General features: G+C 32.0%; 3 protein-coding genes and 3 long non-coding RNA genes across 8 annotated transcripts in view; 3 read left to right on the top strand and 3 right to left on the bottom strand.

The window, feature by feature from the left end:
* The window catches only part of LOC143055637 (galactoside 2-alpha-L-fucosyltransferase SEC1-like), a 5,746-nt gene extending 833 nt beyond the window's left edge, over nucleotides 1-4,913 (top strand). Inside the window, exons 2-3 of the mRNA XM_076228805.1 lie at nucleotides 1,250-1,289; nucleotides 3,788-4,913. Of these exons, the coding sequence (XP_076084920.1) occupies nucleotides 1,256-1,289; nucleotides 3,788-4,737 (984 nt within the window). The 5' untranslated portion in view covers nucleotides 1,250-1,255 and the 3' untranslated portion in view covers nucleotides 4,738-4,913. The remainder of the gene's footprint in view (nucleotides 1-1,249; nucleotides 1,290-3,787) is intronic.
* Nucleotides 4,914-10,802: 5,889 nt separating this feature from the next.
* On the top strand, nucleotides 10,803-13,824 carry LOC143054937 (uncharacterized). The gene is made up of 2 exons (XR_012971886.1): nucleotides 10,803-10,892; nucleotides 12,482-13,824. It is a non-coding gene; the product is annotated as an uncharacterized LOC143054937 (long non-coding RNA).
* Nucleotides 13,825-26,394: 12,570 nt separating this feature from the next.
* Nucleotides 26,395-31,120, bottom strand: LOC143054998 (cholecystokinin receptor type A-like). The gene is made up of 2 exons (XM_076228111.1): nucleotides 31,044-31,120; nucleotides 26,395-27,900 (listed from the first exon to the last, which is right to left on the bottom strand). Exon 2 carries the CDS (start codon nucleotides 27,897-27,899, stop codon nucleotides 26,763-26,765), a length of 1,137 nt encoding a protein of 378 aa, XP_076084226.1. The 5' UTR covers nucleotide 27,900; nucleotides 31,044-31,120; the 3' UTR covers nucleotides 26,395-26,762.
* A 6,946-nt stretch (nucleotides 31,121-38,066) lies between these two features.
* LOC143054935 (uncharacterized) lies at nucleotides 38,067-41,752 on the bottom strand. The gene is made up of 3 exons (XR_012971884.1): nucleotides 41,548-41,752; nucleotides 40,967-41,000; nucleotides 38,067-39,187 (listed from the first exon to the last, which is right to left on the bottom strand). It is a non-coding gene; the product is annotated as an uncharacterized LOC143054935 (long non-coding RNA).
* Nucleotides 41,753-48,839: 7,087 nt separating this feature from the next.
* On the top strand, nucleotides 48,840-136,924 carry LOC143055630 (fibrinogen-like protein A). 3 transcript variants are annotated; one of them, XM_076228796.1, is made up of 9 exons: nucleotides 48,840-48,946; nucleotides 49,804-49,869; nucleotides 50,674-50,745; nucleotides 51,490-51,561; nucleotides 52,483-52,542; nucleotides 52,722-52,861; nucleotides 54,214-54,310; nucleotides 55,103-55,267; nucleotides 136,685-136,924. In XM_076228796.1, the coding sequence occupies exons 1-9, from the start codon at nucleotides 48,874-48,876 to the stop codon at nucleotides 136,897-136,899; spliced, it is 960 nt and encodes a 319-aa protein (XP_076084911.1). In that variant the 5' UTR covers nucleotides 48,840-48,873; the 3' UTR covers nucleotides 136,900-136,924. The 3 variants fall into 3 exon arrangements, with proteins under 3 accessions (XP_076084911.1, XP_076084913.1, XP_076084912.1); XM_076228798.1 differs by lacking the exons at nucleotides 48,840-48,946; nucleotides 49,804-49,869; nucleotides 50,674-50,745; ... (3 more) ...; nucleotides 54,214-54,310; nucleotides 55,103-55,267 and adding exons at nucleotides 123,551-123,640; nucleotides 127,932-127,997; nucleotides 128,777-128,848; ... (3 more) ...; nucleotides 135,376-135,433; nucleotides 135,965-136,129; XM_076228797.1 differs by lacking the exons at nucleotides 48,840-48,946; nucleotides 49,804-49,869; nucleotides 50,674-50,745; ... (3 more) ...; nucleotides 54,214-54,310; nucleotides 55,103-55,267 and adding exons at nucleotides 123,551-123,640; nucleotides 127,932-127,997; nucleotides 128,777-128,848; ... (3 more) ...; nucleotides 135,337-135,433; nucleotides 135,965-136,129.
* LOC143055635 (uncharacterized) lies at nucleotides 86,275-92,431 on the bottom strand. The gene is made up of 4 exons (XR_012972107.1): nucleotides 92,203-92,431; nucleotides 89,417-89,573; nucleotides 88,519-88,596; nucleotides 86,275-87,197 (listed from the first exon to the last, which is right to left on the bottom strand). It is a non-coding gene; the product is annotated as an uncharacterized LOC143055635 (long non-coding RNA).
* Nucleotides 136,925-144,179: the final 7,255 nt, after the last annotated feature.

Raw genomic sequence — 144,179 nt, 5'->3', positions numbered from 1 at the left:
CCCTTTGATCTTTTTTTGTGATAATTTTTCATATCATGCTACTCGCTTGAGATGGAAAATTATCGCTAGAAACTAAGCAGGTACATGTACGTGGCGTTGCTAACGAAATTGACATGAAATTGACAACCGGTCGTCATAGGTAAAATAGCGATAAACAGATTATCATTGATCATCTCAACTCGATTGCCTTTCTCGCTTTCGCCGTCCCGGCTCAAGCGAGAAAATCAATCTCGTTGAGATGATAAACGATAATCTATAAATACCGGAATTTCTTATGAAAGAATTCGTTCTATTTTTTATGCAATATTCGTCACTGGACATACAGTAAACAAAAATTCAACGTATTGATTTTATTTAAGTCGAAAGGCACTGAATAACAGAAAAAATTAAATTAATAAATTTAAAAATATATTATTATATAAGCTATCAAGTATTGTCAATAGCATGTAAACAATCTCAGCTATCGATCACAATATACAGCTTTTCACAAAATCTTCCACGACTAGTATTCCTAATTGTCAATGACTGTAAATTTTTCATTTCATCCTTTTTATTCTTGAAATGGCATATAAAAAGATAAATATTTGTATTGGTTTAGCAAAGCAGAAATAGATAGAGGAAGATGTGGTGTGAGTGCCAATGAGACAACTCTCCATTCAAATAACAATTTATAAAAGTAAAACATTATAGGTACGGCCTTCGACACGGAGCCTTGGCTCACAACAAGCAACAAGCTATAAAGGGCCCCAAAATTACTAGTGTAAAACCATTCAAACGTGAAAAACAACGGTCTAGTCTATATAAAAAACGAGAAATGAGAAACACGTATAAATTACATAACAAACGACAACTACTGTACATCTGATTCCTGACTTAGAACAGGTGCAAACATTTGCAGCGGGATTAAACGTTTTAATGGTACCAAACCTTCTCCCTTTTTCTGAAACAATAGCATAACATCACAACATAGAAAAACACACGATAAAATATAAATTGGCAGGCTTAACTCAATCAAAAAACGTAAATTAACAGGTTTGCACAAACAAAATGGTTGTTTACTGCTCGATCTCTGCTTTTGAGACAAATATCGTTGGCGTCACACTTCCGTCAGTGGTCTTGAAAGATAAAACGTCTACATTTCACAGCTGACATTTATTTCAGTATTTATATATCATTATAAACCATCAACAAATTGCAAAATTAAAGTTATTAGAATATTTTTTTCTTATAAATCTTCCATCTATTTCAGATTGTCATGCGTACACAAAAGCAATGTTGTTCTCGAAAAGGTGTGTATGATTTAAAAAAAAAAAGAGGATGAAAATATCAAAGCGAGATTAGAACTAAAAAGTCAAAGAGAAACAAATTCATTGCAAAATCCGACAGAAGACACAAGGAAAAACAACAGTAAAAAGCAGATACACTTCATAAAAATGTTGTCTTAGATTCTCCATTAGGTATTGTAGATCCGGGTCAACATTTATTCAGGTATAGATGTCGGGTTGGAGAGGTATCAGGGGAGGGTTGAGATCTCATAAACATGTTTAACCCCGCCGCAATTTGCGCCAGTCCCAAGTCAGGAGCCTCTGGCCTTTGTTAGTCTGGTGTAATTTTTCATTGTAGTTTCTTGTGTATAATTCGAAGTTTAGTATGACGTCCATTATCACTGAACTAGTATACTCGCTACATTGAAGACTCATTAGTGGCCTTCGGCTGTTGTCTGCTCTATGGTCGGGTTGTTGTCGCTTTGACACATTCCATATTTCTTTTCTGAATTTTATTTAGATAACGAAACACATTGTATGTGTCTATCAATGCCTTTTTATTTAAATATGATTTATATATCAAAATATGGTATGAGTGCCAATGAAACAACTCTCAGTACAAGACATATTGTGTCAATAGTAAACTCTTATAGATTTAAGTACAGCCTTCAGCACGGAGCTTTTCGTCACACCGAACAGCAAGTTATAAAGGACCCCCAAATGACTAGAGTAAAACCATTCAAACAGAAAAAACCAAACGTCTAACCTATACAAAAACTGAGAAACGAACGAAAAACAATTATGAACCACACTAACAAACGACAACCCATAAACAATAGGTTCCTGACTGAGGACAGACAAACAAATGCATCATGTTGAAACATTTTAACGCGCTTAAATTTATGAAACAATTAAGGATGTTTGCTCCTCCATTTTTTGTCTTTTTGCCAGATTTTCGGAATCCTTTGGTTTTATCCATGTATTGTCATTATAAATTTTGCCCACTAACCCCTACTTTTCTTTATATAATTTTATTACATAAAGTTTAAAAAGCCATATTTCAAAATTTTATAAAATTCTTGTTATTTTTTCATAGTGTTAGAAACAAATAAGGTGCCAATGTTAAATATATGAAAAATCTAGAGATAATAATTTCCCGCCAAATTTTCAATGGCTTATATCTCGAAAACGAGCACACAGACCCTCCATTTTTTTCTACTTTTTTAGTTTCATTATTTATATACTATCAATTCATAATAGTCTTTTAAAAAGCTTGTTATCTTTTTAACAGAGTAGCAAACATCCTTAAAACGAGCTTACACATCTTAATATCGGCTTATCAGATCAAAATCTGATGTGCACTAACATAACATTTTATTTTTGGATAAAACGTAAGTCAAATGTTGCTTTATTAAACCTTGATATTTCTCGAAAAAATGATGAAAATCAACCATTTGTACATCTACAAAAAAAACATTACAAACACCCCGTAACTTAACAGTACAATGTATGTAAGATTAAAAAATAAAAGATGTTCTAACTCTTCACAACTTGCTTAACTTCACAATATCTACATTTATTATTGTCAAAAATGACTGGTTATTAAAAATAACATATTTTCTGTAATGGCCCTGTTTTTCTGTAATGGCCCTGTTTTTTTCTGTAATGGCCCTGATTTTCTGTAATAGTCCTGTATTAATGCCCAGCTTGTCTATATTAAGCCCAGTTAGGGTTTTTAATAAAGTTAATAGAATTAAGCTGTAAAGAGTATAATACCTTTTTAATTATTTAATTTAGTAACAAGCAACAAACATTAAAGAACCATATAAAGGGATCACTGTTCATCCTGTTTTTCAACACATAACTTCTTTCAACTTAATATCTTGGATATTTGGTATATTTAAAGCTTGATCATGGTGAAGTACAAATTATTATTTTTTCAAACTAAACTGTCATTAAAAGAGTAAGACAACATCAAGTTGGCAGCAACACATACACTTTTTTGTCAGTTGGTTAATAAATGTATTAAGAAATGGGTGTTTTTGTAATGGCCCTGTTATATATCCTTGGTCAGTAATAATGGCCTCGGATGTCTGTAATGGCCCTCGGCGTTGCCTCGGGTCATTACAGACTTTCTCGACCATTATAACAGACCTTGGACATATAACAGGGCCATTATAAAAATACCCATTCATTAATACTATAGTATTTCATTAAAAACATGTTATTTTTTATTTGTGATAATTCTAAATACTGATTGAAAGATATAGTACAATTCCAATTGAAATTTAGACATTTAAAAAAGCTATTAAAAGGCGTTGTAGTTTGTGTGTAAATTAAAAGAATCATACCAGATAATCAAAGACACATGTTTGTACCGGAACGTGTACAATGTATGTTGTGACTTCTGCCTAAAAAAGACTTCCGTTCATTACCGAAAATATATATCTTAATCATTAGTTTCAACTACTACATTTTAAAATTGTATGCATGTAGTTTATATTTATCTATTTATTTTTCAGCAGTTTATTCTGTAATATCTGTCTGTGTATTTTGTATGACTGTTGTCAGCGTTTTCTTCATCAATCAATCAATGATCGTCCTATATTTTGACCCGCCTACCTATTTGTGTCCGTATTTCAGAGGAGGACTAGGAAATCTCATGTTCATGTATGCTTCTCTTTATGGAATCGCTAAAAATAAGAGAATGATATTAGTTCTCGAAAAGAAGGACCACATCAACACAGTATTCCCAAACTTAGACGTACTCAAATTGAATAATACGTCATCAGTTTGTGGTGTCAATGTTCAAGTAGTGGGTGAAAAAAGACCATGTGCGTACGATATAGAAACCATTAGTTTTAACAGAAGGAGAAATTCACAACATAGGTCGTATTTACAATCGTGGAAATATTTTGAAAAATTCGAATCTGAAATAAGAAAACAGTTTGCTTTTACACAGGAAGTACAAACTCAAGCACAGTCTATAATAAATAAATATACTAGTACTTATACTAAACAAAAAGGTATTTCCGAAAATTTACAAACTATAGGAATACATCTACGACGGGGAGATTACTTAAAAGATTATAATATAAAATATGGATATCAAACTGTAAATAAAGAATATATGGAAAAAGCACTGAAATACTACCGAACAAAATTTAAAAACTGTTTATTTTTGGTATTCACCGGACATTCAAAAGATGCAGTAAAATGGCGAGCAGAAAATATTAACGGAAGTGACGTTATACACGTGGAAGCAAATTCACGAAATGTAGACATGTGTGCGTTATCCAAATGTAATCATACTATAATAACTGTTGGTTCTTTCGGATGGTGGGCAGCCTGGTTGAATAATGGAAATACAGTGTATTTTAAAGATGTAGCGAGACAAAACAGCTCGCTCAGATCAGATTTTAGTGATGATATGAAAGACTTTTTCCCGCCAAATTGGATAGGTTTGTCTTGAAGACTGTGACGTGTTTCAAGATATTCTTTGACATTATACTGATTATGCCTAAAACGTTGTTTGCAGGGGAAATATAACATCAAAATAGATGATGCAATACCGAGGAATTTCGATTAAAATCTTTATGACGGAAATATGTGGAACTCAATAAAACCCAATTGTTTTGTTGTATTCTATTAACAGTGCAATTTTTGTTTTTGCAGCAGTTGCACATACAAATTTACCGGTAACGCATTAGCCCAACATAAAGTTATCGAACATAAATTAATTTATGTAGGAGTTACGCTTCATGCAAATAAGTATAGTTTGGTTAAACGTTTTGTCTAATTTGATTTCAACAGTTTTCAAAGGGTCGACAAGTTTTGGATTTTGAAGATCTGATAAAAGAACGAACAATGTATATACATGTATTATGTATATACTCGGAAAATAATACTATCAGTGCAAGAGGGGAAACAATTACCTTATTTACGGCATGATTTTTTAAAAAATAATAACACCTTTTTTACTTAAATCTAGCAACAGAATTTATTTCAGTATTGAGTTCTTTATAACAAATAAAAAGATATAAACAAAAAAAAAAACCAACTGGAATTTTGCTTAAAAGATCAAATAAAAAGCCAGTTACGCTGACAGCAACCACCGAAAAAACTGAGTAACAGCATGCTGAGTTTGGGCAGGCATAAGGATTGGGGCTGGGTGAAGCTTGTTTAAGAGTGCGCTCGACCATTCCCCAAACTATAACAGTACACCCTAAGAAAATATAGAAATTATTGTTTTTTGGTACTACATTTGACTCATTTTGGAAAATCTAATAGAGATAACCTAATAATGTAAAACCTACGACAGTCGTGTATTCAATACGCTGTACATTTGTATATCTAGATTTTTTTAAAACGTAAACTTGTCTGTTAGTTGGAAATAATTTGCAAGCTTGAATCTTGTACCCCTTATTTCCAGCCTGGTTCCCTCTCCTGTAATACATGGGTATCTGAGTCAAGCAGATGAAGAACAGGGCATAAGTCTAGTATTTCTTTTTACAGATAGCTCCATTTCAAATAAACTACTAAATGTACTTTTTTACTTGTTAAAACCTTTAAAAGAGGGACGAAGAATGCCAAATGCATGTTTATACATATCTGTCTAAAACAAACTGCCAACGCTTTAAAATAAATATTTTTCAATTATTGAAAGGAATGTATCCGGTCTGGAATGTTGTCGTACCGGAATGTATTAATAAAAAATAGTTTTAATGTGAAAAACGTGTTGTTTATATATATATATATATATACCTTAAGTGCTTAACTGTCAGATAATATTTTGTCTTTGTATACATAGGTTAAAATAGTCTGTATGAAATAAAGTAAAATTTGTCGATCTGTTCAAACAGGACAAATATTTGAAAAAGTATTTTGTTTGAATAAACTCAATATTGAACTTTATAAATGACAAAACACGTAAGCTTACTAAAACAAATAGTCTATCATTTTAAGTATTTAAGTGATTTCAAAGTGAAAAGTTTGATCCCGCCAGGCCCAATGTCGAAAATTGAATTAAAGTAATGTGGTAGCACAAAAATGGTAAATTTGTTTTAAAATTTTGAAGGCTACTTTTTAATATCCTCATTTCATTTCTTCTTTTTATTCCTTAATCTAGGCAACAAATTTAATTACACGGAATGTAAATGTTACGTTGTAAAATAGCACATGTTATTCTCTGCGCTGAGCGTGTCGGTTAAGTATTGTTATCAAATTTACGGTAAATCTTTTGTATATGCATGTAATATTTGTTACTGGACATAAAAAAAAAACAATTCACAAGCATCAGATTTTGAACTGTTTACATTATATTGCATGTCGCACTACTTTGTTCTTGTTCAGTTATTTTCTATCTTAAGGAGGCGTGATTAAAAGGAAACAGAACACCCAAAAGTTTCTCAATAATCAGAATAAATTATTGTCATTTAATTCGAACAATAAAAAAACTTCTATTGGTCTGAACTCCAATAAACACTATTTATTTTTTTATTTTATTTTTTTTTTTGGTTGTTTTTCGTTTTTTTTTTTGTTTTTTTTTTTTTTGCCATTGACATATAGTCATTATAAAAAAAGAAGATGTCATATGATCGCCAATGAAACAACTACCACAAGAGCCAAATGACACAGAAATAAACAACTAAAGCACAGCCCATTCAACACTGGCAGTAATGAAAGGCACCAAAATGACAAATATAAAACAATACAAACAGGAAAACAAACGGCCTAACTAATGTCAAAATAGCCTAACTAATGTACAAAATAGCCTAATAGCCTAACTAATGTACAAAATAGCCTAACTAATGTACAAAATAATAAACGAAACACAAATCTGAGACACATCAACACACGACAGCCATTGAATTACAAGTTTCAGGCCGTGAACAGGCAAATACAGAATGTGGCGGAGAAAACTTAGTTTAAAGGCACAAACTCTCTCCTAACATAGGATTCGTGTCACAGTACAACTGAAGAACAAACTGTAAAAATAAGCTGTAAAAGGCTGAACTCATCAGAAAACAAACGGCCTAACTTACGTACAAAATAATTAACGAAACACAAATGTTTGATTTTGGACAGGAACATACAGAATGTGGCGGAGCAAAACTAGCTCGAACCTCCTTTAACCTAGGACAGCGTTGTAACAATACAACACACTACAACATCTACCAAAAACACGAGTAGACGTTGACGGTTACTTCTACATCCAAACTACAAAATGACATTAAGTTTAGATCTGACAGTTTTCAATTTACTGACAGCTAGTTCAAAACCAATAGCAACCAAAAACATATAAAGCTAAGAATTAATTATCAAATATTACCCATCAAAACACCGAGTAGATTTAGTGTGAAGACGTCATAAATGTACAATGCCAAGATACAGGTATCGACAGATTGTAGAGCCAAAAATTGAACTTAAAATAAGTTCAGAGGTTATAAGCATTATATACACACTTCATTAAATTTAGTTAAAACAAACTTAAATTAAGAGAACAGAAACTAAAAAAATCTTATTTTTTTCATTTGTAAAGGAGCATAACCCTAGAATGGTAATCAAATTGCTTGTAATCACTGAATGGTAAAGACTGCTTTAATTTATCAGTTGGTAGTAAAGTGAATATTGCATTGTATGTTGTATATATCATTGATTTAAGTTGATTCAACTACTTTTCTGGACAAAGAAAGATAACTCCAATTTTCAAAGAAGATTTCATAAAGCATTGGTTTTAGGTGATTCAAAAACCATCTCTGGACAAAGAAAGATAACTTCAATATTAAAATTTGAACAGTCGTAAAACTACAAAAATGCTTGTTTTTGGCCCCTTTTCAATCCTTTATTCATAAACTGTTTGCCCCATAACCCACAAAATATATCCCAACCTTCTACTTATGGTATTAAACATTGTGGTACAATTTCAGAACAATTGAAATACTTATACACAACTTTTTGTACTGACACTACATAAATGCTTGTTTTGGGTCCCTTTGAGCCCCTGATTCCTAAACCTTAGGGACCATAACCCTATGAATGTTCATATATATGTAACAATATTATTTAGTTTGATTTTAACTTGCTGAAATCAAAACAAATATTAAAAGCAACAAAACAATATGCAAAATTAAGATATAATTTCAGTCTTGAATTGGTGACCTTCTAGTAGGATCGATAAGTTTGTCAATTTCCAGGCACGATAAATATCATTTTCCAAACTAGAGGCTCTAAGGAGCTTATGTCGCTCACCTTGGTCTATTTGCATATTAATGAAAGGACACAGATGGGTTCATGACAAACTTGTGTTTTGGTGATGGTGATGTTTTTGAAGATATTAATTTACTGAACACTATTGCTGTTAACAATATATCTATCTATAATACACTTTGCCCAGTAGTTTGAAAAACATTTTGTAAAAATTTACCAAAATTTACAAAATTTATTAAAATTGCTAAAATTGAATATAAAGGACAATAACTCATTAAGGGGTCAATTGACCCTTTTGCTCATGTTGACTTATTGGTAAATCTTACTTTGCTGAACATAATTGCTGTTTTAAGTTTATCTCTAGATATAATTATATTCAAGATAATAACAGAAAACGGAAAGATTTCTCCTTAAAATTGCAAAATTCAGGGGCGGCAATCCAACAACTGTTGTCCTATTCATTTCAGGGCAGATATATCTTGACTTAATAAACAATTTTACCATGTCAGATTTGCTCTAAATGCTTTGGTTTTAGAGTTATAAGCCTAAATCTATGTTTTATTTTTGACAATGACGGCCATCTTGGTTGGCTGGCCGGGTCAGCGTCACATTTTTTAAAGTAGATACCCCAATGATGATTGTGGCTAAGTTTGGTTAAATTTGGCCCGGTTGTTTCAGAGCAGAAGATTTGTGTAAAAAATTACAAAAATTTACGAAAAAATGGTAAAATTGACTATAAAGGGTAATAACTCCTTAAGGGGTCAACTGACCATTTTGGTTATGTTGACTTATTTGTAGATCTTACTTTGCTGAACATTATTGCTGCTCACAGACTATCTCTATATATGTAATATTCAAGATAATAACCAAAAACGGCAAAATTTCCTTAAAATTACCAATTCAGGGGCAACAACCCATCAACCAGTTATCCGATTCATCTGAAAATTTCAGGGCAGATAGATCTTGACTTCATAAACGATATTACTCCATTTCAGATTTGCTCTAAATGCTTTGGTTTCAGAGTTATATGCCAAAACCTACATTTTACTCCCTATGTTCTATTAATAGCCATGGCTATCCCGTTTGATATAAGTCTTCTAAAGGTACAACAAAACTTCAAAACCAAATCGTTATATCTATGGAAGAATTTATTACAGATTTCAAGTTATGTGTGGTAACAAATACCTGACTTAATGATTTACCAGAAAGATTTAGAATACTTTCATTCAAATCCAAAACGTCACAACTTGACATACGGCATAGCGAACGAGTTGTGATGTAAAACCACCATAAGAACGTGACAAAAGAGGGACGAAAGATACCAAAGGAATAGTCAAATTCATCAATCTAAAACAAACTGACAACGCTATGGCTAAAAATGAAAAACGCCATGGCTAAAAATGACAAAGGACATCAACATCTTGAAAAGGAAAATTGACAATAGGGAACAAAAAATCGTCCCTATTGTCGTAAATTTTAGTGTATAATTTCCCAGTGTAAAACTAAAATATCTAAATCTCGGAAAGGACAGTTATTACTGTTTATATATTATTTGTTTAAAGTATGTTCCTTTGGGTACATTTCAGCAGTATGTTTAGACAATTCTTGATAATTTAACATCAATATATTAACAAAAATGTAGTGTATAAAGTGTTGATTCAAACAACACAAGCAGATTGAAGGGTGTCACAGTACAGTATTTATCTGACGGAAATCAAAATCAAGGAAACAATGATAAACCGAGGGAGTTTTATTGAAAGTTATAATCTCGTGTCCTCGATTAGAACAATTATTATTTGTGATTATAAAATAATAACGATATGCTTTTATTTGAAAATTCAAGTGCATTAGATAAAACAACTAGAATCTTACTAATTAAAATGCTACTTGTGAATCAACTCCGATCATTTAACTGGTTAAGGTGAAAACAGAAAAAGAAGCACATGCATATAGTATATAATTATTCGCAATGAAACTAAATATATGCCTTATTTTATAGGTTGCAGTCTTGTAATTGACAGCTCCATAGTCTTACATGCAAAGCAGCTGATATTTGAGCATTGAGGACCAAATATTCCTAAAATTTTTGGACCTATGTAGAGTGAAATCAGCTTCCAGAAACTGTACCAAATATTGATCATACCACGAATATAGTATGACAACTTCCGTGTATATTTAAATACACAATATGTCTTTTATCCAGCCTTGATTGTACTAGGAGAATCTTCCGGAAATTTGTTTTTATCCTTAAATAACTTTCCAAGAAAAACTAACAATTACCATGGTTTGAAAACTGTGAATTTTTCATCGGATAAACCATCTGAAGGGCTTGTAGTAATTTAAAAACATATATCAATTATACATTAAATTTATTTATTTATACACAAAGACACAGAAGTTTTTGAAAGGACTGTTCAGGTATGTTTTTCAAAGCTAAATACGAATTCGTTTTACTAAATTTTATAAGATAAACAATCGAAATGTAACAAAGAGCGATAGAATAAATTTGGTATTTTTTTTAGATTTTTTTTTTTATGAGAACAGGAAGAAGTTGGTCTCAGAATAAAGCATCACATGACACTGACTGAAAATGAAAGTAATCGCACTAAACGTGAGTGGAATTTTATGCAATTGTCAAAAAAAGAGAGACGAAAGATATCAGAGGGACAGCAAAACTTACAGATCGAATATAAACTGATCGGCTAATAAGGGGAAAGACAAACTGACAAATAATAGTACACAAGACACTACATAGAAAACTAACCACTTAGCAACCCAAACACAACCACAAACTTGGTTGATCTCAGGTGGTCCGGAACGGTAATTGACAGGTTTAGCTAGCTATAAAACCTGTTTAAGCCTCTATTTTCTACATTAAAAAATATTTGTACGAAGTGAGGAATATTGCAGCTATTTTCAATGCGTTAGATGTGATTGAGCTTTTAGATTTGCCATTGCATACTAGAGAACTTTGAGTTTTGAATTTTCATTGGAGATATGTATTTTTGTTTATTCACTTTTTACATGTACTTGTATGACAAAATGAACATTTGTTTCAAGTAATTTAATGTCATAAATTAAATATAAAAATTAATAAATTTTTTTGGTAAATATGTTGTTTATGTTACTTTGAATAAACGAATAATTTCCTCGGCAATTGGATTTAGTGAATGTCAGTTTTTTTTAAACATCAACTAAGCAACACAGTTAACACATCAAAAGACATGTACTATTATGACAAAGTTTTCTTGTTGAATTATTCTTTTCTTTGCATATATTATGACCAACTCTACGGTACCGGTTTATCTTATAGTTGAAGGCCGATCTATTACTTTTAATTGCTTCATTTCAATTTCTGTGGACAGTTGTCTTGTTGGCAATCATAACACAACTATGTCTATAAAAAGTTGTATAATATGTATGATTTACTGCACTAAACAAACATTATTTCATACGATAGATTATTCAATAACCTATGTTTGAAACATTTATATTTTTACTAGATATAGTACAACGGCCGAAATGTTACTTTTTGATTTTAAAATACAGAAGGAAGTTTTGTCTATCATTTACCATCAAACTAAGTTAGCGAATGTTTCCATAGAAACTAAGAAATCTTATCACGTGTGTTCGAAGGTGAGTTAACAATCGAAACTCCGTCGTAACATAAAGATGATACACAAGATAAGTTAAAACATTGTTGTTTTTTTTTTCAAATGCATTAATTACATTTATACAATAGAAACACAAGGATTCGGAAACACGTAGAACTTATACAAATCAGTCTTCCTTAACAAAATGACAACAGTGGGACATAGTGTTAGAAACCAGTTAGAAAGTAATTTTCAATTGATACTTCATGTTTATTCTGTTGTTTTGTCCGTAACTCAGAAGTCTGTTTGATAAACTCATTTCTAATTCGTGCATGAAAATGCATTTATTATTTTATGATGGCACAAATAAAAACGATGAAATATTTGGAAAACAATTTCATTTTTCTTTTTCAGGATGGATTCCAATTTAACGAATGGAACAAATACAAATTTGAGCGAGATAGACTACCAAAGATTTCTGGACGAAGCCATCCCAGCAACAATATACCTCGTGGTTTTGTCAGTTCTGGGAACGATTGGAAATATGCACACGATCTTAGTGTATATGAAATCGTCGGTCATGGCGAAATATTCGGTTCGAGTTTTTATAATATGGCTTGCCATTACTGATCTTACAGCATGTTTGTTTTGTATGCCTTTTGAGATTTTTGACTTGCGATTCAACTACACCTGGTCATCTGATGGTGCTTGCAAATTCTTTAAATTTCTCAACCACGTTGTTACAGGAGCCTCCGCTAGTTTATTGACTATAATTGCTATTGAAAGGTATAAACTATTTGCCAAAAACTTGCCGAAGCTATTTGCAAGCCTTGAAAGACAAAATGTCGTATCTGCTGTTCTGGTAGGGTTTTCCGTGGTATTGTCCATTCCAACAGCTATATTCTACGGTAGAAACGACAAAGAAACAAACATATTTGGTTTAATCGGCAAGGATTGCAGTTTTTCATCAGAATATCGAAAGATGCAAACTGCAGGAGTTTACTACAGCATACTGGCGATTATAGGTTTAGTGTGTATTGTATTGAGCGTCGTGTCATATGGACGAATACTGCGTGAAATCTTTATCAGAAAAAAATGGAGGAAATCACTAGGAAAGAAAACTGTTCCGTCTGTGAATTCAACTTCGGATGTGAGATCAGAAACCACCCAGGTACATGTAATCTCAACTATTCACAATACCGATGTGAAAATAAATAACATGCAAGTTGAAATCTGTAAAAAATCAAAGAAAAAACAATCTCGTTCATCACACAATCTTGGAAATGCGATTCGACTTACCATTAGTCTCATGATAGCTACCGCTGTTTCCTACATTGGAAATTTATTGTATGTTTTTACGTTGATGATCAGAATGCTTCATCGACGGGTATACCATACCCATATTCGACCAGTATCATTCATTTTAGTGCGAGGATATTTTATCAACAATGCAATCAATCCTATTGTGTTCTGTCTGTTGGATAGAACTTTTAGACAAGAATGCATGAAACTCTATAAGAATATATGTTCGAGGAAAAATATTTCGACTGCATGAAACTATCGAACAGAATATATCTGTACAAATTGTGCATCAAAAGATCGCTAGAAAGGTTTTCTATTGCCAGACTATCGTTATTATATAAATACCTCACCTAACTCTGGAGATAATACTTTACACTTGTCGTCAATGATCCTGTTTCTAGAGCGTTTGGTTATATTTTAGTTTATATAATTTATAAATAGATATTGATCATTGAGTCATTGTTGAAGGCCTTACGGTGACCTGTTATCGTTATTGTTTGTGTCATTTTGTCTTTTGTGAAGAGCTGTCTCATTGGCAATAATCATATCACATCCCTTTTTTATATATAATAATCTGCTGTCCATCAAAAATGTTGAATTGTATGCTTTTATCAACCAAATGTTCTTCTTTTGGCACTTTGGTATTCTACTCTTACATAACAGACTATTATACACCAAGTGAAACACAAACAATATGGGAAACGGGAACATTTTTACCAACCCAATATATGAAAAGGTATACATTTTTAAAATCAAAATAATATGAAAAGGGTGGGGTAACAGAACCCCAGCGGCACCACATATCAATTAAGTATTGTAGTAGCTCCCTCCCCTCTCCTCCGAGGGAATTGTGATTTATAAAAGAAACATAGTGCATCCTTACACGAAGCATTTAAAGTGATAAAACCATGAAGTAAAATCTAATACTTTCTACTTTCTTTCTGCTGTTTTCACTGGGGCGCACAACTTGCAAAAATACATGATATCTCTCAATTTTCCTGTTTGATATCCCCCAAAAAATGTATTTTATCTTATTAAATCTAAATTAAAGTTTCAATTCAGTGCAAACTTTCAAGCAAACGGAGAAAAAAACGAGTCTAAAAGTAAATTGTAATAAAAAAGGGAATATTTTATTTTACGTCATGATTACAAATGCACTGGAAACTTGAGCTTCTGTACAAGACCAGTACATTAAAGTATTCTATCTTGACTTGTCTACTTCGAAAGGATTTTCAAGGTTTAAACATCGGTAAATAAACTCATCATAGATACCAGGATTCAAATTTTATATATACGCCAGACGCGCGTTTCGTCTACAAAAGACTCATCAGTGACGCTCGAAAAAAAAATGTGAAAAGGCCAAATAAAGTACGAAGTTGAAGACCATTGAGGACCAAAAGTTTTGCTAAATACAGCTAAGGTAATCTATTCCTGAGATAGAAAAGCCTTAGTATTCCAAAAATTAAAAATTTTGTTAACGGTTAATTTATAATTATGAACATTTCAATAATAACTAAAATCAACACTGAACTACTTACTATTATGTTGGTGATACCCTCGGGGAAATAAATCATCACCAGTCTTGGCTTCGACCTAGTGGTTGTTAATAAACTCATCGATGATACCAGGATTAAAATTGTGTATATATACGCAAGACGCGCGGGTCGCCTACTAAAGACTCATCAGTGACGCTCCAGAGAGGCAGTAAAACTACTGTCGGTTTCATCATGAATTGTTGCTTCCGTAATAGTGAGTGAGGTCATTCGTGGAACATTTGTTGAATAATTGAATGGTGAAAGTAGTAAGGCACAAAACTTTCTAAGGGAACACATTTAAGCATGTTATCAAGGAAAATAGCTTTAAACGCTGCATTCAAATATTCTCATCAAAGATAATAGATAAAGGCAACAGTAGTATACCGCTGTTCAAAACTCATAAATCCATGGACAAAATACAAAATCGTGTTAAAAACTAAAACTGAGGGAAACGCATTAAATATAAGAGGAGAACAACGACAAAACATTAAAATGTAACACACACAGAAACGGACTAAGCATTAGACAAAATCATATGAGAATAACAAATATAACATCAAAACCAAATACATGATTTGGGATGGATAACTACAGTGACACGTCTTATAGTAATGTGAATTCACAATCACAAATAAGAGAAAACAAACGACACAACGGAAACACAACGTTAAAATGTAACACACACAGAAACGAACTATAATATAACAAATGCCATATTCCTGACTTGGTACAGGACATTTTTAAAGGAAAAAATGGTGGGTTGAACCTGGTTTTGTGGCATGCCAAACCTCGCACTTTGATGGCATTGTTAAATATAATATTAAAACGACAACACAACATTACAGGACTACAATATAAATAAATAGGAGAACACAATTGACAAAAAAACACACGAATAATACAAAAGGCAACAAGTTTAATACACCAGAAGTGCATTTTGTCCACACAAGACTTACTAGTGACGCCCAGATACAAAAGTTGGAAAGCCGAAACAAGTACAAAGTTGAACAGCATCGAGGACCAAAAGTTCAAAAAAGTTGTGCCAAAAGCGGCCAGAGTTTTCTGTTAGGTACCAGAACAACCCTATTATCTAGAATAATTTATACTTTAATAAAATAAACAGAACTTAACAGTAAATTCTATAAAATGACTATACAAAAGATGTACATGACAATACTGTAATATTAACCAATTACAGGAAACAACCGAAATACATTACATAACCCGACAAAATGTAACACAATCGAATTAGTTAAAACCTCAACGTCAAGTGACGTCATATTAGAACTCCGTACGATTTTTGCATATGCACCAGAACCGCGTTTTTTTCTACAAAAGACTCATCAGTGACGCTCTGGTCTTGAACTGGTTTTTTTTTTCTCTCTTATTCTCAATCTTATGCAAGTCATCCAATTTTTGATAAGGAAGAAATAATCAAACCGATGCTTTACACGCATTTGTTGACGGTTTGGATCTTATTCTCAATCTTATGCAAGTCATCCAATTTTTGATAAGGAAGAAATAATCAAACCGATGCTTTACACGCATTTGTTGACGGTTTGGATCTCAACACAATAGCGAGATGTTGTTTTGTTTTTGTCTCAGATCTTTAGACACTAGCACAATCGTTGAATCAGTTATTTAACAAATTGTGTTATCTAACAGATTGTGACATTTTGAATGAGAGTGTAATCATATGACGAGTAATCCAAACAAAGCAGGATACTCTTACTTTATCGACACATCCGGTCTTGCCTTTTTGAAGTTAAGGAATATCAATCTCCGAAACAGTGGTGACGTTGCTTCGCTAAAACGTAGTGTAGTAAAGATGACGTAACCGCTGTTTCGGAGTTTGCAGGATGATCTCTTATGATGTTTCAGAATTTTTGTCAGATATTCCGAATCCTCTAATAATATCCATTTGAATGCCTTATACAATTTGCCAATTGACCCTTCATTTTTCTTGTTATAAATAGTTGGATAATTATAAGCCGTCTGTAAAAGTTTTAAAAGATTGTTATTTTTAAATAGTTTTTGGGAACTTAACTTGTCAATGATAAAGCTATAACAATCAAGAAAGAACATTTTCCTACCAAAATTGCAATGCTTTATATCTACAAAACAAGCACATGGACCTATATTTTATGTTTGCTTTTTTTGTTCCTTTGTTAATCACCTATCATATATACTAATGCATTTAAAAGCTTGTTACTTTGAAACTAAGTAGCGAACTTCCCAATGAAATTTACTTTGTTTTGGTTGTAATCTCTATTTGTTTTTTTTAATCGTTAAATGAGATTTGAACACCGGTCAACTACTTGATTCACAACTGACATGATAAGTCAATCTCCGGCGCAAAGTTCATCTCCGTTCTATACATGCTCCGCAATACTGCACTTAATATGTCATATTGAGTGTAGTGTTACAAAGTATTGAACGGAACTGATATGTGATCTCTGCGCCGGAGAAAGATGATAAGTCAGATTTTAATACTTTAAAATAAGTTTATATTGGATAACTGTCCGCAGCAAGACGACATTTTTAAAAAAAAACGGCACTTTATAATTATCCTTTGCACAATCAGCATGCATGTTACAAATTATAGCGTTTATAGCAGTCAAATAGCACGTAACAGTAGTATAAGTTGTTTAATTTATACTAAAATGTAAAAATCAAGTATGCTGACACAACGTATTGAGATATATCTAAGATGAATTAAAACGACAGTTAGTTACCGATGTTCAACTTCTTAAAGCGATTAGGATGAGGGACACCAAGATAACAAACAAACACTAACGGAATCGTACTATCTAAAATAAAAGTATAATAAAATATTGAACAAAAAAGTGAAATTTCATAAAACTGACAAAATCAAATACTTTTAATCAAAGGAACAATAAAAAAAACTACCATATTCCCGACTCGGAACATGCATTTTCCGGAGATCATAGTGGGTTACACATGGTTTATAGATAGCAGAACCTGTCGATTGTTTGCTCTTATTTACATTATTGTTTAATAAGAAATAAAGAAGCAAGTAAAAATTTAAAAATGACGGTCAACAAACAAAGTTTTTTGTCGTTGATATTACATATCGTATATAGCATACACTTTATCATTGAAGTAAAAGAAAATATAATTATAAAGTTAAATAAAATGAAAACAACACTGTTTTAACACAGAACCAATCTGTAACAGGAATACTAAAAGTCAAAATATCAAACACCCGATGGCGAGATGCAAAAATACTCTTGTCCAAGGACACAGTTATCGTCCTTTGGTTTTCGTATATAGTCCCTAGTATGAACAGTGTACAACTTGCAATTTTTATTTGTTTCACTCTTGATATTTAATGCATGAAATATTAAGTAGAGGGATTAAATTACAATTTAAAAGAATTTGGATACTGAATCTTTATGTGAAGTAGTGATATGGTCTAGTACAAAAAGGTCAAATTTTATTGCGTCTGAAGCTGTCAAACTGAATTCAACACCCCCTTAACACAGAATTGGCAATATTTTGAGTTAGAGCTGGTAGACGTTTCTATAATTTTGATATTATTTGTCCTACTTGTTATACACTACACTGTTAAAAAAAAATTTGAGAAAGAGTAGATGAGATTTTTTTAATTTGAATTTATTGTCTTAAAGAAATGCACTAAAAAATAACTGTGTTCTCGGGGCCTCTGTCAGAAGAACCATAGTGGCAAAATATGGCAAAACGCTTATCCCAAAGTAAAACAAAGTGATACATAATTTCAGCACCTAGAGTCCATAACTATAAATACCATCTTATATTATTTGTGAAGTACACCTTGGTAGTTTATCTATTATCTATGTCTTATTAATTTCCAATGAACTTTTAAAGGAGTATAACAAAGAAACTAGTATAGAAAATCATTCAGGCGAAGACATGAATTGCATCCGGATTATTGAAAATTTGTGTACTAACATAATTAACCATGATAAATGTTCTATACTAATGTTAACGAGGCCGGGAAAAGGAACCGGTATTTGATGGTTCTATTAACCAATGTAAATATGTTAATAAAACTTAGTTTTAATGATGAAAAAAAAGAAATATCACAAAATGTTCTTTTAAACACAGTCTTTATAATTTTGTGATCAGACTATAATTATGTTCAACGAAGTATAACTAGCACCTGCAAAATCCTTAATATTGGTTAACTTAAGAAATGTGCATTCCAAGAGCGGTTGAAGTTGGTATTTAACTGCTACGGTGACGAAATTATTATTTCAACATTGAAATCGTCTCCTTTGTCATAGATTAATAACCACCAAACGACAATCACTGAATAATATACAACCAGAGAACATGGAGGGATTTAACCTATTAATGGCGACCAATTTGCCCCTTATATTGACAGTGTTCATACATCACAGTATAAGAACTAAATGTAAACATCATTAATAAAGGCCGTATTCATCAGATCGATACAAATCACAAAAAAATAACAAAGACACACAATACAATTCAAAGGGTACTGGCACTTCAAAACTAGTTCAAAACTAATAAATTCATTCATATCAGACTCAAACACCAATCAATACACGCAAAATATCTATTATATTAAGTGTTATGATGTCAGTAATAGGTAAAAACATGACCTTGTGCAATGCGAAAATATAAATATCGACATATATAAGGAGCGTGAATGTACATATATGTACAGTTGAATACTTTGACGATTTTGGCTATATATCTTACGTTATATGGATTATTCTAAGCTAAGGTATAATATAACGAGGGATATTGTCATCGTTCTTTTTTATATCAAAGTAGAGAATAAGACGTTTGTACTATTTCATACATGTCCTATATTGTGAATAACGTAGATGCATAGGTGGAAAAATATAATTAATTCAATTCTTTGAAACAAAACACAATCGTTTAATCAACTGAAAAGTATTTCTAGAATAGTTTCCTTATTCCTGTGTTTTGTTTCAAGGGTGTTCTGAGTTTTGTATGTCCGTTGATTTATAGATACCATTGTTTTAATTAATTTACATACATTAAATTTTGAAGTACATAGCTAAAAACGGAAAACGACAAATCGGAAAATATGAGTTATCTACAGGAAAATTGACGCCATATAATCATGATATTTCCAAGAAAGTAACAATGGACTTTGATTCAATTTATAACCATGTACTGAGACGTCAACCAAATATATGTCAGTCCGCAGTCCGCTTTTATTTCTTTCCATTTGATGTTTTAATTATACTGACGCTTTAAAAAACAAGTGGGTTTTGTTTTTTGTTGAACGCCGAATGGTGACCTAACTTTGTTAATTTCTGTGTCATTTGGTCTCTTGTTGAGAGTTGTTTCATTTGCAATCATACCACATCTTCTTTTTTATAATTCAGTTACTGAAAGCTAATGCAAAGTCATATAAAACTAATAAATTCAGTGTTCCAAGCAAATGAAATCAATACACAACCAGTCGATTTAGAATACAGACGTCATGAAATGGCTTTAAAAGATGACCTTATGCTATGGCAAAATACAATTATGACCAAAAATACGACCATAACAGAGTGGCAGAATATATCAGAGGGACAATCAAAATCTTAGATTGAAAATAAACTAACAAAAGCCATGGCTAAAAATTAAAAAGAAAAACAAACGACAAATTATAGTACAAAGACACAAGATAGATGACTTAAGACAAATCAACACGAACCCCACCAAAAACGGGGGGAAATATTATGTGCTCCGGAAGTGTAAGCAGATCTTGCTCCACATTTGGCACCCGTCATGTTGCTAATGATATAACAAACCCGGTTAGTAGTCTTATTCAGTAGGTCACACTCGTAGTGAAAAGGAAAGTGGATTGTAGTTACGACATAAGTAACATATACGATATCATCTGTGAAACATAAGTGTTCATAACTGTTTTGAAATACATCTTTCTATTAAAATGTACAATTCTATGTTTTCTATAGAGAATAACTCAGAAATTGACAATCATAGGTCACCTTACGGCCTTCAATAATGAGCAAAGCCCATATCACATAGTCAGCAATAAAAGTCTCAAAAATGACAATGTAAAACAATTCAAACGAGAAAACTAACGGCCTAATTTATGTAAAAATTTAACAAAAAACAAATATGCAACACTTAAACAAACGACAATCTCTGAATGTATGCCCCCAGTTGACATGTTATAACAATATACCTTAACAAAGTTCGTGACCGAGGGTTGATATTATTTCTCAGTAAAGGAACTTTATATCGTCCCCCGTCAATTATAATTGGAATAAGTGCCGTAATATTATCCACGATACACTCCATACTTACTGCTCTAAATAGATAAAACAATGAAAAACTGACAAGAAATCATTAGATTCTGTTTTTAATTCGATAAAATCAATCGCAAAAGAATTTGTTTTTGTTCCCGCTGATAAGGCTGCTTACGATATTAGTATTGTTTGACGTAAATTTTATTTTGAGGTTCTACAAAAAGAAATCACCAATTCACCAACATTTCAACTTACTCCATTTTCTGGAAAGGACATCTGTAACAAGCATAAACTTTTAGCTACCTCTTTACAAGCTGAACCAACGTTCCCTTTGTACCATTCTCTCATAAAAAAAAAAATGGACATATACACATCTCATTTAGTTGTTATTGAAAGAAAGTTGAATCAGTCTTATGCCGGCGAGATATGTTTCTTCAAAAATATTTTTCCATACAATTTCAAGCATTCCTGTCGAAATGTTCTATCCAAGAGAAAAAAAACGATAGAGTTGGCTGCATTGTTAACAAAATATCCGTGGAGTAAGATATTGAATACTGTTTTGATAATGTTTTTGAATATGTTGGGATATGATATTTCAACCATTTTCGTGACAACATACACCAAATATCCTATTAATGAAATGGCGGTCGCTATAAAGAGGTTAATGGTCAATTGAATCGCATTTCCAAGATTTTGTGATGATTTAATGCACTTTTTCTTCGTCTTGTCGCCACATCCAGTTTGCAATTTCTTGATTTGTAACTCTTCATATTGAATAGATGAAGTAACCTCCTGAGCAATCTCAGATCTTATATTCGAAGCTGAATAAGAAGACGAATTTGATTTCTCTCTTTGTGATTTTCTCCATTCTCTCTGAGAACAAATTACATACAGTATTCTTCCATAAGAAACTATGCACACAAAAACGCAAACTAAACCGATAACTAATACAATGCTGTAATATGCTCCTGCATTACGTATATTTTGATATTCTAATAAAAGTCTGCATTCCTTGCCGGACAGGCCTAAAATCTTCGTTTTATTTTCATTCAGACCATAAAGTACTACGGCTGGAATTGATAATACCAAGACCAATACAAACAAAACAGCAGATATAGCATTCGACCTTTGTGAATTTGTAATAAGTATCGGCGATTTTTTAACAACCATCTTATATCTTTCAATAGCAATTGCAGTCAATAATAGGGTTGACGCCCCTGTACTGATATGATTAAGAAATTTAAAGAATTTGCAAGCACCGACAGATGAAAATGTGTAGCTGTACCGCATAACAAAATTCTCAAAAGGCATACCAAACAAACAAGCTGTAAGATCAATAGAGGCAATCCAAATGATAAAAACTCTTACGGAATAGTTTGACATGATCGGTGATAACATATATACTACTATCGTGTGTGTATTGCCAATAGTTCCTACAACTGACAGAAATATGAGGAATATTGTAGCTGGGATGTCGTTGTCAAGAAACTCTTGATATTCTATCTCACCTAAAGTTGAACGAGTTCCATTCGTGACATTTGATGCCATTTCTGAAATCATATAGGAAAAAACATTATACAGATGTTAAATTTTTCACATTGCATAAAAATAAAAGAACGTAACTAGTCTTTTTTTCAAATGAATATGATATGAGCCTTAGTCGAAGATATATTTTAACTTCTGTATACAAAACACAAAATAATGAATTGGTGCGTAACTTGAAAAGAAGAAATAATATCAAATGCATATCAGGATGAGAACATGTAAAAATGTAAATCATATGAGTACCCAGATTTGCAAAAGAAACCGATGCTTAGCCATATATTTTATTTATTAATGCACAACATTTCTCAGGTAGACATGTTATAGATACTACTACCGTTTTTTTCTGAGCATGAGTTTTTTGCTCCAAGCACTGAGCAAAATTTTATGACTTCAACCCCGGGTGTTCGCAATAGTCCAGCTACTGTATAAGTAGATTGTCAACACTGATGTTGTGAGTTCTAACTCTGCACCTGGCAAGTACGTTCGAATAAATTCTTAATTGACTTTAGTTGTCATTTTTCATGTAGCAAATAAGTGGTTTATTCCGGGTCGTCTTGTTTCCTCAATAAAAAACCTACTTACTTCCTTGACAAACCTTTCTATTCAGGAAATCGGGATAGATACCGATCAATCAGTCAATCAATCCAAAACATCCGCAATAAAGTGGTTATATTTTCGTCCTTTATTGTAATGCGTCTGAAACTGTCATTTCTATTATAAAGTACGTTCCTTGATTAAGTCAGACTCTTGAATTATATTAAAATTAACATGTCACTATTTAGAAAATTAAACAATAACGTAAATTACCAAATCTATATGCACCAGATGCGAATATCATCAATAATTGTCTATTCGGTCATCATCGGGGCTAAATATTTGAAAATCAAAAACCTTTTTATTCACAATGCTTTCAAAGCATTTTAAAAACAAATCTATATCAGACAATATCCATATTGTTATGCTCTTGCGAAGAACTGTATACTTTGTTGTTGATACCATCGGGGACTAACAATCCAAGCAGAACCCACAAAGAATGACATAAATGATAAATTAATTTACAATTAAAGTACATATTAAGTAATACATGATTTCTAATTCATTTCAAACAATAAGCATAATGAATCGATTTATATATATATATAATATATATATACAATTCGTCTAAATAACAGCCCAATAGTGTTAGATCTTTAAGTTTGCGTACGCAAATATTTTGTTCTTCCCGGGCCGGTATTAGATGCTACTGAGATATTGTGGCACCAAATCGCCTTGCACTGTGCTCGACGCTAGACCACTCGACCACCTAGGTTCTACGTGTTATGGAAAATGAAAACATTATGAATTTACCCTCCCCTCTTTTCCACTAAAATAAAAAGCTAGATATATCCAGCTTTACTATTTTACTAGATATGTGTTACTTTTTAATTATCTGTAACATTTTGTAAAACCAAGAACACTTATTAGCATTAAATACCTACCTGAATAAATCCGTCTTAATTGTTTTGTCGTTAAGTATATAGTCGTTTATACTTCTTCATTTGGAAATAGTTATATCCTTTTTGGTTTTAATTTTGAAGTATATCATTTAAATTTTCAATTGTCAATCAATTATATCACACACCCTTTGAGATTGTGTATCCAATGAAAAAGATGTACACGTGAATATTTCTTAGCTTTATCAGCGTACACTGTTACATTTTCCAGGAACATTGTTTAATGATGTAAAAAAAAATCAAAAATGTTCTAAATAACTATAATACGATAGAGAATATTTATGTTTTAAGCCATTTATATATTAAAAAAATACATTAGTGAAAAAACACTTAAAACTAAAAGAACATTATAAATTGAAAAGAAAAGAAAAACACATAATGGATCATAATGGGAATAACAAAATATACACTTATAATTTGCGCATATATCTCATTACCAAACTTATATTGCCTATGAAGCTGTATCTGAACAAGGAAAATTTTAAGGTTCCTGTGGGTTCCTTTAGTAAAACATCTAATCATATTCAACATTTCAATCATAAGTATCTCATAAATTAAAAGATTAAGCGTAAAGATTTCAATATTAGTCAAAGAAAAAACACGACCTTTTCCCATGCTAAAATGGATGTATAGACTGATTGAAGAATCGTGAATGTTAATACATGTCTAGTTGAACATCGCGACAATTCGGCTATATATCGTTCGTTATATGAATTTTGTGAAGTTTAGATATATAACATTTCGATGGATATTTCTTCCGTTCTTTTTTAATGTTGGTACAAAAGGAGAGAAGGACAGATTTCTTTATTTGTAATGTCTCCTCTATTATAATATATATCGACCTTATGCAAGTGCACATAAACATGTACATGTACATGTATAATACTTAACTGATTTTGAACATTCAAATACGTAATAAAGGTAAGGGTTGGTATAGGAAGATATGATGTGAGGGCCAATGAGACAACTCTCCATCCAAATAACAATTTATAAAAGTAAAACCATTATAGGTCAATGTACGGCCTTCAACACGCGTACGGAGCCTTGACTCACACCGAACAACAAGCTATAAAGGGCCCCAGAATTACTAGTGTAAAACCATTCAAACGGGAAAACCAACGGTCTAATCTATATAAAAAAAACGAGAAAGAGAAACACTGACTTAGGACAGGTGCAAAAATTTGCACCGGGTTTAAACGTTTTAATGGTACCAAACTTTTTGAAACGTTTTTCTCTTTGTTGGGTTCTTATATCCACTTAATTTTCAAACAGTATAAAACTTTGCATAGAGATTTTCTTCAACCCGAAATAAGTTTACAAATGCATTGATATGCCTATGAGCATAAGGTCGATTTCTATCAGACGTATCTCATGTATTTGAAAATATAACCTATTCTATTCCCTGAAATATAGAATTACAGATTAATCGTTCAATCGACAGTAAGTTATTGTTAAATATCTTCCTTGTTCCTGTGCCTCGTTTCAACAGTGTTTTGACCAATTCATGTCCGGTGATTTTAAAGATACAATTTTTCATTATTTTAAATGTATTTGAAGTTGAGGGCGTTGGGTGTTATACCACCTAATCATAGTACATCTCATCCGGTTGCATACGAAAAAGGGTGAAACAAGATATTCTCGTGAAATGGACGCTAACGCTCAGGATAAAATTCGAATATCACGGCCCAGGCCATGTGTAAATTTCCAACAAATCTATGGCTTCCATGAATAATTTCTTAATTAACAAAACTTTACTTTATTTGTTTCTCAAATTAAAATGCGGGCAAAGACGAATTTATTTACGCCTATCATAGATTGAACTTTAAAATGAATGTCCCAATCGGCAACAAAAACTATTAGACGAATATAATTTTAAAGCAAATTATAGTTTGCATTTTTATCAAGGAAAATAATGACCTCATATAGGTCATAATTTTATGCCTAAGAGCATATTTCATTAAAACATGGTATCATCCGGGTTGACTTCGGCTGTTGTCTGGTCTATGGTCGGGTTGTTGTCGCTTTGACACATTCCCCATTTCCTTTCTTAATTTTATGATTCTTCGAAAGAATGATCTATCGTTCTGAAAGAAAATAATTCCATATGGGTATATAATTTGTTATATTAACTTTAAAGTTGTTAAATTATTATATATAAACAGTTTACAGACACGGGCAAACATTTTATTCAAAGCACTTTCTTTATAATAAGATAAATTACAATGAAATGTTATTCTAAACATTCTGGTTTGATACAGTTTATCATAGAACGGAATCTTTATATGTGATTGTAGACGCAACTAACTTCAGATGTCGTATTGAGCAAACAATTGTTCTGTGTACTAACTTTTTCAAGTTTTGCTTTATTTATTACTATTCGATTTAAATATTCTAATTATGATACAAATTGGAATATATACAAGTTCAAGGAAACAAATTTCAATTGTTCGCTAATCTGGTTATTTAGTATACATCTTTCTCGATCCTGTCAAACAAATAGAATGCATATAATTGTACAAGCGTTTTAAATTATAATTGATGAGAGGTTCAGCCAGTTTCATTCAATTGACACAGGTTTCTTCTTAGGACATATTTTCCTATACAATTTTATGCATTCCTGTCGAAAAGTTCTATCCAAAAGACAAAAAACGATAGGATTAGATGCATTGCTTACAAAATATCCGCGCCCTATGATATCTGCTATTGGTCGGATATGGTTTTGGTACATCGTGTGATTCAAAATTTGGACCATTTTCGTGAAAACATACAACATATTTCCTATGTAGGACACACCGGTTGCTATTATGAGGCTTATGGTTAGTCGAATCGCATTTCCAAGATTGTGTGATGAACGAGTAAGCTTTTTGTTTGTCCTGTCACAGGTTCCAGTTTGCAGTTTATTTAACTCTACCGCTTCATTATGAATAGTTGATGTTACTCGAGTGGTCTCAGATCTTATATCTGAAGTTGAAATTACAGACGAAACTGATTTCTTTCTTATTGATTTTCTCCATTCTTTTCGAGTACAAATTACATGCAGTATTCTTCCATATGAAAATATGCACATGGCAACGCAAACTAAACCAATGAATAATACTATACTGTAATAGCTACCTAGATATTTCATCTTTTCATACTCTAACAAAAATCTACATTCTTTGCCTATTAGGCCAACATAGTTCGTTTCTTTTTTGTTCAGACCATAATATATTAGAACTGGGATTGATAATATCATGGAAAATCCAACAACAACAGAAGATATGACATTTGACTTTTGTATATTTGTAATAAGTACCGGCAATTTTTTGATAAATATTCTATATCTCTCAATGGCAATTAAAGTCAATAATATGCAGGAGGCCCCTGTAACAACGTGATTTAGGAATTTGAAGAATTTGCAAGCACCGTCAGATGAAAATGTGTAATCGTATCGAATATCGAAAATTTCAAAAGGCATACAAACTACACATGCTGTCAGATCGTTAAAAGCAAGCCAAATGATAAATACTCGAACGGAATATTTTGCCATAATCGGTGATAACATATACACTAATATCGTGTGTATGTTTCCAATTGTACCTATAACTGACAAAAATATAAGGAATAATGTAGCTGGGATATCTTTGTCCATAAATTGTTGGTATTCTATTTCCCTCAAACTTGTATGAGTTCCGTTTGTGAAATTGTAAGCCATTCTGAAAATGATAAATGAACACGCTATAAAAATGTTTCATTTTGTTTTATTTTATACACCTTGGATGAATGTATGACTTTTAATGATTTTTGTCCAACATATGTAAAATACAAATAAGATGCCAACCAATGGAACAACTCTTCATACAAGTTACAAAGTCACAAAAGTTAATAATTATAAGTTAAAGTACAGCCTTTAACACAGAATTGTGGCTCACACCGAACAGCAACCTCTAAAAGGACCAAAATATTACTAGTGTAAAATATATATATACATATATATATATATATAAGTACGTCTGAGTCAGTGACAACTCTACAACAGATGTATCCATCGGATCGCCATCTATGATGGTGATACATGGCTGTGTACATAATGTATATAAAACTCGTCTAAACATCAACCCAACAATGTTAGATCTGTAAATTTGCTTTTGCAAATTTTTGGTTCTTCCCTCGCCGGGATTCGAACCCATGCTACTGTGATATCGTGACACCAAATCGCCTGCACTGTAGCCGTCCCGCTAGACCACACGACCACCTGGGCTCTCAAAAAAAGAGCTTTCGCTGGCCGTGTGTTACCTTTCCTCGTCAGTTTTAATCTAGCGGCGTACATGATATATAAGGCATGAAGATGTTATTGTTACAGATCAGCTAAATCATCTATAGTAAAGGATTAAGCTGATCTGTAACAATAACATCTTCATGATCTTCATGCCTTATTATATCATGTATTTTTAAATATCTCTGTTTACCAAAGGGTACATAAAGTAAACTATTGTTGAAAACTGTTCGACTCAAATCTGATCAGAGGTGACCTGTTGTTTCCAGAATTTACACAGTTTTCTGTCTATAGTTGTATACATGTAATCATCTTGTCTATATATCAGCTTTGATTATTTGGAATATATTCTGAGTTTCACTTCTTCTTACTACATTTGTATAAACTTCAAGATTTACCTGTAATTTTTTTAAACCGTTTTTATTTCAAAAGGAATATTTTCGAAGGGTTAAATATTTCGCAGTGGTGACTTGCCATGGCTTTGTTTGGACTTGTTTGTTTTCTTTTTGGCCTTGAATGTTTGTCCCTAATATTTTATTAACTGTGCATTTGCATTCAGATATCGCAGATCGAATTTATTCGTTTATAGTGTATTAATGTACGTTTTTTGATTGAGTTAAGCCTGCAAATTGATATTTTAATGTGTTTTTTTTATGTTGTGATGTTATGCTATTGTTTCAGAAAAAGGGAGAAGGTTTGGATCCATTAAAACGTTTAATCCCGCTGCAAATGTTTACACCTGTTCTAATTCAGGAATCTGATGTACAGTAGTTGTCGTTTGTTAATCTAATTTAAACGTGTTTCTCGTTTTTCGTTTTATTTTAAATTTTATATAGATTAGACCGTTGGTTTTCCCGTTTGTATTGTTTTACACTAGTTATTTTGGGGCCCTTTATAGCTTGTTGTTCGGTGTGAGCAAAGGCTCCGTGTTGAAGGCCGTACATTGACCTATAATGGTTTGCTTTTTTTAAATTGTTATTTGGAAGGAGAGTTGTCTCATTGGCACTCACACCACATCTTCCTATATCCAATCAAATCAGATTCTTAGACAGTAGTAGTTAAACAGTCAGTAAGAGGGTTAGCGCTATAAAACAGGTCTAATCCACTATTTTCTACATTTGAAAATGCCTGTACCAAGTCAGGAATATGACAGTTCTTGTCCATTCATTTTTGATGTGTTTTGTAATTTGATTTTGCCATGTGATTATGGATTTTCCGATTAAATTTTCCTCCAAGTTCAGTATTTTTGTGATTTTACTTTGTATACCTGTTGAAGAAACATTCAGTTGTACATCATTTTGTTTTCGATGGAGAATTGTCTCAGTGGCACTCATATCACATCTGCTAACTTTTAAACTGATTTCAATTTGAATGATAAACAATACATGTCATTCACAGAGATGCACAACTACATACTAAGAAAAATATGAAATTTGGATTCGATTTCTTGCGCCCGTCGATTTAATATTATTTAAGTAAACCAAAATCTTCTTATGAAGAAAATGTCTGGTTGAGTCTGATATCACTTCAAATCTATCTTATCATAGTATGTTTGTTTATTAATGATGAACACACGCGATCAAATATTTGCTTACTTTTTCAATCATGGTTTGTTATTTTTGTTTCCAATCCACGGCGTCATACAATCAGAGGGTACCACACTACATAAAACCCATATGATTAATTTTTCATCGCGATTTATTTAACACAGACATAAAACAACAACTTGTTCAGATTTATTTGAAATAACGATGGCGGTACTTGGAAAACAACACAATGAATAAACCGAAACGTATTGTTAAAATGATTTCCTTGTATTTTGTTTTAAACAAAACATGTTGCCCACATTATGTCCGGTAGTTTCCAGCATTACACAATGCTTCCCTATTTTCAGATATATATCAAGTGCATGACGATAAAATTTGAAAAGAACAATTTCAAATCAGATTTTAACTGCATGAAAAGTAAAGCTGAGATATGTTCGAAAGACACGTACAGTTACTGTATATGAAAGTATCTGTATATTACTGTATTCTATCGAACTAAAATATTTTTTAAAATTAATCAATAGAATAAAACTTCAATTAAAAATGGTAAAAATAATTATTATTTCTACACAATATGTACAACATTTACATCAGAAATCCCAATACATTTGTATCCATTCGTTTTTAGTTTTCAAACATCAAAACTTTCAAAACAAAAAATTAGTATTATCAATGTCTACATTATTTAAAGTAAAACCATTGTAATAATTCACATACAATGATATGTTATTTGAATTTATTATAACATTCCTCAAATCTCACATATAATATCATGTTTACTTACAGTAGTTGCAGATAAATATTGTATTCGCTCAGGTAATGGAATTCTAATCGTCTATGATCTTCTCCTTCGTACTTTATTTGTTTTTTTTTAAGTTTATAATTCAAGCGTTACTGGTGAGTCATTTGTAGACGAAAAGAATGTTTTGAGTACAAAATTTTTCAATCATGGTATTTTTGATGAGTTTATACAACCACATTTGTTACTGCTCGATTATGTTCTTGATGTTTATGATATATAGTATTACGAACGTACCTGAATAGAAAACTTCAAAATCTTGTTTCCGGATTTTTTCGATAGTGTATGCTACTTCATATGTTAATAGTTTTACCGTTATTGTTTCCAAATTTAAAATATTGAAACATATAACTGCTGTATCGTATTACTACACGCCTTTTGTAAATATATCCAATGGAAATTTTTTTTACAGAGTGTTATTAGTCTTTCCTGTTCTTCGTTAAACTAGTGCATTTTATCAACTCATGTCCGGTGATTCGAATGATATTAAATTGTTTTCCCAGTTTTTCAGGCTACGAATGAATTAAAGTGCGTGGAAACACAATCGGAAAAGACCAGTTCAAAATTGGCAGTACGTTCAGAAAAAAATGTTTAAGATGAAATGATTGGTCAAACAAAATGTTTAGAATAAATTGATTGGCCAAACAAAATCCTTGCATGGCTTCCTTATTAACTGTTTTGTATTGTAATATTGTTTATATCAGATAGTAATTCTATTTTACCATCTAAATATATTATTATGATCTACACAAAAATATGTAATAAAGTTCCTGTCCGTAACATTCTATATAGCATCCATTCCTGTATCCATTAAAAAAAACTTAAATCTAAAAACAAATGTGTTCTCGTCTTCCGTTGTTGGGTACAGAAATACGAAGAATTAATTTTAATAGTATAAAACAGAAATCAAAAAAGGTCATTTTGACATTATATTCTTAGTCATAGCCAATTGACTCATGATTCATAACTTAAGAATGTTTGATACTTTTTTTCAAAATAATAAGCTTTTCAAAAGACTGTTTATAAATAATCAAAAGTATGTAAATAAAGTTACTAAACATCAGACTCGAATAAAGGGTCGAAATGCTAATTTTTGAATTATCAGCCGTTGAAAATTTGGCGGGTAATTATTCCCTTCGAGCATTTCATACATTCAATATTGGCACTTTTTTCTTTCCAAACAATGAAAAGGGGATTTAAAATATTTTCAAATATGACTTTTAAAGAATATTTAATACAATTATGAAAACAAAAGTAGAGGTTGGCGGGCAAAATATTTAATGATACTACATGAATAATATCAGAGGATTTCGAATATGTGGTATCAACTAAAAAAAGAAGAGGAGCAATCCCTTATTTACAAAGGAATACCAACCTTTTGTTGATACACAAGTTTATGGTGAAATTCGATAAATATAAAAAAAAAAGAAGATGTTGTATGATTGTCAAGAGACAACTATCCACAAGAAACCAAAGTATCACAGACATTAACAACACCATACGGCCTTCAACAATGAGCAAAGCCAATACCGCATAGTCGGCTATAAAATGTCTCAAAATTAAAATGTAAAACAATTCAAACGAGAAAACTAACGGCCTCATTTATGTAGCAGTAATATCAATTTTGCACATGATACATAATATAAGTAAGCTATTGGGGTATCTTATGAACCTTCGATTTTAACCGTTGATTTGAAACACGCTAAAATAAATTGTTTTTGTAGTGAAACACTTAAATATGCTGTAAACAAAATGAAAATAGGCAGCATTACTCTTGATAAAATTGTAAAACGATTGACATCATTAAGTCAAATCTGCAGAAGAGTCCAGGGTCTCCAAGTACATACTACATGGTATCAAAATTGATTGTATCTTTAACTCGTGTATACCTACACGACTTATGCGTAGTATTTTTTTTTTTTTTATTTATTTCTCTTTATTACAAGATTGATCGTTTATATAAATATACAGTGTTAGTTTCCATTGTTTAATGCAAGCGTACATTTTAGATAAATAAATTAAATGAAAACTACGGTTCCTTATTTGTGCATTGTGATTAAAATTCGTATGTATCATTACTTTCATTTGTTTACAACTCTGTCTTGTATTGTTCTGGTCGTACTATTGCAAATATTAAATTCGATGACTGTATCATGTGTTTCCATCAGGTTACCATAGAACTATCACATGGTTAGGTTTGATATTAATTGTAAGCCCTAGTTTTTAGTGCTAACTGTTTTAATGTATTGACATACTGCACGACTCCATCTCAATTGATAGTGGTAAGATAATCGTTGCAAAGAATCCTGTTAAACTATTGTAAAAGACGGTTTTAATTTTGCAGTGTTGCGAGAGTTTATGTTCTATTTTGAAGGAAATTGTAGTGACCTGCAATACAAGTTCCGTTTCATTGTCTTTTGTGATATGTCTTGTGTTTCTATCCCTAACCTAGGTTTTCTGTATTTGGCAGGTGTAGTGCATCACGGCATAACACATTTTTACGTATACCATGATGAACTTTCGTGCATGACTGCTGTGTATATTTTTGACATGGAACTATTGACCATAATATGACTCTTTGACTCTTGACCTATGCACGTTGGGTGTGTCATCGGGACTCCATTCACAATTGATAGTGGTAAGATAATCGTTGCAAAGAATCCTGTTAAACTATTGTGAAAGACAGTTTTAATTTTGCAGTGTTGCAAGAGTTTATGTTCTATTTTGAAGGAAATTGTAGTGACCTGCAATACAAGTACCGTTCCATTGAGTTTTGTTATATGTCTTTTGTTTCTATCTCTGATATAGGTTTTCTGTATTTGGCAGGTGAAGTGCATCATGGCATAATACATTGTTACGTATACCATGATGAACTTTCGTGCATGACTGCTGTGTATATTTTTGACATGGAACTATTGACCATAATATGACTTTTTGACTCTTGATCTATGCACGTTGGGTGTGTCATCGGGATACAGTGTGTATATTACCTTGACCTCAAAATATAATTTTCAATTGACCTTGCTTCTGAATATGTGGCATGTAGATGTATTGTCATAAGATGGCGAGTCTAGTAGCAATAGAAACTTCATATGAGCTTGACCTTTGGCCTCAATATATATACAACTTGTATATTTTGTTTGAATCAAATGAGGAATTGTCTGATTGGCACTCATACCACATCTTATTATATCTATTTTAGATATAAAGATATATGTGTTAGTTTTGTGTAGCACGACTACCCTTTCCTCAAAATCTGCTTTGTGTTTTTTTTATGAGGAACTCTTGACCAGACTATGACTTTTTGACTCTTGACCTCTGTATATTGGGTTTGTCTCTTGGTATGATTACCTTGACGACAAGTCAGGACTCTCTGTTTTTTGTTGATCTTGTATGTTTTTAATTGTAAGTTCAGTCTTATGTTTTGGAGTTTGAACTAGTACACACTTTGTTTAGGAGCCATCTGAAGCCCGCCTCCGGTCGAGGGATTTTACGCTTTGTTGAAGACCCATTGGGGGCCTTCGACTGCTTTCTGCTCTTTTGTCATGTTACTGTCTCCTTTACACATTCCACATTTTCATTCTCAATTTTTTAGAATGTTAGGTTCAAATGAAAACTAAATTCTTTAATTTCCGTAAAAATTTTGAGTGGGTTCATTGGGGTCTCAGCGTGACGCGGGATTGCTGACTTTTTGTAAGAGTTACACGTGAAAGTCAAATTATTGTGCCGTAAAAACGGGAATTGAAGTCTAGCGGGACACGGGAATTTACCCAAAAAATGAGAATAGTTACACTACATAGTGTAAGCGGGATACGGGAATCTGACAAAACAGTAAGCGGGATCCGGGATAAGAACCCAACGAGACCCCCATTAACGAGAACATTTACTGCTTTAGTAAAGTTGTGATAGATAATGCAAAATGTTTTAATCATTTTACCTTATAATGTATGAGGTAATAAGCATTGCGTATAAGGTTTATAACAATTGAAAAAATTCAGAATTTTCTTTGTTTTTATAGGGACACGAATTCTCATAAACGGTAGAAGTGACGCTACCAAATTTCAAATTTTATTTTGTGTTGTGTGGTAATAAGCATTGTCCCAGGTTAGGGGGTGGTGGGGATCCCGCCTAATTAGGTATGTATGTGCCTGTCGCATGTCAGGAACCTTTAATTCAGTGTTTGTCGTTTGTTTATGTGTTACATACATGTATTTTTTTTCGTTCATTATTTGTTCATAAATTTGTCCGTTTCTATTCTGTTTGAATTGTTTTTACATTGTCATTTCGGTGCCTTTTATAGGTGACTATGAGGTATGACCTTTGCTCATGGTTGAAGACCGTATTGTGACCTATAGTTGTTAATTCCTGTGCCATCTGATCTCTTGTGGATAGTTCTCATTGGCACTCAAGCCATATTAGGTAAAAGGGTGGGGATCCCGTTAACAAATTTAACCCCGCCTTATTCTGTATATATGTGCCTGTCCCAAGTCATGAGTTTGTAATTCAGTGATTGCCGTTTGTTTATATGTTAAATATTTGTTTTTTTGTACATAAATTAGGTCATTAGTTCTCTCGTTTGAATTGTTTTGCATTGTCATTTCGTAGCCTTTTATAGCTGACTATTGTTTATGGACTTTGCTCATTGTTGAAGGCCGTATGGTGACCAATAGTTGTTAATTTCTTAGTCATTTGGTCCCTTGTGGAGAGTTCTCATTGACACTCATGCCACATTTTCTTTTTTATATTGTGTATAAGTTTCGTAGTATTTCCCAATATTGGTTGAGGCAAACTAAAGTTAGGAGAACGAGACTCATTTTTTAGGATGTTATAGAAGGACGGACTAGGGTAACACCTTATGCCTCTCCATTATGGCACCAACACAGAAGCGCTGACTATTGTGCTGGTAATACTCATCCCACTAGCACTGTTACACACACACACACACACACACACACACAATTTTATTACAAAAATATTTAATCTTAATTTTGATTTTCTTTTTTTTTTTGGGCCGAATGATTATATGCATCCCCTTCACAAGGAGTCTCAAATCATATACATTTTTGTAATATTTCCTAGCTTATTTTTCAACTAATTTTAAAGCTTACAAACTTAAATTGATCATCTCTTTCTTTTTATATGTCTTTTAACATTTTGTTTTGAACAAAACGATTTGTTACATATACTTCACATGTATTTCTATCAAATCTGGCATTATTTCAAAGCGAATTAAATAAACTTCAGTCGAACTTGAAAATAAATATGCCATCATTCAAATATATATGCAAGTCGTTAACTGGTCAAGCGGCTAGATGCACATATTGTCGGCCAATTGAACGACTTGTCGTTTTAAAACTTCTAGAAATATTGACAGAAATAAGGGATGAGTAAAGAAAAATAAATGAAAACAGAACGACTGAATTAAATAAAAGTATGTTCGATATACTGTATATTTCGGTTTATTTTTAAAATCTATACGATGCTTTATTTTTATCTAGTTTCCTAATGAAAATAATTAAAAGAGAAGATAAATACCTTATAGCTTCCTTTATTCCGCCGATGCTGAAATGTTTAATGTTATAAAACAAATTTAGCGTCTTTGACCCACTTTATCTTTTTATTCTGATACTCGCGGTTATGTTCTCAAAGTTGAACGGGAACATTAGAATGATCTAGAATAGAACAAAGATGGAACCAAGAAGTTGGGTTGCTATAACCAAACAATCCGGATGTTGAACCAGTTACCATGGTTTCGAACCAAAGAACCAAAAACCCAGATGGAACCAAGGTTTAGAACCAGAGTTCCCGAATAGAACCTAATTGCATTCAGAATTCTCTTGACTTTTTATACCTTCAACGTATTTTCCAAATCATTTATTTATTTAGTATATTTATACATAATTATTTAAATAATTGAGGTCTGGAGCTGGCATGTCAGTAACTGCTAGTAGTCCTTTGTTAATTTGTGTGTCATTGTCATTTTGTTTTAGTTTTTTTTTTTTTTTTTTTTTGTTACCTATTTTGACATCGAACGCGAACTTCTTTTAAACTCTGTGCGTATTGGTGTTTGTTTGGTCTTTTACATTGGTCGTTAATGTCATTTTTTTAAGGTTTTTTTTGTTACCTTTTCTGACGTCGGACCCGAACTTCTTTTAAACTAAGTTTTACTGTGCATATTTCTGTGTGTTTGTTTTTGCGTGAACACCTGAGGGGGTTGAAACTTAAAACTTGTTTAACACAACCAAATATTTGAGATTATCTAAATTCAGAGCCTCTATGATGTCACAGATTTGATGATAGCTGAACGCACCTGTATTATAACAAAAGGACATTGAATTGTGAAAACTAGATCACGCTGGATACTTATCACTGAGTGATTTGAAACAGGACTAAACTTACTGTACCTTTTTCCAATGAATTATTCAAAACTATGCAAAAGGTATCTACGAATTTGAGCTAAACATTTCATCAGTTATCTATCATTTACCAAACACATGCGGAAGATATATAAAGGACATTTAAACGTACAAGTAAAAGACAAACTGACAACGCCATCATGGTCATGGCAAAAAACGGAAAATTACGAAAAGACAAACAATATATTCCAAAATAGACAAAATAGAAAACTAAAGACCTCTATATTTAGAGAGTAAAACAAACACACATTTAATAATTCCTTTCCCTTTTATGACATTTTCTAGTCTTTCGGACAATTTATAACATATTCATATGTGATACTCTTACTCATCCACTGAATGCACTCAAGGTGTGATGGTGAAGTGTTCAGAATTTGCTCATCTTGTGTGATTTGCTTGTACTGTCTCATTCATGATTACCCAACCTGTTTTACTTATTATCATGTTGCATTTTAATGTATTGTTTTCACGTTTATGTGTTACATATTTGTTTTTCGGTCATTTTTTATATAAATAAGTCCGTTAGTTTTCTCGTTTGAATTGTTTTACATTGTCATATCGAGGCCTTTTATGGCTGACTATGCGGTATGGGCTTTATTCATTGTTAAAGGCCGTACGGTGACCTATAGTTGTTAATGTCTGTGTCATTTTGGTCTCTTGTGGACAGTTGTCTTATTGGCAATCATACCACATCTTCTTTTTTATGTATACTCACGCAAAAAAGATAAAACATTACATGCAAGTACTATGCGTGTGCATTATATTTGCAATACTCTCTCAGCTCCTCAAATATGTTTATGCACTGCATGACATAACTCGTTTTAGATAGAAAACTCGAACAGTTTCAAGCGGTCAAAAATCTTTTAAGAACATATTTTCCGATATAATTTTAAACATTCTTGTCGAAAAGTTTTATCAAAAAGACAAAATACAAAAGCATTGGACGTATTGCTACCAAAATATCCACGCAGAACGACGGCTGTTACCGGTTGGACAGTGGTTTTATATAACGTAGGATTCAGCATTTTGACCATCATCATGCAAACAAACAACATATATGCTATATACGAAACTGTGGTTGCTATTATGAGACCTACTGTAAGTCGAAGTGCGTTTTTAAGATTATGCGATGCGGTCGTCCTGTAAGCTATTTCGGCTGGTACGTGAATTGTTTGTATCTCCTCATTTTGAATAGATGAGTTAACATTGTCGTTCCGAAATCTAATATGCGTAGCGGAATTAAAAGACGAATTTGACTTTCCTCTTAATGATTTCCTAGTTTTTATCCCATTACAAATGTCCCACAGTATTCGTGCGTATGACACGATACACACTATGGCGAAAACTGAACAAAGAGTACTAAGTATTATGATGTAATACATTCCTGCATTATGTATATTAAGATACTGGGTTAAAACAGTGCAATCCTTTCCGGGGACACCAGGGGTCCCTGTTTTAATTTCGTTTGGACCGAAAAATATTACGACTGGGATTGAAAAAGCCATAGATATCCCTACCAGGAAAACAGATATGACATTATTCGACTTCTGAGAGTTTAAGAACAGTATTGGTTCTTTTTTAACAATAATTCTATATCTTTCAACAGCAATCGTAGTCCAAAATCCACTTGAGGCCAAGGCTACCACGTGAAAAAGAAATATGAAGAATTTGCAACCACTGGTAGATGTGGAGTAGCTGTATCGAATATTATAAATCTCTAATGGCATACAAAACAAACACGCTATAAGATCAGTTAAAGAAAGCCAAATGATGAAAACTCGAATAGAATATTTTGCCATGACCGGCGATATCTTAAATATTAATATCATGTGTATATTTCCAATTGTTCCTATGATACACAAGAAAATAAGGCATATTGTAGCTTGGATCCCTTGGTCCAGAAATCTTTCGTATTCTATGTCGCTCAAACTCGTATAAGTTCCGTTTGTTAAATCTAATGCCATCCTGAAAAAATTAAATAAAACCTTTTATGTTTTTGATTTTAATAACAATTGATAAATCAGAGCTACTTGTATAAATTTGAATTTTTCGAGTATAACTCACGTGTGTTTTGTCTGGTGTACTCTGAATGACGAATTTATTTTTTTAATCAGCAGCCTTTTAATTTACTTTTTTCTAAAGGGTAAGTTTTTTTGTGTTTGTAATTGATTCAAATCTGTTTTCATTGCCTGATTCAGATATGTTCTTCTAATCCAATTATGTATGTTCTTCTAATCTGATTCACATAATAATGTTCTTCTAATCTGATTCACATATGTTCTTCTAATCTGATTCACATATATTCTTCTAATCTGATTCACATATGTTCTTATAATCTGATTCACATCTGATTCACATATGTTCTTATAATGTGATTCACATATGTTCTTATAATCTGATTCACATATGTCCTTATAATCTGATTCACATATGTTCTTCTAATCTGATTCACATATGTTCCCACAAACTGATTCAGATATGTTCGTATAGCATAAATTACGAATGTCACATATGGAGCAGGATCTGCTACAATTTTAGAGCACCTGACAACATCACCATTTTAGTTGGTTTTATTTAGCTCAGTCTATGGTTGGTTTTCTATGTTGCGGTTTTGGGGACTTATGTTTGTCTGTGTGTCGTTTAGTTTTTTATCCAAGGCGTTGCCAGTTTATTTTCCACGTATAAGTTTGAATTTCCCTTTGGTATCTACAATCTCTCTTTTACAACCATTTTTGAAACCACAAAGGACAAGGTTCACTAATGGCACAAAATGGCCTAAAATATCAACTTTATCATAAAACACCACAAAGGTCTCAATTTGGTTCGTAAATGGTTGTATTTCAAAAGTCTAAATGCTAATTACATCAGTTCTTTTCATAAGAGAACATAATATTCTCCAAAGTTAGCCTATTTTGGACACTTTGTCAAAATATGATAATTTTCTGCATTTTTTAAACCTCAAAGCTTTAAAAACACCTTAGCGGCCACCTACGATCCAAAATGTGTTGTAACCAAAGATTTCAATTTTGATATAGATTTAATCAATATAAAAACTTTTTGGATCGTATGGGGTCATAGCTCCATAAATTGTAAAAGAAAGTGCTAAAAAAAATTGTTAGTCTTAATAGTATTATCACAAGTATTTCTACGTGAAATTTGTAATATTTTGGCCCGATTTAAAAAACATTAAAAATTCAGGGCCAATTTAAGCCTTCGTGAACCTTCTCCTTTGTTAGCATTAGAATGATTTCCTTATTCCTGTACTTCGTTAAAAAATGATTTAAACAACAAATGTGTGTCAAGTGCTAGATTATCAAATCGGAAGAGATCAGTTCCAAAACCAGCCTTAACTTCAGGAAAACGACATTCACATACTTGTAAAAAAAATTTACAATTACTTCCCTGTTGAATTTTTTTTAATCCGAATTATATCGGACAGAATTTTATTTTATGATTTTAATCCATGTAACGGTACCTTAACTCCAAATGGTAACAATAGCAAAATAATATCCATCCGAAAGCCCATTTTTATTTCAGTTTGCCCAATTAAAAAGTGGAAATAAAATAACCATTCATGATTTATATCTGTTAATTGAAATTAAATTATTACATGAATAGAATTTAGGTAATTAGTTTACATACGGTACTGCAGCTCTTTTCACAAAAAAATCTGAAGAGTAAAATTGTTCGTAAATAATACACATTTCACATTTCATTATAACTTACTATCAATTTTAGTCGTACCAACTTTCTTGCTCTTCATCGAACAATGTAGTATCTGTGCAAGAATATACAAAAAAAGAAATAATTCTCTTTGAACAAAATGTGTATTATCATATCAATAGTTGTCAAAGGTACCAGGTTTATAATTCAATTCGCCAGACGCGCGTTTAGTCTACATTAGACTCATCAGTGACGCTCAGATCAAAACTCAAAGTTTACATATTTAAGTATGTTTCAACTGTTAAAAAGTTAAATGTATGAATGTAAGGATGATTCTTTTGTACTGAAAAAAGTAATACCACAAAAGTACTGAACTTCGAGAAAATCCAATAAGGTCAGTCCCTTATAAAATAGCAAAATCAAAAGCTCAAACACATCATACGAATGAATGAATAACAACCGTCATATTTCTAACTTGGTACAGGCATTTTCGTATGTAGATAAATCGTGGATTTACCTGGTTTTATAGTTTGGTAAGCGTTTCACTTGTATGATAGCCGCATCAAATTCCATTATTTTGACATCGATGCGTTACTTTCATCCATTGTCAGGATACGTTATAAAAATATATGATATACCAGTTAAAATCATAAAACACATACCTCAATGATCTTTATTGTCTTTGTGAATATAGTTGTATTTTCATTTACAGATGATAGACAATTAATCATTGGTATAATTTTCAAGTTCTTATATACAAAACAACATTTTTCATATCATTACACGCCCTTCCGATGATGCATCCAATGAACATGTATTGTTATCACAAAACTAAAGTCCATATTGGAAACCCTAATATGAGTAACATGTTTAGTGTATTAACAATCGTTTGGTTGTCGTTCTTTAGTCTGTTCAATCATATAAGGCTTTATAGCTTAAGCGGAAACCCCATGGACAACAATAGACATTCTAAATAGAGTGAAAATGATTCCAAACTGACGACATTTGAATAACACGTCACAATTAGGTTCAATACCATGCATATCATAATGGAAACTATTTCCCCTAATTGATTCGTCATTGGCAAACAAGGATGTTCTTCCATATTCGTTGCGCATTCTCAGTGTTTTCTATAATTGTTTTTCTTTATTCCTATAATACATGTCAAACTAGAATCCAGTTTTCGTATTGAATACATTTGTAACAGCTTGATAACACCGAGAGCAAAAATATTCGCGATGACTTTGATTCACAGTATGTATACCTCGTACACGTTTTTTGATTATTAAATGTTATTGATACCTCAAATATAATAATTTATATAATTTGTCAAGCTGTTTTGTGATTGCGCTGAATGCTTGTGTACTATGAAGTATGTTTTATAAGACAACATGTGAACTTTTAAATGATTGTCCATACTTTGTACAACACCGACAAGCCCAGTCGGATTATCAAAATGCTCATTAATATGGCTAATGTCTGCGTCAATTTAATATGATTAACTAAGACCTTAAATTATAAGCAATTGATCTAATTGCTACATGCTTCGTGAATTAAGCAAAGTCAACCAGTTTAGTCTAAGATGCATGAAATTTTTATTAGTTGTTAGTGGCTTTGAACTAGCTGTCGGATAACTGCGAGTACTCAGATCTGTTCATGGTGTCTTTTTGTGTCGGGATGTATAAAAACCCGGCCACGTCCATTTGTATTTTTGTTCATTGGATGAGTTAAGCCTTTTTCAACTGATTCTTTTGTTCGTTCTTATGTTGTACTGTTATACCACTGTCCTAGGTTAGGGAAGGGTTGGGATGCCGCTAACATGTTAAACCCCGCCACATTATTTATGTATGTGCCTGCCCCAAGTCAGGAGCCTGTAATTCAGTGGTTGTCGTTTGTTTATATGTTACTTTTTTTTTCGTTAATTTTTTTATATAGATAAGGCCCTTAGGTTTCTCGTTTGAATTGTTTTACATTGTCTTATCGGGGCCTTTTATAGCTGAATTTGCGGTCTAGGCTTTGTTCATTGTTGAAGGCCGTACGGTGACCTATAATTGTTAATTTCTGTGTCATTTTGGTCTCTTGTAGACAGTTGTCTCATTGGCAATCATACCACATCTTTTTACTGTTACATGTGACAATTTTCAAGTATTTGGTTTGGGGTACATTCAGGGGTGAGCACGATATCTTTATACCCCAAACAAGGCGATTTTTGATGTCGAAGGATGATAATGTTTAAGTATAAAACATTTGGAAATTGAGACATTATACATAAAACTAAAATTAATTATTACATGTTTACCATTAAGTTGTATCAAATTAAAAATCAATGAACATTTAAAATCATCTGAAACGAGTTACTGGTGAAAATGAGGTTTATCCAACTCCTGAACCAATGCATGTATATAGTTTCATATAGACTTAGGTTTCTGTGCACGATTTTATCATACTTTACGCAAACATATCGTATAATTGTATTTTTTTTCTCTGTCTGTTATGATGTTAAAATATGGCAGCTCATTTCTTTTCATGTTTTGAAGCCGAAGTTTAATGATTGTCATCTTATAGTAAACAATCAACAAAGAAATATGGATATTGAACACGTGTTTAACATGTACAATTAGATAATAGTTTATTTAGGTGACAGATCCATGCGTATTGCGATCACCAGTTTTTAACAAGTAGGGTCACGTAATGTCACTTTGCATACAGAAAATATGTCGGCGAATTGCTTCCTGGAATAAAGCAATTAAAAAAAGCAAACTTCTTCGAAATGTGGACAGATTAAAGAATTTTCTTCTGAAAAAAGTATATGAACATTAGTTTAATAATGAAAACTATCCATTTTGTTATAAAAAAAACATATACATCATTTTTTTTTAATTTGAGGTTTCTTATGACTTTAAAATCAGACCATTGTTTCTCATCTGAATACTGCTAAATTTTTGTTACCTGTATAATAACTCATCGGCCTAAAACCTATTTCATGTTGGTGGCCATCTGCTCTTGTCTGCTCTGTGGTCGGGTTATTGTCTCTTTGGCACATTCCCCATTTCCATTCTCAATTTTATTCATAAATTCTATATAAATATGTTTTTTCGCGAGAAATTTTGCCTTTTTCCTGTTTTTTTGATGGAGCAATCTTTTCAATTGTTTCTTAACTGATGATAAAATTATTTTCTTTCCTTTTCTGAATATTTCTGAAGTGCGATGGATTACATTGTATAACCAATCCTAAATGTGTTGTTGTTACAAGTTAATTTTCAGCTCATGCTCAATTTCACCCTTAGCTTCTGTTAAATACAATGTATGTATTGTTTTACTCTGTTTTTGTAAGAATGGATTTTTTTTTCAATTTTAATTTCCAATTTAATTTTGTTGCTGTTATGATAACAATAGAAAGAAAGTCTATTTTGTATTTTGCATTCTCATTAAAAATGTTTTTCTATTCTCTTCCGTTTGCAAAATAGCAAGTGTATATTTTCTGTTGAAACACCAGAAAATTTAACAATATTAACATGATTAAGTTATTTCATTAGGTTAAATTTGGAATGATTAAGGTTAAAATTGATCAGAATTTGAAAACGACAAGAATTTTTTCTACACATGGAAAATAAAATATCCACATTTAAAGTATACATTACGTATAAAAGTTAAATATTTAAGCTATTTACATATGACACTTATCCCTAATGGTACTATGTATTTTTTTTGTGTAAATGATGTTAATCCCTTTCGAATTGATATAGACCAAAATTAAACAACACGTTATATTAATTCATGCGTATGAGGCGCTTATCTAGATTTGCCTCAAAGTCAAATATTTGAAAGCCAAGGAACCATACGAAACGACACGAAGCGACACAAAGGAAGATATATATGACATTAATTAACCTGATAAAAGGACCAACTTTGAAAGAGGGAGTTGACGATTGACATTTGAACTTCAAAATAATTACTGCAGGTTCCTCACCAGATCTTATGTTTCACAGTACCATTTTGCAGCTTACAACGGCTTTTCGACTGTTAAATATATTGTATAATATCCTTATCGATGCTGGATTAAAGAGACATGGGTCAATCTTCTTCTGCAGGGTCTTAATCACTTGCAAATAAAATTTTGTCAATGATCTAAGGTGGATTCTTCAAAGCATAGGTACAAAAACCACTTCAACAAAAGCATACAGTTACATTTATGCATTATCAGGCATCATTAACAAATAGATGTACCAATAACATTTAGGCCGACATAAGATCCGTGCAGGAATTTTACTGAATGATTAAATATTTTTAAAAAAAAGACAGATCTGACAGACAGTAAAAAACGACAAATATTAACATAACGTATAAAAAACAGCTAAAATTGTTTGAAAGTGATTTACTGTTCAGCACAGAACAGAACTATTTAAACGACAGAAAACACAAAGTACCTATCTAAGAGATCTCCTATTAACTGAAAGTTAGATGAAAGTCAAATACATGTACAACTAGTTTCTATATATGGTGGCCAAAAAAAGCTTTTAAACCCAAAAATCAGATAAAACGAATAACTAGCATGAGGACTAAACCTTGTTGTTGATTTGCCTGTTGAAAACTTAAATATTCTTCTTTTTATCGCATACAAATGGATGATCTTAACTCTTTTATTCTATTTAAATCCTAACTGGAAAGCCTCTGACAGACTGAGTGAGAGTAAAATCAGTGTTGTCGATATCCGTTAAAGTTAAAGCTACCCACAAAACTATGTTTCTGTGTATGTTGCATTTTCCATGTTGTCGTTTGTTTTTGTTGTACTCCAGTGTATTCATTGTTTTCCCCTAATAGTTGGCAGTTGCTATCTTAAAGCTAGTTTCTATGTATGTTGCATTGTCGTTTGTTTTGTTTTTTGTTGCACTCCATTATTTTCGTTGTTTTCCTCTAAGACGTTTTATAGTAGATTTGTTTCTCTCGGTGTTAGTCTGTAACCTGAATTTGTTTTCTCTCAATCGATTTATGACTTTTGAACAGCAATATACTACTGTGCCTTTAGATACCAAATCTTCATATGTTTATATATAAATACTAGTATTGAATTGTTGATAACACATAAAGCAAAAAAGAAAGAAACATTAATTCGGGCCCGGTAAGAAAGGATATAAAAGAAAGTAGTACATATATCAAAAATCACTTCCTACGCATAGCTGACATTTTGATATTTATAAACCAAATTCATTGTATGGAGATAAAACAGGGGAACATGTTTTGTCTGTCTTTCAGAGGAAACCCTGTTTTGTTTTCTTCCGAACTATGGGTCATGTAGGTGTTTCAAGCTGCAGAAGAGGGACGAAAGATACCAAAGGGACTGTACAACACGAACCCCACCAAAAACTCAGGTGCTCCGGAAGGGTAAGCAGAACATGTGGCACCCGTTGTGTTGCTTATGTGATAACAAATCCGGTAAATAGTCTAATTCAGTAGGACACATTCATGAAAGGGAAGGGGATTGTAGTACGACATAAGAAAGTGGACAATTCAGATTTTAAAAAGTTGATTCGATCATTAGTTTTGTAGTGCTTCATCCGTAATATATCTTTCCTAATCAGCAGGTGCTTTGTGATTGGAATTCTAGATGAAAAAGAAAACTACTGGATATAGTTATATTTGAATGATACTTAACCGTTACTTTAAGTATGTATCGTATATATATATTTCGCATTTCAAATAGACGATTCACAATTTAGATTTGATTATCTCCCGTTTATCTTAATATTAAACATATAAGCCATTATAATTTGGCGGTAATGATCTCTCCAGAAATGTTCACCAAAAAAATATTGGTACGCTGATTTTTTCAAAAACTACATAAAATATATTACAAATGCATTATGTATGTTTATTAGATATGTCATATAAACGCTTTATCTGTTTCGAATAAAGGAGATTTCGGAAAAATCGGTACATTTTTTTTTGTTATTAATATTGAAAAAGAAAAATAAAGATCTCCGCTCTTAATATTCGCTTATTATACTTTTAAAAAATATATGTAAAGAGTGACAAATTACCAGGACATCAAGATCTTCAACTTAACGCCATTCTGTCTAAAATTAATTGTATATTCAACCAATGGTTTTAGTCCGTTGGGGATTCTTGCAAATTATTGAAGACGTTCTCCAAAATATGCAACCACAATCATCCTTATTTAGTCGTAATATCACAACTTTGGACTTTTCGATGTTTAATGATAATCAAGTTAACGCTTTTGATTTATAATAACACCTTATGTAAAACTTCTGGGTTTTGATTGGTTAATAGCCAGTGTATTTTTCATCAGTTTACTGTTATCAAATGCATATCGTTCAATTTTTAACGCCGCCGGGGTATTTTCAAAAAGAATATGCTTTTTTTACCCTTTCTTTCGTGGTATTTGCCAAAAAATACTCTATCCAACTAGACACTTGTAACGTAACGATCATCAATGCGTTTTGGAACATTGAAATTCGGTGTAATTAAACAGAAATAGCATGTTCTTCAGGGGTAATTGCGAAAAATACCAGTCTTGGGAATGAATTTACCTCGCCTTATGGCTCGTGAAATTTAACATTCTCTCGAGTGGTATTTTTCGGAAATACCCCTACTTAACATGATATATATGTTTAAAATTTTACATAATCATGTTTTGATTATGGGTATATATGTAGATAAAACAAGCGTGTTCTTTTTTGTAAGTTTTTGTTCTAATGTTTCGCAATTATCAATATAAAAATGACCACATCGTCACATTTTGAATAAACCTGGGAATTTAAGTTACAAAGTTCTTCAACTGGCTTTTTTATTGTTGTGATAGGTTTCAAAAATATGAAAATTCGGAAAAGGACACTTATTCTAATTTCAAATACACAAATGATGATATTATCAAAATCCTATCCTTTTCTCTTGATCAACATTACTTCTTTTTACTGGATGATTTGTATGTATACTAATATGAGCAGAATTGATAGGAAAATTTTGAAAAAGCCGTTACCACAAATAAACACACATTTAAATTAGCGGTAAAAGAACGGAGCAAACTGAGTTAGTGACATGCTTAAACTATTTACAATAACGTATTTAGATAGTTTTGGCTGAATTTAAATGATAATGTACTTGTATGTCTTAAATGTATAAAAAAAATATGGCTTATAACAAATTTAAGCATCGTTTGTTTACGTTTCCTTGTTGTGATGATTTTCGGTTTCACAAGCGTGTATTTTCACGTATAATGCTTATATTCTTACGCCATTGTTCTATGACGTCGTGAAGCTCATTCCTAAATTAGCATATTAGTACGATCGGAACAGCTCAATCAATATATTCTAATTTTCCACGGATGTGTACTCAAAGCGTTTAGAGGACGTCATGTTAGAATTGTCTACATTGCATTTTTGTGTTGTATATTTATATTTAGTCACTACTTTTATGAGGTTTTCTTATGAAGTTGTTTTCTGGGGTTTTTTTTCTCGTCCTTGTCAACATTATATGGTATTCAGAGGTTTGTCAACGACACGAAAGCCACTCCAATATAATTTTAAAGAAGAGCGATAATGAGGATTCGCTTATCAAACCCGTTTTCTATTTTTGATTTTTGGAAGTTTTATAAACAGTTAATTATACTTCATTACAACACAGAAGTGTTGACTATTGTGCTTAAAAGATATGAACGAAGTCGATTGTGCAAAATTATTAATGAAACTGTAATGCTTCCGACAATTTGTACTTTTATTCCTTAATTTTTATATAATTTAAAAATTATTATTTGTAATGCTTTATTTCTGCAATCAAAACTTTCAAATAATCGATTTTTTTTCTGCTGAGTAAATGTAAAAAAGAATGCACCATCTGGATACCTGTGAAATTTAATACGTTTTGAAAAAAGTTAACATGCAACAAAATCATTTTATATCAAATGATATTTTTCTTTATTTGAATACAACAATTTCACTGTCTCGTTGGTTGAGGAACATCATTTTCTCAATATGTTCAAGATGCTTATCGTTTTGTCACTTCTGTTCGTCGTAACTTTTTCCTTGGAATCAAAAGACAGAGAAGGTATGATAATTATATTTGTTATCATGTAATAAAATGCACATAGTTGAGCAACGTCACTTGTTTAAATTTCAGGAAATTGTTTGAATTACAGTTTTTATTATGGTTTATTACAAGACGATGAATAAAAATACAAATTGGGAAGTAATAGATGCAACAGTAAAAATACTATATCAAATAACTTTGAATACTTTGGTTTCGTATTTTTAGTAATAAGTATCGATACATCTTAAACAGGCAAAATCAATAAACTGCAGTTATTTACAACTGTCATTTAATTCCTTCGTGTTTAAATTTAGCTTTTGTAACTGTTTTTACTACTTAAGCTCAAAGCCTTGGTTTTTTTTTACATTTGCTTATTTCAGTATTTGCCTTTTTGGAAGAAGCGATGGATCCTTTCTATTTATAGTCATCGAAAGTTAATTATTTTCTATCTTCAGCCGGGTCAAACTCCTGTGATAAAAGGGGACAGCCTTTGATAAAATATGCATATGTTAGAAAAGTCAGGGTGGTGCGATAACTTGTATGGGGTGTATTACAACATGTGCAAATGCTTATTTGTATTTGGACGGATGAAAAAAAAATGTAAGGTGATGAGAACATTTGTAGCTAGGGCTTAACAAATTTAACAACAATGATGAAAAATAATTTTAAAAGGTATCTTGTTATGGGTGCAACAGGTCAATAATAAATAAAAATATAAAGGAAAATAAATATTGACAACGTTTTGAATTAGGCAGTAACATAAGTAAACGAATCTTATTTGGATTGATTAAAAACGTTTCCGCTATGGCATACCCATGGCACGTGAAAATAACTTAAATACAAAACACACTTTTAGATATCAAATTTAATTTCAGGTTTGAGAACATATAGAGAATCAGAGGAGAAGACTAGAGTTGATGATATTTTACACGAATTACAAGGTAAAATTACCGTTTTTGGATCCTTTTGTATGTTCATAACTAGTGGTACATCTTTCGAGAAACCCTCTAATGTTTATTCCAATGTGAAGCATGCATATTGTACAACTCAAGCATCATAGATTTTATCAAAGTTTGAACAAAATTGCGTCAGAATTTATTTTTTCAAAATAATACACTGCTGATCAGAGAGGAGGAATATATGTCAAGAGGATTATCGCTTTTAAAAAATATTTCAACCTGAAACATGCAGAAACTCCTTTGCTTTGCAAATATAACTATATTCTAATTTTTAAAGTTAATCTTTATTTTTGAACATCTATACAGATATTTTATGTTTTTATCTTAAAACACGTGACAGAAGAAAAAAAAACATTACTATTTTATATTTTTTTTTCTCGCTTAATTGATCCATCATGACATACATGTAATTAAATTAGATTTGGGGTATATTCCTACAATTTTGAATGCCAAGTCGGAAATATGACAAGTGTTTTCAATTCGTTTGATATATTTGAGCTTTATATTTTCCATCTGATATCCAAGGCTTGCGTTTAATGTTGCTTTTTAAATCATTAATATATTACACTTAGGGTGTCATATAACAAACAAAAAGCTGTTCTTTAAAAAAAATTGTAACAAATATAATTACATTAACGGAGGTTGTTTAAATTAGATTACAAAGTATTATATATAAAAAAAAACATTCAAAATACTAAAATTTTGTTTCCATAATTTTATTTAAATCAAAATAAACGCTTTAAGATTGATTTCATATTGAAATATCATAACTACTTTAATTGATAGGAATATGTCTGCATGAAAATGAAGACAGAGACGTTACACAACTTAAGAAAGATACACAATCTATACTCAAAAGTAAGTATATGATATATTTTTTATGTGCATATGTTTTAATTTGTTTTTTTACTTTTAAAATATCTTGTCGAAAGCGCCAAGTTAAGAGATTTTGAAAATGAGAAAGGATCAATAAAATAAAATTTGAGCATACGATCAAAACGTATGCAACATAACGAAAACATTTAACACAAGGCATTTAAAGGAAAACATGGAGTCTTTCCGAATAGACTGACACTGACGAACAAAAGTACATTAAGGCAACCGACTAAAGGCAGAGATATTCGGCTCATAAGGTCAGCCTCAGAGTGTTTACCGCTAATAAAAAAAAACCAGAGCAGCACAATGAGTGCATATTTGGACTAGGTACTAATTACCCCTTGTAGCACAGGAGTTTGACCCGGTTTATGATCGTTAATACCGTGCTCATCAAAAAATACCAGAGTTAAAATTGTGTACACAAGACGTGCGTTTAAGTTACAAACTTTCTATAACAAGCACTGTCATACATTATAGTTGTTTGTCCAATGCTTCCTGATTTTCAATTGATCCCTTTGCCATGGTTGTGTATTCGCTATTTTTGACAAACAACAATACAAAAACTATGTTATATCAAAACAAAAATCTCTTAAAATCTACTCACGATCTGCTTGATACTTAACAAGTAGAGCAATGCCTTGATAAAAAACTTATGTAAAACAAATTGTATCAGATTAAAAGGGATAACTGTATTTGTGTCATATTCAAATACTGTCTTTTTAATAGATATGGGGGTGTATAAAGATGTAGTAAAGATGAACAAACAGTTGAAGAATGATATAAAATGGATCCTAGAAGGTCAGTATATTGTATAAGCGTTACATATACATATATACATTATAGATATTTTCCTTAGAGGTTTATACATAGGAAAAGTAAATCAACGAATTGAAATATTGCATCAGAACAAACGTAAAGAAGTCTTTGCACTAGAAATAGAAACAGTGTTAGGCTGTGGATAATAAACAATGTTATAACGAACACCTCTGACGACCCATTAACTGAAATCGTAACAATTTTTATTATAACCCGAAATGTATCAGAAGTCTTGTAGCAAATCATTCCATACTTTCACAAATATATTTTTTATTATCAAAAACAGTTTGGAATTAGTTCCATCCTGCTTATACATGTACACAGCAATTATTTCTTTCATTTTTCTGGCTTTTTCTTAATAAAATGATGACTATTAAACAGCTGTTTACTAATGTTGTCCTCTTTATCCCAACACCATCCCTTAATCATGATTTCTCCTACTTGCTATATCAGCTCTTCAACGTGTATATATGATTTCAAGCTAATATCTTATGAGATTATTTGCTAGCATCCAGTGTAAACAATCGGTAGTGTTAGTGTTATTTATCAAACAACATATTAATATTTAGTTGCGAATGTAAGTTAGAGAAAATTTTGACGGTTTAAAACAGAGGAGAAAGATACCAAAATATAAAAAGAAGAAGATGTGTCACCCGTCTTCGTGAAAAGAGGACGGAATTGTGGTAACAACAATGGGAACAATAACAAAAATATTTTAAACCTTTCAGTAGACAGGACTGAATATACTCAAGTCGTTGATGTAGAGGCTTTATTTCAGGAATTTGTTCAAAAAAATGTGTTTATTAAAATTTACTTCTCAATAAAAGGCATACACAAGCATGTTTAAATTGAGTAATAATGAATCAACAGATTTGGCTAACATTTTGCATATTAATTTTATAGAGTCTCGTGGCGAAAAGGAAATTTCAAGGATAGTCAGGCTGTTAAAACATGAAGTCAAAGGTAATTAAAACACATCGACTTTTTATTATGTCAATATGTCTTTTTATTATTATGAAGGTAAAAAAGAAAGACAGAAGAAAAAAAGATAAAGAAAAAGATAAAGAAACTCTAGATATCTATAATTTTTGTTTACAAAAAGAAGGATAAAAATGAAAATAAATACGTTCAATAAATTGCAGGGATATGTGGAATGTCTGCAAAGGACTGCACTGAGATTAAGAAATATAAAGCAACCTCAGGTGTCTACCAAATATTCCCTAAGAAAACAGAAGGAGTAAAAGCTTATTGTGATATGGATACAGACGGTGGGGGATGGACAGTGCGTACTTTTTCAAATATGATATCAATGAAGAGCAAACTGTTCTCGCCAGGCTCACTTTGAAGTCTGTTTCTATATATTCTAGAATTTTGTATTATGTTATGAGTATATATTAAACAATAGAATAAGTGCGAGCGGTTCAAAACAAAGAAAATTAAACTCCTACTGTCTTTCGATATTGCATGTTTAATATACTACATAAGGAATAATAAGAAATCTGAAAACATAATTAAATATGATAATTGTTTGTCCGATAAGTATATTAAAGTCATATGAAATTCTTGAACCAATACATGTATATATCATAAACTTAGTCTCCAGTGCACAATTGCATCATTTTTTACGCAAACATATCGTATAATCGTCAATTTTTTTTCTCTCTGTCTGTTATGGTGTGAAAATATGGCAGCTAATCAATTGTCGTGTTTATAAGCCGTAGTTTACCGATTGTCGCCTTATAGTAAACAATCAACAACGAAGAATGGATATTGAGCACATGTATAATATGTACAATCAGATAATAGTTTATTTCAATGACAGACAAATGCGAAGTGCGATCACAGGATTTTTACGAGAAGGGTCATGCAAAGGTCACTTGCATACGGAAAATATGTCAGTTAATTGCTTCTTCTAAATTTGGAGAAAATCAAAGAACTTTCTACAAAGAAGTGTCATGCAAGGTCACTTGTATACGGAAAATATGACAGTGAATTGCTTCTTCTAAATTTGTCTTCAGAAAAAAGTATGTGTACATAAGTTTTATAATGAAAACTATCCATTTAGTTATAAAAAGAAACATCTGAATCATTTGTTTTTTTAATTTGCGGTTTCATATGACTCTAATAACATAAAAAGGTAAAACAAAATTGAATAGAAATGATTTTTCAGTTAAGCAAATTTTTCATTAAGGGTTGTAAATTATATTTATATATTACAAATCACATTAAGAATATCAAATACTTTTTATCTAAATACATCAAATCTTTGATGCGTATTGTTACGTCTTTATACTGATATAAAAGACACCCATTTGGGGCCTTAACTGTCGTCTCAGTTTATCATTAAATTGTATACTAGTATACAAGAAAACACACAACACAATCTGTCAGTTTACTGATGAGTTGTTTACTAATAACAAAACTTTCAAAAACACAGCGCACAATTAGATCTTTCAAACGACATTAGAATTTAAAAAAAAACACTTAACTATCTGATTTTCTGAATTCTGTTACATTTTGTAAATTGTGGTTGATGGCAAACTGTCGATAGGAATAAGTTTCATTACATATTTAAATCTATTGTTTTTGCTTGATGTTTTATAGTAAATATCTTATCTCATAACTTCTTTGAAGATTATCCAGAAAAGATATGACGATTCCGTTAATTTCCAGAGAACTTGGACTGAATGTGAAAATGGTTTCGGTAACGTCAATGGAGAATATTGGCTTGGTATGTATATTTAAAACATATAACCAATAAATATTATAACATATGATTAAAGCGTCTTCGATGTCAGTTCTCCCGACCAACATTTTTGTATTTCATTATAAGCGATGTCGATAATTGGATAGATTTATTATTTTTCTGGTAGAAAAGTTTGTTTTCTTTAATTAGAAAACGATCTTTTTTAACTATCATTAGTGTGGAAAATAAATATGCATACATGTAGCAATCTTGTAACTTTGAACAGGTGACATGTTTTGATTCACTTTTTGTTTGAAATGTTGTCAGTAAGGCTATCATTATCGAATAACTATAAACAACCTATAAAGTTCATCAATTCGTCTCACGTTAACGCCTGTCATATACTAAAAACAATGTTTTTAATAATTGTAACATATGTATGAAAACAACTTGTTCATGGTTATACGTCTTTATTAAAAAAATGAATGTTTCTTTTTCGTAAATTCATTGGGATGTAAAAGCGTTGATCGAACTACATTTTGTATGAAGCTTAAAATGTGTCCACGGTCAACAATTTTACAACCATATGAAATTACTAAAAGAAGCATTCAATACTTATAATTACATTTTTTTCGCTACATGTATATGATCATGAAAACACGATTACAATCAAGTTTTTCTTTTATTTACCCGTGCACTTTATTGTGGAAACGTGTGTAATCAGGAATGTTATAATTCATTTAGAAATAAATGTTAATTTCAAAATAACGCGAGATTGATGTTAGCCAATTAAAATAGCGTATTATAATGATACATACATTTAATGTAATTATTTAGGCAACAAACATATACACCATTTGACGTCCAGTGGTACATACGAGTTGAGAATAGATCTCACTGATAAGAAGAACAATAAGAAATATGCTACATACACGACATTTGTTGTTGGAGATGCAGCCTCACAGTACAAGCTGACGATTGGAGGTTATAGCGGTGATGCAGGTAAGACCATTGTTGTTAACAATGCAACATCATAATTCAAGCTCAATTTAAACGGAATATAATAACTATCTCTTTACATTAATACTGTTATTTAATAAATATGTTTCTTTCAATTGAATTACGATTCTATATATTTATATTTTCTTGTCGAGTTTCGCTCTAATTTCAGTTTTTTATATTATCATTTCTTCATCACTTGTATTGTGTTTGGGATTTTTAAATGTTCTGTCCTCGTGCATTATAGTAGAGACTAATATTGTCAACATGCACGATAGTTAGTAAAATTTCAATCCTAAGCATACAAACTATGTAAAGCAACATTGCAATAAAATGAATTGTCATTACTGACTGACTCAACAAAAGCAGTTTCTTAAAGAAAAAAATAAACTACACATACTCCGATGAACTTGAAGATACAACTACACTTACGGTAACATATTTTACATACGAAAAAATGTTGACGTGTTTAGTGTGCAAATGATATCGTCAACGGTCAGGCAAATTTTTTCATGTTTTATTCTTGGAATATAAACGACGTAATATATATTTCAATTTAAGGAGATTCGTTGAGCTACCACAACGGAATGAAATTCAGTACTGTTGACAGGGATAATGATTTACACAGTCTCAGCTGCGCCAAGAATGAAGGACCATGGTGGTTTAAAAGCTGTTCTAATAGTTCTCTAAACAGGCCATCTAGAGATCATTGGTACTGGCATCATATAAGTGGTCATTACGTGAAGACGACGGTGATGATGATACGGAAGATCATAAAAGATATTTATATTTCTCTTGTATGAGTTATTTCGCCATGTAATTATCTAAAGAAAGATACATATTTTTCTGTGCATGCGTTTCATCATATGTTAGTTTAAATGTAGGAGGGGATTTCGAAAACAAAATGATTGAATTATTATATAATTTATTACTAACAAGTTAACAATTGTTTTTCATTCGTTTGATGTGTTTTGGCTCTTGATTTGGCCATTTAATACGTGACTCTCCAATTTAAATATGTTTTTACGTTTCATTACCTCAACTCAAGTTCAACAAGGATCTCTGAATAAAAGTAAACTTTAGAATGCAATATAATGTGACTATTAACATGAAATCCTGTCAGATTTATTAGCGGATTGTAAGATTTTGATATTGTGCGTATTAATTCATGTTGTCAAGTGATAAAGTACAAATAGTTTTATATCATCTAGCATGGACATAATTACATAAGACTCAGGTCATTTTTCTTATTTCTAAAACTTTATGGTAGGTTTTCGTTTGCTTATATTATGGCTTGTAGTTAGTTAGTGATTTCCGTCATTTTCCTCCTCATGAAAAACAGAAAAATTGCTATAACTCCGAGTTGGTTGACGGGAACGAACATTTAGAAATAGATTGATTGATTGATTGATTGATTTTTAGTGTTTTAACGCCTCTTATGAGTGCCACGTTTGGTCTATTTTGCGGCAGTCAGTTTTCGTTTGCGGAGGAAGACGGTGTTCCACCGACCTTCCAAATTATCTATATATATATTGGTAACCACATTTAATAAATTCATTAATATTTTATTTGATCTGTAACTTTGAATGAATCTTGTTGTTTCTAAATTTATTCTATTCAACCAATGCTTACCGAAACAGACATTAAATGTAACAATAGTTATCAAAGGTTCCAGGCTTATAAATTGATACGCCAGATGCGCGTTTCGTCAACACAAGACTCATCAGTGACGCTCAGATCACAAAAATTATAAAGCCAAAACAAGTACAAAGTTAAAGACCATTGACACGTAAGTCTAAGCCTTTTGCAAAAGAAGGTGAAGACTGTTAGCTGAATAATGATGATTTTTTAGATATTTTTGAAGTTGAATATTTGCTGTCTCAATGACGTATAATCTTTTTCGTACAAAAATTCAAAATTTGTCTTTCACATGTTTAACATTACCTGCTTTAATGGATGATTACGAATACAATATGATAACACATTTGAGTTCATTTTCAGAGAGAGAAAAAACACGAAAAACTGGAATGATTATGAACAAAAACTCAATCAAGAGTTTTATCACTGATATTAAAAGGGTTCTTGATTGTATCGGTGCACCAATGTTTCAGGTTATTTAGGAGGCAGAGCGCTTGAAATCATGTAGAACTCCCAACATTCGGCAACTTCTTGTTCAAAAACAGTAGTCGCAATTCAGGAATAGTGTTGTTTTTTCTACAAATTTGTACAAAAATCAAGCCATTCATTTTTTGACTTGAAATGGTTTACATTTCCCTTTGCCTTTTTATGGACTTTTGATAGCGTACGTTGTACGGTGACCTCATTAAACTCTGGTATAAACTTGTCTACATGTAATTGAAACCATATACACCTTCTTTAATATTAAACATATTGAATTAAAGAAATAGAAGAAAATGAGTTGAAGGGAAAGCAAAAATAACAAATATAGTGAACTCAGAGGAAAATTCAAAACGGAACGACCATAATCAAATTCCAAAATCGAAAGCTCTAACAAATTAAACGAATGAATAACAACTGTCGTATTCCTTATTTGTTACAGGTTTTTTTTTAAACAAGTTTTATTTTTTTCTGAAAAATAATTCACATATTTATAAAGACGTGATGTGTACAAGTTACCATACGTTTTACCTTTGCACCATGTACCTAACATTTTACATGTGGAGCAGTATCTCCTTACCCTTCCGAAGTACTTGAGATCACCCCTAGTTTTTGGATGGGTTCGTGTTGCTTATTCTTTAGCTTTCTATGTTGTGTCATGTGTACTATTGTTTGTCTGTTTGTCTTTTTCATTTTTAGCCATGGCGTTGTTTGTTTATTTTCGATTTATAAGTTTGACTGTCCCTCTGGTATCTATTGTCCCTTTTTTAACAGAGATGGTGCTGCCATACACGTTACACCATTACACAATTCCCCTCACACCATAGCACCACACATCTTCTACCATTGCACCAATTGTTAATATATCAACTTCCACATACAGATGCAGCATTCAAGAATTTAAGACCGTTTTGTGTTTTGTGTATAAGTTTTATTACACTTGGTTAAGGCAGCCTAATATTAAAGAACGGAAACGGAAGATTTAAACATTTAAAGCTCAAGAACCGTTGCTGCGAAAAAAGAATTATCTTTAATAGCTTCAAATTGATTTCTCAACAAATGTCCTATTGAAATTTCTACAGCAGTTCAAATGAGGTACCCAAATTCTTCAGATTCAATAAATACCCAAAAATAAAGGCAAAAGTAGTATAACGCTGTTCGAAAGTCATAAATTGGTCTAGAGAAAACAAATCCGGGTTTCAAACTAAAACCGACGGAAACATAATATCAACTATAAGAAGAAAACAACGGAACAACAAATACACTATAGTCGTCATCAGCTGAAATTCGTAGCGGTTATCGGTAAAAAAAACTAAACTATCAATCGCGTTCATTCGAGATATAGTTTTTTACATTCCATTCATAAATCGCAAAAAGAAAAAACACTACTTACCTACCTTTTAAGCGATCACACTGTAATAATCCCGACCTTCACATTTTCCAGAATGAAATATTCCCCATTTTATTCTTAATTTCATTGTAGGTATCATTGCTTTTCCTATAACAAATTTCATACCATAAATTGTTGTACAAGTGCATTTTAGTAAAATTGTGTACACATTGTTATTTCAAAATACAAATCATGATTTGTAAAATCTCTCTGGCTTACAAAAAAAAACAAAAGGAAACATTTAATCGATAGTTAATAAAACACAAATCAACATACCTGAACTTATCTGGAATAGAGACTTCTTTAATCCATGTACCGATTTATGGTTTATAATAAAGGAATGATATGGCATCAAAAGAGTGATGAAAGATAGCAGAGGTACAGTCAAACTCATATATCGAAAATAAACTGACAACGCCATGGCTAAAAATATAAAAGACAAACAGACAAACAATAGTACACATGACACAACATAGAAAACTAAAGAATAAGTAACACGAACGCCATCAATAACTAGGGGTGATATCAGGTGATCCGGAAGGGTAAGCAGATCCTGCTCCACATGTGGCACCCGTCGTGTTGCTCATGTTATAACGAATCCGGTAAATAGTCTAATTCGGTATGTCACATTCATGAAAGGGAAGGGCATTGTAGTGAAGACGTAAGAAACATATCCGATATCATTTGAGAAACGGCTATTACATAACGGTCAACCAACTCGTGATGGCGTCTGTAAAATTTACGAAGGGATGAATTCAACTTCACCATTTGAAACTCTTGGTTTAAACGCTTCCTTGTGAGCAGCAACCCTCTATCAAGGAATTGATGATAGGAAATGCAAGCACGGGGATATCGTATCAATTGAGAGATATATTCCCCGTATGCAGGTGCTACTTATAAACGGAAAGTTCACAATTGAAAAGCTGAAATCATCTCTTTTGTCGTTAAGTTTTGTTTTCAACCGACCCATATTGTCAATTTCTAGATGTAAGTTAAGATATGATGCCGACTTAACTGTATTTGTTGTATCTTTTATCTCTTGCTCGATTAAATAGATGCGTTCAACATAGTCACCAAATTTTGAATTATTTAGTGAAAGCACATCATCTATATAGCGGAAATTAGAGTTTAAGGATATTGCTAAATTCTTATCTTTCTTCCTAAGAAGTTCCTGTATGAAGTCAGCATCATAATAATAAAGAAACAAGTCGGCAAGAAGAGGGTCATTATTGGTTCCAATGTAAATGCCGACAGTCTGTTGAAAAACACGTCCTCCGAACGTAATATGTTGTAAATCAAGAAATCAAGCATCTTGATAATGTCAGTTTCTGAGAATTTTTTGTTTGAATCAGAGTGATTCTTTACAAAGATCTTTTAGAGTACATACAATCTAAGACACTTTCATCTTGCAATAGTATTAAAACATTTGACTTTTCTACACTTTACACAAGTATTCCCCATTCCAAACTAAAAGACAAATTTAAAGAGTTAGTATTGCTCTGTTTCATAAAATAAAGTGGCCAACATAGGAGGGATAAATACTACTTTGAAAATGATCACACTAATCCAAACAAAAAAATTCTCTTAAACTAACATTATCAAGATGCTTGATTTCTTGATTGACAACATATTTGTTATGTTTGGAGGAGGTGTTTGTCAACAGACTGTCAGCATTCCAGTGGGAACCAATGGTGTCCCTCTTCTTATCGACTTGTTTTGTTTAATTATTATGAGGCTGACTTCATACAGGAACTTCTTAGGATGAAAAATAAGAAGTTAGCAATATCTTTTAACTTTACTTACCGCTATATAGATGATGTTATCTCACTAAATAATTCAAAATTTGGTGACTATGTTGAACGCATATTTCCTATCGAACTAGAGATAAAGGATACAACAGATACAGTTAAGTCTGCCTCATATCTTGACTTACAAATGAATATTTATATAAATAATGAATATAAATATATTTGCTGAACTCATTTAAAGACTTCTTCACTTATGAGAAAGGTTAATATGCTAAATATATTTACCGAAGGTGTGATGAGATGGTTGAAGCTGTTAATTTTCTCCTTGATAATATGTAAGTACGTTTAGGCAACAAAGTTTATCGACAGGTTGTAGGTATCACTATGGGCACTAATTGTGTCCCTTTAATAACAGGCTTGTTTTTGTACTGTTACGAATCACAGCTTATGACTAAACTCAGTAAAGACCCGTCGAAATTGCATTTAATTAATAAATTCAACAAAACTTATCGTTATCTTGATGATATTTTTTCGTTAAATAATCTAGAATTTTTTCAATATTCTGCAGATATTTACCCAAAGAAACTTACTTTAAATAAATCAAATTTAAATGGTAATAACTGTCCTTTCCTTGTAATATTATTTGTCTGTTTGTCTTTTTCATTTTTAACCATGGCGTTGTCAGTTTATTTTCGATTTATGAGTTTGACTATTCTTCTGGTATCTCCCCCCCCCCCCCTTTTCAAGTTAGATAATGTCAAACTGAGTACATCAGAAGCTGTTACAGTGAATTAAGTCCTCCTCAACATTTTTTCTTAAATATTTAAAAGAGTTAGATAGATAAAAAAAGAAGTGGTATGAGTGCCAATCAGACAACTCTCCATCCAAGTCAAAAAGTAAACTATTATGGGTCAAAATACAGTCTTCAACACGGAGCCTTGGCTCATACCACACAGCAGGCTATAAAGGGCCCCAAAAGTTACTTTTGTAAAGCCAACGGTCTCATCTATATTAAAAAAAAACGAGAAACGAGAAACATTTGTGAACCATACCAACAAATGACAACTACTGAACATCAGATTCCTGACTTAAGACAGTGGCAAACATTTGCAGTGGGCTTAAATGTGTTAATGGTACCAAACCTTCACCCTTACCTCAAACAATAGTGAAACATCACAACATAGAAAGACACACTATAAAATATCATATATAAACATATTAGAGCTCATTAAGTTTTGTATAATTTTGAAATAATTTGTCCTCAACATAGTACACTAAAGTTTAAAATTCTTTTTTTTTATTATTCGCATTCAGTGTTCTACAGAAATATGCTGCAAATCAATTGCGTTATCGACATTCGTCAGAACCCGACCGATTCCGTATGTATGGAGAGAAACGGATTCACCCGTGGTTTGCTGGTGAGCGATTTCCAAGATATTCCAAACATAGCAATTAAACATGATGATAACAATTAAACTACAACGTGTATGGTAGCTTCAGGATACAAATTCATGCTGATTAATTTTATATTGTTTTTGGAGAAGCGATATATAATCTATTTTGGCATAGTTGAGATGATAATTACACAGACAATAAAGTTGCTACACTTTAGTTTTTTTTTTGTTTTTTTTTTAAATGTGGTATTTAAACATGGTCCATCGGCTTTTTAGTGTTTAAGTTTGTGGTACAGCGTCGGGGTAAGCACTCGCCTTTTCCAAGATTAGGTCCACTTGAATATAGCCTGCAGTTTTCCATTTTTATCCAAGCATAAACGTAAAATACAGTCTGGCTTTTATAGACTGTCAACAAATTATATGCATTATCTTGTTCATGTTGTCATTAATACATTTGGTATATAGATGCATTGTTTATAAAATACGCACGTAGAAGGATCACAGTTGCTGGTCGGATACTATTTTCGTACAATCTAGAATTCGTTATTTTAACCAATATTGTGAACACATAAATTAAATATTCTGCGTACTAAACTGCAGTTGCCACTGTTAGGCTTATAGTAAGTCGTCTCGTCTCCCCTTCTCGTATTTGCTGCCGGTTTTTGACGACTTATCTTTCGATTTGCCAGTCACTTCCGTTTGAACATTTCTCAGTTCCACCTCGCTATGTTATGATATTGTAATTATTGTATTTATTTATGTTGGCCTGATTTGTGTTGTGTGGCCTGATAGTTATTTACAGAATAATCATAGAACTGCGCAGTTTAGAAATCTCTGGAACAATTACAGAATGATTGGAACTTTCCAGAATGATCCTAATAAAAGATGGGTTATATAAACTTCTACATTTTACTAGAAACTTCTGTTGTAACTTTCTAGGATGTTCCATTATAGACTGTTCTAGAATCTTCCATGAAAACTATATATATACAGACACTAAAGTTAAACGATCACTCTTGGATTTGGACTTAGACATTGATAGACATTAATATTCATAGCATTTGGATTGACATTTTTATTCTGCAAACAACATCATACTGGATTGTGACCGTAATATTCAGATTGGATTTTGAAAGATATCCGGATACAGACAAAGATAAAAGATTGGACTCATATTTTGACAGTTAAGTTGACAGTAATATTTGTGTAATACTTCTTGTAAACTTTTGTATAATAAATATTGTTAAATTTTATTATTGATTTGTGTCTTTTGTTGGCTACAATTTAAAGGCGATTTCTGGCCGTAACAGCTATTATTAATTGTTGAGATAGCCTGCGTATTAAATTATTTTAGGTCGGACGTTGACTCATTGATATGGTAGTGGTTTGGTTTTTCTTTTCGTTTTTTCTCTTTCTTCATTTGAGTACATATCACGTACAATATTTTTCCATATATCACTACAGATACAATGACGCAAATAGTACTGAGAAGAATAACTACGCCGGAGTATGAAACAGCAGTGCGTAAATTTTGATACTCCGATAAAATAGTGCAGTCTCTACCCGTCAAACCAAAAATAGTGGTTTCCTTTTCATTCAAACCATAAAATACAAACGCTGGAATTGATAACACCACTGCAACTCCTGTTATTATATATGATATAGTATTTATCCGTCTCGGGTTTTCTCGTGTTCCGATGCAACTGTTTAGTATTAATCCGAAATCTTTCAATAGCAATGGCGGTTAAAAGTCCACCGGAAGCCAATGTGACGACATGATTCAGGAATCGGAAGAATTTACAAGCACCGACTGATAAAAAGGTTTAGCTGTACCGGATGTGAAAAATCTCAAAAGGCATACAAAACAAACATGCTGTAAGACCAATAGAGGCGAACCACAGGATGAAAAATCGGACGGCTAATTTCGACATAATTGGCGAGTAAAGATAAACTAAGATCGTAAGGATATTGCCTAAACTTCCAATTATTGAAAGAAGAATAAGAAAGACTGTGGCGGGGATATCTTTCTACAGAAATTGCTGATAATCTATGTCATCCAAACTGATTTGAGTATCATTCGTTGAGTTTGATTCCATGCTGAAAATTACAAATTAAGAAGAATATTATAATAATTTAAAAAATTATTACAAATTTTGTTGTGTTCGTTTCGCAGTTTTTTCACAATACACACCACACTTATACAATTCTTATTTTCATATACAGAATGAGATAAGAATTTTGGGATTTAAAATTGGTATACGACCACAATTTCGTTTAAATGTACATATTTATGGATATGTCTTTATATGTAGCAACAACTAATTATTTCATTCCAAAAAATATTGACGCGAACCTTCTTGATCTTAAATCTTCAAATGGTTCGAGGCTAAGATGGTCTTTATTAAGTATTTCTTTTGATGTATATGATTTCGCTTAAGGATGTACTTAGGTGATCTAAGGTAAAATTAAATAAATCAAGAATTCAAAATTGATACTTTAAGCTGGAAGAGTATTGGAAAAGGATCAAACTAAGCTAAAAATATTGATAGGTCATGGAGCTCCTTTTCGAGATATTTGAATTATAAAATATGGCGGGAAAAGGCTGACTCGGACTTTTACCTTAACTTTGCACTGGTATTATTTGGATCTCAAATCAAAAGAAAAAAATCAAGAATCTGCTTAAATTTTGTTAAATGACCTTTTATGAATTATAAAGTCTTATGTTAAAAGATAAATAGGTGTTATGGGGCAAAATATTTTACATTGTATCGTATGAAAAACACCGAGGAGTCCGAACATTTGACACTTATTCCAAAACCTCACCTAAGTACATATTAATCTGTATTATATTATTTTCGTTAGTTTTGTTTTTTTTTTTTTGTTAGGGCCTGAATGAAGATATAAATGCTAATGAGTAACCTTCTTTAAAAAAAAGTCATCAGTTTTGGCATGTTTAGATTTCTAGTTTAGTAGTGCTTTGCATGTATTTCAATATGCAAGTACATGTGCTGTATCTATGCATGTGAAAATATAATTGCTGTTCATATATCTTGTCTGCATGTTCTGTTTGAAATTATAATGTAAATGTTTTTAATTATATATAAAAACAAAAGTTCTCAAGAACTTATATTTGTTTTGTTATATGTGAACTGAATCCAAAAAAAACTTTCGTATTTGTATTCATATTATTATTTTTCTATTTATTCGAAAAATAAAAAAAAAGACTTCACATTTGATATAGCTAATGAACAGAAAATTGATGTTGATTTCTTAGACTCCTTGCGAAACTTTGGCTAGTTTCTACTGAAACTTCGATTGTTTCTCTGACTGGAAAAGTTGACCTAAAAAAGGTTTTGACTGTTCCTCTTGTGACTTCAGAAGGTTTATATCATTGGCGTTCGAATCTTTGTTTGCTTTAATTTCTCAAGAAAACGTGATAAATATTTTCCGGTATCAATTTCTCAACCCATTGATGTCGGTTAACTTTTGTTTTTATTCACATGACGACACCGTTGCTAGGGGTTTATCAGTCACGGAGAATATTTGATACCAAGTAGTATCAGTAATCAGATTCTTCGAACTGGTTTTTTTCAAATTATACATTCTGTTTTAATATTTCTAGTTTATGAACTAATAAATAATTGTTTTAACAAAGGTTGCTTCCTTTTCATGAATTTGACCTACCGAATTAGACTATTTACCGGATTTGTAATTACATAAGCAACACGACGGGTGCCACATGTGGAGCAAGATCTGCTTACCCTTCCGGAGGACCTGAGATCACCCCTAGTTTTTGATGGGGTTCGTGTTGTTTATTCTTTAGTTTTTTATGTTGTGTCATGTTTACTATTGTTTTTCTGTTTGTCTTTTTCATTTTTAGCCATGGCGCTGTCAGTTTGTTTTAGATGTATGAGTTTGACTGTCCCTTTGGTATCTTTCGTCCCTCTTTTGCAACTGTCTTAGGTTAACATTCAGCATGACTATTGAAAATCTGTCTTAGTTAGATATCGGTGAGAACATTTATAAAAAAATTACCCCGATTGACAGTTACGAATATATTTACATCCATTCATGTATTTTGGTGCAATTCTAATCAAAAGAAATAAAATCTCGATATAATCTTCAATATAGGTACTAACAGGAAATATTCTAAACGAATAACATGAACATAGCTAAAACAAATGTTCAAGCAAATATCATGAATATGGAATATCTGGTTTTTAACGGGACCGAAACGATGAGTCTGATTTTTAATGTTGTAACTCATATTTTGGAAAATAGTCCACAGCAAGACGATATTACTCATAAAAGAGCACATTATTCTGAAACCAAAACAGATAAAATTAGAATTACTGTAAATTTAAACAGCTGTGCGCTGCGTAATTATCTATAAAATCTATACATCAGTTCTAAGATTTTTATCTCTGCCGCGGATCAAATCTAAGGCCTCGTGCACTCAGAGGTGATCATGACCACGCTATCAAAAACCATTAAAGGGATGAATGTGGAACCACGATATATTTAAAATAAAATTAAAAGCATCATTCCAACAGCGCTTGCATACGTAGTATATAGATTACAATCAACCATTAAATACTATGGGCGCAGCCATTTTATGAAGATACCATGGTATTCAGAATTAAGAGTATGGCTAATCCTGATTGGTCGATATGTGCACCCGTTATGTCTTATTATTAGAGACTTCGTGCACTCTGCATTATACCAAAGGCAAAATAACATATCTTCCATAGCCCTAACGGAACTGAGATGCCTTTTCTACGCTAGGATGAGCACGTGTTTTAAGTGCAAAATTGATAGGCAAAGGAGATAAGTACAAATTACTTTGGACCAAAAAATACTTTCCGAATAATATTTCTTTAATTCTAGCAAGGTTTCGTTAAAAAAAATCAACTTTCTAAAGTCTGTGTCTCGAAAAAGGCTATCATTGTCGCCTATGGGGAAATTAATTGTTTATTGAAATCTATATCTCGCATTTGATACGATATTCCAGGGCTTGTATATTCTATCATCATTTCCTTGATAGAGGGTTGTTGCTCACAAGGAAGCTATTAAACCTCATGTTCTAAGTGGTGAAGTTAAATCGTCCCTTCGTAAATTTTACGGACGCTTTCACGAGTTGGTTAACTGGTCACAGATGGCAACGGATATGTTCCAATTGTCGTAACTACAATCCCGTCCCCTTTTATCCGAATATGACCTATCGAATTAGACATATCATTGTGTTTGTACTAACATAAGCAACACGACGGGTGCCACATTTGGAGTAGGATCTAATTACCCTTCCGGAGCACCTGAGATCACCCCCAAATTTTGATTGATTTCGAGTTGCTCAGTCTTTGGTTTTTTATGTTGTGTTTTGTGTACTGTTGTGTGTCTGTTTGTCTTTTTGTATTTTCTTTTTTTTAATCATAGCAGTTTATTTTCGACTTATGAGTTTAATTGGCCTTTTGCAAGTTTTTGGTATCATTTGCCTCTATTTTAAAATCCAGTCATAATACCACAAATTAGTGAGTGTTAACATGATTTCCTTGTTCCTGTACTTCGTTAGAAAATTTGTTTTGACCACTTAATGATCGCTAATTTAAAGTAAAACAAATTGTTTCCCCATTTTCAAATGTATTTCAAGCGCTAGACAATCAAATCGGAAAAGCCTAGTTCCAGATCAGATTTAAATACAGGAAAACGTCAATTAAAGATTTGCAAATGAAATAATTATAATAACTTCCTTATTTTAAGGGTCTTTTTTGTCTGTATTATATCGGATAGAAATTTATTTTATGTTTTTATTCCTTGTAATGATACCCAACTTAAAATGGTAGCAATCAACACATGTCTACACATTATGTACAAAATATCCATCCGAAGTCCCATCATATTGGCGTCCATTGGTGTTTAGTCTTGAGATATCAAAATCTTAAAACAAAAATATGCAGTATTAAATTACGCGAAAATTAGCCACGGTGATCAAATATTCATCTGTCACATAATACTAAGTAATGGAAAAGGTATATAGATTTCAAATGTGGTCATGTTTAAGCATTTACGAAAAAAAACAGCCTTTAACGCTTCATTCAAATTCAATATACACCAGTTGATTGCTACAGAAGTAGACACCTTAGCTTGCCAGGACGGCCGACATATATAGAATAATGGAATTGAGAGTGGAAACGGGGAATGTGTCAAAGAGACACCAACCCTACCAAAGAGCACAAAAACAGCCGATGGCCACCCATGGGTCTTCAACACAGCGAAAAAATCTCGCACCCGGAGACGGGCTTCAGCTGGCCCCTTAAAAATGTATACTAGTTCAGCAAACATGGACGTCACACTAAACTCCGAAACATATAAATGAACCAAAATTTAAAAAAAAAAACATACAAGACTAACAAAGGCCAGAGGTTTCTTACTTGGGACATGCGCAAAAATGCGACGGGGTTAAACATGTGTTGTGAGATCTCAACCCTCCCCCTATACCTCTAGCCAATGTGGAATAAAAACTTGATCAGAGAGAATATCAAGCGGGGCCGCTAGGGCGAGCTGATATTCGAGCTGATGAAGTCAGTATAAAAAAATGCTATTATTCTTTTTATCGGCAATTTGTCTCAACTTTTATGTTGTTTTTTTGGCTTGAGAATATGAAGTAAAATGAAATTGTAAGCGAAACAACATTAACGCGTACAAAACATTTGGATAGTTGTTCGGTTGTATGAATGAAGTCGCGTGCATTTCATTAATAAATTGACACGGATGGACTTGAGCAGATGACGTTGCTGCACTGATACATGACATCATTGGTCATATTTTCGAGTATCAAGTCCTGTCCATGATCATAAAATTTTTAGGCAGTAAGAGCAAAGAAAAAATGTTCAAATTGCCGATAAATGTGGATATTACATCTCTCTATTGACATTCATCTCTTTTTTTTTGTAGGACTATTTGCTAAAAAAAAAGTTCAATCTCATATTCTGATGATCGCGGTAATTTCAAATAAAACCCGGATGATTGTATGTTGTGTAACAGTACAGTCTTTTAATCAGACATTTAAGTCATTAACAAATTAACCATGAAGAAACAAGTGAGAGTTATTGTAAATATATCGTTTGACGCTAGAAATTTTTCCTTTTTCATGTCATCGATTAAAATAATGATTATATCTGATGTAAATCGGATAACCATGGACACTTTATTTTGAATTTCGATAGAACATTCAAGTGTAAAAGAATTGCATCAGATAAGTCCACTACAACATCACATATGGCAATGTTTCTGCAAAGTTAAAAATAAGGATAAGCGATATGATTGCCAATTAGACAATAATCCACCAGAGATCTAATAAATTGGATGTAAGCAACAATGGGTCCCTGTACGATCTTCAACAATGAGAAAACTCATGGTGTGCAGTAAGCTATAAATACAAATGGCAACGACATAATAAAACGTTAAAAAATAAAAGAGTAAACAAACTTCCTGATTCAGGATTAAATAGTTAACGAAAACCGAGCTGACAGACAACAACTAATGACTGATGAAAGAAGAAACTTTGACTATTCCGATCGATACGTACATACAAACACATCTATCAAGAGGAAACTTTGACTATTCCGATCGATACGTACATACAAACACATCTATCAAGAGGAAACTTTGACTATTCCGATCGATACGTACATACAAACACATCTATCAAGAGGAAACTTTGACTATTCCGATCGATACGTACATACAAACACATCTATCAAGAGGAAACTTTGACTATTCCGATCGATACGTACATACAAACACATCTATCAAGAGGACAGAAGACACAAAGTACCATTCGAAGAGTATTTGTAGTAACTAAAAGCAAGTTAAAAGTAATTACAACTTATAAATATATCATGTTTTCCAGACAAATATCAGTCAGTACACATCTAAACGATTTATTGTAACGTCTTCATGAAACGTCTTTTAAAAAGATGACCTTGATACATCGTAGGATTCAATATTTGGACCATTTTTGTGAAAACATACAACATAATTCCTGTGTATGAGACAGCGGTTGCCATCATAAGACTTGTGGTTAGCCGAATCGCATTTCTAAGATTATGAAAAGAACGCGTACACTTTTTGTTTGCCCAGTCACAGGTTCCAGTGTGCAGTTTATTTAACTTTACCGCTTCATTTTGAATTGTTGATGTTATTTGAGTGGTCCCCGATGATTATATATCCAAAGTTGAATTAATAGACGAAACTAGTTTCTTTTATATTGATTTTCTCCATTCTTTTCGACTACAAATTGCACGTAGTATTCTACCATATGAAACTATGCACACACGACAACGAAAAACAAACTTGTATTAATGTTATACTGTATTAAACTCCTATATGACGCATGTTTTGATACTCTGAAAAAGTCTGAATTTTTTGCCGATTAGACCAAATGGTTGTTTTCATTTTCATTCAGTCCATAATATATCAATATCAGGTTTGGTTTAGGTATAAAACATAATAGGTATACTTTGTCTTAGATTTAGAAAAATCAGTTTTAAAATTGAACTGATATTTTATGAAGGATAATGCCCAAGTTGATGGCATCGAGAACTTTTTTGACATAAGAAATTTTAAGAAAAGATCAATTTTACAATGCAAATTGATTTTAAAAGTCTATGACTGGTACTATCCGAGATGCGAGACTGTGTTGTTTAATAGTCAATCTTAAATTTTGTGTTATTCTTAACCATATGTCTTGAATGGTAATACACATTGGCATATCTGCGCGTTTCGTCTACATAAGACTCATCAGTGACGCTCAGATCAAAATGTAAAAAATCACACACAAGTACAAAGTTGAAGATCATTGAGGACCCAAAATTCCAAAAAGTAGTGCCAAATACGGCTAAGGTAATCTACGCCTTAGATAAGAAAATCCTGAGTATTTCGAAAAAATCATACTTTTGCAATTGGTAAATTTATAAAATAACCATATAACTGATATTCATGTTAACACCGAAGTGCTGACTACTGGGCTGGTGATACCCTCGGGGACCGATTGACAGAAAAAGACGGATATGTTCTAATTGCCGCAACTATAATCCCGTCCCCTTTTCATTGAATTTGAACTAACATGAATTACACGACGGGTGTCATATGTGGAGCAGGTTCTGATCACCATTCCGGAGCCCCTGAAATCACCCCAATTTTTTGTGGGTTTTGTGTAGCTCATTATTTGGTTTCAATGTTGTGTTTTGTGGACTAATGTTTGTCTGTTTGTCTTTTTTTTTTTAGCCATGGCGTTGACAGTTTACCTTCGACTTATGAGTTTTAATGTTCCTTTCTGCATAAGAAAATGCCTGAACCAGGTCAGGAATATGACAGTTTTTATCCATTTGTATGATGTGTTTCAGCTTCTGATTTTGACATTTGATTAGGGACTTTCCGTTTAGAAATTTCCTCGGAGTTCGGTAAATATGTAATTTTACTTTTTTTGGTATCCTTCACCTCTTTTTAAAAAACCACCCAAAATACTTCAATTTGTTAGTGTTTAACTGGTTTCCTTGTTCCAGGACTTTGTTACAAAATTGTTTTGACCAATAAATATCCGCTGATTGAAGGCGTTTTCAACACATTGTTACCCTATTTTCAAATGTATTTTAAGGCTAGATAATCAAATCGGAATAGAACAGATCTAAATCAACATTTGCTAGAGCCTAGAAGTAAACTTCAATCACAGATGTGTAAAAAAAATAATAACTTCCTTGTTGAATTCTTCTTTTCTTATCCGAATTATATCTGACAGAATTTTATTTTATGATTTCAACCCATGTAATGGTACCTCAACTTAAAATGGTAACAATCAAAATTATGCACAAAATATCCATCTGAAATCTATATATATTTCCGTCCATTTGTTTTTCAGTTTTTGCCAATTAATAAGTGGAACTATAGTAATTTGACATGATTTATATCTGAAAATTAAAATTAAATCATTATATACAATGTAATAAGTGAATCAGTTGACGTTCTTGTACGTCCTCTATCACAACTTTCTTGTTACTGTTCTATCCTTAATCCGACGAAGAGTTCCCTTTTTTAGTTGCCGTGCCTTTGTTTTGCTTGTAATGTTTTTCATTCGATTTCCAGATGCATCATAACTCTCTCAAGTAAGTTATAAGTGTAGCAAACTTGCAAATCCATATTTGAATTAAATCGATTTATTTTTACAAATTTTGAAGGGTTTGATAATTCAATCTAACAAAAATAGTTGCCTTATGTCTTTATGTTTAACGATAACGAATTTTTAAATATTGTAATCCGGCGGTCAGCGAGCAGTATGTTTGTAATCAATACTACATAGTTTTAATTGTTATTAACATGAAGTACAGAAACATTGTATTTAAATCTCTTAAATCCTTAATTTCTAAAACATTTCGGCCACATTTGTGGAAATGACAATATTTCACAATTCACTGATTTATGTCAACTGAACCTTATCATTACTATGTAATCTGCTTAGAAAAGGCAGTTCTCAAATACAATGCATTTTATTTTGTACGCCAAACACGCATTTCGTCTACTTAGACTCAACAGTGACGCTCGAATCAAAACAGTTAAATGCAAAATAATTAGAAAAGCATTAACTACTTTTGATACCAAGAATATGTTGGCACTTAGTACACCAGGGGAAGTTAGAGGAATTAAAGATAATTTGATTTATTTTCTTAAATAATTGTACCTCACCTATGTTAACAAGTAACACTCACATTTACAAAAACCAATAATTATTTTAGGAAGAACTACCTATGCATGAAATTTAGACGGCCTTCATATAACCTTACCTCCTGATAAACCCTGCTAGTAATGAAAAATACTTTTTTTTAAATGCCCTATGCAGAGAATCGAACAAATCAAATAAAAATGTTGTTTTTTGTAAATTTCCTGTTTTGTTTAAAATAAGAGAATATTTTTCGTATTTCGTTTTTCTTTTGAAGAGTTAAGAAAAAAAACTCCTATGTCCTTTATTTGTATGTGTTCAAGCAAAAAGAACCGGAAAAAACATCAAATGAAAACAAATATACACTGACTTTGGACTGACATTTATTAACTCAATTTGTAGATATGTAGATTGTTACCATTCTCATTACATGGATCTAAATTGAAAAAAAAAACAATTTGATCTAAATAATAAAACAAAGCCGATATTTTAATAATGAACTCTCTAGCAAATATGTGCCGGCATTTTCCCTCAGATATTTCGAAATATCGTTTCCGATTTTTAAGCCCTGTACTTCAAATACATTTGAATTATGAATAAATGGTATCTTTAAAATCACCGGACATAAATAGGTCATAACACAATTGAAACGAAGCACAGAAACAAGGAAAATATTTTAACAATATATTTCATTCGATTCAACTATTGTGTTTTCCCACCTATACATCTACGTCATTCACAATAGGGGAAATATAAGAAATAGTACAAACTCCTAATTCTCTCCTTTGGTACTTACCAAAAAGAACGATAAAATATCCATCGATGTATTAGAGAAATAAACTTCACAAAGTTCCTTAAAAACGATGTATAGCCGGGTTGTCCAAAATTTCAACTATACATATAACTATGTACATTCAAGATTCTACAATATGTCTTTACCATGTGTATACCTATATTTTGGCATTGCACAAGGCCATGGTTTTCGTTGACCCATAATGAAATCTTAAAATTTTTAGACGCATATTGATTGAAATGTTAACCATAATTCGAATGTTGTCTAAAAAAAATTTTTTTAAAGAACCTTAAGCTTTTCCTAGTTCAGATACATATTCATATGCAAAATAAGTTAGCTGTCGATTGTTAACATTCATTTGTGCTCATAAAACTCAACAGAATAAGCAACACATTAAAGTTATTAAAAATATTTGTTTGATGTGCTTACAATGGTTATGATCATGGCTGTATACAAAGTTGTAAGCACACTTGTTGTTTGAACGAGGCTCGAATCAACAACTTTAATATGTGCGCATATAAATCAAAATACAACATATTGATATAAAATGTGTAAGTTTAGAGTTTAATTGTTGTACAACAGCTAGAAAGTTACAATACACTTAGAAAACAAGCCTAATCACGTATTACTGTTTTATATTATAAGAATCATACATTTTGTGCTATTATTTGTTTTAATTGTTTAACTGTTGATGTGTTTTCGTTAAACAGGCCAAACAAACTTCTTGTCTACTGGTGTCATGCGACTCGCTAAAAAGATAAGTGGTTACACGATCTCTGGCTAGCATTTTTGATTCATTGGTCACTTTACCATTCAAACACACACATATTGTCTGCATTTGACATGTAAAATTTCTCCGCCATAGAATTATTGCAATTGTCACATACACGTTTGTGAATACGCAACCATAATGGACGACTAGTTAATTTGTTGGTGTTAACGCAGTATACTAACACACTATATTTGTAACAGTTTATGATATACCAAAAGTTAATATAGTGTGTGTATTTAAAGCTGGATCACATTACTTACCAAATATTAACTAAACAGAAAAAGCTTGATAGATAGTTACTTTATCGTTTTCAATAAACAATTCAAAAAGAATTAGGCATACAAATGACTTCTATTGAAATTAGCAATGTTTACAGTATAACATTTGCAGATAGTCTTTATAATCAGTTTTCAATTCATAAATAAGGAGAAATGACATGAATTCGAAGGAAACAACAATCCATCGGGGACCTTACAACTTGGATGTAAGCATATATGAGTCTTTAGTCCCTGTACGGTCTTTAAAAATTAGTTAAAACCATTACATGTAGTAAGCTGTCGAAGATGACAACATTTATAAATGTTTAACAATTTAAAAGACAAAACCCAAAGTCCTGATTTATGATTAAAACGTTATCGAAAACAAATCTGATAGACAGCAAACAACGACAAACATTAACATAACGTTAGAAGAAACTGATAAAACAGTTGGAAACGGATTAACTGTCCACATGGACACGTAGCACTGAAAACAACTACCAAGAAGATAAAAGAAACAAAGTAAAAGAACTCTCAGTTACTGAAAACTAGTTCAAAGCCAAATACAACTTTTTAATAAATTAATTGTTCAGACAAATTTCAGTCAATACACAACCGGTTACGTATAAAAAAGTCATAAATCGGCTTTAAAAGATGACCTTATGCAAAGGCAATATATAAATATATATCATAAGTGTTCATAACTGTATTGCAATACATCTTTAGTTATGATTAGATCTATTAAAACGTTGTAGAACAAAATCTATGTTTTCTGAAAAGTTTATAACCTAAACATTCATGCATTTAAACGGTCATTAAGATTATATAGATGGTATCTAAATTCAAGGGCTCTATAAAATTAATCATGGTGAAACGCCGATTTAAATATCCCGCTTGCAACAACTTTTCCATAGCTACAACCAAATTGTCAAAACAAGTATTTGTTTCATTGAAAGTATTTAGAATAAAGGGTTTCAAGTAATTTATTATAACGAAATCCCTAATAGGTCATCAGTTATATTCAAATTACGCTTTCTGAAAGCTAAAACGTACTGAACCAAGTTGGTTATATGGCGGCTATTTTCAACCTTCAAATTAGTTGATTCAGTAGAGCGTTTGATTTTTCAGATTTTATGGATTTCCTCTTTTAGAATTTACCTAAGAGTTCGTTATTGTATACACATATTTTACAGACAGGGACATATACATGTAAGAATTAAGTCAAATCCCTTTATTTATACGAGTATATGTTACAATAATATTTTGTCCATACATTCTGGTTTAATACAGTTATCTACATGAGTATAAAACACTCAATTCAAAAAGATATGCGATTGTTAACCATTAAAGACGACATGAGCTAACCTTCCAATGTCGAAATAAGTCAGCGCGATCTGTTTGATTGCACTGTCTTCCAAATATTATATTTTATTCGTAAATATATAATGTGGACATGTAACATGCAATAAATATATTATATCAAGATCTAATAGTTGCACATACGATATTTTGATAATACTGTTCCCCTTGTGAGATATTCTCATTAAAAATTTATATATTCACGTCTTATTCAGTTGTTTTTGAAAGAAAGTCGAATCAGTCTTATGCCGGCGAGATTTTTTTCTTCACAAATATTTTTCCGTACAATTTCAAGCATTCCTGTCGAAACGTTCTATCAAAGAGACAAAATACGATAGAATTGGCTGCATTGTTAACAAAATATCCGCGCAGTAAGATATTGGATACTTTTTGGATAATGTTTTTATATATCTTAGGATTCATTATGTCAACCATTTTCGTGAAAACATACACCAAATATCCTATTAAAGAAACGGTGGTCGCTATTACGAGGCTAATGGTCAATTGAATCGCATTTCCAAGATTGTGTGATGAATTAGTAGACTTTTTCTTTGTCCTGTCGACACATCCAGTTTGCAATTTACTTATTTGTAACTCTTCATTTTGAATAGATGAAGTAACCTGAGCAACCCCCGATCTTATATTAGAAGGTGAAATAGAAGACGAATTTGATTTCTCTCTTAGTGATTTTCTCCATTCTTTCTGAGTACAAATTTCATACAGTATTCTTCCATATGAAACTATGCACACGACAACGAAAACTAAACCGATACTTCCTACAATACTGTAATAACCTCCTGCATTATGTATATTTTGATATTCTAATAAAATTCTGCAATCCATGCCGGACAGGCCTAAAATCTTCGTTTTATTTTCATTCAAACCATAAAATACTATGGCTGGAATTGATAATATCTCTGATAATACTAACAGAAAAGCAGATATAACATTCGACCTTTTTGAATTTGTTATTAGTATCGGCGAATTTTTAACAACTATCTTATATCTTTCAATAGCAATTGCAGTCAATAATAGTGTGGAAGCCCCGGTACTAATGTGAATAAGAAATTTAAAGAATTTGCAAGCACCGACAGATGCAAATGTGTAGCTGTACCGTATAACAAAGTTCTCAAAAGGCATACCAAAAATACAAGCTGTAAGATCAATAGAAGCAATCCAAATGATTAACACTCGAACGGAATAGTTTGACATGATCGGTGATAACATATATACTAATATCGTGTGTATATTGCCAATTGTTCCTACGACCGACAGAAATATGAGTAATATTGTAGCTGGAATGCAGTTGTCCAAAAACTCTTGATATTCTATCTCACTTAAACTTGTCCCAGTTCCATTTGTACCATTTGATGACATTCTGAAAATCATATAGGAAAAAATTTAGACAGCTGTTTCATCTCTTTTCATTTCAACAACATAAAATAAAATAACTTGTATTTTTTTCAATTGGATATGATATGTGCCTTAAATCAAAGGTACAGTTCATGTAAATTTTATTTTTGAATACGAAACACAAACATGACAAAATGATGATTTTGTGTATAAGGTCAAAAGGGAAAATAGTATCAAATGCTCAGCAGGATGAGATCATGTAAATGTAAATTAAATAAGTACCCTGATTTGCAAAAGACACCGATGTTAGCCATATATGTTATGTGTTAGTTCACAACAGTTCTCAGCGAGATATATTGCATGTAATAGATAGTACTATCGTTTGTTCTCACGTCTATGCTTTTATTCATAATTATCGCATTCCTGGTGTTGTAGCTAATACGAATTTTTAGGTTTGTGGGCTGGACAACCTAGGATCGAATACACGGTATCCAAAGCTCGAGGCATGAACGCGGGATTTGACCATTTTCTTACTTAATAGCATGGCAGTACAACTTTGCTGTAGATGAATCGGCCATTTAGACATGTACAACATCATCTTAAAACTATGTGGACCTCGGTGACCGGAGTGGTCTTAGTAGTCCAACTACTGTATCATCAGCTTGTCAACCTTATTTTGTGAGTTGGAAACTCCGCACGCGGTAATTGTGTTCGAATCCAATCTTAATTGACTTTAGTTGTCAGTTCTCATGTCGCAAATAGGTGGTTCTCTCCGGACACTCTTACTTCCTCAATCAAATAAAAAAATTACCTCCATGAAATACCTTACAGTGCTGAAAATCGGGTTTGACACCGATCAATTTGTCAATCAATTGAAAAAATATCGCATTTAAGTGTTTTTGCCGTCCCCTATTTGTAATGCGTCTGAAACTGTAATTTCTATTGCAAAGTACATTCCCAGATGAAGTCAGACTAACAACTTATATTAAACATAAACATGTCACTATTTAGACATTTGAAACAATAACGTAAACGACCAATTTGTATGCACCAGATCCGCATTTCGGAATAAATGTCTGTTCGGTCCTCATCGAGGCTAAATAATTGAAAATCCAAAACCTAATAAAAAAACATTGGAAGAACTGATCACTACAAACAGGACATAATGTAAGGTCAAATACGAATCAGGAATCAAAGCTTTACATGAGGGATATATGTACATTTGTTTATTTAAAATGATTTCAAAAAATTTTAACAGCAAAACTAATTCTAACAATATCCGTACTTTTATGCACTACCGAAGTACTGCCTACTTGGCTGGTGATACCCTAGGGGACTAGCAGTCCAACAACAACCCACAAAGTATGACAGAAATGAGAAATGAATTAATAATTAAAATAAATATTTAGTCATAAATGATTTCAAAGTCATTTCAACCAATAAGTTTATCCAACATATTGGATCAATATATATGTGTTATGTAAAATGAAAACATTATAAAATTACTCTCCCCCTCTTTTCCGTACGGGAATTATATATATCCAGTTTTACTCTTTTGCTTGTTGTTTGTAACTGTTTGATTATCTGTTACATATTATAAAACACCAAGAACTCTTATAAGCATTAAATACATACCTGAATAAATCTTTCTAAATTGTTTTGTCGTTGAGTAAATAGTTGTTTGTATTTCTACATATGAAAATAATTATATCCTTATTTGCTATAAATTTGAAGTAAAACATTAAAATTTTCAATTGTCAATCAATTATATCACAACCCACCCTTTAAAATGTTGTATCCAATGAAAAGATGCAAACATGAATATTTCTTAAGTTTTAACAGCGTTCACTGTTATATTTTAATTCAATCATGCAATCGCGTAGTGGAATTAACTATTTGTGGATTCTTATAAATTCTATATATAACTTTTGGACTAGTTTAAAGCTCGGTCTATTTCTGAAATTTATTCTTACATACTTTTGATTTTTTAACCCTGTATGCTGACATTGCATATGTAAAATTTTAAAATCGTTTGTATGCACATTAAACGACAAATTTATGTGACGTATAAAATTTTCTGAAGTCAGACACTCAAATCAATGAATGTGTTCTGTTAAATTGTTCCTTTTAAAATTGTTATACGATGATGACTGATGTACCCATATTTTGACTATTTTATTTATTGTGTCTGTTTATTTAACGCATCAATGTGAATATAACGGAATTTGATGAGACTGTCATTAAGGTGAGAGGGTTAGCGCTATAGAACCAGGTTTAATCCACCATTTTCTACATTTGAAAATGCCTGTACCAAGTCAGGAATATGACAGTTCTTGTCCATTCGTTTTTTTATTACGTTTTGTTATTTGATTTTGCCATGTGATTATGGACTTTCCGAATTGATTTTCCTCTAAGTTCAGTATTTTTGTGATTTTACTTTTTACAGGAACGTTGTATAACGATTTTTTTAAAGATTCTCCAAATAACTAAAATGCCAAGGTCATTAAAATCTATGTCAACTTTCGGCAAATTTTAGAAGAAGAAAATAACCAATTGGATTAAAAAATCTTTTAACCGCACGATAGAATTAAACAATTGTACAAAATTAATGATACTTAAGACAAACTTGGATTCAAAAAGTTAAAAAAAATACACCTTTCAAAATTAAAAGTATAATGCAAATATAAAAAAAAGCAAAAACAAAAAGTGAGAATAACAAAATGTACACCGATATTTTGCACATATATATCATCACCTTACTTATTTTGCATATGAATATGTATCTGAACTAGGAAAAGCTTAAGGTTCTTTACGGTACCTAATGTAGAACATTGTGAGACAAAATTCTAATTATGGTTAACATTTCAATCAGTATACAACTAAAATTTGTAAAGATGTCATTATGTCAAAATATAACCCATTGAAATCTTCGAAACACAACACAATAGTTGAATCGAATAAAACATATTATTAAAAATATTTTCCTTGTTTCTGTGCTTCGTTTCATTAGTGTTATGACCTATTTATGTCCGGTGATATTAAAGATATCATTTTTTTCATAATTCAAATGTATTTGAAGTACAGGGCTTAAAAATCGGGAAACCACAATTCGAAATATAGGCGTTATCTGCAGGAAAATTGCCCGCACATATTTGCTATATAGTTCATTATTCATGTTATTAACCATGTTAAAATATCGGTGTTGTTTTATTATTTATAGTAAATTGGATTTTTTTTTTCAATTTATATCTATGTAATGAGAAATCAACCTTAAATGGTAACAATCTACATATCTACAAATTGAGTTAATAAATGTCAGTCCAGAGTCAGTGTATATTTGTTTTCATTTGATGTTTTTGTCCGGTTATTTTTCCTTGAATACAAATGTACATACAAATAAAAGGAGATAGGAGTGTTTTTTTTTCCTTAACTCTTAAAAAGAAAAACGAAATACAAAAATATACTCTTTTTTTTAACAAAACAGGAAAGTTACGAAAAAAACTACATTTTAATTTGATTTTTTTCTAAATCTCTGCATAGGGCATTTAAAAAAAAGTAATTTTCATTAATAGCGGGATTTATCAGGAGGTAAGGTTATATGAAGGCCGTCTCAATTTCCTGCATAGGTAGTTCTTCTTTAAAATAATTATTGGTTTTTGGAAATGTGAGTGTTACTTGTTAACATAGGTGGGGTACAATTATTTAAGAAAATAAATCCAATTATCTTTAATTCCTCTAACTTCCCCTGGTGTACTAGTGCCAACATAGTCTTGGTATCAAAAGTTGTTAATGCTTTTCTAATTATTTTGCATTTAACTGTTTTGATTCGAGCGTCACTGTTGAGTCTTATGTAGACGAAATGCGCGTTTGGCGTACACAATTATATGCATTGTATATAAGAACTGCTTTTTCTAAGCAGATTACACAGTAATGATAAGGTTCAGTTGACATAAAGCAGTGAATTGTGAAATATTGTCATTTCCACAAATGTGGCCGAAATAGTTTTAAAAATTAAGGATTTAAGAGATTTAAATACAATTTTTCTGTACTTCATGTTAATAACAATTAAAACTATGTAGTATTGATTACAAACACACTGCTCGCTGACCGCCGGATTACAATATTTAAAAATTCGTTATTATTAAACATAAAGACATAAGGCAACTACTTTTGTTAGATTAAATAATCAAACCCTTCAAAATTTGTAAAAATAAATCAATTTAATTCAAATATGGATTTGCAAGTTTGCTACGATTATAACTTGCTTGAGCGAGTTACGATACATCTGAAAATCGAATGGAAAACATTACAAGCAAAACAAAGGCACGGCAGCTAAAAAGGGAGCTCTTCATCGGATCAAGGATAGAACCGTAACAACTAGCTATAAATATTGATTTCAAAATCTCAGTGTCAGATGCTCAGATCTACATATTAAAAACGTACGAAGACAAAACAAAATGCAAAATATCAAAATATAAAGTGTACGTTTAGTGTTAACTCGTTGCACGCTAGCTAGGAAGGGACAATATACATGATATACTAGGCAAATACGCCTTATCATTTGGTCAATTACGTAACACTGTTTTCTTTTCTCCAGAATCATACATTTTGTGCTTTTTTGTTTCTGTAATCGTTTTGTTGTCTTTTAAATGTTTTCGCTGAACAGGCGAAACACAATTATGCACTGCATGAAATGATGCATTTAATATAAAATTAAATGAATATGTTATGCATATTAAATTTCAAATTACAAAAAATATTATGCATTTACTTTGCTGGAAAATTTCTAATTTAATATAGATTTAAACTAAATTTAATATTGCAAATAAATTCCCAAATTTCAACCTAGTTTAAAGGTATTTTTAAATCTAAATAAATTTCAAATTTAAAGAATTTAAGTATACACTAAATTTGAATAAATTTCTAATTTAAAGAAATGTTTATGTAAATTAAATTTGAATAAATTTGAGATTTAAAGAATTTATAATATAAATTAAATTTGAATAAATTTCAAATTTAAAGAAGTTTTGATATAATTTAAATTTGAATAAATTTGAGATTTAAAGATCTTTTAATATAAATTAAATTTCAATAAATTTCAAATTTAAAGAATTTTAAATATAAATTAAATTTAATTAATTATGTAATTTAATTACATGTAAATTCAAATAAATTTCTTGTTTATGACTTATTTAAATTAGAACTTCCATCAAATTTAATGCAATTTAAAGTCAATATAATCCTGTATAACTACTTACAAAACAATAGTGCAAATGAATAATAAAGAAAAGGCAGAATTTTTCCCTCTGCTTTTTGGAAAAGGGATGTTGGGGATTTGTTTTTACTTTAACCCAAATATCTGGTTTGAAAATATCTAATTAAATAAAAAAACAAAAATTAGGAAAAACAGGAATTTTTAATGGTGATAACTTTGTAGCTACTGTACATATAAAATTGATCCTCCAACTTTTCTGATCCATGTTTACAAAGTATTAGACTTGAAAGGCATGGATTGCTGCTCTGTGTATTTACAGTAGAATAATATTTGTGGTTTCAAATGGCAATGTGCAAATGTATAATTTGTCAGTAACATTGAAGACTGTATTTTTCAGATGAAACTTAAACAATAATCCAACGAATACATGTCACTCATTTGCAAAGCTCAATACCATTTTGTAAATATGCCTTTACCTATATGTAAAGAATTGCAACGCATCTGAATTTATATAAGAACTTGAAGAGTTAGAATCTAAGACATACAAAAAACACAAACACCAGATATAAACTATAGGACAAGGCTATCTATGTGTGATTTGGATTTTGACAATGGCAGCAATATACAATACAGGAGATAACAAAAACTTTTGGACAAAGCATAACCATACACAACAATTTCTAGCATTTTCTTATTGTCATCCTGTCTTGGGCATAGTTATTTTCACTTCTAATCGGGTCAGAATAATAAAAAAAACAATTTTGAGTTATCTCCCTTTGTATATACTTCAATAAAAGAAACAAAGTATCTAACAAATTAATTTTATTCAGATACTGACAAATTAGAGTTGTTTTGGTGATAAATTAAAATAAAATGTCAAAAAGTTTGTTATACAATTTTAAAAACATTTAAAACAAATAAAAAAACACTTTTGTTTAAAAAAAGTCAAGTTCTACAACAAAGAACCTCATCAAATTCAAACTAATTAATAAAATAATGGTTATTGACAAATTAACATGCTTACTTGTATAGATTATTTAAGAATCATAACAATTGGGTTATAACAAAAAGCAAACATAGGCACCTCTAAATTTCAAGTTTGGCATCATAAAAATATTAATGAATAATCTCCCCTGCTAGCATTATTTGTCAATTTTAAAAACTTCAAAAAGCAAAAAACAAAAAACATAACATTATTTACATGATTAACATAATTCGTAAATTCACAAGAGTGCACACACTGAAATGTCTCGCCTTCTTTACTTATCATTGATATTATGTTGATAGTCCTAAGTATAAAGCTTTATTAAAAACTGTCACATAAACTTAACATTAACCAAGATAACTAAACAAAGAGCAATGAACCATGAAAATGAGGTCAAGGTCAGATGAACCATGCCAGGCAGACATGTACAGCTAACAATGCTTCCATACAACAAATATAGTTGACCTATTACTTATAGTTTTAAAAAAATAGACCAAAACACAAGAACTTAACACTGAGCAATGAACCGTGAAAATGAGGTCGAGGTCAAATAAAACCTGCGCGACTGACATATAGATCATAAAATATTTCCATACACCAAATATAGTTGACCTATGGCATATAGTATTAGATAAAAAGACCAAAACTCAAAAACTTCACTTTGACCACTCAACCATGAAAATGAGGTCCAGGTCAGATGACATCTGCTCGCTAGACATGTACACCATACAATCATTCCATACAACAAATATAGTAGATCTATTGCATAAAGTATGAGAAAAACAGACCAAAACACAAAAACTTAACTATAACCACTGAACCATGAAAATGAGGTCAAGGTCAGATGACACCTGCCAGTTGGACATGTACACCTTACAGTCCTTCCATACACCAAATATACTAGCCCTATTGCTTATAGTATCTGAGATATGGACTTGACCACCAAAACTTAACCTTGTTCACTGATCCATGAAATGAGGTCAGGTCAAGTGAAAACCGTCTGACGGACATGAGGACCTTGCAAGGTACGCACATACCAAATATAATTATTCTATTACTTATAATAAGAGAGAATTCAACATTACAAAAACTCTGATCTTTTTTTTCAAGTGGTCACTGAACCATGAAAATGAGGTCAAGGACATTTGACATGTGACTGACGGAAACTTCGTAACATGAGGCATCTATATACAAAGTATGAAGCATCCAGGTCTTCCACCTTCTAAAATATTAAGCTTTAAAAAATTTAGCTAACGCCGCCGCCCGATCAATATCCCTATGTCGAGCTTTCTGCAACAAAAGTTGCAGGCTCGACAAAAAAAACATCCTGCTGCTCGAACATTGATTAAAATTTCATTCCAAATGAAGTATGCAAGAATAAAAATAATAAGGTGTAATGAAATACTTCAAATATGTACAATTGAATAAAATAGCACACAAATAAACTTTTATCAACACAAGAGTGCACACACAGAAATGTCTCGCCTTCTTTACTAATCATTGATATTATGTTGATACTCCTAAATCTAAAGCTTTATTACTACTGTCACATAGACTTAACATGAACCATGAAAATGAGGTCAACGTCAGTTGAACCATATGCCAGGCAGACATGTACAGCTAACAATGCTTCCATACAACAAATATAGTTGACCTTTTGCTTATAGTTTAAGAAAATAGACCAAAACACAAAAACTTAACACTGAGCAATGAACCTTGAAAACCAGGTCAAGGTCAAATAAAACCTGCATGACTGACATATAGATCATAAAATATTTCCATACACAAAATATAGTTGACCTATGACATATAGTATTAGATAAAAAGACCAAAAACTCAAAAACTTAACTTTGACCACTGAACCATGAAAATGAGGTCAAGGTCAGATGACATCTGCCCCCTAGACATGTACACCTTACAATCATTCCATACAACAAATATAGTAAACCTATTGCATAAAGTATGAGAAAAACAGACCAAAACACAAAAACTTAACTATAACCACTGAACCATGAAAATGAGGTCAAGGTCAGATGACACCTGCCCGCTAGAAATGTACACCTTACAATCATTCCATACAACAAATATAGTAAACCTATTGCATAAAATATGAGAAAAACAGACCAAAACACAAAAACTTAACTATAATCACTGAACCATGAAAATGAGGTCAAGGTCAGATGACACCTGCCAGTTGGACATGTACACCTTACAGTCCTTCCATACACCGAATATACTAGACCTATTGCTTATAGTATCTGAGATATGGACTTGACCACCAAAACTTAACCTTGTTCACTGATCCATGAAATGAGGTTGAGGTCAAGTGAAAACTGTCTGACGGGCATGAGGACCTTGCAAAGTACGCACATACTAAATATAGTTATCCTATTACTTACAGTAAGAGAGAATTTAACATTGCAAAAAATCTGAACTTTTTTTTCAAGTGGTCACTGAACCATGAAAATGAGGTCAAGGACAATGGACATGTGACTGACGGAAACTTCGTAACATGAGGCATCTATATACAAAATATGAAGCATCCAGGTCTTCCACCTTCTAAAATATATAGCTTTTAAGAAGTGAGCTAACATTGCCGCCGCCGCCGTAGCCGCCGCCGCCGGATCACTATCCCTATGTCGAGCTTTCTGCAACAAAAGTTGCAGGCTCAACAAAAATTATGTAATGTCAAGCAAAAAATTATGAATATTGAATATGTACTTGGACAATTGAAGAAAATAATACGTTTATATGCTTATAAATATATTTTGTGTATTGACTGTCTCCTGATTAGTTAAAATTTTTTAGTTTTATTTTCAATTTTTTTTGTTTACAAATTTTATGAAGTCAACATGTGCATGATGTGTGTACTTTGTTATTATTTATATAAATAAAATAAAAAAATTCTTTGAGCCTTATTTTTGATAGAAATTTATTTATAATGAATGGCAATAACTTATTTTGATTTTATTGAACCATAAAATTAATTTTCAACTATTTACATTTTACATAATCCTCTTCGCAGATTATCTAATGTGAAGATTCAAAAAGTTATCTCCCTTTGACCAAGCGATTATAAATAATGTGAAATCTTACAGGAAAAATCTTGACAGCAAATACAAGACACTGAAATGAGCCACACTCAAATTATTATTCAGCATTTAATTAATTAGAAAAGGCAACAGAAAGTTTAAGTAAAAAGAAATATGTGTAGCTTAACCAAACACATTAACATAATCTGATGTCACCGATATGCTGCACTTGTAAATAATTTTAATAAAAAATGCAAATGTTGAAATAAAAGAGCAGTAATTCATTTTTTTACTTTAAAAAATAATCAAATTCAATAAACCAAACCACTTCATTTTAAGGGTTCCCCCCTTAAACTGAAAACTGTCAACTATAATTCAAAAGTAAACATGAAGGTATTTTTGTTCTTGCAAATTCCAAAAGTGTACCTTTGAATTGGTCCTTATTAAAATTTAGAGAAATTTTTATTGATATCTCTCAATTTTGTGTCATATGCCCTTAAGTAAAAATCCATGCAAGTTCTGTACATTTCTTGTGAAAAGGCCTCTCTGATTTACTTGGACCTCAGCTCTTTGCCTTGTGCATTCAGCTGTCTCTGGTATTTACAGTCTAGTAAATGACTTTAGTTTATCCATGTAAGATTTAAAATCTTGTGACAGTCAAATCCCAGTTGTGATCAGGCGAGTTTATCTACAGAATCACTGTCCCAACTTGACATTAAATCAATTTGCATGGCCTTTCTAAGTTTGTCCTTTTCTGACACTGGCAGTTTCTTGGTTTAAAGGGCCTTAGCTCTATTTTGTAGCTTCTGTAATAAAGTAATAAAAAAAAAATGTTTAATTTTATTAAATTGACAAGTGATATATATGTGACAAAAGCAATAATTTTCTGCATGCAATTATTCTATCTTAATGCAGTTGTAATCAAAATCATATATTTAAAAGATATTCTAATGAGTGACCCAAAAATATCTCGTTGAATAACTCTATAAAAAGAATAGCTAGAAGTTGTGATAAATTTTCTATTTTCAATGGACCATGAAATTGGGGTCAAACCATTAATTTATCCTTAGAAAGATCATAACATAAGGCACATGTATATTTATTTTTAAGTTGATTGGTCGTTAACATCATTAACAACTATCCTGACCAAAAACTTTTACCAAAACTTGAACCTAAAGCAGAACAGATGAAAGAATAAACAAACAAAAGCATGGATCATTAAACATAAACCCCTTCTACTATTGTAGGCTGGCATAACAATTTATACAACTATTACACATTGTGATTTATTTATCAACATCAAAAAAATTATTGATTTGTATCAGTTTAGTTTTTCAATTATATTTTAAAACTAACTCCTTCTATCATTGTTTGGTCTTATTCACGGTGTAGAATATATACAACTTTTATAATTTGATGTGTGATCCCCTCAGGGGTTCAGGCTTATATTTTGGCAAGTGTTTGATGTGTCTATGGGCACTATGGAGGTCTAAAATTAGGTAGCACCCCATTTTTTTCCTAGGGAGATTGATATTGGAATAACTCATTATTGAGTTTGTTGTCTTTATCAATTTCAATATAAATCACAATATCAGGTACAGCAATTTTTTTTTCTTTTGACATATAAGAAGTATTTGTAAATAGTATTAAAATACAATCAGCTGTATACAATATAACCAAAACAAAAATCTGAGACTGGATTACTGCCCTTTTATCTATTTATTATTTGATCTATAAAATAATATTTAATCAATAGAAATGTGAAAATTTCAAACAAGATTTAAGTCAGTTATTGTTTGATTTGGCTAATTCTACTAAATACACAATTATTTTGATTTTTGTTGTTGGTTTTTTTTTCCTGCAATTATTTTGTAACACTCTAATAAAAATGAGTATGAATTCAATCTCCATGATTCTATTCATGCTATTTGTTAGATGTCTCTACTCTCATTGGCAACAACACTTCATCTCCTTATAAATTAATTTTTGCAGGCCTCAACTAACAGTATTTTCCATAAAATATATAAAACAATAAAAAGCTAGTACAATCATGACAATGAGTACTATTAATTTATCCCAAGACTTGGTCTGGTCATGTCAAATTAATGTAATCATCAAATAGCTTACTTTAAAATAGAACCAGCTGCTGTTTTACATGTCCAGACTAGATTGTTTATGCCTATAAGCATCACAAACAGCTGCTTACTGCAAAATAAAACATAAAAAGTTCCTAAATTAAATGTGTATTGCCAGGAGATAATTAGTTGAATTTAAACATTCATATTATATTTGTTAAACTTGGTCTAAGGAAAGGGTGTACAGGATTTCCAATACTCAATATATATATATATGTCTAGCGGGACGGCTGCAGTGCAGGCGATTTGGTGTCACGATATCACAGTAGCATGGGTTCGAATACCCGCGAGGGAAGAACCAAAAATTTGTGAAAGCAAATTTACATGTACAGATCTAACATTGTTAGGTTGATATTTAGACGAGTTGTATATATATATATACATGTATATAGCCCAGGTGGTCGTGTGGTCTAGTGGGACGGCTGCAGTGCAGGTGATTGGGTGTCACGATATCACAGTAGCACGAGTTCGAATCCCGGCGAGGGAAGAACCAAAAATTTGCGAAAGCAAATTTACAGATCTAACATTGTTGGGTTGATGTTTAGACTAGTTGTATATATATATATATATATATATATTACAATGTTTGGCTATTTGAAACATTATGATCACATGCATATATGTATATATTCTGACAGACATTTCAACATACATGTAATATACATAAGGTATATTTATAGATTTTAACAAGGCTAAGTAAGTATATAAGCTGATAATACTAAAAAGGCATATATGTACATGTAACTCTATCTTTTGTCAAAGACAATGGCACGTCTCTATTTGAATTACATGACTTACAATGTACATTTATATCTTTTGAAAGATTTTTAAAATCATAAATTCAGAAAATGTAGACAAAATATATATATACAATATACAATGATATATACCTTTATATGTGAAGGAACATGGATGGCTGTTGTATTCCCTTATCTTTGAGCATCTGTTTCTGCTTGAAATCAATTCTCTGTAACAATTGGTGCAATTCTTCAATTTTTTCACTGTCATCAAGATTTCTGTTTGGGAATCCATCATCTTCTTTATTAGCTAAGTAAAATAAAAACTTTTTGAGAAAATGTAAATATTCAACATGATGTTGAATTGTTCATACAAAATGATATTAAGTTTAAATTCTTTTATATAAATGCCTTTTAAACTTGAGTCGCTGAACTGTAGTAACATGTATATGTTACAGTAAATAGGTGAAATTAGGAATTACATGTAATTACTAAACACTTCAGTAAATACCTGTAATTACTAGCCAATTTAGTAATTACATGTATTTACGGTACTAGTTGTTTCAGTGTTTTTACTGGTAATCACTGATTTTTTTTGTCATTTTTACAGCTATTTACTAACTTGATGTTTTTGTTTTAAAATTAAAAACATAATTCAAGATATCAAATAAGAAAGTAAAGGGGTAGGGATTTTAACGGCGCTAACTTAAGGATGTAGGAATATAATGCACATCCAAAGTGCATACTCTTTAGTGTTTGTGAATTGAAACTGGAAAATGGTTGTTTTATAGGTTTTGAAACTCCGTAAATATATGTATGCAAGACAATGATATCTATTCAAAATCAAACTAAAATCTCCATCATGCACTGTGGCTCAAAACTTTAAAAAAAACTTTCTCCAAATATCCTGGATTTCTACCAAACTTCATGAACTTGGACAGAAGCTAAATGTTTATGATCATAAAATAATATCCAAAAGTAAAGTTTGAAAAAAAAATCCTTTTTTTCGTATATTACTTATAAATGGACTAGTTTTGTCCCAGTTAACATTACATACACTCTGTAGTTAAAGTTTTTAAAACATTAGATTTTATAAACCATCCTGGATTTTTACCCAATTTTGACTGAAGCTTCTTACAGTACTAGTCAACAGATAGTATCTAGAGGAAAATTTTAATATTTTTTCCTCATTTTTGTTGAGCCTGCGATTAACAGCAAAAGTAACCGAGACTACATGTATTTGTTCTGCAAAAACCCTTACAATTTTAATAGCTTAATACATCGATAACCCATCTCCAGCTAGGGGTTGATTTGAAGGTCACATGAATACGTATTCAATGAGGTCCAAATATTCACTTGCAAGTGCACAACTCATCAACCTTTTTTCTCAGCTAATTTAACAAAATAAAACCAGAATGGCTGCTAACAGTGAATTATAATTTTACAATATCATTTTTATAAATGATTTAACAACAAAAAAAAGATATTTTTTTTATATATCTCGAAGCTAATGCACATAACAGTTCATTCCAGTTCTTAACCTACATAACGTTATCTTATCTTTATAAGGTAATAAGTCTAAATATTCTTCATATTCAAAGAGTTCTTTAAAAAGTTAAGACATAATGCTTTGGGAGAATTTTCCATTTCTGATTTCCATGTCTGCTGAAGTTGGTCAAAAATTATCTGTATTATAATGCTCAACTTAAACCATTTTGGATTAAAACTAAAGTTACTCTGATTTAACCAAATATTTGAAAGTCCATATTTATTCAAGATATTTTTTATACATATCAACCATTCAAAATTTTAAGTGTACTAACTGATCTTCTAGTTAGTATTACACAGCTAAAACAATGTTGTATTATGGTCAGGTGATCAAAAGTTATGGTTGTGTTAGCCATTGTTAGCAGTCAGTAAATAGGTGTAAATATTCATTTTAAATTTAGTAATTACTGGTAATAACTTGGCCGTTTAAGGAATTACTTGTATTAACTAAGTGCATGAAGTGCATCGGGAATTACCTGTAATTCCTAATTTCACCTATTTACTGTAACATATATAAACAGCATGTAAAGGTTTGAAATGTTTCCAAAAAAATACTCAATAATCATAATATAAATGAAGGAAGTATGGTAACCTACATGTATGTATCATTTGTTTGGCTATAGTAATTGGATCAACATCAGTTGGTCTTTAGCGGATAGCATTTATTTTGGAAACATACCACATTGTTTACTTTAATCTAATTAATCTTCATATACAACATGTACAATGTACATATACATGTATCTTAGTTTTCTCGTTTGAATTGTTTTACATTGTCATATCGGGGCCTTTGTGGTATGGGCTATGCTCATTGTTGAAGGCTGTACAGTGACCTATAGTTGTTAATGTCTGTGTCATTTTGGTCTCTTGTGGACAGCTGTCTCATTGGCAATCATACCACATCTTCTTTTAATATATCATTAAGCATTTGAATCACAGGCACTTGTTTCTATCCATTGGAACACCCACTATCAACGTATATTTTCGAGAAGGTACCCAAGTAATTTTTTCACCTCTCCGCTTAAAACCATTATTTCTGGTAAATATATACGTTAATATTCTTCAAATGGATAGAAACAAGTGCCTGTGATTTGAATTTATACCAATATCAAGGGTACAACTGATATGTCACCTGGGTAAGTAAGGTACATGTACCTATAGAACAAGTCAATTATCCAATAATCTTAAAAACTATAGCACAGTTTGTTATTATTCCGTGACAATAAACAATAATTTGGTTTGCACGACACTTTGACCATGTCCCCTCCTTTTTAAATAAGGTTTTGGGAATAAAATATATTGGGCATGCATATCAGATTAATCATAAAAAGTAAATTGATTGTGTAAGGTTATGTAATATATAATGATCTATATTAAAGTAATGCGGTTACCAAATCGAAAATCATGTTGAATTTGAAGTGTGTTCTTCTTTTGGGATTTGAAAATCCCGCAACATGACGACTTAAACATTGCTATAATAGAAAACACTCGAGACAACCGAAAGGTGCACGGTCGCACTAAATACCAATAATATGTTATTAAGCCAAATAAAATAATGTATCCTAATTGATAGATTGATATGATGCGTATATAATATAATTGTTTAAAAGATGTGAATAACAGAATAAATGACAGACACGTGATCTCCAGAAATTAACTAGTAAAGATAATAAAGTATTTTCCTGGTCTACTTTTTGGTCTTAACTTACACTGTTATTATAACAACATTACAAAAAAAAACGCGGGACATGACCAGATAATAAATATAATTTTTCATACGTACAAATCAAGTTGATCGAGTTACCTGGACTCATAATATTCACATATTAGTATAACCCTTAATATATATTTCTCAAATTATTGCTTTAATAGTAAGCATAGGTACTTGGGTACAGGACATTTTTTTTACCCTACCCTTTTTTTCCACTGTTATATTTTCGTTTTCTCACTTTCGTATTATTTATTTTTTTCGCGTCTGTCTGTACGTGTCATTAGAACATAAATACACTACAAATTACTTGGTTTTGCTATTTACTATCAATTCCAAGTTTACTATCCACAGCGGTCACGGATATATTACTAAAGAGAGTGAATTTTAAAATAGAAAACGAAAAAATAACGGATATTGGAAAAAAGGGGGAGGGTAAAAAAAATGGTGACATCCCATTAGTCTGACAACCATTATTCGGACAGCCCAATACTCCGACAACATGTACTATTCTGACAGCCCATTATTACGACAACCCATTACTCCGACAGCCCATTATTCCGACAATATGCGTTTTTCTTAGTGTATGGATAAATTTTCTCTAAAAAAAAAAAAACCAACTCCGCTCTCTGATATTTGTGGTTGTCCGTTTTGATTCCAATTATTTTTTGCATGCGGACATTAATTTTGTCTCAGTATATTGGAGTTGATACACATGATTATAGCAACTGCTCAGTCCTTAACCTCGCCCCTCTCAAGTTCGTTTTGCGTGTCTAGTTACTTTATTTATCTTTATATTTCGTTGTTTGTGTGTCTACTATCAGTCTGTGCTGTTCTAGCTCGCTATTTCTTGCATGTGTGTCTTGATCTACCTTCTTTTCACTAGATCTTCGAATCCCCCTTTTCGCGTATCAGGGGAGTGAGGTTCCCCCACTATGAACTACATAAATAAATAATACATCGGAGTTGGAAAACACTACCCGCCCTCTTTGGTCGTAACACTTTCTCTCCTTGTATCACTCATCTGAGTTTTATTTAAATTTATTTTGTTGCAGAAATAATGGGATAAAATAGCGTCAGTCAAAATTAGAAAAACAAACGGAGACAAATACGTACCCAGAACCTAAAAAATAAGAAGACAAATAGGACGAAATATGTGCTCAGAAAAGATGAGCAATTCCAATCATGATCAATCATGAATACGGTATCATGTTCGGGAATGAGAATCCACGAAATACGGAGACAGTACATGTAGCACTTCTAATAGCGATCGTTCAGACATAATCTGAGAGATGACACTCAATATTTTGTTGGGAGACCGATTTTGTATCCTAAGATTATTTTAAATTCTAGAAAGATATGCCTCTTTTTTAATGATTGGTGGAGATGCAGGACTGCATGATGATTTACAACAAAACTTATTACGAAAAACAAATATGACGGACATGAATATTTCGGCAATTTCTATCTAAATATGCATAAGGAAAAGTGATATCGGGTCAGTGACTGTATATGTCATAGAAATATACAGTCAACGCATTTTGACTGCTCAAGTAGAACGAGTGCAGCATAAAAGACAATAACAAACTAGTAGAATAAGACAATGTGTGACATTCTTGTCCTTGTGTCTTTGTCAAATTGTTTAATTGTAAAAACTTAGTAATATGTGTTTTGTGGGAAACCTATTTTTCATTTAAAAATTGGTTTCAAGAAGAAACATATTTAGATATCATTGATTTTAAGAAAGGTAATTTATATGTTAATTCAGAATCGGTGCTCTTCCATTGCATGAAGAATTGAAAATGCTAAATACTCAAAAAATCGTATTGTACAGCTGATAAAGTTTAGGATGAGCGTCATTTTTCAATCGAATGCTCACTTCATTATAATTTGAGGGAGGAATTCTTTCGCCATATTTCTAGCACATATCAGAACTTTAAAACGTTAGACAATTATGATTAATTTCGAAGTGAACACAAGAAAACTTTACTATTATGGAGAAAAAAATGAGGATCATATCGTTAGTTCTTTTGAATAATGTAGTACATGTCTGGATACTGACTGTTAATTGATATTAATACGTATTTTTTTTTATATTTTGTCTTAGCTCCGATTGTGACTGAGGCTTATAGTGCTATAAATATAATTATATCATATTAGTATTGTAATGTCTTAATGTTGACACAATCATTAGACTGGCCGCCGCTTCGAAAAAGTGGGGGTATACTGTTTTATCTCTGTCTGTCCGTCCGTCCAACCGTCCATCCGTCAGTTCGCCGCCCGTCCCATAACTATTTTCGTTGCATCTTTTTCATGAACTACATTACAAGGATTTCTGAAAGGTTTATTGAAGTCAGTTATATCGTGTGATGCTTTTTCAAACTCATTACTCATTACATGACAGCCAAGTTGAAAACTTTTGTCACATTTTTCTCAGGTACTACAATACCATGATTTCTGATATTTAACTTCAAGGTTTATATAAGTCAGTTATACTGTGTAATGCTTTTTCAGATTCACAACTCAAAAACTTTCTATCTACCGAAATATTTGGGCAGGGTATCATCAGTAGCTCGCGCCATCAATGCTTGTTGTTGATTTACATAGATCCTTTAATTTGGAAAATAAAATATTATTTTCTGTTTTATTCTATATACAGATTTCGAATTGAGAATTAACATTGAAAGTATACGAACTACCTTAGCCTTGTATTATATATACGGAGTTATTTCTTAAAATATGTTATTACAAATATAAACGTAATAATACAGACAGACACATTTTATTTTACCCTGATATCCTGATACTTGACTTGATAAGTGTCGGAATTATAGGTTGTCGGAGTATTGGGCTGTCGGAGCAATGTGTTGTCGGACTATTGGGTTGTCAGACTAATTGGTTGTCGGACCAATAGGCTGTCGGATTAATGGGCTGTGGGAATAATGGCGTGTTACCAAAAAAAACAAAGTTCCGATGATAGTAAGACCCTTATTACTATACACATCCTTGATTCATGACAGTGATATATGCATTATAAACTGTATACAGAAATATACAAGATATTGACTTCTAAATTAACTTAATGTTACCTCAGTTACTGACTCCATGTTGACATTATTGTGTAATGTTGGTGTTAAATGAGATAGGTGTTGAAATTTTTCGTCGAATAACTGAATTTGGTGTGTCGATATCTTCTGATCCTCCACATGCCCCGGGCAAATCCAGAGGCGCTAACCGGGCATTCTTTTGCATCTGACCGAGAAGACTTTCAGAAGGACTGTATAGACGAATCTTTAATTGTTTTAGAACCTTCATCAGACCCGAGTCTTGCATGGAGATGGACACTGATAGACTTAAGTACTGGTACATTGTATTAACGATTTCACTACGAGGAATATCATCATCTTCAGAATGTGAGAGACAAGCAAATCCGCCAGACGACATATCCAGACAGACTTAGTCAATGATGCAAATAATATTCTTGTAGACTTGTAGCCAGACTGGTATATATATATATATATAAGCAGACTGGTGGACGTGTAGGACATGAAGGCAAACTGTTAGAAACGTAATCTGGCGGGTAAACATGTATATCGACTTGTAAACACGGAGACAGACTGACGGACACATAGAGACCGCGGTTAAAACGTAGTGACTTGTGGACATAGCCAGACTGTTGAAAATCATATGGACAGACTAGGGGTCTATAAGAAAGACTTGTGAAAGTAAAAACAGACTAGTGGATGATTGAAAAACTGGTGAACATGTAGACAGACTTGTGCAAATGTAAATTGACAGAAAATATTTGTCAGCCGAAAAATCTAATTCTAACTCTATTGGGTTTGATTTTCAGACTTACATGTATATGAATACGAAATCTATATTCTTTGGGGGGGGGGGGGGGGGGGGGTATTATGTTGTAGGGCAAGCTAGGGTAACAGTTATCAAAGCCCCCCCTTTTTTTCAAATAAACGAATTTTTTTATTAATCTTCATTTTGTCGGATTAGAAATGTTCTATGATCTCATCTATGATTTAAGTATAAACTAAAGGACACTTTTTTACTTGGTTGTGCTATAATGGATTTAGTATTACCATTTTTTTCAGTTAAGAACAAAAATGAAAATAAGGATTATTTAAGGTTCTCTCATTAAAATATTCAACATAATGATTCTTTATTTGCAAAACAAACAAAAAACAATTTTGATTATGGCAAATACATAGACTAAACAAACATAATGAAAAATTGTAAGGTTAAATTAACTGTAATATTTATTTCCAAAATAAATTCAACATCATGTCAGCTCATCGGGTCAATTTAATTAGCCGGATATCGTTGCCTTTACCAATTATTTCACACCACATTTTACACTAGTTTAACAAATAATTCATACTTTTTATACTGTTTCAGAAGCGTTGTCTATGTGGTTTATTTATTATAAAAGTTGTAGGTCACTGGGTCATTATCAAACACTACAGGAAATTAAACAATGTATAAATTTGTCTTTGGTATACACGTCTATATACTATACTGACTAATATAAGTTCAGCAGCGCATATTTTAATATATTTCAACAAATAAACAATACATATTGTCTGTGTGTGTGTGTTACAAGTATGCAAGTGATCTAATTATTACAGGAAATAAATGGAACCATAATGCGTGATTTTCTTTACTTGAAAATGGAAAAACTTGACAGAAATTAAGATAGATTTGACTTGAATGTATCTGTTGTTTTACCTTTTTTGTAAAGCAGTATATTTTGAATTTGTTAATAGTATAGAATTTTTTATTAATCTAATCAAGAACCCATAAAGGGCATCATTTTACAACACAATATGTTAGTATACTAGTATATATAATGCGACGTAGGTAAAGATTTTTCTTTATAAAATATTATCATTTCCAATTTTGATGAAAACACATTATGTGGTCAAGAGGATAGCGTTTAAAAACTAAAAAAATGCTTGCACTTCGCCATTTTTTAAGTTAAATGGTCAGTTTCATTTGGCCTTATTAACATTTTTTAGTCGAGCGTCAATGATGAGTCTTTTGTAGACGAAATACCCGTCTGTCGTGAATGTAAAATTTCAATCCTGGTATTTATGATGAGTTTATTTACCATATTTACAAATATCTTTCTATTAAATATACCAACCGAGCTATACACTAGCTGTTGGCGCTTTTAATCTTGGTTGCAGTATTGAAAATAAATTGTAAAAATAAAACAATGTTACTTTTCTTAAAAGAGGATTTACGCATTCAGCTTCTTTTTTTAGAGTGAATGGCAATATATATTTTTTTTTAAAACAAATACATGACAGGGTGCTGCCTGAACTAAAGTGAGGGGTATCTCCAGTCAGTTATTCCCTTTATGGTATATAATCAATAAAAAAAATCCCACAAACGGGGGACCCGACCCGGGCCCGCCCCCCCAAAAAAAAAATGGATCCGCCTATACCAACCGAGCTATACACTAGCTGTTGGCGATTTTAATCTTGGTGTTATTTAACATTTGCAGCTATTGAGAATAAATTGTAAAAATGAAACAATATTACTTTTCTTAAAAGAGGATTTACGTATTCAGCTTCGTTTTTAGAGTGAATGGCAATATATATATATATATATTTTTATATATTTTTTAACAAATACAGGACATGGTGCTGCCTGACCGGACCCCCCCCCCCTTTCCCACTGGATCCGCCTATACCAACCGAACTATACACTAGCTGTTGGTGCTTTTAATCTTGGTGTTATTTAACATTTGCAGCTATTGAGAATAAGTAAAAGAGACAACGACTCGAAAACAAGCAGACGATAGACGAAGGCAATTGGGTCTTCAACGCGGCGAGAATTCCACGCAAAATACGGATATAACAGAAAATGTTCTATAATTGCCGATCCGACACATGTATTGTAACTATCCATGCACCCATCGATTCAATCGAAAAACTCGACGTACGACCTTCGACAATAAACCAACACATGCGAAATGTATATACGTAACAATTTATAAAATGTCCCGATGTGACAAAATGTGAAACAATAGCCTAGAGTATGTAAAAACAATTACAAAACAAAAAACAAAATTTGATAGAAAGCAACCATTGCATCCCTGAAAAATAACTTTCAATTCAGAAACTCAAATGTATTACGATCTTAGAAATCTTAGAATTCATGGCTATAAAGCTGAAGAGAAATGTTTAAGCAAACTGAGCACTATGAGGTTTTGATTTTTTATAAGTATCAACTGCAATTTCAAGCTTATTTTATGACCTCACTTTCATCGAAGGGTATATTAATTTATCGCCTACAGGTTCGTTCGTCTACCCGTTCGTCTGTTCGTCAAGCTATAGATTGGTTTGTCTGGCTATCACCTCGTACAGTTTTTGAGTTGCAACTGAAACATTTAAGTCAAATATCCTCAAAATTCAAGGTAGTTGGATACATTTTATTATAAAATGCAGAGAGAGATCATCGTTTGTCCTGCTTCCTCTTCCGACATTTTTTTAACTATAAATTTATAGTTTTAATTAATATTTCAGAGGTTGTCTGAACATACAATTGAGATGTTCATGCATGTATTCCTATATATGCATCTTGATTTTTGTCAAATATTCTTAAATGCCAGGAAGTTGAACCTTAACAATTATGTATATAACCAGCATCTATAGAGCTACTCCTACATTTTTTTAAGCAAAGCCCTTGATATCTTGTAGGATGCAGAGGCGTATCAAAGGAATGCGGTAGCAGGTGGGCCTCCCCCTTTTTTTGTGTTATTGATTATAAAGAGAAGCACTGAAACATGACTGGCACAGGCCCCCTTTTCGGCAGTACTGAGACCCACTTTTGAAAATTTCTAGTTCCGCAACTGGGATGTTTATACGCATAATAGTGATGTGCAAGTCCATATTTAGTCTTAGATACATGATTTGTTCTATTAGTTGTTGGTGGCTTTGAACTAGCTGTCAGTTAACTGCGAGTACTTTGAGATATGTTCCTATAGTGTCTTTTTGTTGGGGATGAACAAGTACCCGGCCACGTCCACTTGTAGTTTTGTCATCTGATGAGTTAAGCCATTTTCAAACGATTTTAATAGTTCGTTCTTATGTTGTACTGTTATACTATTGTCCCATGTTAAGTGCATGGGGTTGGGATCCCGCTAACAGGTTTAACCCCGCCACATAATATAAGAATGTGCCTGTCCCAAGTCAGGAGCCTGTAATTCAGTGGTTGTCGTTTGTTTATGTGTTACATACTAGTATTTTTTTTTCGTTCAATGTTTTGTATAAATAGGGCCGTTAGTTTTCTCTTTTGAATGGTTTTACATTGTCATTTTGTGGCCTTGTATAGCTGACTATGCGGTATTGGCCTATCTTATTGTTGAAGCCCGTAGGGTAACCTATAATTATTAATTTCTGTGTCATTTTGGTCTCTAGTGGAGAGTTGTCTCGTTGGCATTCATACCACATCTTCTTTTATATATATATAGGATATTTTTTTCAAATATACATTCATATACATTATAACTAATAATTGGACTAAATCAACTATGGCTGGGGTATTTAAACGTGTCTTATAGACACACATAATTTACGTTTTACTTCTGTATTGCTTTTTGCTAAATGAAATGTCTGCAAATCTATGTCGTTTTATGCAGTGGTGTCACAAGGGGGATTGGGAGGGATCTTCTGCATGCATATGTAGTTCCTAAAATTTTATACTATATTCATTTAAATCTGAATTACCCGGCATAGTTTTCTCGTTTGAATTGTTTTACATTGTCTTATCGGGGCCTTTTATAGCCGACTATGCGGTATGGGCTTTGCTCATTGTTGAAGGCCGTACGGTGACCTATAGTTGTTAATATTTGTGTCATTTTTGTCTTTTGTGGATAGTTGTCTCATTGGTAATTATACCACATCACCTTTTTTATGTAGTCTTTCGATGTAAAACATTCGATGAACATCTTTTCATTTTCGCCAATACATTATTTTTTTTCATTCGCCCAAATTTTAGATACATGGCGTAAACACACACTAGTTAATTAATAAAAAAAACACACTTCTTTCTGCTATTTGCACCCGCCTTGTTCGCCATGGGACATGAATGTGTGATAATCATATATAGGCGGTATGATATAACTTATAATTTTTTGTGAACGGGATGACGATCGGAATTCATTTTTGTTAACTTCGGAAATTAGTACATACATGTACATGTAAAAAAAAAGTTCTTATTAATAATCGTGTCAAAAATATCGCTCTAATATATATTTTGACAACCTGGCAGTCAGCACTGTTCTTCTTTATAATTCTTAAATGTATCACCCTACGCGACATGCGTTGCGGTAGAAATAAACTTTTTCATGGGCGTCCGAACGTGTCCGTGTTTCTGTCCAGCCACCTCTCATGTAAAATTCTTTGTCAATTGTGAATCAAACTTATATCAGAGATGAATCGTCACAAATGGCTCGGACCAGTATTGAATTTCAACATTTTTTAAAATATTCGATCTCTCTTTTGCACCGATTATTATAACTATTATCATCATTATTGATCATTATTATTACAAACCTCTACTGTTCGCTATTTATATACACATGTTATAAATTGTCATAATAATTGTTGTTCCTTTCAAATAGGCTGCTGTCGTTTTCATCTGGCGCAGAAATAACTGGTTTGTGTGTGTGTGTGTGGGGGGGGGGGGGGGGGGTCCAGTCTGTTGGGCTAGTAGAGAGAAAACTCAAGTGAAATTGGTAAATGGCTATCGCAGTTTTGCGGTGACCATTCCTTCCCCCATGAAATCGAGGATTGCTTCACGTTTGACATTATATCTGACGCTCGAAGCCGTCATCCATGCATTCTAAGATGTTGTACTTGTATATGCTGAACTTCAAGTTAGCCATCTCATTGCTGGTCGGCTGCACGCGTTGAAAACTGTAAGAATAACGGTGCAGTTTTTCATGGATGTAAACAGAGTGCTTTTATCTTAATTTTACTGGTATGTTTTTAAACAGTTATACCATTGGCATTGTCCCACGTTAGGGCGATGGTTGGGATCCCGCTAACATGTTTAACCCCGAAACATTATGTCGGTAATGTGCCTGTCCCAAGTCAGGAGCTTGTTATTCAATGGTTGTCGTTTGTATATGTGTTTCATATTTGTTTTTCGTTCATTTATTGTACAAAAATTAAGCCGTTCGTTTTCTCGTTTGAATTTTTTTACATCGTCAGATAGGGACCTTTTTTAAGCTGATTATGAGGTATCGACTTTGCTCATTGTCGAAGGCCAAATGGTGACCCATAGTTGTTAATTTCTGTGTCATTTTTGTCTTTTGTGGGGAGTTGTTTCATTGGCAACCATACCACATCTAAATTCTTTTTTATAATCCTGCTCGGAAGCCTACTTTCATCTCCTCTTGAGTATGTTACAACAGTTATATACATGTTATGATTGACAATTTATAACTTATGTACTGGCTAACGGAAGAGATTTATAATGATCAAAACGACCCTGTAAGTAACATGTACACAAACAACGCAAATGAAACACAAATTCGGCAAAAAAGAAATAAAAAAAAATCAGCGAAAAAGAAATGCAGATCAGACCTGTGCAAATGATGAGTAATCAATGATAGCGTTAAATTAGAATTTGAATGTTATGGTCCCATATCATGGTTTAAAAGAATTAGGGACCAAAAACTGGCCATAATAAGCAAAACAACGTTTTTCTGGTTTCCGGACAATAACTTGTGTAAAAGTGTATTGATATCTATAAAATTATACTACAAATATTTGCACAAGGGAGGGAGGGTTGGGTTTTATTTTGTTGGTTATAGCTCAAACCGTTCAGGAGTAAAGTGCAAACAAGAATGTAAACACAATACACGGATGCCCAACTCGCACTATCATTATCTATTTTCAGTAGATAGTGAAATTGGGGCCAAAACTCTAATTTGGCATTAAAATTAGAAATATCATAGTATAGGGAAAATGTGTACTTAGTTTCGAGTTGATTGGACTTCAACTTTATAAAAACTACCTTGACCAAAAACTTTAACCTAAAGCGGGACAGACGGACGACGAACAGACGAATGGACGCACAAAGCAGAAAACATAATGCCCCTCTGCTAGCGTTGGTGAAGAATACAAATGGGTATTTTTAATGATTTTCGGAATATCAGTATACTAGTAATAATATCTATAATTTAAAGCACAAGATTCATAAGACCCAGAGGCCCCCTCCCCATTTTTGTGGGAACAAAATGGTTGATTGTATAGGGAATCACTGAATCATGAATGGAGCGCCCCCTTTTAGGTCAGTCGACGGGCCCCTCCTTATGAAAAATTATGCATGGATCCGCCACTGAGGTTTCATTCCACAAAAGAAAGGTTGGGTCGATTTAGGGGTTAAGGATATATTGCTTAAAATTGTTATAATAATAGAGGCCAAAACAAGACTTTTTGAATACTTTGTAAAACCTAGATAGTTATTAATCAAAGAAACAAAAACCCTTTACTTCTCCGAAATCATTCCAACTGAAAATGTCAGTTTAGTTGTATACATAGAGATGAACGCGTTACGGACATAATTTTGCATTTACTAATCAATACTTGTTGAGTTGTACAATTCATATTTCACTAACTGTTTTTCAATTTTCACTGAAGTTATATAAATATAATATATATGTTCGTGTTCCTAAATTCATGTCTTTAATGTGTAAAGATGTTTAGTAACTTTTTATCACAGTAGTATTGTCAGTTAAAATATTTTGGTTAATCTTTGGTGATGTATTTTTTTCCCTGAAGTTAAAGGTACATAGAGCAATATGATCTCTTTTTAAAATGCATCAATATACTTTTCTATTGAACCGTCTAAAATATATTATAAGCTTATATAACACATTCACCTTTTAAATAATTTCAATACATCAGTTTTATTTAAAATTAAAGATAATTCTTCTTCTGAACACCCCCCCCCCTTTTTTCTTCTTTTTTTTTATATGTTGTATCGAAAAGAAAGGATCTGAATCAGAATTTACATCTATTTTTATCTGTGATCATGTTTCATTGAACGCAGCTGTGTACCTAGTTGCATGGGGTTGATATAAATGACATGTTAATTGGAAGTTATGCAGTTACTGATAAGTTTCCTTGTCAGTTTTACTGGATAATTTAAGAGTGTTAAGGCCAATTCAGACTGGAGCGTTGTCAATGTGCACAACTTGTGTTTTTAAATTATAAAATTTCAATAGCAAGGTCAACATTCCAAAACTGAATGATTACCTTTGGAAGACAAAAGTTTAGTCGGAAGAATAGCCTGCTACAATATTGTACAGATGCTCGAAAAGCATCTTTAACTGTTGTTTTTGGGAGAGGAGTCGTCAAAATTATAAAAGAGGATGTGTCAAATTCAGAGGCGGATTTAGAGGGGACCAGGGAGCCCCCCGGGTTTCTGGGGGAAGTTTGGTTGATTATATAGGGAATCACTGAAGCATGACCAGAGCGGACCAGCCCCCCCCCCCCCTAATCTTAGGCAGTCAGTGTGCCCCCCACGTATAACATTTCTGGATCCGTTAGTTAAATTCCCTATTCTCATACTATATATTTTTCTTATCATGGAACTTAATGCATTAATTCCCAGGGGAAGGCTATAGGGATAGCTTGAATAGGTCTTTCAAGCTTCATTAATATATGAAAAGGGTGGGAAATTTAAAACGGCCAGGGTTATTTCTAATTAAGTGTCTGATGCTAGTAGTATTTATCGTGTTGCGGTTAAAACCACATTAAAATTTTGTAAATGTGTCAGATGTTTCCGGCATTATTTGTAAATTTGCACCCATTTGACATCAAAAAAAGACTGTAGGAATTTGCAAGTGTCGATAAGCTTTGTTTTAAAAATGTTTTAAGAGGGAATGGCAATGTAGCGCAAATCAGATCATTATATAGGTGTAGGTCTCCATTTTGGTATATAAATATTTGGAAATATACATAGACATGTATATCATGTTTAAACAAAAATATACATTAGAAAAGGGACAGGTTATAAGCAGATCCGGGTGGGTGGGGTTAGGGGGGGTGTCGACGGGGTCGCCCCCCCCCCCCCCCATTTCCTGAAGAAAAGGGTTGATTATATAGGAAATCACTGAAGCATGACTAAAGCGCCCTCCCCTTAAGGTCAGTCATTGCCCCAAACCCCTAATGAAAAGTTCTGGATCGCCACTGCAGGTATATGGAGTCTTAATGGCTGACATCCACCTCCAAATAAATGAACAAATTAAATTCAAGATTAAACGGCCTTTTGGGAATAACTTTTTTGAAATGCCTATTTATTTTGATATTTATAAACATCATACAATAATATTTCAATAAAATCTTACTCGCAATGGGGATTCCTTGAAAATAAAGAGAAATTGTCTTTCAAATGACAGCACGCAGAACATGTATCTATATACATGTATGTTACTGTACGGCTTCGTTATCGATCCGTAGCATACCACATCGTCTTGGTTACATGTATATGCATAATTGTGTAAATTATGTTTGCATTTTAACCCGTTTGGGTATTATGGTTTGCAAAAAGATTATCAGCTAATTAAACTACTTATTTTGGTTTTTTGGGCCGCTAATTTGGGCTTAAATTTTATTTAAAAATTACCAACTTGACTGCCAAAAAAAATCTAAAAATGTATATATTATAGTCCAGGCATGTTTCATATTAAAGAATTCCCATAATCAAGTTCTTATCAATATTAAAGTCAAACATCGAGTAAGAAAAGAGATGATACATGTTTAAGTATCGAGTTAACAAAGTAGGTTCACATTGTCGATCGGACTCAATCAACACTGATCGATGAAGCCACCAGAAGATTGATTTGACTCGTTCAACGAAAATGTTCGGGTGTCTATCTTGCTTGACACTGATTCCAATTTCTATGCGATAACCTTTGAAAGTCAATAAAATTCGAATAGGGATCAAGAAGTAGAATCCATGCACTAGATATTCGTCGGGAAATGTTAGTATATATATAGAGAGATCAAGAAAGGTCATCATACAAATATTTGAGGTAAACGGACAGAAAGTCACAGGACAAAAGTCACAAGACAGAAAGTGAAAATTTGATAGGACAAACTAAGTCACACATACAATCAGTCACGCCGTTGCCGAGGAGGCATTAATTTTTAACCTTGTCTGTTCGTACGTATACGTAAAAATGTACTAATCTTATCGGGGCCTTTTATAGCTGACTAGGCGGTATGGGCTTTGCTCATTGTTGAAGGTCGCATGATGACCTAAAGTTGTTAATGTCTGTGTCATTTTAGTCTCTTGTGGACAGTTGTCTCATTGGCAATCATACCACATCCTCTTTTTTATAAATACGTCCGTACGTTCAAAAAATGTATCCGTTCTTTAACTTTAGTTTGCCTTAACCAAATGTAAGAATCTCACACACAATGCTTATCACCACATAACACATATCAAGTTTGAATTTTGGTCTCAATAATTTTCACCGTTCCAGAGTTATGCCTTTTACAAATATGCAAAATTGCTGAATATTTCGTTTCCTGTCTCTAACTCAAATTTGCCTCAACCAAATGTTATGAAGTTTAAAAATGCTTACTGCCACAAAACTCACATCAGGAACACACTTTTAATGTTCTTGATTTATGAGCCTTTATAACGTCTTATGCAAGCGGGGGGATTATCTGCATATGGCCCATGCACACATTCCCTATTTAGTTTTTTTATTAAGTGTTTTCTTTTTCAAAGAAAACTAATCTCAGAACTAAATTGTGACTATTTTGCCAAGTGACTTTTTGTCCGTGTCTTTTTGTCTAGTGACTTTCTGTCCTACATATTTTAATGGTCAGTACTTGATAAGCTTGACTTTTACTTGATAAATAAATATATACGACGCTTGGAGCTCAATGCCATTAATCTGCGTTTTATCTGTTTTCTAGATTTATTCGAACAATACTTCTTTATCACTGGCTGACTACTGCCACCATTAATAAATCCAAACCTGACCTATATTCGACTCTACCAAACTCGATCGCCTTTTGATTCCTATACTTAACCATGCACATGCACGAGTACAAATGATCGCTACAAGACTCTATGAAAGATATCCACATAGATAGGAAGATGTGGTATGAGTGCCAATGAGACAACTCTGCATCCAAGTCACAATTTATAAAAGTAAACCATTATAGGTCAAGGTACGGTCTTCAACACGGGGCCTATGCTCACACCCAACAACAAGATATAAAGGTCGATAAAAAATTACTGGTGTAAAACCATTCAAACGGGAAAAACCAACGGTCCAGGTCTGATCTATATATATAAAAAAAAAAACGATAAACGAGAAACACTCTTTCGATCGAGGTATAATATATATCTGTTATTAGGGGCTGAAGGGTCCTGCCAGTCCATTCCATTATTCAAAATATTCATTTCATTATTTAAAATTGGCTATTTTTCAATGTTCACGCGTAATTCGTTAGTTTTCTGGTTTGAATTGTTTTACAATGTCTTATCGGGGCCTTAAATAGCTGACTATGCGGTATGGGCTTTGCTCATTGTTGAAGGCCGTACGGTGACCTACATTTGTTAATGTCTGTGTCATTTTGGTCTTTTGTGGATATTTTTCTCATTGGCAATCATACCACATCTTCTTTTTTTATATTTCCTCATTTTTTCCGCATGTTGTTGCATTTAGGTCCTCCGTAAACCCTCTTAAAGTCATTGTGAATCAAAATATAGCTATAGTGTCACAGTCAAATTTTTTTTATATTTATTTCACTATTCACCGCTTCGATTTGAATAATGAAACATAAACCATTTTATTATTCATCATTCATTTTTTAATATTGAATAGTGAATAGTGAACTATGAATAATGGACGTACTTCAGCGCGGTTCATATATGATATATGGGTAGGACCAAATTGAATACTAACTTTTTTGCAATCTTTATAATGTTCATGTCGTGTTTTTGATACTTTTCGTATTTCATCGAGCACCCATAATATTTCATAATTGAAGGATGGCTAAAATATAGAAATAAGAAATATATTGTTTATTTTCAAATACCACAAATATCTGCCAAAGACCAAACGACGGTAAATTAAACAAACAAGTTGATAGACGGCCTTCAACAATGAGCAAAAGCCATAAAATGTAATAAATTGTTAAACAATTCAAACGAAGATCACCAACAGCCTTCGGTATGTTATGATAAAATATGATAAGACAGAAAGCAAAAAATCAGGTCCCTGAAAATTTGATTTTACCCTGAACACAGACTTTAATTTTACATGTGACAGAATCACGTTGTTTTATACTTCGTGCTTAAGAAAATAGACACATGCATGGCCCAGAGGCGGATTTAGAGGTTTTTTTTTAAGTTGGCAGCCCCCCCCTCCCAATTTTTGGTAAAACAAAAATGGTTGGTCAAACAGGGAATTGCCGAGGCATGATTGCAGCGTACCCCTCTTCGGCAGTCAGTGATCCTCCCCCTTATGAACATTTCTAAATCCGCCACTGCATGCATGGCAAATCAGAAAATAAAAGTCAGGAATAAAAGACCAGTTTAAAAATCTTTGTTTTCTACTAACACTGTCTATATCTTAAAAAGAATATTTAAGATAATATCTTATTTGAAAACTATTTACTAGTAGGTTTGTTTGAAATTGGTGAGAGAAAACAATGTTGCAGGGAGAATAAAGATTTTCATTGAACTTTATATTTCACTCTAAGTCATAAGCCCTGATTTTACACATAATTTACAGTTTTATCTCAGCATGTTATCAGTAATCTGTTACATATATAAACTTTGTGGTCACACTTTCTCTATGGTTCACTAATTGTAACCAGATGTATGTTGACTAAGTAAACCTCAATGTTAAACTGTTTTTATCAGAAATTGTTTTGTATAATTGGTATGTCCCTGTCCTTCCACAGGTTTCATTGTATTTTCTGCTCTCTCTGGTCAAAAATATGATGATTTTGAAAAAAAATCTGGGACTATAAGACCCCGTTTACACTGACAAATAAGATCGATCTTATCGAACGCGGCCCTTGTCTTTTTAAGATCGATTCAAATAAAGATCGATTCAGTTTCGTTGCTAGTGTAAACAGGGTCTTATACTATTAGTATAATAGTCCAGATAACATTTATAATAAGAAAAAAATACAAGATTGATAATGAAAAAACGAATATTTATTTTCTATTCCTTGTATTTCTTAATCTAATTTAATTTAATAAAATGTATGGAAAAAAAAATCTAGATAAATTTCTCATTAACTTAATGACTTCCTATTTTTTAAAACTATTGTTGAAGTGAATTCAGGAAAAAACAAAGATGCACCATAAACAATTATTCCAGCATCGACAAAGGATCTGATATATATATATATATTTTCGTGCGTAAAAATTAACTCTTAAGTAGGCACGAGGTATGCATTGCCCTGCCTGTCTAGTTTGTTTAAATGATCAAACAAACTTTCAATTCCAAGTGTAATACGTAGCTGTAATTAATAGAAAACAAAAACTAACAGATCTTGGAAAAAGGGGGAGGGCTTAACAAAAATATTGTCCTTGATCTATGGATTCATTTTTTATTTATTTTAAATTTTAGATATTGATTGAACTTAAACATACTTTGGAGTAAAGTAGTTTTGAGATTTTAGCTACCATTTATTTTACTTAAACTGCGGAGTCCTTGGGACTTTTCTGCGTGACAATTTCTTTTTGGCTTACGGTAATTCATCTTCTTAAATATTTTGTTTTCTTGGGAAAAAAGTTCTCCCTTGATGTCTTTAGCAAAGGTTTTAGGTCCAAAGTTGCATTCAATTTTTCCTGATTATAATTTTGATAGACACCCTTGACCCTAAACAAGAAAATCTGGAATAGGTGCAAAATGAAGACTTGCTGACAAGAAACCTGTATTTGAAAGACAATCTACTGTAACATTTTTTGCAAGTGTCTGAACGGTTTATTCAATTTCATTTCATTTTGAATATTTTATAAGTTAGTATAAACTATACGAAGATTTCAATTGAACAATTTGTTTAACTTTAAAAATCATCAGAATTGATTAATCTATAAGTAAATTTGATAATTTCCAAGCTGGAAACGTTACAAGGTTTAAAGAAAATCCATAAAATAGGGTAACAAGAATTCTGATGATTTGTGACCATAACGAATCACCTTCACAATGTTATTCTATGAAACCCTACTATAGAAAATTCTAAAAGGTTCTATACGGAACTAGATACTAGCTTTTGATCATAAACAAGGTTCTATCCAAGTTTGGCAGAAATCAATGACAGTTTGAGAAGGTTATTATCATTTTTAAACCTTTTACCACAGAATGAATATTTGTGGAGGCCGCAACCAACTACGACGGAATGTAGGATGGCTATGTATCGCTTTTGCGACTAAAGTTGCAGGCTCGACAAAAAGGGAGAAATATTAAAAACAAGAAAAATATCTGAAAAAACTGAAGAAAATAAAACATAGTAAATTAACTAACATGCGATACAAAATTTCAAGAAATTCCATCAAGTAATATGGGAGAATATTACAGCACACACAACTATATAAATCGAGATATAAATGTTGAAAAATAAACTTTGAAGTCCAAAGAGAATTTGAGCAAACTGGATTTTATGACAATATGCACATGACTTTGTTTCATTTTAAGATAACAAATCCATATTTATTTAAGTACAAATGCAGTAACAGCAACACATGATTTTCAAAAACTTGAAAAACATGAACTTGTTTCAGCTACCTGTATTTACCTATCTGGTTAATTAGTATGATTGTTTTGATAAGCATTCCGTTTTGTTGTAATAACTACTTGCACCTTTTTTTTTTTGGCATTTCTAAAGATATCTTACATATGTCTTCCTATGTAAGTCAATAAAGGCATATTGCGAAATTCCATTTCTACAAAAACTGAGGTAAATATGTCATTTGATATATAACATGGTGTAGCTTTTGGTGTCATTTCAACGTCGCACACGCTCTTGTCAAAATCAATTTTATCAAAAGATAAACGAAAAATATTAATTACACCCCAAATGACTATTCCCCTTTCTCCCCCATAACAGTACAATGTATTTATCAATTTCTTCTTTTCCAGCCTTGCCCATTAATGCTTGACAATATCTGAACCTATGTCATTCTCTTTTTAAAAGTGTGTAATATCAACTTCTGATATCAAACTTTCACATAGAATCGATTCTAAATTGGCTAGATTTGATTTAGTCAGTTCTATACATAGAACAGTATTAAGAACTCTTTATCTTAAATGTAAATAAGTCTTATTAATAATAATATATACATATTGTGAAGCCAAGGTGGTCGAGTGGTATATATAAATATATAAATATATACAACTCGTCTAAACATCAACCTAACAATATATTAGATCTGTAACTTTGCGTTCGCAAATTTTTTGTTCTTCCCTCGCCGGGATTCGATTAAAACTGACGAGGAAAGGTAACACACGGCCGCTGAAAGCTTTATTATTGTGGAGCCCAGGTGGTCTTGTGGTCTAGCGTCCGGCTACAGTGCAGGCGATTTGGTGCCACGATATGTCAGTAGCATGGGTTCGAATCCCGGCGAACCCATGCTACTGAGATATCGTGGCACCAAATCGCCTGCACTGTAACCGGCGCGCTAGATCACACGAACACATGGGCTTCATAAAAATGAAGCTTTCGCTGGCCGGGTGTTACCTTTCTTCGCCAGTTTTAATCTAGCATCGTACAGTACATGCTATAAAAGGCATGAAGATGTTATTTTTACAGATCAGCTAAATTAGCTATATATATAGTGAAGGATCCTACAAATTAATGTAAGATACAGTCACAGAAATAATTATATTTACAAGTACGTCTGAACCAGTGACAATTTTACAACAGATGTATCTATCGGATCACCAGCAGTGATGGTGATACATGACTGTGTACATTCTGTATATACAACTCGTCTAAACATCAACCCAATAATGTAAGATCTGTAAATTTGCTTTCGCAATTGTTTTGTTCTTGTTATATATATATATAGGGCAGAACAAACAAAAAATGCGAGAGTAAATTTACAGATCTAACAGTTCTACCTATAACAGTTTAATACAGTTCTATCTAAAACTGGTTCTGACAGTTCTACTAAGAACAGTTTTTGGGGTAGAACTGTTCTAGGAGAGTTTACAACAGCTCTATGACAGATTATTCTGACAATTCTAACGAGAGATCAGAAGTTATATCCACTGTATGATTCCAAAAGAAGGTCCTGCATTTATTGTTCCCCTTCTTTTTTTTTTAAATCAGGTCGTCATTTTGAACCTTTTTTTTTTGAATGACTCAGAGGACATAAGAGAAAAAGGTAAGCACGTGTAACCTGCCCCAAACGTTAGATTGTGTTTACGATAGAAACAAAAAGAAAAAAAAAGCTGTTTACTTAATAAAACAGAATAAAAAGGGTGGGTTACGCCAACCTTGATATCCCTTTCCCAGTCTAGGCGTATCAGTGCATGTTCATAGATCTCCGTTGTAGAAAAACATCTTCCTATATCTATTTGAAATACATCCAATTTGGGGTCCTCATTGCGGTCTGCTTTTAAATCATTTCGATTTCTTTCAGAAACAAATAAAATACAGAATTGTGAAATATATAAAATTCAACTTTTGAACATGTTCAGTTCAATATAACTACATATGTACAGTCATTTTAAAAATGAATTATCTTAATTTACTTGTCATAGTGTTTCTGAAAAACTAATGCGCGCCAATGTAATTACGCAAACGTAAAAAAAACAAGGAGTAATTGTAACAGGATGCTGTTACGAAGTCTCCCAAACAAAGCTCCCATAACTCGCCTTTCCTATGGTACCATCCATTTACAAGTATTCAAACAGGAGGGGGTGGTGGTGAACAGCAGGGACTTTACCTACATTTCATTAGATTTGTTTTATCGTCCCATACAAGAATATATATGGTTTAGGGGTGGGGATCTCAATCATTTAAAAGTTGTGAGGTGGGGGTGACCCCATGGACTCTCCCTATATTTCATTTGATGTGCTTTATTCTTCCATTCAAGAATATATATGGTTTAGGGGTGGGGATCTTGACCGTTTACAAGTTTTCTATCAAGATGGGGGTGGGGTGACTCTCTAGGGACTTCCCTTTTATTTCATTTCATTTGTTTTATTGACCCCTACAATAATATAGATGGTTAAGGGATGGGGATCTGGACTGTTTACAAGATAATAGCACATTCTCAAATTGAACAGGGTGGGGATGAACCCAGGTACTTCCGTTTAATTTCATTTGATTTGTTTTATCCTCAAATTCAAGAATGTATATGGTTTAGGGGTGGGGATCTGGACCGTTTACAAGTTCTCAAACAAGAGGGGGTGGGGTGACTCCCTAGGGACTTCTCTTTTATTTCATTGCATTTGTTTTATTGTCCCCTACAATAATATAGATGGTTAAGGGATGGGGATCTGGGCCGTTTACTAGTTAATAGCACGTTCTCAAATTGAATGGGTTGGGGGTGACCCCCCATGACATTCCCATTAGTTTTATTTCATTTGTTTTATTGTCCCATTCAAGAATATATATGGTTTAGGGATGGGGATCTGAATGGTTTACAAAATAATAGCATATTCTCAAATTGAAAGGGGTGGGGGTGACCCCATGGACTTCCCTTTTCTTACATTTGATTTGTTTTATTGTCCTCTACAAGAATATATATGGTTTAGGGGTGGGGATCTGAACCGTTTAAAAGATAATAGCACATTCTCAAATTGAATGGGGTGGGAGTGACCCCCGGGACTTCCTATTAGTTTCATTTGATTTGTTTTATTGTCCCATTCAAGAATATATATGGTTTAGGGGTGGGTATCTGGGTCGTTTACAAGATAATAGCATATTCTCAAATTGAAGGGGGTGGGGATGACCCCCATGGGACTTGCCCTATGTTTTATGCAATTTGTTTTATTGTCCTTTGAGCATTTCTGACGACTGCATGTGTCTATCACTTATAGTTTTCAAGTAATATTCTTTTGAAAATTTTAGAAAATAAAATCCCATAGGATTCTATTGTAAACCCCTCCCTTCTTTCTGCCCCCCCCCCCAAAAAATACCCCTAAATAGACCCCAATGCACAAACGAACAATAAATTGCTTATCTAGACATATAAGTCTAACATTCTATGAAACCCTAAGTTAATCTGACAAGCGATTTGTAGAAACGCTGCGGACAAGTTCATTTTTAAAGTGGCGGAAGAAGAGGAAGACGGAGAAGAAGAAGAGGAAGAAGAAGAATAATAAAAATAATAAGAACTGAGCAAAAACAATAAGTCCCCAAACTTTGTTTGGGAGACTTAATAATCACAAAATGCGCGCAAATGAAATGCGTCCGCATAACTTTCACTTACGGAAAAGCGATTTATGTTGTACAAACGGGTATCATTATTTGCGAAAGAGTCGTTAGCAAAATACGACGACTGGGGAAAAAAATCCCGTTTACTTCGTGAATATTGTGAAATTTGCGCTAAAACAGCTTTTACTTTTTTTTAGTGTGCCCTTTTATACTAGTATGCGGCACATTTGGTTATTTTTTTAAGAATTATCCACCCATCTGTAAAACTGTGTTGAATATATTAAACGCTTTCCAATGTAATGGGAGATAACTTATTTTTAAAATAAATATTTTCCTCTGAAACAGATATGATTGTTGACAAAAAGAGTTACATCCCATCATAAATATTATCAAAAAAGTAATACGATAATTAAAAAATATCTGACAAAGTGCACTGTATAGAAGTAAATTTCGTATATATATGATTATTATAAATATCAAATGAAAGAAAAATGTCAAAATGTCAAAATATATTTAGTTTATAATAAGGGGGATAATCAAAACTGCTTGTTTCTAAAAATATATTCTATTTGTGTTGTTGATATGTACATATGTACTTCGATAAATACATGTTGTTTAAACTATTCATAACTGAATTATTCCTTATAAAAGACGATAAAAATCAATCAATGAAATTTAGCCATTATCCAAGCTCTTGTTATTTGTTGCGTTTTGTATTTTCTGTTACTGGGATAAAAGATAAACAGAACGTCCATGGAAATCTGACGAAGACCTTTACTTACTTGAAAATCTCTAAAGGTTTGGGGGATTTTCAAGATTTAAATATTGATTTACGTAAGTTGTAAATATTTTTTCAACGAAAGTTTCTTCTTCTTCTTCTTCTTCCTTTTGAACAATTATAATAAGCCCGATCGTAAAGTCGTCTTGTTTTCTTAATAACGTTTTCGCTCCATTTTATTTTGTACAACATGTATTCATATGACAGTAGTGAAGCCTTGTTGACCCTTAAGAAGAAGAGTTACTTCATCATTGAAATTAAACAAGAAACATAATATAAAAAAGAAGATGTGGTATGATTGCCAATGAGACAACTATCCATAAAAGACCAAAATGACACAGACATTAACAACTATAGGTCACCGTTCGGCCTTCAGCAATGAGCAAAGCCCATACCGCATAGTCAGCTACAAATGGCCCCGATAAAACAATGTAAAACACGTTACCAAAACTGGCATTAAATTTCAAATTTACCGAAAAAAAATTGATCCGTATAAACTTGTTATTTAATCTAAATTAAATTTCAGTTAAATCGTCTGATATTAGTAGTTTCGATAAAAAATAAACGTATACCAAAACTGGCATTAAATTTCAAATTTACCGAACAAAAATTGATCAGTATAAACTTGTTATTTAATCTAAATTAAATTTCAGTTAAATCGTCTGATATTAGTAGTTTTGATAAAAAATAAACGTATATTTAAACGAAAAATTTAACGGTGATAAACTAGATTTAAACCTTTTAAATAACAAATTTAAACTGCTATTATTTTTCAAATAAATAACAAGTTTAATAACCCATAAATCGGAATTAAACTTAAGAAAATTAGAAATTTAAAAAAATTATTAAACTTTCATAAACTACTAAAATAATTCTTCATAAATCAGACCTGAAATTCAAAACTAGAAATTTAATTTATGAATAAATTTTGTAAACGTATCATTTCATGCAGTGATGGCTACTTGAATTGGAAAATGCCATTCGCTGACATGATAAGTTAGAACATAATCAAAGGCTAGCCTTTTAAAATTAATTGATCACTTAACCATTCCAACAAACACATATTGTCAGCATTTAACAAATATCTTCCACCAGTAAAATTATGGCAATTGTTTCTTTCTCGATGTTAAATACACAAACTTGAAGTCGGCAATCAAAGCGAACGAGTAGTTAATTTCTTGCTATTAACGCAGTACATTAACACACAATTTGCAGCAGTTCAAAATATAACAAACCGTTTCTATAGCGTGTGTACTTTAAATGTGAATACCATGCAATACCAAACAGCTGGTTACCCATAAGAAAATGATTGATGGTTCGCTACTTTGTCGTTTTTAATATACATTTAAGAAATATTTTGGCATACATATTAATTCTATAACCCTTGCAGATAGTCAATATAATCAGTGTTCATAGATTTATTATGACTTGAATGTAAGCAACTATGGGTCGTATTCCTGGTACGGACTTCAATAATGAGTAAAACCCATAAGGTATAGCAAGCTAGAAAAGGTAACGACATGACAAAATGTTAAACAATTCAAAAGAGAAAACCAACGTTCCAATTTATTATTAAATAGTTAACGAAAACAGATCTGACAGAAAGCGAATTAATTGTCTACATATTTTGTAATCTTATTATCGATGAAGGACTAAAAAGACCTGGGTCAATCAACGTCTACTTGGCCTTGACTACTTTAAAAAAAAAAATTGTCAACGATCTAAGGTATAATCTGCAAAGCATAGATACAATTCCAAGATAGGCGAAAGATATCGGAGAAACATTCAAACTCATAAGTACAAACTCATATAAATGGACATACATAACAGTCCAATCAATGAGAGTCGCACATACGTCATGATGCAAAAAGCATACCTTTTTCTTTATTCTCTCATTACAAATGTTTATAATAAAATTGAGAAAGGAAATGGTGAATATGTCAAAGCGACAACCACCCGACCATAGAGCAAACAACAGCCGAAGGCAACCAATGGGTCTTCAATGTAGCGAGAATTCCCGCACCCGTAGGTGTCCTTCAGCTGGCCCCTAAAACATGCATAATAGTACAGTGATAATGGACGCCATACTAAACTCCGAATTATACACAAGAAACTAAAATTTAAAATCATACAAGACTAACAAAGGCCAGAGGCTCCTGACTTGGGACAGGCGCAAAATTGCGGCGGGGTTAAACATGTTTATGAGATCTCAACCCTCCCCCTATACCTCTAGCCAATGTAGAAAAGTAAAAGAATAACAATATTTATAAACATGTTTTCTTAAAATGTGTTTGAAGGAAAGTTGACACCGGAGATATATTTTCTACAAAATATGTTTCCATATAATTTCAAGCATTTCCATTCTCAATTTTATTCCTGTCGAAAAGTCCTATCCAAAAGACAAAATACGATAGGATTGGCTGCATTGTTGACTAAAATACCCCCGCACTAGAATGTTGGATACTGGTCGGACAATATTTTGATACATCTTAGGATTGAGCAATTACCATGAATGTGAAAATATATTACATATACCCTATATAGGAAATAGCGGTTGCTATCATAAGGCTTATTGTTAGTCGAATAGCATTTCAAAGATTGTGTGATGAACGAGTTCCCTTTTTATTTTCACTGTTTAGAAAGTTTAATGTGCACTTTATATATTTTGTTATCCCCATTTTAAATAGTATATATTACCCGTGTCTCCGAATGTAAATTGGAAAACGAATCTGGATTCTTTCCTAATGATTGGCTCCAATCTTTCTGGGTACAAATTTTACAACGTATTTTTCCACGGGAAAAGATACATATGACAACACCAGCTGAATTTATCATTACTAATATATTGTAATTAACTCCTACATTAAGTATAATCTGATACTCTGATAAAATTATACAATTTGCCGATAAGGTCAAAATTATCTGTTTCTTTAACGTTCAGATCATAAAATATAACTGCCCAAATTGACAGATCGTGGATAATTTTACCAGACTGGCAGATATGACATTCGACCTTTGGGAATTATCAAAAAGGACGTGCAAGTTTTTTACAATTATCTTATATCTTTCAATAGCAATAGAAGTCAATAAACAGCCGGAGGCCACTGTAACCATGTGACTTAGAAATCTAAAGACTTTGCAAGCAACGACAGATGACAATGTGTAGTTGTATCTTATAACAAAATTCTCAAAAGGCATACAAAACAAACATGCTGTTAAATCGATAGAGGCAAGCAAAATGATGAATACTCGAACGGAATATTTACAGATTATAGAGTTACACATTCACATGTGTTCAATTTGTCTCATTGGCATATTTAGGGTGCGTTTAAATATGTATTTTAGGTTAAAAATGAACAACCAAAGGTATCTTGGGGTAAGTTTTGTTGACAATTTGTGACATAAATGTGATCATTGTTGACCTTTCGTATCCATATCTTACACACGCTTTTAATTGATGCAAGGTGAATAGTAAATCAACCATCCTCACGCATAAGTAATCGGTATTGTTTCAAGTGATTCGATATTAACAATATAATGTTTAATTATTTTTCGAATAATCGCTGGAATATAGTATTGAAGGGATCGAGCATGCTATATTCTTTTTTGTTTGCCTTAGACTGAATTACTTTTTTAAAACAAATTTTCTACAAAATAAACTAAATTATGCTTATTTCAGTAAGATTAAGAAATTTCAACCATTGTCCTTATACCTTATAAATTTAAATGATATACCAGTTCAAATTATATTTGACATTAAACACAAACCTGAATATTCTTTGTTGTCTATGTACATGTACGTCTACAGATGATAAATAGTGTATCCCTATTTGATATATTGTTATAGTAGAAAGTTCTTATATACATTTACAACAATAAGCAATAAGATTGTTCATATTACGTCACGCCCTACAGATCGTGCATCCATTACATTATAGTATTTGAGAGTAACCAGTCAACTTGTAGTTTGAGAGCAAATGGGTATTTATCTCAGTCAGAATTTTTTGAAATTTAACACTTTTAGTTATAGGAAAAATATAGATTTATTTTTTTATTGTCATCTGGGTTTGAACAAAACATGTTTTCATCAAATTCGGGATCACAATATTTTTTTGGAAAACCATAACCCACCCTTTGTGTTCTGCAAAATGTTAGGTATTTATTTTCGTTCATCCTATTTTATTAGAACATTTTTTTTCCAAATAATTCATTTTGATAACAGTAGCTAAAAGGGTACTTTCGTGTTATGTATTTCGGGTACAAATGACTCTATTATATTTCGTTTGTTAAATAACATATTTTTGGGGCACAATCTTTTTTTTTTCTGTAAAAACAACAGTATTATTTATATCTGTTGTTTTGTTCACATATCGTTGTCAATATTATGGAATTGTATGCGACTGTCATACAGGTGAGAAGTTGAGCTAGCTATAAAACCAAATTTAATCCACAGTTTTCTTCATGAGAACATGATTGTACAAAGTCAAGAATATGACATTTGTTTGATGTGTTTCAGCTTTAGATTTTGCCATTTGATTAGTAACTTTCCTGTTTGAATTTTCCGTCAGAGTTTAGTATTTTGGGGATTTCACTCTTTTATACATGTATATTGTTATAAAGTAAGTATAAAAATGAACTTGGTTTCTATAGAGCAGAATTTTAAAAACGACTTGAAATTTTCCTACACAGTAAAAATGAAATCTCAATATTTTTAAGGTTTAGACATTACTAAGTAGTTAAGCATGTGTTTCCATATGTCGACTTTTCGACTTGCACTATATTTCTTTCGTCAGTAAAATGTAAAGATGTGGGAAATCTCTAAATTTTGCATGTATATGGAGTAGATCAGATCTTACTCATATGTAGAAAATTACAAAATGATGTCACTTCAACGTCATAGTTCATTCTTTTCACGAAACATGTGTTTTACGAAGTTCACATATTAGTGAATCATTAAATAGGGTTGATAACTATCAGCACTATTTACAACATTCACGTCATAACAAACATATGTAATAGGTATCAAGTTTCTATGAAAACAACGTTCTGTTACACTACTCAAAAATTCAAACTGACATTGGATGGACAGACGGACAAATGAACAGACGGATATATTAACAGTCAACAGATGAACAACAAACCTTGAGTCATAATATCATACTACTATAGGAAGCAAACAGAACTGCTATCGCAGACGTTCCCTAAATAGATTATTTAAAGGTGGTTGTGGACTGTATACTAGTACTACAATTCAAAAGTTTCGGTGTTGAAGATGTATTAATCACAAGGAACGCGATGATAATGATTTCGCATGCCAGACGCGAGTCAAAATCTTATTTTAGTATATACTATCCCATTGTTTGAACACTGTTGAAAACGATTGACATTAATACAACGTGAGAATTACTGTCAGGTACGTTTATATTTATTTTCCAGTAAAACTTGGCCGAAGAAAACAGTTTTATTTCTTTTTCATAATGTAACTTTTCCTGCACCAATAGGCTTTGCCTATTTCTATCTAGCAAACATTTCATAAAAGTTTTATTGTGAACTGTATTTGACCATTACAAACGATATGAAAAGTAGAAGGGAGTCGATAGATACCAAAGTGAATTTCCCGAGAGTCTCTAGAAATAATTTTCAATAAAAAAAATCAAATCTTAAACTTGTTTCTAAATTTAAAGCTATGCAGCTTGCCATATCTAACCTCTTGCTCATATCTTTTGCATGTGCTGATGAAGTCTCGTTGTTCTTTTATTTTGGTCTTGTCAAGGATTGTTTTACATCTCTCTGGTATTTCACAAAGAACTAACACGACGGGTTCTGTATACGGTGCAGGAAATGCTTACCCTTCCGGAGCACCTGATTTCACTCCCAGTTTTTAGTGGAGTTCGTGTTGTTTCTTATTTATTATTCATAACTGTTGATGTAAATGTCCTTTGGTTTTGTGAGTCTTTGTTTACTCCTTGGTTTTGATTGTTATTGTGTTCTTTACCCCAGATAATTGACATCTACAATTACACACCACTGGGAACAAAGCTTTAAGCACAAACTTCTGTCGTCATTTCTCCGTAGATTCCTTACCCTTAACTGGAAAGAGTTTATTCGCACGGTTTTTATCGTTCTTAATTACACATCAACCAATACGTGAGTTAAGCGTCTGTATCATGTAATCATCTATGTCACGAGACACATAATGATGGATGCTATTTTCAAAAGGCTTTCATTTTGAATTGATGAAGCCAAACACATTGAATACTTCATGCATTTTTTTAATTTTGTTTGAGAAAATCCTATTTGAACTTTTGTTGGTTTTACATTTGAATGCCTGTCGTTTGATGAGAGCCAAAAACCAATCATATATTGCGTAATGTTGATTACGTCATATGACTTATCGATTTTCAGAAGTAAAAGGACGGTCGTAAATATGTGGCCCATGATCTCTGTACCCGTTCCTGAGAACAACATGCTGACATCAACAAAGATCATCCCGATTGTTTTTGTTTTGAAATTATTCAGATATCGTTACAATTCTTAAATAATGTAAATTCGCATCATTCGGCGATCTTGTCAAACAGTTTCAACACATGAAATTTAAAGTAGTCTTATTTTCTTACGAATGTTTATAAAACAGAGTTGAAATATTAAATCAACAGTTTTTAAAGTCATTTGGGACCTTAATTAAAATCGTTAGTATTTCTTGTTAATTCATACAAATGCAGTTTTTGTCGTGATTTTCATTTAAATAAATCAATTAAAAATGGGTTGCGTTGGTCATTTGGTGTTTCAAGCTGCAGAAAATGAATATTTCAGGTTTTAAAAAGTTGATTCATTAGTTGTGTTGTGCTAAATGCCTAAAGCAGATTTTAAAAAGTTTCTTCCATAGGCGGATCCAGGGGGGCCTTGGGGTCCCGGGCACCCTCTTTTGTGGGAAAAATTTGGTTGATTATATAGGGAATCATTGAAACATGACTGAAGCGCCCCCCCCCCCCTTTAGGAAAAGTTCTGGATTCGCCACTGTCATCTATTACTTTCGTAGTGCTAAATCCCTAACATACCTTTCCTAACCAGCTCATGATCTGTTGTAAGGTTTTCATATGGAAAGGAAAACTATTGGAATATTGGGAACGAATGAACGTCCGATATAATTATATTTGATTTATACATTACTTAATCGTTCATTTAACTTTTATATTCTAGATATTACGTATTTCAAATATTATTATTGATAGACGACCAATCACAATTCAGATTTGATTATCTCCCGTTTAACATACCGATAGAAACCATTGAAAAATTGGCGGGAATGATTCCCTTAGAGTGCTTATTGATCCTTTATCGTTCTCGAAAAGAGGAGATTTAGGAAAAATACGTACTTTTCTATTTTCGTAGTAATATCAAAACTCTAGACTTTTCGACGCTTAATGAATACTAGTTAAAAGATTTTAATTTTAAATTTTACTTAATCATGTAAATTGTTTTGATTATGGGTTAGATGAAGATAAAAATCAGCGGCTAGCTTACCAAATTATTAACCGAGTCTTTTTGGTAAGTTTTTATTCTAATATTACGCATAATCAATTAACAAATTGACTACATCGACTCATTAAACAGAGCGGTTTGAATAACACTGGGAATTGAAGATACAGATCTTAGGTTTTAAAAAAATCAAAGTTTGTGAAAAAGACACTTATTCTTATATCAAATACACCAATGATGACATTATTAAACTCCTATATTCTTCTCTTGATCAACATAACTTGTTTTTATTGGATGATTTGTTTGTATACTCATATGAGCAGAACTAATAGGAAACCTCCTAAAAGTTTTAAGAAAACATACTTTTTCAAGGTTCTTTAATTTCATTTTAAGATATATTGATGATGCCAAGTCACTCAAATAACCAACATTACATGGTATGTTTGGACACAAAATATTTCAGTGAACATACGATAAAGGGAACTATTGAACCAAGAAGATCCGATTGATATCTTAATATGTTTTCCAATGTTGACATAAATAGACAACTTCAAATTAGACTAAATGACGAACGTGATGATTTTAACTTTCCAGTAACTCAGCACTATACCCTTTACCCAAATCGTATGGCGTTTACATATACCAATCAATGCGTACAACTCGTCCTTGTTAGGGACGACATCAAAAGTTCAATGAAGGATAAAAAACTTAATTATATATAGTTTTTTACTGACCCCCTACCCCCCTCTTAACTTAATTTGGGAAAAATTGATTGACCAATAAGGATATATGTAAAATCGATGTCAATTTATACAAAACTTGCAGGAATTTGACCCCCACCCCCAAACTATTTGAATTAAGTTTTTTATCCTTCATTGATTTTTTGATGTTTTCCCTTATCATTATATGGTATTCAGATGTTTGTCAACGACACAAAAGCCACTCCAATATAATTTTAAAGAAGAGCGACTGATATCAATAATAATGAGTATTCGCTTATCAAAACAGCTTTCTATTTCTGATTTTTGGAATTTTTATAAACAGTTAACTATAAATACGATACTTCATGACAACACAGAAGTGCTAACTAATGTGCTTCAAAGATATGAACGAAGTCAATTGTGCAAAAATTATTAATGAAACTTATTTTAAAATCCTTAAAAAATTATTTGTTATGCAATATTTCTGCAATCAAAACTTTCACATAATCGATTTTTTTTCAGCTGAGTAAATGTTAAAAAAATATGCACCATCTGGATACCTGTGAAAATTTATACGTTTTGAAAAATGTTTACATGCAACAAAATCATTTTATATCAAATGATATTTTTCTTTATTTCAATACAACAATTTCACAATCTCGTTTGTTGAGGAACATCATTGTCTCAATATGTTACAGAGTTTTATTGTGTTGTCACTTTTGTTCGTCGTAACTTTTTCCTTGAAATTAGAAGACGGAAAAGGTAAGATCATTTAATTTTTTTATCATACGATAAGAAAGTATATCATATGAGAAACATCACTGGGTCATTATATTATTAGTTTACATTTCACAAATGTGTTTTAATTACAGTTTTATCATGGAATGTAACAAGACGATGAATAAAAATACCAATTTGAGAAATTAAATTAAGTGATACAAAAGTAAACAATATGATATCAAATAACATTAAATACTTTTGTTTCGCCATTTTTAGTCCTGAGTATCGATTTATCTTGAACAGGCAACATCAATGAACTGCAGTCATTTAAAACTGTCTGTTCTATTCCTTCATGTTAAAATCCAGCTGGTGTAACTGCTTTTGTACGACTTTGCCCCCGTAGAGCTAAAGAAAAACAGTACATTAACGGGTGTTACACGGACTCTTTTTAGACGATACACGGACTCTTTTTAGTTGTGACACGGACACTTTTTATGAATAGAATCACTCGTGCATGATCAGTGAGTTCATGGGCATTTAACTTTCAATTAGATTTAAACCTTTTGGTTCACTGACTTATTTCCTGTCTTTTTATTGAACAAAATATTTACGTTAGCATCAATATCTTTTTTTAAACATTTCCTGTTAAATACTATTCACATCAGTACACTAAGGGATTAGACATTTAACTTCAATAGTGGGGGGGGGGGGGGGGGGATGGTTTTCTCCTAAAATAGATATTTTGATCTCAAATGTTATGAGAAAAAAATTATTATGGTCAAGCAGATGACAAATTAATGATTTTTGAATGATTCCTGATTTTCCAAATACCGTTAATAGTTCTCATCGGCGGATCCAGGGGGCGGGTGTTGGAACCCCTTTTTTTGTTGGGCCGATCAATGCATTTGAATGGGGACATATAGTTGGAAACCCCCTTTTTAAAATGACTGGATCCGCCCCTGTTGCTATTTTAAACAAAAACATTTGGGTGATGGCGTTGAATAGAAAATAGTTAATATACTCAAAAAAGAACATACCGCCCCCTTTATGAAGCAAAATATTCGGTCAATAATTGTTTTCTTCAATATATGGACATGAATAGTATTTTGGACAATGCTGAAAGTAAAGAAAGGAGGATACTGACGTGAACATTTTAAATAAAAATAAGACAGGAAATAAGTAAATAAAAATCAAATCTAATATCAAAAGATAAAATCCCTATCAACTCACCAATGCACGATTGATCCTATAAACAAAAAGTGTTCATGTAATACACGTCCAAATAAGCAGCAAATCTAGAAGAAAATCATTCAACTTATGTCATCAATTTTGGGCGGTAAGCTGCGATTGGATCATATAGTAACACGTGTTTAATCCCGATCAACACTTGCAGATCTAGAGACGAGCATGAATTTAAAATAAAATCAAAGTATATTCCTGAATATATATAATATTAAGACAAAATCCATTTTTTTCATAAATATTTCATTCACTAATGAAGAAGAAATTCATTCTCTTGATACCTTTATATTGTTATCGAATTAATATCAGTGGCGGATCCATGTCTAAATCCAGAACAAAACAGGGGGTCCAACTTTATATCCCCATCTAAATGCATTGATCTTCAAAAAAGGGTTGTTCCAACTCCCGGGACCCCCACCACTGCATATTAAACTCATGTATTTGGCAACAAACGCGCGATTTTTACGATTTTTTTATGGGGGAATGGGAGGATTGAATGGCTCATCCTGCATTTTTTCATCAAAAATAAAGATCACAGCCTTGTGTATTTTAAAATGAATTAGCCCCCTCCCCCTCCCCGCTTTCCGTTTTATTCATAAAAATCAAACGTTATCTTATTTACCACTAAAATATACCTTAATATATTACTTTTTTACGAAGTTGCATTTTAAAAAGTCTTAAATGTGTACCACATTTATCTTTTACTTGAAATGGTTCTTTTTTTTTATCAAATTATTAGATTCCTGATTTTTTTTCTTGAAAAAAAATCTCGGTTGAAGGGAAATAAAAAAAAAATGTGTTTGTACTATAACTTACATTTACTGCTTCATGGCTATCCAAATTTCTCAAATGTTTAGTCTTGCTTAAAGTATTATTACTTGAAACGTCGTACAAGTCAGATAAAAACAAAAGTAACAAAAGAAACAGGCCAGTTACAACCCGCCGAAAAGTTTTTCTGCACTTGTAGTGTGGTCAAGGACCTTGACATGACTACTCGTGCAGAAAAACTATCCGGCAACGGTTGTTACCGGCCTGTTTCTTTGTTACCTTTGTATTTTATCTAATACTTACTACATAAGTTCAAAGACTTGTATTTTTGACATTTGTTTATTTCAATATTTGTCTTAAGGAAATAAAAGCATGACCAATTTGGCTTTTGGAAAGAAGTAATGAAATCTTTCTATTCATAAACATCGAAAGTTAATTGTTTTTTGTCTTTGTACCAAAGACAGGTAATGATATAATATGAATGTGTCAGAAAGGTCAGGATGGTATGATTACTTGTATGAGGTGTATTACGTATTCTTAGAATATATCAAAGTGCTCTCGTCCAATAAAATTGTAGGTTTCGGTGTTTCTTAATTGTGAAGAATAAATGAAATTATGTCCTTACTATAGGATTACCCTTTGGTTTACGCCTTTTTACAGCTCACACCAAATAGTTTATATGAATGAGTTACAAATGCCCCAAAGCACATTTATCAGCTTTAAAGAATTTGTGATAAATTCTGACTAAAAGTTAAATTTTGAAACAATTAAACAATTAAATTAAATTAATATGAAGTTTTAAATAACGTTATTTGAGAAAATTAAAAGAAAACTTCAAATTAATACTTATACAAAACATTTTTTTTTAAACAATGCAAGACAAAAAAAATATATTAATCTTTTTAGCTAAATATACTATTTTAAAATCTCAGCTTATTTGAAAAAAGAAATCAGCTAAACTTTGAATATAATTCAAGAGCATTGGATTCTAATAGTTTCCTGACAAAAAAAGTAGTAACTGCAGTAGCGGATCCAATTTGTTTTATAAAAGGGGGAGGTGCGCTCATTACAAAATAAGGGTGACCCGCTCCATTTATGCTTCAGTGAATCACTAAATTATCAACCAAAAATTTCAAATAAAAAGGGGCGGTGTCTTACTTCCTTAAATCTTATGCAAAGGATTGTTCTAGAAAGGACTTTAAAACAAAATTTAGTTGTAATTCAAATTTTGAATTTAATAATTAAAACTGTACATAAAACAAAAAAATAACTCCTCGCTAAAATTGTATATGATTTACATTCAACAGGCTATTATTTGAACTTGCAAGAAAAGTTTCTTGATTGTAAGGATGACAAACAGGCTATTATTTGAACTTGGAATTATTTTTAATTATGAAATTTGCACAATTTCTTGTGCTTGAAATTTTTAATGACTTCCATGTTTATTTGGTATTAAAATATTTTGAGCGGTTCATAACACTTTCTATACAATGTATTTCGTATAGATAGTGTTGTGCGCGGCACAGTACATTCTATTGAAAATGTTCTATCTTATTTGTAGTAGAAATTGCTGTGCGCAGCACAAAACGTTAAAGCACAGAATAAACATGGAATTTATTAAAAATTCAATAACAAGAAATTATGCAAATTCTATAATTAAAAATAATTCCAAGTTCAAATAATAGCCTGTTTGTCATCCTTACAATCAAGAAACTTTTCTTGCAAGTTCATTGTACTGTTGTGTCATCTAATGTCTAAATCACAATCTTTAAAATTTTCCAAAATTAAAAGAAAATCCTTACATCACTAAAACTTATCCATAAATGAAATAGCTAATAAAGGAAGTCATGCATTAAATGCAAACATTGCACTGATAATGGAACTAATTTTCAAATGGAACCAATCAAAAGATCATTTTATCCTTGAGCACTTTACTATATTCTAAGTTTGTAAGAGAAGGATAATCCCTTTTTTCATGATAAGTACTCGCTATCGCTCGTACTTAACCATGCAGAAAGGGATTATCATTATCTTACATATACTTATTTGCAATTGGACGGGTAATTGAAGTAACGTTAGGTGATATTAACTTTTGTAGATTAAAAAAGGTTAACTAAAATGATTAAAAATATCTTATAGGTGCAACAGGTCAATAATAGGTTTAAATATGAAGGAAAATAAATATTGACAACAATTTAAATTGAACAGTTACATTGATAATACGAATCTGATTTGGATTGATTAAGAATGTTCCGACACGGCATATGGATGGCACGCAAAAATGACTTAATTTAAAACACATTATCAAATATTGTAATTTCAGGTTTGAGAACATATCGAGAATCAGAAGAGAAGACCAGAGTTGGTGACATTTTACACGAATTACAAGGTAAAGTTACCGTTTTCGGTTCCTTTTGTATAGTCATAGCTAGTTGTACATCTTTCAAGAAATCCTCTAATGCTAGTTCAAATGTGAAACTATTGTACAACTTTTGCATCACGGATTTTATCGAAGGCTGAACAACATTGCTTTAGATTTTTTTCTTAAATGATCCACTGCTTATCAGAGAGGAGGAAGCTACTAAAGAGATATTTCAAGATGAATATCACTTTTCAACAATATTTCAACATAACACATGCAAAAAATCCTTTGCTATACAAATATAACAATATTCTTTTTAAAAATTAATCTTTATTTTTGAACATTTATACGGATGTTTTATCTTCTGTCTTAAAACGAGTAAGAGACTTTTATTTTATGTTATTATTTTCGCTTAATTGATCCATCATGACATGCATGTAATAAGTTCAGAGGTGGGGGTGTATTTCTTCAATTTTGAGTTCCAAGTCGGAAGTATGACAGTTGTTTTCAATTCGTATGATGTGTTTGAGCTTTAAATTTTTCCATCTGATATCTAAGGCTTGCGTTTAAGATTGCTTCATTAATATATTACACTAAGTGTGTCATATAATAAAAAAAGCTATTCTTTAAACAAATTTATCACAAATATCATTCCATGAACGGAGGTTGCTTAAACTCAATTACAAAGTATTAAATAAAAAAAACATTCAAAATATTTAAATTTAGTTTCCAACATTTTAATTAAAACAAAATAAACGCTATAATTTGATTTCTTACAGAAACACCATAACTACTTTTATTTATAGGAATATGTTTGCATGACAATGAAGACAGAGACGTTGCACAACTGAAGAAAGATACACAAGCTATACTCAAAAGTAAGTATATGATAATTTTACATGTGTATTTGATTCATTTTTTTTACTTTTAAAATATCTTGTCGAAAGCGCCAAGTTAAAAGATTTTGAAAATGAGAAAGGATCAATAAAATAAAATTTGAGCTTACCATCAAAATATAGGCAATATAATGACAAACATTAACACATGGCATTTAAAGGAAAACATGCAGTCTTTCTGAATAGACTGATACCGACAACAAATGTACATTAAATCAACCGAAGAACGGCAGCGATGGTAGCCCCATAAGCGCAGGCTAAAACTCTTTACCGCTAATGAAAAAATTAAAACCAGAGCAGCACAACCAATGTATTATTGGACTAGGTACTAATGACCCCCTGCAGCACATGAGTTTGGTCCGGTTTGTGGTAAGTTTTGTGTTAATCAGTCGTTAATACCGAACTCTTCAAACCAGAGTTTACAAAAACTATGGACAGGGTTTCCGCTGGCGGTCGCCATTTTCGCCATTTTCGAAAAAATAATAATTGTGGCGATAAAAATTCGTCATTTGCGAAAGAATTTGGCGAAAGAAATATATAAACCGATTTATTTTCCTCCATCTTGTTTATTTACTTTTTTCGAGTTTCTCGGACTTTACCCGATCAGACAATACTCGGAATTCACCTTGACCTCATTAAGATTTAGACAGAAATCAATTATCAGCTGATTGCATTTTATAGCTATCGACAACAAAGGACTAATTAATAAAGGTGTTGATTGAATTGTTTCACAAAATGATATGGTCAAATGGCTTCCGCTATAAATGTCACATACAGAATTTATTTACATCTTTGCGACGCACGTGTTTGAAGCAAACTTTTGACATTTCTCCCTTTAAAGATAGTTTTGAAAAGAAAGCTGTTGTTGTGACGAAAATTGTTCAAAAGCAAGAAAAATCTCCGATTTAAAACTTTAATTCTTTTATCCTTTGACTTTAATAAAGTCGTTTGAGTGACACATGCACGTGTTTCAAGCATAGTTGTACGTCTCAACTTTTTCATTTACGATGGTCAAGAAAAGAAAACTGTCGTTATGAAAAAATCTATCCAAAAGGCTGGGAACAACCCCTCGAATGAGAGTAACCCTTCAATGTAATGACTACACATGAAATGAGGGATCAATTTCATGTGATAAAAGCTTTTGTTTTGTTGTAAAAATTACTTCTTAGTACAAAAGGGCACAACAGGAAAAATATATTTATGTTACTTGGCGAAAAAAATAATGAAGTGGCGAAAAATATATTGTTTTGGCGAAAGAGGTGGCGAAAAAAATAATTGACCCAGGGGAAACCCTGACTATGGAATACCAAAATCACTCATTCTCACCATTTTCGTGATAAATAACAGGTAGGGAAATGCCTAGATTAAAAATCACGTATGTAAAACAAATTGTATCAGATTAAAAGAGATTACTGTATTTGTGCTATATTTGAATACTGTCTTTTTAACAGATATGGCTGTTTATAAAGATGTAGTAAAGATGAACAAACAGTTAAAGGATGATATAAAATGGATCCTAGAGGGTCAGTATAATTGTTTAAAGCGCTACATATACATGTATATTTATAAAGATTGATGCATAGGAGAAGTAAATCAACGATTTGAAATATTTTATCAGAGTAAACGTAGGAAAGTCATTTGCTATAGAAATGGAAATAGTGTTAGGCTGTGGATGATAAAAAAAATGAAATAACAAACACCACTGAAGACCCATTAATTCAAATTGTAAAAATTTGGTATGTTATCATAACCCGGACATGGAATGCTAGTCCCTGATATTATCCTGTAGCAAATCATTCGATACTTTAAGAAATACAGATATTGTTATATTTTTTTCTATAAAACAATAAGGAAATATTTACATTTAAGGAATAAGTTCCTTCATACTTATACATATAAACAGTAATAATTTCTTTCATTTTTTAGTTTTTGCTAAATGAATTAATGACTATTTGAAGAGCGTTTTAATTAAGCAATTAACACATAGAATTGAGAACGGAAATGGAGAATGTGTCAAAGAGATAACAACTCGACCATAGAACAGACAACAGTAGAAGGTCACCAACAGGTCTTCAATGCAGCGAGAAATTCCCGCTCTCGGAGGCGTCCTTCAGCTGGCCCGTTAACAAATATATATACTAGTTCAGTGATAATGAACGCCATACTAAACTCCAAATTGTACACAAGAAACTAAAACTAAAAATAATACAAGACTAAGAAAGGCTAGAGGCTCCTGACTTGGGACAGGCGCAAACATGCGGTGGGGTTAAACATGTTTATGAGATATCAACCCTCCCATATATATTTTCTTAACGAAACGCTATGGTAAAGAAAAGAACATGGGACTTACAACAATATACAAAACACAACATAATGCTTCTCACATGTCATCCGTCATGGTGAAAAGATGACGAAATTTGAACTTATACTTAGGTATCTGCGAAACAGATATTCCAGATATTACCGTCAGTGATCCAACAGTGACCTGGTAAGAACATCAACAATATTAACGGCCTGAGTCAACAAGGAATTGCCGTGACGAAAGTGATGAATTTGTTGTTGGAGACGCATGTAAACTATTTATGATCGGTGCATATTGCATACGTACAATCTGCTGTCTCTGATCCCATATATACCGTTTTACGTCACTAGCACACTATGCAAAGAATTCATATTACCGACTATCTTAACATTTGGTATATAGACTAATGACCTAGCAAAATGAAAATGTCTTCAATACTGTTAGCTTTAAAAATTTTCCATAAAAAATAAATGCTCACATTTACAACTTCTTTGCTTTAAATGTGTTTTATGAATTTGTTTTAATCTTTCATCATCAATTTCGTCATTTGCAGAAATCTTGAAGATTTTTTCTCAGTACCGTTTTGTTTTTAGAATCGGACGTAACACCACTACTTACAGTGTATTAAACATGTTAAAATAAGCCCCGCATACTAACCTAATATGGAGTATACACGGTCTCAAAGCGGCTGCTTTTAACCAAGCATATTCTCAGAAATGTAAAGGAAGTATCAATAAAAAAAAGTCTATTTTCAACATTTGAATAGGCCAGACTGTATATATATATATATATATATATATACATATATATACTTTAAGTCGTTGATACAAGGGCTTTACATCGGATATTTGTTCAAAAAAGGCAATGAAATGTGTATGTATAATCGCTTCACAAAGAAAGGCATACACAATCATGCTTGACTTCAGTTATACATTTATAGTGCATCAAAGATTTGGTTTACATTTTACATGTTTATTTTATAGAGTCTCGTGACGAAAAAGACATTTCAAGGATTATCAGGCTGTTAACAAATGAAGTCAAAGGTAATTGGAACCCATTGACTTTTTATAATATCAAAATGTCTTTTAATTATAGTAAATGTGAAAAAAAATAAAGATAAAGAAAATTTAGATACCTATCATCATTGTTTACAATAAGAAGGATAAAAATGAAAATAGATAATGTAACTTTCAATAAAAGATATTTATTTCTATCAAATATATTAAACTGTCTTGAATATAAATTGCAGGGATATGTGTGCGGTCTGCAAAGGACTGCACCGAGATTAAGAAACATAAAGCAACCTCAGGTGTCTACCAAATATTCCCTAAGAAAACAGAAGGAGTGAAAGCTTATTGTGACATGGATACAGAAGGCGGGGGATGGACAGTACGTTCTTTTTCAAATATAATATAATTACATTAGATGTATGTTTCATTCGTATACGTTGTTTTGATTGGCTGGTAACAATCTCGCGTCATCCTTCATTTTAAAATGAATTGCTTGAATTGGAAAATGCATGATGACACACGTTTCCAAAATAAAGTGCGTATGTAAATACAAGGAAAACAGGATAGTAATGGTGTTTCATGATTTTAGCGAAAAAAATTAATAATAAGTATTGAATGCTTGTTTTAGGTATTTCATAGGGTTGTAAAGCGTTGACCGTGCATATATCTTTAGAATGATGCGTTTCCGCGTTTCATAGAAAATGTACTTCGGTCAACACTTTTACAACCCAATAAATTTACAAAAAGAAGCATTCAATTCTTAAATCAATGTATATCAAAGAGGGACGAAAAATACCAGAGGTACAGTCAAACTGTTCTCATCGGGCTCACTATGAAGTCTTTTTCTATACTAAGAATTTTGTATTATGTTGTGAGTATGAATTAAAACATTAGAATGCAACATAAATTAAGTGCGAGCGATTCAAAGCAATGAAATATAAACACCATCTGTATTTCGACATTGCACGTTTTTAATAGACTACAAAAAGTGTAATTGGTACATGATTTTACAGTTTAGATTCAGTATACTAACAAACATTGAAAAAAATGTGTTTCATAAATTATAAAAAGTAAATCTGAAAACATAAGTTAACTATGATAATTGTTTGTCCGATAAGAATATTGATAACAGACAAGGCAAAATAAAAATTGACAAAAATGCTTTCTAAACATACTTAATATGGCAAAGTTTCATTAAATTCAGTTGTAAATGTTATCTTTATATTACATTAAGAATATGAAAAACTCTTTTCTCTACATACATCAAACTTTGATGAGTATGGTTACGTCTTTATACTGCTATATAAGACACACATTAGGCGCGTTAGAACTCGTCTCAGTTTACTGACAAAATGTAATATACCTATTAAATCCTTCAAAAGGATAACTCAACAAGATCTTTCGAATGCGACACCCAGTTATTGTCATGATATATACACATGGAAAAAAGTATTGCAACACCTTGATTTTTTAAAACTTGAAAAATCAGCCTCTTTTTTTTGGATGAAATATAATAAAATATGTGTATAATATTATTGAAACATAGTTTATGATAACATTGGCATTGAAACGAACAAAAAATGTTTGAAAAAAAATGATTTATATAACCACAATTTTAATAACAAAAGTGTTTTTGTACAAAAAAATGCATTTTACAACTTTTACTGTAGTCGAACTTTAGAATGTCAGACATTTCAAAATTAGTCTTCAGATGACTGTTCACATCATGGTTGAACGTTATACGCCAAAGAATAAGTACTTTGTGCGCAGCCTCCATTCAAACGGATAACCGCATCTAAACGTCTTCTGATTCCTGCCATAAATCGACTAATTTGTTGCTAAGGTAGCAGCAACCATTTCTGATGAAGGGCATAGTTTATTTCATGATGTGTTTGAACTGGGGTGTCCTTTCGCGCACTTTCCGCCCAATAGTGTCCCAAATATGCTCTATATGGTTCAAATCCGAGCTACGATCGGGCCAAGGAAGATGAATCGGATTCCATTTGAACATTGGATCTTCCTCCACGATGCTAATTTCCAACTTTGGCGAGCTCTGCACTACATTGGATACGGAAAACTGTGTGTCTGTTTGTTAGCAAAGGTCCCCGAAATGGTCTTATCGCACGATAACCAGTAGCGATGAGTCGGTCACGAACAGTTCTTGTTAAAAGGCTCCTGTATGGCCACCACTCTCTTTTTAGAATTGTCTTGTATGCAATGGGTTTCCTTCTGACCAACCATCATTATGCTTGATTTTCCCTAGCAAATGGTATAGGGGGTCTTCATTATCTTGGAAGGTCTTTAACAGCGTTTATTGCCTGATTTTTATTCTCAAAACGACTTATAGTGGAATGGTGATGACCAACAATACGTTCAGTTGTTACAGTGACATCCCTGCTTCTCTTATGTTGATGATCTGCCATCTTGCTGCAGTTAAGAGTTGTCAAGGACCCATTACAAGGTGTCAATCTCATAACTTTAAAAACTTGGTTATTTTAAGTGTTGAAAACAATGAAGATAAAAACATCTGTTTTGCTGTTTACGGGTACAGTAGCTGCATGTGCAGATAAAAACTTATCGAGTCGATATTTATTCATTAAACTCAGGTGATACTTAAATAATGTTTAACTAGTTCTATTTTACCAAATTATATCACAAAAAAATAAAGAGTGTTTTTTTAATTTCAATTTCAATTTGGTGTTGCAATACTTTTTTCCATGTGTATATATATGGAAAAAAAGAAGATGTGGTATGATTGCCAATGAGACGACTCTTCACAACAGACCAAAATGACACAGAAATTAACAACTATAGGTAGCCGTACGTTCTTCAATCATGAGCAAAACCCATGCCGCAAAGTCAGCTATAAAAAGCTATAAAAAAGCTATAAAGTTATTATCATTAGTCATGTTAGTAGCCAATACATATTATCTCTCAGTTTACTGATGAGGTGTATATTAAAAACTTTAAAAAGACAGCATGCAATAAGATATTCTTAACGACATACAAATTTTTAAAAATCAGATTTTCCGAATTCTGTGACATTTTGTTGATTGCAGTTGTTGGCAAAATATAGATAGGAATGAGTTTCATCACATAGTTAGATATATTGCTTGATATTCTAGTTTCAATGTCATTATCTTATTTCTTCATTGAAGATTATCCAGAAAAGGTTTGATAATTCTGTTAACTTCCAGAGAACTTGGACAGAATGCGAAAACGGGTTCGGTAACGTCAATAGAGAATATTGGCTTGGTATGTATACTTTAAACATATAACAAATAAGTATTATAACATATGATAGTAGTTCTCTTCTTATAATTGATGCGTTTCCCTCAGTTTTAGTTTGTAACCCGGATTTGTTTGGGGTTTTTTTCTCAATCGATTTATGAATTTCGAACCACAATATAAAACTGTTGCCTTTATTTATATGATTACAGCGTCTGCAAAGTCAATTCTCCCGACCAACTTTTTTAATTTATAATAAGCGATTTAATTAATTGGATATATTTCTGGTATAAAAATAGCAAATGATCTTCCCTAACTTTCACTGGTGTGAAAAATGAATATGCATTCATGTAGCAATCTTGTAACCCAAAACAGGTGACATGTTCTGATTCAATTTTTATTTGAAATGTTGCCATTAAGACTATCATTATCAAATTATTATAAACAATCTATAAAGTTCCTCAATCAATCTAACGTTAGCGTTTGTCATTTACTCAAAACTATGTTTTTATCGTAATATGGAAACACATTGCGTATAAGTTATACGTCTTTATTTAGGCAACAGGCATATTCATCGTTTGACGTCCAGTGGTACATACGAGCTAAGAATAGATCTCACTGATAAGAACAACAAAACGAAGTATGCTAAATATAAGACATTTGTTGTTGGAGATGCAACATCTCAGTACAAGCTGACGATTGGTGGTTATAGCGGCGATGCAGGTAAGACAGTTGCTGTTAACAATGCAGCATCATAACTCAAGTTGAATATAAACAAAATATAATAATTATCTCCTTACAATATTGTTATTTAATAAATATGTTTCTTATACTTGAATTATGATCATATATATTTATAATTTCTTGTCGAGTTTCTCTTTAATTTCAGTTTTTTTTTATATTATCATTTCTTCATCACTTGTATTTGGGATTTTTAAATATTCTGTCCTCGTGCATTATGGCAGAGACTAATATTGTCAACATGCACGATAGTTAGTAAAATTTCAATCCTAAGCATACAAACTATGTAAAGCAACATTGCAATAAAATGAATTGTCATTACTGACTGACTCAACAAAAGCAGTTTCTTAAAGAAGTAAATAAACTACACATACTTCTATAAACTTGGAGATACAACTACACTTACGGTAACATATATTACATACGAAAAAATGTGCTCGTATTCAGTGTGCAAATATGATATCGTCAACGGTCAGGCAAATTTTTTTATGTTTTATTCTTGGAATATAAACGACGTAATATATATTTCAATTTAAGGAGATTCGTTGAGCTACCACAACGGAATGAAATTCAGTACTGTTGACAGGGATAATGATTTACACAGTATCAACTGCGCCAAGAGTGAAGGACCGTGGTGGTTTAAAAAATGTTCACATAGTGCTCTAAACAGACCATCTAGAGATCATTGGTACTGGTATCATATAAGTGGTCATTACGTGAAGACATCGGTGATGATGATACGAAAGATCTAGTTATAATAAAAGATATTTATATTTTTCTTGTATGAATTATTTTGCCATGTAATTATCTAAAGAAAGATACATATTTTTCTGTACATGCGTTTCATCATGTGTTAGTTTAAATGTAGGAGGGGATTACGAAAACAAAATGATTGAATTATTATATAATTTATTACTAACAAGTTAACAATTGTTTTCCCATCGTTTGATGTGTTTTGTCTCTGGTACGTGACTCTCCGATTCGATTTTTTTTTTATTTTACGTTTCATTTCAAATTTTATGTCTACTAAAATTCATCTAGGTTCTCTGAAAAAAATTAACTTTAAAATGCAACATAATGTGACTATAAATGTCAGATTTATTGGTGAATTGTAAGATTTAGATATTGTTTTGCTTATTTTAATTCATGTTGTAAAGTGATAAAGTACAAATACTTTTATCTCATCTATCATGGACATAATTGAGTTAATGTAGAACTAGGTCATGTTTTTCTCATTTCTAAAACCTTATGGTCGGTTTTCGGTTGCTTATATTATGGTTTATGGTTATGTTCCTAGTATATTTCTACCATATTCGATCAAATGTTAAAATAGAAAAAATTGCTTTAAATTCGAGTTGGATTACGGGGAAGAACATTTGGAAATTGATTGATTGATTCATTGATTCATTCATTGATTAATTGTTGGTGTTTTAACGCCTCTTATAAGCACCACTTTTTGGGGCTTTTTTCGTGGCAGTCAGTTTTAAATGGTGGAGGAATCCGGTGTTCCCGGAGAAAACCACCGACCTTCGAAATTATTTATATATATATAGGTTACCACGCTTAATAAATTATTAATATTTTATTTGATCTGATACTTTGAATTAATCTTGTTGTTTCCAATTTTAGATTTTAGGAAACCAATGCTTACCGAAACTGATATTTAGTGTAACAATTGAAGCGTATACATTTAAGCGTTTTGGTAAAATATGTATGGGAACAATAATACAAATAAACAAAGGCAACAGTTGTATACCGATATTCAAAACTCATAAATCGATAGAAAAAAAAACAAATCTGGGCAGCACACCGAAAAACAGGGAAGCACATTAAATATAAGAGGAGAACGACGACACAACATTAAACTGTAACACACACAGAAACGAACTAAGCATTAGAAAAATCAGATGAGAATAACAATATATCATCAAAACTAAATTCATGAATTCGGGATAGAAAAGTACCGTAGAATTCACACTCAAATATAAGAGCAAACAAACGACACAAACATGACAAAAGAAACACAACGTTAAAATGTAACACACACAGAAACGAACTATAATGTAACAAGACCATATTCCTGACTTGGTACAGGACATTTTTTAAAGGAAAAAATGGTGGGTTGAACCTGGTTTTGTGGCGTGCCAAACCTCCCGCTTTGATGGCCATGTTAAAAATAACATTAAAATGACAACACAATATTACAGAACCTCAATACAAACAAATAGGAGAACATATCGGACAAAGAAAGACACGAATAATAGCTAACAAAAAGCTACAGGTTTAAAATTTAATACGTCAGAAGTGCGATTCGTCCACACAAGACTTACTAGTGACGCCCAGATACAAAAGTTCGAACGCCAAAACAAGTACAAAGTTGAACAGCACTGAGGACCAAGTTCAAAAAAGTTTTGTCAAAAACGGCTAGGGTTTTCTGTTTGGGAATAAGAACATCCTTATTAATTAGAATAATTTATACTTTTGCAAACAGTAAATGCTATAAAATGACTATATAAAAGATATGCATGATAAAACTGAAGTATTAACTAATTATAGAAAACAACCGCATACATTACATACCGACATAATCTTACACAAAGTAGACACACGGGAGTTAGTCAAGGCCTCAACGCAAAAAGTGACGTCACATTTGAAATTAAAAAAGGGGACAAAAAAAACGTCACATTTGAATAACAGAATGTGTAGGTATAACGTTGAAGACTGTTTGTTTGCATTATGATGAGTTGTTAGATAGTTTTTTAGTTGAAAAGTGGCTGTCTCAATGATGTATAGACTTTTTATAACAAAAAAAAATGTCGTACAAATTTAATTAGTGTTTTGACTGTGCAAATTATAAATTTGTATAAAAGGTGGTTGTACAAATTACAGTTTGTACATAGTTTGACGAACTTTCACGTTTAACATGTACAAAAATTCATAGAATGGATTTTTTTTTTATAGAACAAATGGAGAATGTGTCTATCTTTAGGCCACATATGCACCCATTTTTTTAATAGGTCAACTTCTACATACAGATGCAGCATTCAAGGTGTTAAGACTGTTTTGTGTATTTTGTGAGTTTTATTACATTTGGTTGAGGAAACATATAGTTAAAGAACAGAAACGGTTAGTTTAACCATTTCAGGCTCAGGGATCGTTAATGCGAATAAAGATGTGTATTTATTAAGTTTAATTTGATTTCTCGACAAATATCCTGTTGAATTGTCTAAAGCGGTTCAAATGTGGTACCCAAATTCTTCAGATTCAATAAATACCCCTGAGATATTTCGAGGACCAGTTGGTGCACGATCAAACTGAGAAATTGGTATATAGACATTACCCCCACAGCAAAGTCTGATAATTTCCCGTCTGTTTTTAAGTGATTAGTAATGGTCCAATGTTGACTGCTGTATTTTTAACTTTTATGTATGTTTGTTTTGTTCACATATCGTTGTCAATATAATGGAATTTGATGCGATTGTCATACATGTGAGCGGTTTAACTAGCTAAAAAACAGGTTTTATCCACCATTTTCCAAATAAGAAAATGCCTGTACCAATTCAGGAATATGACAGTTGTTATCCATTCGTTTGATGTGTTTGAGCTTTTCATTTTGCCATTTGATAAGGAACTTCCGTTTTCAATTTTCTTCGGAGTTCAGTATATTTGTGATTTACCTTTTTCTTGGGAGGAAATTCGGACATAATCTGTTGTCCAGACAATGCACATTTTCTGGAAATTGTGATTAGTTTTTCAACGTCAGCATCATCCTGATTGTCATTTTGACCAATTTCTAACATGCTATCAGAATTATTGCTGGAACCAAATTCTATTGTACTATCAAAATTAACTGGCATTCATGTATTTATTATATTTTCTGTCTCCATCCAGGTATTTTTGTATTTTGTAAATATGGTTTATTGTGTGGTCCATTATTGTAATACTAATCGGGAGGGATTCTGCTTGATTTTCATATGATGAAGACATGTCTTCCAATCATTTGAATTGAGGTCTGGAGCTAGGGTGTCAGTAAATTAATAAATGTAATATTGTCATTATGCTTTGAAAGAATAGAAATAAAAAAAGAACATGGTTACCGAACACAATCTATAACCAAAACACAAAAAAACAACGATGTAACATAATTAATTTCCTTGACACACGTTGCACAGTCATCAATTAACCGTGACGAAAACAATGTGAATTAGTAAAAAAAAACAATTTAACGACTTTACTTGTCCTCAACTTTTCCCTTTTTCTTAAATATTATTTCACCAAAGAGGTACTTACAATCATTCCAATGAGAAATGTATGAGGGTATGGATTGGGTTTCCAGAATAGAGAATAATTGGGTGCTAAAATACAAAGAATGGAGAATATTGGGTCAAAATTAAAGAAGAGAAAAAATATGTCAACAATTAAAGAATGAAGAATGGAAAGACACCATCCAGACCGTTTACTGTATTAATTTTACAAAGAAATACATTTACATCATAACTTGTTTTATTAATACATAAAAATTAATAAAAGCAACAGTAGTACACTTTTTATGCACCAAATGAGTATACAGCAGATTCTTCAATTTGATTATTTTCGACAGAAGTTACTTAATTTCTTTGATACCTGTTTATCTTACTATCGACTGGATGCGATGCTTATTTCGTTGAAAATAAGTACATTTACGTCCAAAGTTCCTTGGTGGATAATTGTCTCATCTGCAATTATACCACATCTACTTATTTTCATACATCAATGTAGATACTTAAAAAATAAACAGGAATAAGTTAGGGCTTTCTTGTTTATACCATACTTACTTACTTAATCCACTTCATGTTCTTGACCACATAAAGCATCATTATGGTTTATATCATATAATTCCTTTATTATAAAATAGAAATCGGTACATGGATTAAAAAAGTCTCCATTCCAGATAAGTTAAGGATTGCTGATTTGTGTTTTATAAACTATTGAATAAGTGTTTCCTTTTGTTTTGTTGAGCAAAAAAGATTTTATAATAATATAACTTTCATTTTCAAACAGTTATTCCTGTTATATTTTTCTATTTTTTGTTATATTAGAGTATCACTGCAATATATTTTTTTTTTATATGGGTATCATTTTTATGTTGTGAACAAGTTTTCATTTTGAATATTAACACAGAAACATTCATCTCACTTTCATAAGAGGGCTGTAAGTAAATTGAGGCAAATGCCTAAGGTAGAAAATTTCAAAAACAAAAGTTTTTCTTCATTTCAAACTGTATTAACTTCGAATGCCTTACAATAAGCAAGTTCTGTTCACCCTCTGTTTTTTGGGTATCCATGTTTCAATGTGTTCATTTAATAATAGTTTTCAGTGTTATTTGTCTATATTGTTTTATCTGTTCTAGGGTTTGTCTTTTGTTCATTGGTTGTCCTTCTTTATTCTCTAAGTATCGCATTTCATTTGTAATTTAGTATTTTTTACTCTTTTTTTATTATTTAAGGACTTCAAAACCTCCGCCGAATTTTTGTGCCTCTCTCAACTCGGCAAATATGTTTCACAATAATTTTAAAAGAGACTAAGGCCATGTTCACACCAAACGTCATGTACAGTAAACATTTTTACAATTAGTTTAATGTAATGTACACTGGTTTCACATTAAATTTGTTCACATCTATACACCTTGTTTAATTACCTGTACATGAGATTTGTTCACATGTGCAAACTTTATGTCATTTAAATGTTCATTACGTTTATATCCCAGCTCCTTTGTTCTAACAGGAATGATCTGAGCCGGATCACCCCAGTTTGAGTTTCTTTGTTATGCATGCTTTCCTTTGTTCTGTAACATTTTGTCGGGAATGTCAAATCCATTATAAAACTTATCATTAATTAAACGGAAAAGACTATCTTTCAAAATTCACGTAGAAAAAATCCAGGGTATATGCTGGGATTCGAACTGAAGACCTTTAGCATACGAAGCCACGACACACACTACTACACCAGGACGACTGGATACGAATTATCAGTAAATTAACATACTTAAAGGTAGCAAGATATTTTTATAAATGAGGCGAGTTGGCAGACCTTTATTCAGTGGGGTTTAAACCCTTTGTTTATTAAGTCAGTTGTCAGACTGATTGTTGAATTTGATTGTACACTTTTTAAAAATTGGTACGAGTCGGTAAACAAGAGTGGGGCGATTTTTTTATAAAGTGGCGATATAGTGTGGGCCAATTGGCCAATGGGGCGAGTTGACATTGTTTGATATCAACTCATCGTGTTCGGGGGTCATAAAGAATATACATCATATAGTAATATATAAAGTATATTTTAATGTATGGCGTTCTACACTAGATTTTATGAATTCTAAATTGCAACTTTTAGAGAACCGAGTGCATATTTTCTAACAACTGTTTTAGCAGTTGGGTAACGACCATTTGACATAAAAAAGGGGGGGTGGATTTTTCCAATTTGATTGCTAGCATAAAAAAATGAATAAAAACGTTCGCGCGAAAAAAAAAATCTGACTCAGACACCCTCCCCCCTTTGTTTTTGGTTTTTGGTCTTTTATAAAATCCATTTTTATGATTTACAGTAGTTTAAAGATACCAGAGATGTCTAGATTACACATTAAAAACGTAAGCTGCATCAGCGTGCTTATAGGAAGAAAAGGAATTGAGATGTTAAAGATCACTACATTTCTATCTTTTGTATTTGTTTCAAATGTTGTTTTTTTTTCTCTAAGGAGTATTCGGCAAAGGGAGGGGTAATGTTGTTTTATTATTATTTCTAAGTGTATTTTTATAATCGATCTGATATAAAAGACAAACAAAATAAATTACCTCACTTTTTTCAGCAATGTATATATAAGGGAATCGTTGTTTGAGTAAAGACCAGTGGCAAATATTTCTGTGTACTTCCAATCGATTCGGGAAGACCTTTTCAAATGAATTATTTGTTCGGCAATGATGATGTTAATGTATTGATAAAAGGGTCAATAAAGCTACGTACATGTAAAGTGTTCTTATAACAAATAAATATATCAAGTTTAGCCAAATATTTCTTTGATGAACTTTATTAATAAATGTTATAAATATCAATTTTATTCAAAAATCGATTTTTATATAGATACACATGGAAAAAAATATTGCAGCACCTAATTGAAATTCAAATTAAAAAAACTCTCTTTATTTTTTTTTGTGATATAGTTTGCTGAAATAGAACTAGTTAACATTATTTAAATATCAACTGAGTTTAATAAATAAATATTGACTCGATAAGTTCTTTTGTGCGGTTATGCAGTTGTAAACTTGAATTCTACTGGCTGCCTTGCCATCTGCTAAATAACCATGTTCGCCGTTCACAACCCAATCAAATTGTCCCAATAGAAGAAACCTTCTTACAAAACATGTGCCTGTAGCCAATCAGAAATCGCGTTGTAATATAGTGATCTTTAACCAATGTGTTCAAACTCTTGACCTGAAATCATGTGTGCTATAAAAAGAACAAAGTAAGGTACAAGCTGTCTTGTGATAACCTTCGTGTGTTGCCCTACATAAGGCCAGTTGACCTGTTAGCCTGTCCGCTTGTGGAAATTTCCACTGGTTGACATCTATACATGCATGACGCAATCAATGGCTTTATCAATCTAGAGAAATTCAAATAAAATATATTTATTATACATCTCTTAACAGTAATAATAGATTTAGAAAAAAAGGTTTTTCGTCCAGAAAACCCTTAAAAATATAAATAAGAAAAAAAAATATAAGATGGAATGAAACAAAGTGAATTGCTCCAGATCACATTAAACCAAACGGTAAATAAAAATATGTTCTAAAACTATCAGATCTGTTCTTCTTCTAAAAATGAAGTCATTCTTTTTATAAACAAAAGTTACGGAACAGTTGTTGAAAACTTGTGGACAAAGTGAAGAACGATTTATGTTTACGGCAGTTTCAGTAAAAGCGTTAAACAGTTCATTTAGATTAACACCTTGCAATGATTCATTAAATGATTGTGTTCTGTTTCCTTGTTGGGTTGTACTTAA

This window comes from Mytilus galloprovincialis, chromosome 12 (genome assembly GCF_965363235.1).
Source record: "Mytilus galloprovincialis chromosome 12, xbMytGall1.hap1.1, whole genome shotgun sequence".
NCBI classification, from domain to species: domain Eukaryota; kingdom Metazoa; phylum Mollusca; class Bivalvia; order Mytilida; family Mytilidae; genus Mytilus; species Mytilus galloprovincialis.
Note: the sequence above shows the minus strand (reverse complement) of the source record. Positions and strands in the feature narration are given on the sequence as shown.

Coding starts and splice junctions, on each gene's coding strand:
- LOC143054998 (XM_076228111.1), bottom strand. CDS start 27,899: ATGGCTTACAATTTCACAAACGGAACTCATACAAGTTTGAGGGAAATA.
- LOC143055630 (XM_076228796.1), top strand. CDS start 48,874: ATGTTCAAGATGCTTATCGTTTTGTCACTTCTGTTCGTCGTAACTTTT. Junction 48,947..49,803: donor GGAATCAAAAGACAGAGAAG/GTATGATAATTA, acceptor ATTTAATTTCAG/GTTTGAGAACATATAGAGAA. Junction 49,870..50,673: donor TATTTTACACGAATTACAAG/GTAAAATTACCG, acceptor TTTAATTGATAG/GAATATGTCTGCATGAAAAT.